The following is a 125,340-nucleotide window of genomic DNA, read 5'->3' on the forward strand; positions in this document are numbered from 1 at the left end:
GGTCCTCGGGGCCAGCCAGAGGACCAGGGAAGCAGCCCCCAGGAGGCAGCACAGGCTCTGACTTCAGTACTGTGACTCTGTGTCCAACCCTTTCCTCCCTGGACCTCAGTGGTCCCAGCAACAACATGGGGGTATGGACCCAGACAGAGCATGGGGTCTGGGCTGCGAGGATTCGTGGAAGAGCCTTCTCAGCAAGGAGCTGAGTCAGCAGAAGAGGCTGCTACAGGGAGAGAGCCTCCCGGCCACAGGGGAGAACAAGCACAGGCTGGTAGGCCTGTCCACAGGACTCAGTCTCTGGGTAAAGACGGCCTTCTGAGACTATCCTGCTTTTCCATCCAAAAGAAAAGGAGAGAACTCAAGAAGGGGTTGGAAGGGCAACTGCCCAGGCTCGACTTTCCCATCTGCCTTGGGTTGGCTTCGTTTTGGCTGGCTGTCCTCAAAGCCATGGCTTGAGCCCTGAGCCCTCCAGGGGAAACAATGAGGATGAGGGTGCTGATGATGATAGTAACAACAGCATTCATTGGCTTACAGCAAACAACCATCAGGAATGCACTGCGAAGGCCCAACCGGTTGTTACGATATTGAAACCCTTCCTCGAAACGCATCTGTACCAGTTGTAAAATAGCGCTGGCCCAAGCGCCGCAGCACATGTCAGGGACCCGGCTGCCTGCCGGAGTGAAACTCCACATTCCATGCTCAGCGGGGAGAGACAGCCAGCCCCGCTCTGAGCATCCCCGCCCCCACCGCAGTTCACCGGCAGGAACTACCTCCCCGCACAGGGGGCCCTCGGCCATAGTGGCTGCCCCCGGAGCTGCGCCCCCTCCTCCAAGGGCCTCTCCCAAAGCCAGAGCAATCAAGGCTTGCTCCCTCCCCGGGCTGGTGCAAGTGCCTTGCCTCCTCCCGGTCCCTCTCCGCGGCTGCAAACGCAGCTCATTTGCATGTGGATCGCGCCTGCCACCATGGGTGCTGGGGTCAATTGAAACTCAAGAAAAGAGAAGAAATTTATGCAAAACTGTTGATTGCATTTGTATGTAATGAAATCATCCAATATTCATCTGACTATAGAATCTAATCTGAGAAGAGAACTGAAGGACATGAGTGTCACTGCAAAACCGTAATGAGCCACTGTAGTGATTAAAAAAGCTCTTGAGCCTTCTGAAAATCCAGGCAGAAATAGCGTCTAATCAACTCTGAATATAGGAGGCGAGATTGGGTTGGCGTGTTGCGCACGGCCCGCCGCGGCGCTGGGGGTGCGCGGTAAACCCTGGCGTCCGCGGTTTGTGGGTGCAAATCGCCGGGCCACAATCAGTCCTCACTGTACAAAGTAATCGCCGCCTTCGGCCACGCAGAAAGAACCCAATCACAGCTGCGGTGAAGAGCAGCTTTGGGCTTTCGCACCCGCCCCCAAAGCCTCCCTCTGGGAAGGCCCCTTCTGGGTTCCTTGATCGCTCTGGGAGGCAGAGAGGGTTTGGGGATCTGGGGCTGTCATACATGGACACACCTAGGGCCCAGCCAGCCCAAAAGAGGGAGAGGGTCTTGTGTCTCTCAGGAACCTTGCCTCATCCCTGAAATGTCACCTCCGTGAGGCATTCCTGACTACCCTGTTTAAATGGGCAACACACACACACTCACGTGCACAGCGCATTGCTCTTCCCTTACCCCTGCTCTCTTTTTCTTCATAGCACTTAGCTGTGCCTGTGCCTGGCATTGCATCACTTCTTTGTCTATTTATTGTCTGCCTCGTCAAGTAGACTCAAGTGAGCTTCATGAGGACAGCGACTCTGAGGTGGTTTTTTTTCAGTACTGCAGAGTGTGCAGAACCAGACTTAACACAGTAGATGCTCAATAAATATTTTTTGAATTGCTCTGGCTGGATAGCTCAGTTGGTTGGAGCATCGTCCTGAAGCACAGGGGTTGCTGGTTCAATCCCCAATCAAGGCAGATAGAGGAACAGATTGATGTTCTTGTTTCTTTCTCCCTCCCTTCTTCTCTCTGAAGTCAATAAAATAAACATTTTTTAAAAAAATAAATGAATTTCAACAAACAGCCAAATATGTGTGTATTCAATCATTCAGCAAATACTTGTTAGAATGCCCCTGGGTGCCAGGCTTCATTCCGGGCACCACCGAGCTTGTGATGGTGAATAAGACAGTCCTTGCCCTCCTGGAGTTCAGAGTTGGGGCAGGAAACAGACACTGGAGACACTACATATAATCAGATGGGACAGCGAGGTGCTGGGGGCGGTCTGTGGCTGTGGGAACAGCTGAACCCAATCTGGGGAGGTCACGGCGCGCGGGGGGGGGGGGGGGCTGCCCACAAGCAGTGACATGGGGCTGACACCTGAAGGACATACAGGAGTTAACAAGGCAGAGAAAGGTGTGGAGTGCCCCAGGCAGCGGGATGGCATGTGCAAAGTCCCTGAAGTGACAGGCACTGTGGGGACCTGAGAGAAGTCAGTGTGGCGGGGGCCAGAGCAAGGGCAGGCCTGGCGTGAGATGAGGCTGGAAAGACAGCGTCAAACCTTGCGGTCCAGACCTTGAGGTAAGAAATTTGGGCTTTTTCCTGGGGGTAATAGAGAGCCTCTGAAAGGGTGTGGCACGATTTGCACTTTGAAGAGGTCACGAAGTGGAGACCTGGTGAGAAACAGAAGATTGGTTAGGAGGTACTCAGTTATCCGGGCAATGGGGAGTTTCTGAGCAGGGCCATGAAGACAATTAATCTGGAAGCAAGAGACAGAGCAGAGGAAGGGAAATCAGGTAAGAGGCAGAAATCAGCCTGGCATTCATTCATTCATTCATTCATTCATTCATTCATTCATTCAGCATTCAACAGATCTCTGTGTGGAAGCTGTCCTTCTCCACATTCTAACTTAGTTTCCAATCTGCTCTGGGTTTGGCGACCAAGTTACCTATTATTTCAATAGAGTGTAACGGGGGACTGAATTGTTCTGAGAAATAAAGGGACTGTGGACCATGTGGATGCTTTTTTTGGCATGGACTTCCTGACATCAACGGGGACTTGTGAGTTCATTTACCCTCTTTAGGCCTATAATTCTCATCAGCCAAGATATGGAAACAACCTAAGTGCCACTGATAGATGAATGGATAAAGAAGATGTGACATAAATATATAATGGAATACTATTCAGTCAAAGAAAGAATGAAATCTTGCCATCTGCGACAACACCGATAGATCTTGAGGGCAAGATACTGAGTGAAATAAATCAGACAGAGGGAGACAAATGCCGTATGATTTTATTTATATGTGGAACCTAAGAAAACAAAAACAAACAAACGCAACACAACAAAAACAGACTCATGGAGGCAGACAACAGATTGGTGGTTACCGGAGGGAAGGGGGTGGGGGAAGGCCAAATGGGTAAATGGGGTCAAGTGTATGGTGACAGATGGAGACTAACTAGGCTTCTGGTGGTGAGCACGATGTAGCATATACAGATGTCAAATTATAATGCTGTACACCTGAAACTTTGATAATGTTATTAACGAATGTTGCCTCAGTAAAAAAAAAAAAAAAAAATCCTCATCACTACGCAGAGGTATCCAAACAAGTTGGTCTCTGAGATCCCTCCCTTCTCTGCAGACCCTACAATTTTATGTCTCATGAAGGCATAAGACACCACAAAGCCCAGTGGATTCCACTTCCAAGCTGAAGTCGGCTCTGCTATATGTTAGATTCCATGTGGCAGCCAGGGAAGCCAGAACAGTCTGAAACTCTGGGTTCGAGTCCCAGCCCTGTCACCTCCTTGCTGTTGTGAACTGATGAGTTCTTCCCGCTCTGTGCCTCAGTATCCCCTTTCGTTCCAGGGGGGAGTTGCCTGAAAGTAGGGAGAGCCGTGCATCCGCCGCCACATCCTCCCCCTAACAGGTCAGACTGAGTCTCAGTTCCAATACTGACTGCCATCCTGTGACCTTGAGGAAGTCACCCAGACTTTCTGTGTCCTCCTCTGTAGAGTAGGGGTGAGGAAATCTCAGCCCAGAGGCCTGTCATGAGAAGTCAAGCAGATACTGTAGCTCCGGGCAGACAGGAAGCAAATGCTCACTAAAGGGTGGTTGTTATGAAGGGGTGAGCCAAGCTGCACGTCCCTCGTCCACCTCCACCATGGCACAATCTTCCCAGTAACTGGGACTCAGTGGGGGCTAGTGGGATTCAGGGGTTCCGTTAGGACACAGATTAGGGTGGAAGGAGGTAAATGCCCCACTGGGGTGGGTGAGGGGGACTCTGCTGGGATCCAGCTTGAGGCTTTGTTAGTAATGTTGCCACAGACAACCAGCTAACTAGCAATGGGGTGCTTGCCTAGTCACAGCAAATAAGACCTGCTCCTTCCTCCGTGAACATCTGAATAGCAGTGGTCTGCACCCCACAGATCCCCATTCCAGAAGCCATCTGCGAATTTCAGGAGCCCATTCCACTCCCCTGCAAAATGGTCCTGTGTGTTGGATCTGAGATGTGACCAGAGCCTCCGTCTCTGCCTCCTGCGGTGGTGGGGTGGGAGAGGGAGGCTCAGTGTCCCGGACACCCCTGGGCACCTCCTCCGTGCCAGCCTTGTGCTGCTGGTCCCTGTCCTCGAGGGCACTCTGTTCAAGACAGTCCATGAACACCACCGGGAAGAACAAGGGGAAAGCACTTGGAGCCCTGAGAATTTGATACCAGGGGAAAGAAGGACCACAGCTGGTCAAGGCTTCCTGCAGGAGGCAGCATATGAGCTGGGTCTGGAGGATGTTTCTCTCTCTCTCTCTATCTCTATCTTCGGGGAAAAATATAAAGCATAGAAAGAAAAACAAAACAAAAAATACAAAGTAACAATCATTTCTATTTTTACAACCCGCCCCCCACAATTTTTTATTAAGTTTATATAGATACGAATATATAGATACACCGGGTCCTCAGGTTATGACAGTCTCTACATACCATGTTTCAAGTTTATGACGCTCATTCCCATAAAAACTTAAAAACATTGAGACGTGAGTGTTTCGGCTTGCGCTGTTAGTGTCATACATAGGGACTACGTGGGCGAATAGTTCGGTGGCACACAGCAGAAGAATACGCAGTAATGTGTTATCAGTGAGGGGGTTGGCGTCCCCCAGTACGCTTACCTACGCCATTTTGAACTGTTAAAAGCGAAAGTGTTTCATTTGTGTTACTTTGTTTGGCGACTCTTGGGCCCTTATCATGGCTCCTAAACGAAAGTCAGAGCGACCGGCATCACACGGAGAGGAGCTGTCTGCTGAGGACCTCCTTCAGCTGGAGAGGCAGCTGACTGAAGAGCAAGAGATAGAAACCCCAGGACCCAGGAGATTTACTACCAACAGTTTGACAGAAGGTTTTCCCATGGTAGAGGAAGGGTTGGCAAAATTTCAGGCTGAGGACTCCAGCGATGACACCTTCAGTGAGGTCTACAGAGCTGTTACCGGTGCCTTGCAATGCTATAGGCAGATTTTGGAAGAGAAGAGGTCATCAACCTCCCAGACTGGCCTGGAACAATTCTTTAAGAGGGTAGAGAGGCCTGTAACAGACCCTGTACCCTCTGCATCAGCTGCTTCTCGAGATGAAACACCTGTAGTCCAGGTAGAATCCTCTCCAGCGTCTCCTGCTTTCCCTTAGGCAATCCTGATTCACCTGACCCAGTGTCTCCAGCACCTTCTGCAGGTTCTCCTGCCTCCAGCTTCCTCCTCCCAGCAGGTCCCTCTCTCCCACCTTGCAATGCCCCCTCCAGTATGCAGGCCAACCACAGGAATAAAGGTAAGGAATTCTTTTTCACTCATTTTTTGTCACTTTTTCTGCTACTACAGTACAGTGTATATAATACAATATATTTATGTCCTTTTCTTTTTTTCTGTGACTTAGTTGTGTTTTTATGTTCTAGATTATGATTTTACAACTATCTTAGTATAGGTAAGTGACTTAGGCTAGGATGTGTTTTGACTTACACCAAAATTTGGGTACGTCACTTGTCGTAGGAATGGAACTGTGTCATAACCTGAGGACCCCGTGTCTATGAAGTGACTTTAGGGTACACTTTAAGCCTCCCACCCACTCCCTAGTGACAATCACCAATGTGAATTTGGTAAATTCTCCCTTCACAATCCTCCCCCTTTAAAAAAAAAGTAATTTTAGAGTGCAAAATAGAGTGCCAGGGATAATTTTTAAAAAGAATCAATTTTGATTGTCATTCTATATATAATTTATGTAAGTGAGGTCACTCCGTGTATATACACGAATCCACTTGCCTTACCCATGGCCCGTGTGTTTTGGGGGCTCTGTTCTTGTTGAAACACGTGGCCCTGGCTCACCACTGCATTGTGTGGATGCACATGTACATACCCCAGCCTGGGTAGGGTCTCCATGGACGGAGATAATCAAGGATAGCATTCCTGGTGGAGGGAGCGGCAGCAGGACCGCCTGGGAGAGGAACACCAGGACGCAGCCGGGGGCTGGCACAGGTCCAGGGCGAAGGGAGCAGGGGGCATGCGTGGGGGAGCCGGGGGCGGCCCCCTGCCCCAGGCCAGGGATCTGCGGTTGGCATGCTGGCCATCTGGGATTGTGGGGACAGCCCCCCTCCCCAACCTTCCGCACAACCTCCACAATAATTCCACTCATCCACTCTCCAAGGCCTCCCTGGGGAGGACTCTGTTACTCTTTCCATTAATTGTCTCATTAATGACCCACTGAAGTCAAGTACCCATTGTTCTCTTGAACCCAGGGCAGCCTCCCTGGCTTTCTCCCCCGGGGATCGGTAAACGTCTTTCCTTCCCCTGCTTTCCTCTGGCAGGCGTCCTTATCTGGTCCCTGCAGCCTGGCCCGGCCAGAGCTGGCTCTTCCTCCACCCACACCCCGCGTGCCCCTGGGGCCCTGCGCAGTCACCGGCCTCCTGTCCCCACCTCCTCGTCTGCCCGCCCTCACTCCTCTCCATCCAAATGCTGTCTTTCCATTTTTCTTTCTTTCCACCTCCTTTCTATTTCCCTTTCCTTCCTTTCTTTCTTTCTTTCTTTCTCTTTCTTTCTTTCTTTCTTTCTTTCTTTCTTTCTCTTTCTTTCTTTCTTTCTTTTTCTTTCTTTCTTTCTTTCTTTCTCTCTTTTTTTTTTGTATTTTTCTGAAGCTGGAAACGGGGAGACAGTCAGACTCCCGCATGCACCCGACCGGGATCCACCCGGCACACCCACCAGGGGGCGATGCTCTGCCCATCCGGGGTGTCGCTCTGCTGCGACCAGAGCCACTCTAGCGCCTGAGGCAGAGGCCATGGAGCCATCCCCAGCGCCCGGGCCATCTTTGCTCCAATGGAGCCTTGGCTGCGGGAGGGGAAGAGAGAGACAGAGAGGAAGGAGAGGGGGAGGGGTGGAGAAGCAGATGGGCGCTTCTCCTGTGTGCCCTGGCCGGGAATCGAACCCGGGACTCCTGCACACCAGGCCGATGCTCTACCACTGAGCCAACCGGCCGGGGCCTCCTTCTCTTTTTTTTTCTTTCTCTCTCTCTTCCTCTCTCTCTCTTTCTTTCTTTCACACTGTGTCTCTCCCTGGATTTGTCCCTTTCTCTCTTTGTATTTCTGTATCTCTTTCTATGTCTCTATCTCTATTTCTAGGTGTCTCTTTTTGGAAAACTGTTAACTGTCTCACGGTCTCCATTTGTTCCTCTCTGTCCCTATGACTGTGTGTCTCCGTCTCTTTCTGTCTCTACCTGCTGATCTGTGTGCTTCTGCGTGTACCTGTGTGTGGGTGTGTGGGTGTGTGGGTGTGTGGGTGTGTGTTCCTGTCTCCTTCAGATTCTGCCTCCCTCCCCTCTGGCCCGGTGTTAACCTCTCTGTCTCTGTCTTTGCCTCTGTCCCTGCCTTCCCTCTCTCTGCTCTCTGACTTACCTCTCCCTAGCCACGCCTCCTCCCTATGGGTCTCTGAACCCTCCTGATTGACTATTGTCCTGTTTCCAAAGCCTGCCTCATGGCCACTGCTTGCTCACCCCCTGGGTCCCTGACACCCACACAGGTAAAATCACCTCCCTACGCTGCTTCTCTCGCTGGTTATAGTTGCAGCTTCCGTTACATGGCAGCCTCAGGGGCATCAGTACTAGGAGTAGGTGTGAGAGGCCGCATAGCTGCAGACTTTGGGATTCATGCATCAGTAAAGTTAAAAAAAAAAATGGAGGGGATCGACAAAAGGTGACCAACTTTTTATTTTTTTAATGAGAATTTTTTTTTTTAGAATCACTAACTTCTTATAAGAGAAAGAATATTTTAACACAATTAGAAAGAGCAAGATCTAAGAATATAGAATAGTCCTTTAAGTTAAATAAATGGTATGAAAGTATTTGCTACATTGCCTTTATTTTACTTACTTTGCCCCAAATGGGTGAAATTGTTGTCAGGGACAGCCTGGGTTCTCTGGCCCCGTTAGAAACCACTGGTCTTGCCCGAGCCCCTCTCTGGTACTGATGAGGGAACTGAGTGAGCTTTACTGCAGGTAGAAAAAGCAAAACTGGGACGGGACCCACAGCTCTCACTGGCCACTTCACCTCACAAGGCCCGTTCCAGCCCCTCCGGTCTCTCAGTTAAAATAACTTGCTGAGACTGCCTAGCTGGAGGTCAGACTCCCTGCATCCCAAGCTTTCTTTGGTCTTGTCTGTCTTTGAACAGGTTATTTAGCCTCTCTGAGCTTCAGTTTCCTCATTTGTAAAATGAGCAAAATAATGACTAGCTTCTAGAGTTGCCTGTACATAGCAAAGGCCCAAGACATGTGGGCCCCTATGGGTATCCGCAAAGGGGATGCCGTTTGGGCTGAGGCTGGAGCCCGGAAGGGAGAGAAGGTGCATGTGCCCTCCCCCTCCCCCTGGGCCAGCTGAGCCCCTGAGGCCAGCCCAGCCTCCTGTCAGGGGCTGGAGTCAGTCTTAGGGAGTGGCTGTGAAGGGAGACTGGAGGGGCTGGGCCCAAGCAGGGCTGCTTTGGACTCAGAGGGCCAGGGTGGCATGAATTAGGACAGAGCCCTTTTCCCTGTCTCCCCAGGGACCCCATCCAGCATGCTCAGGCCTCCCAAGCCCAGGAACCAGCGCTCTTGTCATAAACAGGGACAGCCCCAGCAGGAGCACAGGCAAAGCTCCCAAGAGGCATCCAGGGCCCCAGATGCCAGCGCAAGGGGTCCTGGGCTGCAGAGCAGGGCGGCAGCTGCAGTGATTGTGGGCACCACGTGAGGCAGCCTTCAGCTGCTCAAAACTCCTAAGGCCAACTTGGCGGACGAGGCTGGAGGTCTGAGCAAGCAGGAGAGAGCAGGAGAAACTTGGGCTGCTGATGGAAACTGACTTCATTTATATTCAAGGCCTGGCAGGCCCGTTACAGCAGGACAGACGTTTCCTTGATGCCTAACGCTGTTAGCCAGGGATGCAAAGGTCCCCAGAGCAGAGCAGGGAACCCACACAAGGCATACCCAGAGCTAGGGGTGTTCTCCCCGAGGCGGGGCTGCCACTGCTCCCAGAATGGGACACACCACTCAAGGGTGTGCCCAGAGAGGAAAGGGCACACTGTGCAGGCAGAATCCACAGGACTTGCTGGCTCACTGGAAGAGGGGATGAGGGAGAGAAAGCTTAGGTGGCTCTGTGTCCCGGCTTGCCACCTGGGAGGGAAGGAACACGTTCTCCAGGAGGGCCGGCAGTGTGGGGGGTTGAAGCACTTCCAAGTAGAGACGCTGTCTAGGCCTATGCAGGCCTAGGAATCAGGTGAAACGTCTAGATAAAGAAAGGAATGTGTCAGTGCAAAGAAGGACCTGGGACCAAGAAGGGCTTGGAAGGCTAGATAGAAATTTGGCCCATTAGGCAGGGCTGGGATTTAAGGGTTCACCTACTGGCAAAAGAAAATGGCCCAAGAAGAGACATGGAGGTGGAAGAAAGTAGCCCCAAACCTCAGGAAAGCTACTGGTTCCATTTAGCTTATGCCCTGGTGGCACTGGGGTAGTCGTGAGAGACGCATCGCCACCACAGGGACACATCAGGCCAGATCACAGAAGTCACTGAGCGCCAGGTGGAGAGTCTGCACATGGTCAGCAGGAGCCATGTGAGGCTTCTGAGCAGAAGGGTGACCTGATAAAGGGTTTCGGGTTAATCTAACCGAATGGAACAAACTGGATTAAATCGGAGACCAGAAGAAAGCACGACAAGGCACAGGGACCGTCATTTATTGGTCCATTCAGCAAACTGGAGCTCCTTTGTGCAGAAGCAACCCTCTTCCTCTATCTAATCTCTGGTCCCTAACCTGCTACGGGTTAAGACACCAAATCACCCAGTGTGAATGTTGCACCTTAAAGAGCCTCCAGCAGCAGAAAAATTACGTCAGTTTATTGTGATAGCGGATTGCGGTGGCCTGGACCCAAACCTGCACACGTCTCCAAGGTGTGGCTGTGTTATTAACAAATATAAATGAGTGTAGGTCACCTATTGAAAGGAGTTTCACATATACAGACAATAGAACACTATTCAACATTTAGGGAAGGACTTACTGACACCTGCTCTGCTACAACATGGGTGGACCTTGAGGACATACATGACGTTGAGTGAGATAAGCCAGACACGAGACAAAGGCTGTTTGGTTCCACATATATGAGGTCCCTAGCAGTGAGTCATAGGAAAGGAAAGCCGGATGGTGGTGGCCAGGCGCTGGGGAGAGAGAGGGAGAGGACGGGGTGTAGTGGGCGGAGTTTTAGTTCTGCAGATGGCTGCCCACAGTGAACTGTACACTTGAAAATGTTAAGGTGGCAAGTTTTAGGTTATATGTATTTCACCACAATTTAAATAACGATTCATTTTAAAAGGGAGTTTCAGAATGGTGCCTGGGACAGAACCCAACTCTCAAAAAAGAAACAGTTCAAATAATTGTGAGTCAAAAAGGCTAAACATAAAGGAATGGGACAGACACATGGTGCACATGTACATAACAGGGGGCAAGAGCCGTGATCTTGGCAATGAGAAGATAGCTCAGACTCCAAGCACCGGCCGAGACCCAGGAGACACGAGTCAGGCGGCCTGCGCGGCACACAACACAGCAGCGCTGTCGCAGAGCGGCAATGACGGGAAACCCGAACAACAGGAGACTACAACTCACCACTTTCTGCTGAGATCCATTCAAGGGTCGTCAAAGTACACAGAAAACCTAACATGGTCATCTATAAACTCCCTGTCCTGTGTACCTAACATAATTTGTAGCCCCAGAGAGAGAATATCCCTTCTTAGGCCCATCATGGCATTGATCATTATTAGGGCAAAAGAAACTGCAAAGCTTCACTGAGTGGTTTCAGTGGGATGAAGCCTGTAAACTAAAAAAGCACCAGGCCGGTCTCAGTTACTGATGTGGTCGATACCGTTACTGTCGGTACCGTTATTCACTGCCGGGTGGTCTTTCTGCTCACTCCCTGTTTCTCTGACACATTCTAGAGGAGTCTGCCAACCAGGTGCGGTATGAATATGTAGCCTTTACTTTCTCCACAGGAGCTACCATCTCCTTGGGCAGGCAGGCTACGCTGCTGCTTCTCATGCACTCCTTTATTAGAAATAGATTTCTAACTGTTTTTACGAAAGCAAGCTTTCTGCTTCTCCTCTCTCACCTTCTGGGCCCAGAACAACGTGAGGTGCATTTCCAGGAAGTCCTGGGTGGGAATTACGACTGAAGCACGCTGATTAAGGTCCCACGTCAAAGTTAGATGGGAGTTTCAAACTTTGCTCCGGCACTTACTGCCTGTGAACTTGGGCAAGATAAATATTCTTTCTGAAGCTCAGTTTTCTCACAGGTAAACACAGGAGAGGAGTAATACCTACACCAACCAGGACTGTTTTGAGGTTTGAATGTCCAGCATGGTACCTGGTCCCCAGTAGGCACTCAATAAGTTTTAGTCTGAGGTTGAGGAAAAGGTTACCAAGCAAATAAACTTAGGAGTTCTATTTTATTTAGAAAAAAAAATTTTAAATATAAACATCCTCTATGCATTTAAAATGATTTTGAAAAAAATATCATAGAGGAAAGAGTGAAATAAGTTACGACGTATCCACACTGTGGAAAACTACACTGCAATGAAAAAGAATAAATTGTACCCACACGTTCATGGCCATGTTGCTGGGTAAAGCAAAGCACGCTTAAGGATAGGAACAGAATAGCTCTCCTCCCCATTTTTTATTTTATTTTTTTTTGTGACAGAAACAGAGACAGAGAGAGGGATAGACAGACAGGAAGGGAGAGATGAGAAGCATCAATTCTTCATTGTGGCACCTTAGTTGTTCATTGATTGCTTCCTCATATGTGCCTTGATGGGGGGGCTACAACAGACCAAGTGACCCCTTGCTCAAGCCAGTGACCTTGGGCTCAAGCTGGTGAGCCTTGCTCAAACCAGATGAGCCCACGCTCAAGCCGGCAACCTTGGGGTTTCGAACCTAGGTCCTCTGCATCCCAGTCCGATGCTCTATCCACTGCGCCACCGCCTGGTCAGGCTCTCTTCCCCACTTTTAAAAATTACTTATGTCTAATGAAAGGTCTGGAAAGTTGTATCTCTACTTTTTAAAGAGGAGTAAGATTGAAGACTGAGGAGTGTCTTCTAATTCAATTTTTTTTTATTGATTGATTCTAGGGAGAGAGAAGGGGGGGAGAGAGAGAAACATCAATCCATTGTTCCACTTATTTTTGTGTTTATTGATTGATTCATGTCTGTGCCCCAACTGGGGATTGAACCCACCTTGGCACATTGGGATGATGCCCCAATCAACTGATCTACTGGGCCAGGGTTTCTTCAAGTTTTTAACATTCCAGTTTCTTCTAATTTCCAACACACACACACACACACACACACACACACACGCAAGAAGGAAGAACGTAACAAACCAGAAAGTTGTTCTTAAATTCTCTTTGGCCTATATTTTTCATGAGACTTTGAAAGCCACTGAACTGAAGAGAGGGGGTGGTTAGTTCATCTGGCAAGTGCGAGAATGTCCATACCAAGCTTTTCATTTTGAAAGAAAGAAACTGAAGGAGGGAGAGCGGGAGAAGGAATCGCTCCAGCATTACTCATTACTCAGCACATCCAAACAGGTAGTCTTGTTCTCGTCCCTGCCACCACCCAAGCCCTGACACAGAGTAACAGAAACTCTTTGATAAATGTCAACTGAAATAGAGCAATCAGCTGAAAGCCATTTGCTGAGCTGTCTGCCGGCCCTGGGCCCGAGGTTTTCCTTTATTCATTTATCATGATATACGGCTTTGGCCAACATATACACAGGAGAGAAATTGTTGACATGTGGAACCCAAGTACAGAAAATCTTTCAATTTCCCCCCCGTCTGTTCACCAAATAAGTTTTTGTTTATTTAAAGACTACAGAGGATTTGGCTGTTAAGAACCAAATGCCTTTGGAGTGGAGTTACAACATAATTTATCATTTCCTCTGTTTATTAAAAAAATCCTGCATCTCCAAGAAGCACATTTGCAGTGAGTGGGGGGTTTCGGCCACTCACGAGAGGCTGCTGCAAAGCCGTCGCCATGTGGCTAACCCCAAGAAAGGCTCCTCGATTGTTCTTTCCAACCCTGTCTTCCCCTGGCTGACTTCAGGCCGTGATGGCTACGCAGGGCGGCGAACAGGGTCTGACCAAGGACGGGTAAGCAGGGCGGGTCACTGCGTCAGCTCCTTTCACCTCCGACCTCAGGCTGACCTTGGGCTCCACTGGCTGCCCGTGCACAGGCGGAGGGCAAAGTGCACCCGTTACCGCCAGCACGGAAGAGAGCCCCGAGGAGTCCAAGGGCAGAGAAGCTGATGCTGCTTCGAAGGAAGGTGGCCAGGCCCTGCTGCCGCCAAAGTGGGTGCCGTTCTACAGGCAGACGTGCGGCAGAGCTAGAATAAACTTCCTACCTTCCACCCACGACAGTACAGACAGCAAGTCAGTGCAGTACGCCGTGCACCCTCAAAGACAGGGGGCACGTTTTGCCCAGTTTTGTATTCCCGGCACGTAGCACGGTAGCTGACACACTGGTGCCCACCCAACAGTTATGAAGGCAGCAGGGTGCAGCGGGCCACGCACTACTATAGAGCGAGGGGCATGTGCTATAGAGCGGGCCTGGCACATACCATAGAGCGGGTGATCACTGATCACGTGCCATAGAGCGGGAGATCACGTGCCATAGAGCGGGAGATCACGTGCTATAGAGCGGGCCGGGCACATACCATAGAGTGGGAGATCACGTGCTATAGAGCGGGCCGGGCACATACCATAGAGCGGGAGATCACGTGCTATAGAGCGGGCCGGGCACGTGCTATAGAGCAGGGCTCAGTTGGGATCCCATCTCCGCTGCGTGCTCGCTGTGTGGCCCTGGGCGAGAGACGCACCCCTCTGAGTGCTTCCCTCTCTGTACAGCGAGACTGAGGGTGACCAATGAAACCCTCTTACAAGCTTTGTTACATCTTTGGGCAAATTACCTAATATTGCCAAGTCTCAGTTTTCCTATTTGTAAAATGAAGATAATACCTCTTGCCAGTTTACTATGAAGATTAAAAATGTTGCCTAGGGCTGTACCTAGCTCATTGTGGTTATATTATGAATGAATGAATGAATGAACAAATGAATGAGTAAAAGAAAAATTATTGGGGGCAAAACAATCTAACAACCCAAAGATGAGCCACAAAAACCCGCGTGTGTGTCACTAACGGCAGACCATGGGTGGAGAAATCTCATCGCCAACTGAATACTGAGGCCAAAGCAAGGGTGGAAAATGACAGAGCGATAGTTAAGACTGGAAATAAAGGAAAAGAAGCCATCATTTGTTGCTCGAATATTACGTGCAATTCATTCACGACACATTTGAGTGGCTACTGCATTCCAGGCATTGTGTCAAATTCTGAGGGTCCTGCAGATACACAGACTAGTTATCAAAAAGAACAGTGAAGGTTCAGATGAGAACAGACAGTGCCGTGAGAGCCAGCAACGGGTCCTCGGTGAGGAAAGGAAGGCTTCCAAGGAGGCACCGGCCCTGCTGAGGTGTGGAGAGCGAGCTGCCTGGCCAGGGAGGACGAGGACGGGAGGAGGGGAGGAGTGGTCCCCGCAGAGAGAAGAGCAGTGGGACAATGACTCAGAGGCAAATGTATTGTTCTGGTTGCTTTATACACGGGTCCTGAGAAGGCATTAATCCAGACTGACTCTAGCATTTCATTTGTGGTTATTCTTTCCAACTTATTGTTTGGTGTAAACAGACCATCAGTAAAAGTATCCAGTCACAGGTAAGGGCCCACATCAGCCCAAGCAAAGTTTCAAGTTGGGGACAGGGCCCAACTGTTTGAAAAGGAGGCTACTGACATGAGGAGCAGTCAGGGCTAGCTAAGCCTGCCAGGGGTCCCAGTCACGTGGCAGCATCCCAGTCAAGGCAATGCCCTAAGTCAAGCCCAGCCCGTCAGCCACAGGGACTCTCCAAAGGCCCACCCATGCCAGAGGGCCCAGAGCAGAACCGGTAGCAGAGGACAGGAGGAAGAGAATGAACAGGTCTGGGTGTCCCACTGGGAGGCTGGGCCTCACAAGGACTGACAAGGACATGGTGACAGCCTTCTGCGTGGACAGGGTAGAGAGCTGCAATTTGCCACCCAGGAAACCGACTAGAAACTGGCCCCGGTGGACTTTCATCCAAGGAGTTCCTTGGTCTTCACTGCCAGATGCCGGTCCAGCTCTGCAACCGTATCGTCGGCCATTTGGCTGATCTGCAGAAACACAAAATGCAAGAGCCTGATAACAGGGCCTGGAAAAGGGTGGGGGAGAAATATTCCAGAGCTGGGAAAAGGTTATCTGGGACATAATGATGGTGACAAAGCTCACATTCGTTGGGCCCCAGCCAGCACTGTACTAAAAACTCTGTGTACACACTCTTCCTGAGTCCTAACAGCTACCCCTGAGATTCACTACTATTGTCCCCATTTCACAGATGAGAGAACTGAGGCAGTCAGATCACCTGTGCAGGATGTACGACTAGAGTGGCAACGACCAAAGTGAATCCTGGGTAGCCTGAACCCACAGCCCCAAATTCTTAACTATTACTATAGAGTACAGGGACGCCAGCCTTATCTGTCCCTTAGTGAACTTCTACAAGTTCCTGCACCTCAGACACTCTGCTATATAAAGCCCTCATGCTAATTGATAAGAAGAATATTAAGATCCCAATGGTTGAGCAGAAAAAAAAGTCTGGAGAAAAGATGAAGTACATCTGGTTAACAAACATGGAAAATTCAATAGACACTGAAGAATGGAAATTCAAACAAGACATAATTCAGTCATCGTAGTTAACAAAATTTGATGTTGTGGTTTTTAATTACAATATTCAATGCCAGGAGCTAGTGAAATGGATAAGGTCACATATCATCAATAGGGATTTAAATTGATGCAAATGTTCATACCATTTTTAACCCCAAATTATCTCAATGGAGAAATTACTGTGTGAGTGGCATCTGAAAAAAACTTTACATACTTTGTATAAAGATATTTATCTAAGCTTTATTTTTAATAATGAAAAATCATAACATTGAAAGTAAAAGAAGGGGCCTGACCAGGTGGTGGTGCAGTGGATAGAGCGTCAGACTGGGATACAGAAGGACCCAGGTTCGAGACCCCAAGGTCGCCAGCTTGAGCGCGGGCTCATCTAGTTTGAGCAAAAAGCTCACCAGCTTGGACCCAAGGTCGCTGGCTCGAGGAGGGGTTACTCGGTCTACTGAAGGCCTGTGGTCAAGGCACATATGAGAAAGCAATCAATGAGCAACTAAGGTGTTGCAACAAAAAACTGATGATTGATGCTTCTCATCTCTCTCCATTCCTGTCTGTCCCTCCCTCTCCCTGACTCTCTCTAAAAAAAAAAAAAAAAAAAAAAGTAAGTAAAATAAGGGATAAGTAGTTGAATTCATAGAGACACTAAAAAGGGTTAAGATTATCCATTTCTTATGGAAAGGATATTAAGTATGAATAACATTCCAGTATATGTTACGGAAAGGTTTGAATGTTTGACTCTTTTATAACAAGCATGGATTGCTTTTGTAATCATGAAGAAAGAATGCTTCAAGATATTATTTATACGATCAAGGAAACATGCTTTGGTTACCCTGAATTAAAGAAAGAGCAGGATACAAAATTGTGTATATATATACATAGCAGAAACAATCTCAAATATGTTAAAATTTATGTGTATTTTTAAAACTGGGAGGAAGCCTGTCAAAATATTAATAGTGATTATCTTTAGTGATGGGAAGATAGCTAATATATTATTCATGTGGTATCTGTCACATCTAGCAGAGGCCTAATACATTGCAAATGCTCAGGAAATATTTACTAAATGACTAATTATTAAAGTTTTCTGTGCTTTTCTATGTTTCTTGTGATAAACCCGTAATCCCTCTGAAAATGAAAACCGGAGTACAGTTTGGTGGGTGCTGCAGCCTCCCCGCCCCCCCCCCCCCCCCCCCCCCCCCCCCCCCCCGCCTCTACTGGGGACCTCAGGCAGGAAGCCCCAGGCAGGAAGCTCTGAAGGGGCGGCAGCATAATGCCCAGGATCTGTGCTCGCCAGCACAGCGGCTGTTGGACATCTTTATTTGCAGACCGCAGGCCCTGGCCAGGAACTGAGAAATAAATGCACTGAAAAGGGTAGAAACTAAAAAAGGATTTGGAGCAACTGGCCCCAGGCACAGAGACAGCCAGGTTCTTGCCATGGCAACAGCTGCATATTTCTTAGCTGGAAGAGCAGAGCTCCTGGGGCTGCAGGGCACACTCTGGGGGAGCGACGGCGCTCAGAGTGCTGCCTGGTCCCTCCTCACTCGGCTGCTGCAAACCCTAGACGATGTTCTTCTGCCGCCACCTGAGCAGCCCACCATGCACGTGCACGGGGGTATATATGGCCTGGTGCCCAGCAGCCCTCCAGCACGCGCAGGCTGGTAACCTGGGACAGCCAGGATAGCCTGGGACAGCAAGCTGCCTCTGGAAAAATGGCGTCTGCGGACCCCGTCAGGGACAGAGGGGGAGAAGAGTACCTCGGGTAGCCATTGGATAACGTGGTTCTGGGTTACATGCTCAAGACAGTGACAATGTGTAAGTCGTTTCCCCAAGCTGAGGCTCCGTTTCCTCAGCTCTCAAACAGGATGCTAGTGCCTTCCTCAGAGAGTAGCTGGGAGGGTTAAACAAAGTCATGAATATGCAAACCTGTTTTAAATTGGTGATTTGCTACGCAGGTACTGCTTGCGTTACTCTGGATGTTTACCATCACTTCTTGACATCTTTTCAAATTAATTAATTAATTAAAATATTTACTAACTTTCTATCATATTATAGGCACAAAGTGCCCCTGGGGTCAGTCTGCAGACAAGTTCATCTTTTCCAGACTTCTCAAAATAATGATGATTAACAACGAGGATACCAACATCTCCCCCTCACTCACTACATGCCGGGCACTGGGCTGAAAACTTCACCTGCGTGATTTCAATCAATTCTCAAAACACAGGAACTACCATTATGATCCTCCTTGTTTATATTATGAACCTTATTTACAGGAGGAGGTCCTCAGGTTACGACAGTCGCGACATATGACGTTTCCAGTTTATGACACTCACACCCATAAAAACTTTTAAAAAATTGAGACGTGAGTGTTCTGGCTTACGCCATTAGCATGGTACTTACGGACTACATGGGAGAACTAGTTTGGGTGCACCAAGCGGAAGAATACGCAGTAACGCGTGTATGAGTGAGGGGCTTGGCGTCCCGCTGTACGCCTACCTACGCCATTCCGAACTGTTAAAAGTGCAAGTGTTTCATTTGTGTTGCTTTGTTTGGCGACCCTTGGGCCCTTATCATGGCTCCTAAACGAAAGTCAGCGCGACTGGCATCACACGGAGAGGAGCTGTCTGCTGAGGACCTCCTTCAGCTGGAGAGGCAGCTGACTGAAGAGCAAGAGATAGAAACCCCAGAACCCAAGAGATTTACGACCAACAGTTTGACAGAAGGTTTTCCCATGGTAGAGGAGGGGTTGGCAAAATTTCAGGCTGAGGACTCCAGCGATAACACCTTCAGTGAGGTCTACAGAGCTGTTACCGATGCCTTGCAATGCTATAGGCAGATTTTGGAAGAGAAGAGGTCATCAACCTCCCAGACTGGCCTGGAACTATTCTTTAAGAGGCAGAGAGGCCTGCAACAGACCCTGTACCCTCTGCATCAGCTGCTTCTCGAGATGAAACACCTGTAGTCCAGGTAGAATCACCTCCAGCGTCTCCTGCTTTCCCGTAGGCAATCCTGATCACCTGACCCAGTGTCTCCAGCACCTTCTGCAGGTTCTCCTGCCTCCAGCTTCCTCCTCCCAGCAGGTCCCTCTCTCCCACCTTGCAATGCTCCCTCCAGTGTGCAAGCCAACCACAGGAATAAAGGTAAGGATTTTTTTTAACACTCACTTTTTGTCATTTTTTCTGTTACTACAGTACAGTGTGCAGTACAGTATATTTATGTCCTTTTCCTTTTTCTGTGGCTTAGTTGTGGTTTCATGTTCTAGATTATGATTTTACAACTGTGTTAGGATAGGTCAGTGACTTTGGCTCGCGTGTGTTTCGACTTACACCAAAATTTGGGGTACATGCCTGTTGTAGGAACGGAACTGTGTCGTAACTCCAGGGCCCCCTGTACTTCACCTGGAGATGGCAGTGAAGTAGTAGTTCAAACTGCAAAAGTGTTTTGTCTTCTGTTACTCCATTCAAATCCAACAAACTCACATAACCTCTATAGGCAGGTTGCAGAGGCATTACCCCCATTTTACAGAGGACTAAAGCAAGGCATAAAATGTTAGCTAACCTGCTCAAAATCACATAAAGAGTCAGTTGTAGGACTGAGCCAAGAACTCAGCCACCCCCACGGCCAGTTTGGTGCCACTCCGCCCCTCGGGGGTCCGCTGCACCTGGCCTAGTCCTGCCGCGCTCCAGGCAGGCTGTGTTAGGCTCCTTAGCTCAGTCAATCCCAGGTCCATATTTAAAGTCACAAGGTGAGCCTGACCAGGCTGTGGTGCAGTGGATAGACTGTCGGACTGGGACATGGAGGACCCAGGTTCGAGACCCCGAGGTCGCCAGCTTGAGCACGGGCTCATCTGGTTTGAGCAAGGCTCACCAGCTTGAGCCCACGGTTGCTAGCTTGAGCAAGGGGTCACTTGCTCTGCTGTAGCTCCCAGTCAAGGCACATATGAGAAATCAATCAATGAACAACTAAGGAACCGCAACAAAGAATTGATGTTTCTCATCTCTCTCCCTTCCTGTCTGTCTGTCCCTATCTGTCCCTCTCTCTGACTCTGTCTCTGCCACTAAATAAATAAATAAATAAATAAATAAAGTCACAAGGTGAGGAGAGAGAACTGGAATGGACAAATAGGCGAAGAATTACTGAGGACCAGCACTCATCCGGGCAATTTTAAGTAGGCTGTGAAATGTGGTCCTCACCTGCCCCGTGAGACTGGTGCTGCTGCTCTTACATTACAGTGAGGGATCAGAGGCTCAGAAAGGTGACTCCATTTTCTGACCTTGGGAGCTGACAAGTGAAAGAGCCATTCTGATTCCAAAGCATGAGCCCTCTCCATTACAGTGTGCTGCCTCATAAAGATTATAACAGCACCACCACCATCATTACCATCACCACCACCACCATTATCACCACCACCATCACCATCACCACCACCACCACCATCACCACCACCATCACCCCCACATTCGCTCCTTACAAGTTCAGGAAAACGAAAGGTAGAGAGAGGAAAAGGGAGGCAGGAGCACACCGCACAGCTTGGAGGCAGGCCCAGAGAGCGAGTCGTCCTTCCCGAGGCCTGGCTCAGAACACCCATGGAGTCACTGGGTGCTGCTGGCCCGGCCTCCCTCGGCCCAGCCTGCCAGGAGCCTTCCCTTCCTTTAGCCCCGCGAGCACCCAGCATCACGTCAGAGCAGTTTGGTTTCTCAGAAAAAGGCAGCAGTGAAAGGATCTTGGCCAGATGTACTGGTGGTTTCTGCCAAGTGCTTTAATGTTCAGCAGGCGCGTTTCTAGCAGACTAACGCGGAGGTGCAGCAGCAGGCTGACAGATGTCAGAGCCCGGGTGGGAAGCCCCGTCCTCCCTCCGCAGGGCTGGCCTGAGCCGGGACTGGGAGCTGGGGGGCGGGGCAGACACGACAGCAGGACAGAACCTACCACAGAGTCACGTCCTTACTACACACCGAAGATGAAACAGTGTTAGAATACAACTTTGAAAAACCTAACCTCAAAAGACATTTGGGAAAAAAAAATTTTAATTAAGAAAATCTCCCAGAGAATAAAATTAAAATTGTTTATAACCCTATTACCTGAAATAATCACCATTAATATTTACGTGGATAAGCTGCCAACTTTATTATGTACATGAAATCCTTCAGTATAAAAATGAAATAAAAATAAGTTAAAAATAAAAATGAAGTCATATAATAAATATTATTACGTAATCTACCTTGAAAAATAAATTCCAAAAAATGTACCATGTCTGTAAAATACCTTTATAACTGTCAATATATATAGATGTAAAACAACTTATTGCCTGACCAGGTGGTGGCACAGTGGATAGAGCGTCGGACTGGGCTGCCGAGGACCCAGGTTCGAGACCTCGAGGTTGCCAGCTTGAGCATGGGTTTACCTGGTTTGAGTAAAAGCTCACCAGCTTGGACCCAAGGTCGCTGGCTCGAGCAAGGGGTTACTCAGTCTGCTGAAGGCCCACGGTCAAGGCACATATGAGAAAGCAATCAATGAACAACTAAGGTCTCGCAACAAAAAAAACCTGATGATTGATGCTTGTCATCTCTCTCCCTTCCTGTCTGTCTGTCCCTGTCTATCCCTCTCTCTGACTCTCTCTCTGTCCCTGTAAAAAAAATAAAAAATAAATAAAATTATAAAAAATAAAACAACTTATTTTCCCATTGTTAGAAATTTAGACGATTTCTCATTTCCTACCATTATATTTAATCAACAGATATGTCTATAGATGAGATTTTTGACAATTTATTTTGGATAAAGCCCTAAGTCATTGAGTCAGAAATGTACAGATTTGGGTATATACTACCATATTATCTTCTAGAAAAATTGTATAGATTTATGCAAAGACTATCAATCTTTCCTGTAGAGTGTAGAAGTAAAAGCAATACTTCTAACATAAGCAACATTTTAAGTTCACATTAAAAATTCTAGGTTCAAATGTCAGGGATTAGAAAAGGCAAAAAAATTTGAGACACACACACATACTCTAAAACCTGTCAGTGAGTTGGGCAGCGGGTACAAGAACCTTAACAGCATGCATTCCCTCTGTGCCGCAACCCCCACTTGGGACTGTGTCCTGGAGAAGTCATCTCCACGAAGATGTGTGCATAAAAATATTCACTGCAACCTTATTTATCATAACAAAAACATTTACACAAACTGAACGCCGACAAGAGGGCTTATAAATGTGAATGAAGGCATACCCACAGACGGGCTGTTTTGCAACCATTAGAAATGGCTGTTTACAAAGATTTTTTAAGACACGAGAAAATGCTAATGATTTTAATGCTGAACACAGAATAAAAAGCTGGTTACACATTATATGTGCTGTACATGTTCTCAATCATGTTTAAAACTGTGTAGTTTGCCTGACCAGGCGGTGGTGCAGTGGATAGAGCGTGGAACTGGGATGCGGAAGACCCAGGTTCGAGACCCTAAGGTCAGCAGCTTGAGGGCGGGCTCATCTGGTTTGAGCAAGGGGTTACTCAGTCTGCTTGCTGAAGGCCCGCGGTCAAGGCACATATGAGAAAGCAATCAATGAACAACTAAGGTGTCGCAACAAAAAAAACTGATGATTGATGCTTCTCATCTCTCTCCATTCCTATCTATCCCCCCCCCTCTCTCTGTAAAACAAAAACAAAAACTGTGTAGTTTAAGAAAAGGGGGAGAGAAGAAAAACTCAAAAATGTTAAGAGCAATTGTTCTTACAATGTGAGGTTATGGGGTGAATTTTTTCCCATTTTTTTAAATAGTCTTCTGAATGCTACATTTTCTACAATACTGTGATAACCAGGGACAAAGTAAACAAATAAATTTTTTAAAAGTACTTGATAAAACAACAACCAGCCCCTGCCAGTTTTTGTTGTTGTTGTTGTTACTCCCCTGCCAGTTTAAATAAAAACACACACCCAACCCTACCGATGCCTTCTCTCAGAATAGTTCTTACTGGAACTTTGAAGCACATGACAATAAAGAAGGTTATTACCATGAATGGTAAAATGGTAAGAACTGATATTTAAATGGTAATAATCTTTAATAATGAACACTGTTATGAAATATATATAGTACAATCTTCTTATAATATTACATTTACGTTTACAGAGATAACTTGAATGTTGATAATGGTCCTCTTCGGGTGACAATTTCAATTACCTTCTTTTTAGTAATATTTTTATGTAAATTTTAAAAAAATTTAAAATTTACACTAAACATGGATTGGTTTACTATCAGAAAAAAAATGAATCAAGTTACTTTCACTTTGAAAAATAATAATTAACAGTAACAAACACTGAATAAAAGAATGCACTCTAAAGAGGAAGGTGGAAAGCCAGGTGCTGACGAGCAAAGGCTTCCAGTGAGGTCTTTGTCAAGCGGGTTCTACCAGGAGAGCTGGCGTCCCAGCATGCCTCCTTTTTCAAGGAGTGTGGGCTCTGGTCGCTGAGGCAGACAGGTGCCCAGACGTGCAGAGTGAGGGGTGCCGGAAGGTTCTGGAGGGCCACAGGCTCAGCACCAGGAAGCAACCAAGAGGCCCAGGCTCAGCTGTAGAGATGGCGCCCCCGGGGAGATGGCCAAGGAGCTGGCTCCGCAGGGGCCTGTCAGGGCTCAGGAGGTCAGCCTGGCCTCTGAACCTCTTCTCGCTGGTGCTGGGAGAGAGCAGAAAGCACAGGATGGCAGGAGGGGTGCTCTAAGCATCTAGGAGTCAAGTAATGGTGCTTCCAGCAGCCCCAGGGCAACCCTTCAGGGTGGAAATTACAAATCTCTTTGTTCAGAAGAAAAAGACTGGGAGTCAAGTAACTTCGCCAAGGTCACAGGACATCAACCGCAGAACAACCTCTTTCTAACTCCCGTGCTGTTCCACTCCTCCCAAGTCTGCTTTTGTGGGATTATGGAGGGAACTTATTAAAAATACACATCCCCGGGCAACCTACTGAATCAGAAAATGCAGGAGCAGGGCCCAACAATCTATCTAAAATTCTCCCCTGGGTGACTGTTTGTCCAGGAGAAGGGCAGTTAGTCCACTTTCGGCCTCCTCCAGATGGCCCTGGCACCCACTTCTTCCCTCTCTTCTTCCCAGCCGGCTCACACGCCGGCTCACACGCCTGCACAGTCTTACTAACATAATGCTTTCACTCTGGACCAGGTGGCTTTGGGTAAGCACTTTTTGGTACACTCGACATTATAAATTCTATCTCCTAAATACTGGTAGATTCCTCTCCCTACCTTTATTCCACTTGTACCACTCGGTTCAGGCCACCGTCATTTCCTGGATGAATTTCTACAGCAACTTCTCTGCCTCCAGTCTTGCCCCCAGCAATCCGTTTTCTAACCAGCAACCATAGCCACTTTTCACACACAGATGTGACCTCCCCACTGTCTGGAGAAAATATTTCAGGGTGTTACTCTAAAAATGCAGACTCCCGGCCCCACGTCAGACTCACTGACTCAGTCTCTGGGACTGGGGTTTCAGATACCTGTATTTTTCTAAGATCCTCAAGTGATTATGATGCTGTGATAAGATTAAATCACTGCTCAAAAAATACTCCCTCTCAAGACTTCCATGAACAGAAACACATCCCCGACCCAGGGGTAGTAGGCTTGGCCTATGTGATTTCCTTGGCCAGTGGGATGTGATGGACACAAGTGCTTAAAATGCATTTGCGTGGCTGGGTTCATGCCCTTGGCATCCACAGCTGCCATGCCAGTGTGCCCTGGGAAGCTTGCTGACTACAGAATACTGAGACACATGAAGCAGAATTAAACCTAGTCAGTGACATGGAGCCAAGCCCGCTACACCCAACATAGAACAGCTACATCCGAGCAGACCTACAGGTCTGAGAAGAGATAATGCTCGATACTGTAAACCACTGAGTGTTGAGGTGGCTTGTTATGCAGCATTACTGTGGCCACAGATGACTGGAAAAGATGCACAGCCCACGTGGGAACCTCTGGACCTGTTAAAGTCCAGACTTCTCCACCTGGTATACAAGTGCTTCCATGAACTGGCTGGCCACTGTCTTACCTATCCTGTCCCTGGTCTCAGCCGAGGTCCATGGCTATCTACCTACACAATGTTCTCTGACATCACCACACCTCTGCACATCCTGTTCCGCCCTTCTGCCTTGTCCCTCTCTGTTTCACTCCAGTAGCTCCTTTAAGTCACGTATAGAGGCCACCACTCAGCACCCTAAGGACATTGCTACGTTCACACTTCTCCTCACGCAGACAGCCGACCGCGGGCAGGAGAGCGGTAGTGAACAGGCTCTGAAATCAGTCTGCCCGTGTCTGGGGCCCATTTCTACTGTTTACCAGCAGTGTGACACTGGGCAAGTTATTCAGCCTCTTTGAATCCGTTTCCTCACTCCCTCCACTTCCCAGCTTTGGAGCGACGAGGATAAATGAAGTGATGTAAAGTGTTCAGCAGAGCCTGGCACACAGCAAAAGGTCAAATATCTCCCCTCCTCCCTATTCCCGGGGCCCAGCACAGGACGAGGCCCAGGACAGAGACTCAGTCAATGGGAATCACATCTGTGAAAGGCCAGGGGCACTCTGTCTTCATTTTCCTTGCTTCAGGATCAGATACATAAACGTCACATCTGTTGGGAACAGTACCTGTTTTTCTATGAGCCGAATGGTGTCCTCTGAGGTCTTGTCCTTCGATTTCTTCAGCCTATTCATGGCGTTGGTACGAACCTTCCGTAAAGAGTCTTTGGCCTTGTTGGTGTTCTGTTTTGCCAGTTTCACCAGCATTTCTCTGTGCTCCCTGGTTACCCTGATTAAAAAAAAAAAAAAAAAAAAGTTCAATAAAATCAAGAATTGAACATCACGCTGTCCATCAGCTCAGCAGCAGTTTGTGACCTTGCTCTCTGGTGGCGGATGACTTCACGTTCCTGACCCAGGCCCACGGGGATGCTCAGTGTCAAGTTCCTGGTGAGTCTGCTGAGCCAGGGAGGCTACGCAGACCTAGGGTCAAACCCTAGCCACGCCACTTCCAAGAAGCGTACCTGTCTTCCTCTCCTCGGAGTTTCCATCTTTATAAGGAGAACTGCTGGCACCTCTCTCAGGCGCGGGTGTGAAGATCACATGAGATGACGCACGTGCAGTGTTTAGCACTGACCCCGGCACGTTTTAAGTGCTCAATAAAAGGAAGCAATAATTAGCAATAACTCCATCCCCTTCTTTCCTAGTAATGCAAATAAGTGCTGATGGTATAGAAATAGCACCATCTCTAAACCTCTATCTAGCTCATCCAAAACAAGGAAGTGGCAACCTTCATAATCTTAACTATTATTATTCTAGCAAATGACTTATGAGTCACTTCAAAACTGACCAAGATACAACACGAGTCCCAACATAACAAGTGAGAACCAGTGCAACCAGTTAACTTCCATAAAGGACCCAGGAGAGCATCTGACACATTAGAAATGCTTAATGAATGTCAGTTAGTTTGACTGCTAACATGTTCATCATGACAGCCACACGAGCACATGGAGGGCCTACTGTAAACCATGAAGACGGGCACTTTACATGCTGATCCTCCAACAGCTGTGTGAGGCAGTGACTGTTAGTCCCACCTCACGTGTGGTCATCACAACAGCACAGCAGAGTGGGCCAGCCAGTGTGCCCTGCCTTCCCTTCTCCGTCGTGTACACACTGAGGGCACACTGCCTGCCAAACCAGTGTGGGCACCGAGGGCGCGAACACGAGAGACCTCCGTCCTGCCCTGGGGAGCTTAGCTGGGGAGAGGTCAGGAGAGAGAAACGGACAGCGGAGCGTGAGGAGGGCTGCAGACAGGGACGTGGGGAGCCCCCGGTGTCACAGCACAGAAGATGCTCAGCTCACTCGCCAGCCTCTGCCCGAGTGTGGGGAGGAGGCGGGAAGGGCAGACGTCCCTAGAGAAATGGTATCTATATGTGGCGGCCATTAGGCCTGTTCACTCGTGTTCTGGTCCTTGTTCCGTCCGGTAGGATTGCGCCTCCCGTCCACCCTGAAGTTCGGTGTGGCTGCACAGCTTGCTTTGGCCAATGGAATGTGAGAGGAATGATGAGTGTCACCTCGGGGCAGAAGCTGTGCGAGCCAGGGTCCGCCCACCCCAGTAGGTTCCACAGTATGAGTGGGCATGGGATGTCCATCAGCCTGGGTCCCAGAGCGACTATGATGAACAGCCATCATGCAGCATAAGCAAGAAAACAGTGTCTGCTGCGATCAGCCGTGGAGACGCGGGGCTGCCTGTGACTGCAGCACAGCCCCTCCTATCCTGGCTAAACGCTAACGACCCTCCTGGGGTCTGGAGGGTGACTGGGAAGCAGGTCACAAAGAGAGAGACAAGAAGAGAGGAGGGAAATCCACATCAGGATCTTGTAAGGTCATGAACTCCACCTTACGGATTAAAAACTGAGACGCGGCCCTGGCTAGTTGGCTCAGCGGTAGAGCGTCGGCCTGGCGTGCGGGGGACCCAGGTTCGAGTCCTGGCCAGGGCACATAGGAGAAGCACCCATTTGCTTCTCCACCCCCCCCCACCTTCCTCTCTGTCTCTCTCTTCCCCTCCCGCAGCAGAGGCTCCATTGGAGCAAAGATGGCCCGGGCACTGGGGATGGCTCCTTGGCCTCTGCCCCAGGCGCTAGAGTGGCTCTGGTCACGGCAGAGCGATGCCCCGGAGGGGCAGAGCATCGCCCCCTGGTGGGCAGAGCTTTGCCCCTGGTGGGCGTGCCGGGTGGATCCCAGTCGGGCGCATGCAGGAGTCTGTCTGACTGTCTCTCCCTGTTTCCAGCTTCAGAAAAATACAAAAAAACAAACAAACAAAAAAAAAAACAACTGAGACACAAAGAAGTTTGCTACCTTACACAAAGCCAACCCAGACCATCCTATCTCAAAAGCCAAGGGTCTTAGTATGACAAAAGTCCTCTGCCCCCTGGGTCCTGAGGTGGACGTCCCTGGCATGTGTTTCCTGGACCTCAAATCAGTGTGGTTCTCAGTCAGGACAATCCCAGGTCCTGGTCATGTGTCCCATGTGAAACAGTGGCACGCAGGTGTTGAAGATTCAGTGGTGTCCACCTGATATTTTCCCCCTCGATAAGGATGAGAAGAAAGCTTGAAAATTTTGCAAAAGACGACACTCTGAAGACAAAGTAGACAGCTGTGTTATAAATAAATCCAGCTAATGGAAGGCATTCTCAAAATGAAAATGGTCCTGATTGCCACCATTATCAAGCCTCTCTGCCAGGTGAGCACTGTGAGTGTATCATTACCTCACAACAACTCTTCGAACTAGGCACTCCTCCCCCCACTCTGCCAGGAGGACGCTGAGGCACCGATGTGAGGTCCCGCGCCCATGGGCTTGAGCGACAGAATTGGGGTTCAAACCCAGATCCCTCTGGCCTGTGTTCTTTCCCCTGCTCCACGCCGCCTGCCCCTGTCATCCGTTTCACATAAACTGCGCACTGCGGCCTCGACTTCTGCTTCCAGGCAGAAAGCTTTTCAAAGTCAGTAACATGAAGCTCAGGACTGAAAAGGACAAAACCACCATGTCAGGAGTTTAGGGATTTGGATCAGATCTTGTTACTTTTATGGTTTTTAATTCATTGAACAAAAATCATGCTGACATGTTTAGGTCTCTTTTTTGTTCTGCCAAAGCACATGTCAGTATAAGGAAGGAACAGGAAAATTAAAACTTGATCCACTGATTCAAAAAACTTAATCCTGATGAAATACTAGGAGGGGCAGAAAATAAATGAATCTAAGTCAGTAGGAAACCCTCTTAAACTTCCCCAACAAGAAGGATTTCAATCTTCTGTTTCATATATAATTTGAACTAGGTATCCCACTGTTTAGACAATCTCTAATAAAAGAAATTTTTTTTACCTAATCAACTTTCTTTTCACTACATTGTTTTATTTATGTTTTACATAAAGAAAAAAAACTATACATTTAAATATATATAAATCAGGGCTCAAAAAGTCTTAAAAGGCAATAAAAACAGAATCATAATATATGCAATTTGGCCTTCATAAAGTATATTTTGTATTTATATTTTGTAAATGTGACATTACTACACTATTAACACCAGACAGTTTCCACACATAATAGTATCCAGTTTTTGACACCGGCAAAAACATTTCAGCAATCTCAGGAAATGGGGAGGGGAGTGCAGTGAGGAGGGGAAGGGGGGAGGGGGAAAAAGGGGGAGGGGGAGGGGTGCCAGGCACTGGAAGGGCTCTCTGGGGCGTTGAGCTAAAAGGCGTCTGATCCGCAGGCTCAGAAGCAGTGAGGGTGAAGGACAGGCAGTGGCTGTGGAGCCAGACAGTCCTGTCTCATCCCCGTATCCATCATTCAGAAGCTGACCGGCTTGGGCAAGCTACCTGCCTCTCTCTCAGCCTCAGTTTCCTCATCTCTAAGGTGAAGATATTAAAAACACCTTAATATCTTAGGTGACTGGGCAAGCGGTCACAACATGCATAAAGTACCAATAAAGACAGCAGCCTATAGCAGGCTTGAGTAAATGATAGTGTTTATGAACGTTTTAATCCAACACACATAATTACTTTCTCATGAAACGAGGGCACATCTGTTTCAGAAAAGAAACATCCTATGTATATTACGGAAATATTTTAATGCCTTCCCAAACCAGTGATTAATACATCCGACCATCTCCGTCTCGCATCCGTGGGTTCTGGGAGGCCACGCCAGTTGTATTCCAGGCTTCTGGACTCAGCCAGTTGGTTCTGAGCACCCGCTCCGCGCCTGGAGTGCATTCGTGCACCAAGCACCAGCGAAGCCCCCATGTCCTGTGCCAGCCCAGGGCCAGGTGGAGGAGCTGTGGAGAGGAGACTCAGACCCAGGGTGGAGACTGTCAACCACCACTTAGAAAGAGGGTGACCACTGCTAGGAAGGAGGGACAGACCTTCTGTGGAGGGAGCACGCAGAAAGTAAAGCTCCCGCCTGACCAGGTGGTGGTGCAGTGGATAGAGCGTCGAACTGGGATGCAGAAGGACCCAGGTTCGAGACCCCAGGATAGCCAGCTTGAGCATGGGCTCATCTGGCTTGAGCAAAAAAGCTCACTGGCATGGACCCAAGGTCACTGGCTCGAGCGGGGTGTTACTCAGTCTGCTGAAGGCCCGCGGTCATGGCACATATGAGAAAACAATCAATGAACAACTACGGTGTCGCAACGAAAAACTGATGATTGATGCTTCTCATCTCTCTCCGTTCCTGTCTGTCTGTCCCTATCTATCCCTCTGTCTGACTCTCTCTCTGTCCCTGTAAAAAAAATTTTTTTAATAATAAAAAAAAAAAAAGTAAAGCTCCCACTGCCTTGAGATTTGGAAACTGCCTGGGAGAGGCACTTCCAGGTAGAAGCAAAGTGAGGACTATCCTAGCAGGTGGGCATGAGACCTAAAAGGGTGCTCAGGGTCGCCTTTGTTCTGTAGGCCCAGGGTTTTCAAATTCTCCTTGAGCCACAAAACCCTGGTTTCAAAGAAGACCAAGGCAGATAAAACAGATAGAAAGAGAGCTGCTGCAGTTACTGAGGCGAGGGTCCTGGGGCCGGGCAGCGTAGGGGGCTAGGCTCCGCCCTGACTGCCCTGCACTTCCAGACGCCCCCCACTGGCTGGGTGACCTGCAGCAAGCGATTTAAACTCTGCGTTTTGATCGTCTCATCTGGAAATAGAAATTGAAAACAAACAAAAAACCAGCACCTTTGCCTTTCAGAGTTACTGTGAGATTAGATGAGATAATACATGGAAAGTATATAGTACGAAGCTTCATAGAAAATAAACAATCAGAAAATGTAAACTGCCTTTGTTACAATTGTTCACATTTTGTCAACCAGCAAGGCATCTTCAAATAATGAAAAGTTTATTCATAGAGGTTTTTACCAACAGAGAAATGGTAGGGCAAACAATCTATGCTTCAGTAAGATAACTCTTTGAGATCTGTCTAGTTATTTAACATCTCATACACATTTTAAAATATAATTGCTCCCAGCATATAGCCATGAAATTCTTTTTTTTTTTTTCCAGCATCCATCCATTCATTCATTCATGCTATAGCTACTTACCGGGTACCTCTTCTGTGCCAACCACTGTGTCAGATACTAGGGATCTAGCAACAAACACACCTGAGTTTACAGTCTGGCAAGGCAGGCAATCACTAAACAAACACATGCACAATCCATCAATACGTTACAGTCATGATAAGCACGATAGAGACATATAGAGTTCCATGACAATCACTGGCAGGGGAAGGGAGTCTGACTAGTATCTCCTGGTGGGACTCCAGGAACTAAGTGGAGATGGTTAAGCTGAGTGATATTTAAGATGGGGAGTAAAGAGCGGCAGGGTGAGGGGAAGGTCACTCCCACCTGACGGAATGGCCTCTGGAAAGCAGGGACACTCTTCCACGAGCGGAGTCTCCTGAGAGACTGAGAAAAGGCAGTGTGGCTGCGGACTGTGACACGCAGCGAGGAGAAGGACTGCCCCAAGTGAGGCGGCTGGTGAGGCTGGCACAGGCCAGACTCCATACACGGGCCCTTCAGTGTCATCCCGAGTCTCAGCAGACCCATCAGCGGATAAAAGATACACAATGTGGTACACACAGTCAGGGGGGCAGTATTCAGCCTTGAAAAGGAAGCTCTGATTCATGCTTCAACACCGTACAATGCACTTAGTAGGGACCCAGGGGATCAGGGAGCTGAGGAGTCCTTTAATGAATATAGCTTCAGTTTTGCGAGATGAAAGAGTTCTGGAGACCAGTTGCACAACAATGTGAATGTACTTAATTCCACTTAATGGTACATTCAAAAATGACTAAAATGGCAAAAATTGTATGTATCTTACCACAATTTGAAAAAGGGGTGAGGGGGAAGAGTCTTGGTAGACTGTTCCTAAGAACAACACAGAATACCATAGCTGTTTGGGTGAGACAGAGGAAACATGGTCGCATTTGTACTTTGTATAGACAGCAATATACAAACCAGACCCAAGCACGAGGCAGAAGTCTGCCCAGGAGCCCCCGGGTGGGCGGGCGGGGGGGGGGGGGGGACTCGGGACCCGCCCCATAGGAGCTTCTTGGCTGGTGACGAAGACAGCAGCCTTTTCCGCTAGGGTCAGAGAGCCTCCTAGCATAAGGCAGGGGTTCTTCTGGCTGAGCGGGCAAGGTCACACTTTGTTTGCACAAACTCCACCAGGCAGGTCTTCCAGTAACATCCTGGATGGGGGCCTTCCTGCAAAATTCCTTGAGCATGTTCCCACAAACAATAAGCAGAGGGCATGCCCTGCTGGTGACACACAGCAGAGAATCCCACTGACTGTAAAGCTACTTCCTATTGTTTCAGCGAGGACAGGGCACGCGTACAAAGCCACTCACCAGGTGTGTATCAGAGGAAGCTATGCTCAGTGCAGGTAATTACAGTAAAAACCTGTTATAATTTGTCAGTGCTTGACAACAGAAGGATCTTTGGTCATTTAGAGGAGACTTTAAAGCCAGGAAGACCTAAGTTGGAGTCCTAGCTCTGCCAACTTGTTAGCTTCAGAACTGTAAGCATGCTCTCAATGTCTCCCGACTCAGTCTCCTCATATACAAAATGGGAGTAAGAATGTCACTAGGAGAGCAGAGGCAAGGATTACATGAAATGACGGTGACAAGGGCTTCACACCCGGCCAGTGTGTATGCACGACAGAGGCTCAGTTCAGGGTGGCTGTGTTCTCAGCTGTAATACGGTCTCCAGGACTTGGGGACAGCAGGATGTGAGTGGTGAGGGACAGAATGGTCCACGGGATTTAGCCACTGTTGAGTGGGTGGTGAGCAGAGAGGGAAAGAGTGGGAACAGAGAGCGGCGAGCGGCGGGGGAGTGGGGGGCTCCAGCTCTGCCCAGCAGCCGTGGGGTGCAGGCCGGGGGAGAAGGATGCCGCCCCTCCAGGGCCGGCCCGTCGGACTCTGACAGCTCCACGAAGAGAAACCGCACGTGCTCACTGGGCTTCAGGGAGCCTCCCCGCTAGGAGCATCAGCCCGCAGGCAGCAGCAGACTCATGCCTGGCTTTGTTTGCTGGTGGGCGCTGCCCAGTGTCTTGGGGCCGCTGGCCTGAGGAAATGTTTTTGTTTGTGTAGCCCAGCCAGACTTCCTGTGCTTCTAGGTACACAATTTCCCCCTCCTCTCGCCTCACACCCCACCCCCCTCCACCTCACAGGCTGCCTACGTACCCTGATGTCTCAGAAAGACAGCAAGTGTCCTTTTAGTCCAAAGGAAGCCATACGTGTACTGTGAAAGGAATTCTGCCACCAGCAGAAACTTCAGTTCTCTCTGGGGACACACTGATTTCAAAGGACTGTCCTGTGACTGGGGCCTGTGAGCCCAGACATATCCTGAAACACAGAGAGGAGGTTCAGCTCCCAACTCTCAGCTGAGACCTTGATTAAGTCACACCTTCTCCTTCCTCGTCACCCCAGAAATCTAGGAATAAGTGGAGGCGGCTCTTGGCTCAGCTCCAAAGTACAGGCAAAGAGCAGGGGGACAGGGACCACAGCAGACTAGATGTCCCGCCCAGAGGCAGATTAAGGTCGGTTGAGGCCCCGGGCGCAGAAGAAAATATTAGATCCCTTACATTAGAAAAAAGTGTAAATTTGGGGGTTTGCAGGGCCCTTCAGAAGTCGGGGCCCAGGGCGCACGCCCGGTGTGCCCACCGTTAGGTCAGCCTCTGGTCCTGCCCTAGCTCTGCCACCTACAAAGCGTGTGGTGACTGTGGACGATGAACTTTTCCTCTCTGAACCTCAAAGAGGGGCTTCTACTGAAGCATTTAGGAGAACGGTCCCTGAGCCAGACTGCTGGGGCCCGGGTTCCCCAGCTCTATCATTTCTTAGCTGTATGGCCCTGGGCAAGTAATGTTACCTCTTTGCCTTAGTTTTCCCATCTGTCCAGTGGATATAATACTATTAACTTATGCGATTGTTATAAAAATTAAGAGTTACTAAATGTGCTAGCACGTGGTGATGTGCTCAGTAAACATCATCTCTCTTTATTTCCTCCAATTGTCAAGTGGGGATGGCAGGGGATAAGTGTTACCTTTCTCCCACACAGTTAGTGTGGGGACCAAATGAGGGATGTGATGGTAAAGAACTTCACATCTGTAGGTAGCACTTTAAAACTGTTTATCATATTAATAATAAAAATACTAGTGATGTGTCCTGTTGAAAGAAAGGACAGCATAGTGGCTACAAGCCCAGGCTCTGAGAAAGACTGCCTGTTCTTCCACTTACTAACCGTGTGACATCAGGCACACAGAACTCCATTTCCCTGTGACTCAGTTTCTTCATCTGTAATAGGGATAATAACATACCTTCCTCCAAAAACTATTGTGAATATATTAGTTAATATGCAAATAGCACCTGCAACAGCAGTGGGCATGTAGTGTAGGGAGTGCTCACGGTCTTTGATCCCGTCAACACTACTTGAAGTATTGCATACTTAGGACCTGTTCCAGGGGCCAGGGATACAACTTATATATATGAACACCAGCTTTTATTTATATATATATATATATATATATATATATATATATATATATGAACAAAAGTTACAAAGCTCTCGCTAGTCACATTCTAGTGAAGGACACAGAGAGTAAACAAGTAAATATATAAAATGACACATAAGTGCCATAAAGACAAGAAAGCAAAACAGGGAGATGAGGAGGGACCTTATTGTCACAGTAAAGGCCCACGTAGACCTGCCTAGATATCTGACCCGAGGTCACCTGCTCCCCTTCAGTAATGGCATGTGCAGGGCTCTTCCCATGGGCCAGCTCTGAGCTGGTGCGCTCTGTCTGCACACATTAATTCAGTGAATGTTCACAACACTCCCAGGCCATCAGTGGTATTATTACCTGGGCTTTACAACTGGAAAACCGCGGCTCAGACGGAGGGAGTAACTGCCCAAGGCCATACAGGTTGCTGGTAGACCTGGGATTTGAGCCCAGGGCAGCCTGACTCCTGAATTCAGACTCCTCTTGTTGTTGCCAGACTACTCTAAGCAGCTATTCTTACCAGTGGTGGTAACAAGAATATGGTCTGACATTAAGTTCTGCTTAGATATATAGCTCGTTACTACTCCTCCAGCTGCCCTACGAGTCCAAGTGCAGTGGGGAGAAAGAGAATCTGCAGAAAACTACAAGGGACTAGGGACCTGACCCATAGCTGTCAATTGCCAGGTTCTGCAAAGAGATGCAGGACACAACGGGTGGAGAGCAGAGGAGGAGCCCGTCCCTGTGGGTGTCGCTTTGTGTAGGTGTTGGTGGCAACTTTCCCCTCAGCCTCTGCTTCACTCTTGACTCCTGATTGCCCCTTCTTGTGTGTTTAACCCAGAACATCAGTGCTGGGAAGGAGTCCCCATTCCACAGACTTGGGACCTGAAATAGTAAGACGTGCTTCCAGAAAGCCACAGGCCAGGTAGAAAGCAACACTGAGGAGAAGGCAGGCGTCCCAAACTGCAAGGAGGCACGCCCAAGCCTGGCCGGCCCTGGGACACAGCTCGCGAAAAGCCCTGTGTGCCGAGCAGGCGCGGGAATGAATGGGCTGGAAGGGCAGCTGCATTTGCTCAAATGCAGTTTGTGGCTGCCCAGCCCAAATTAAATCATTAGGCATTCTTCTCTGATTTCTTTTTTCCTTTCAAGAAGGCCAAAGGTCTGTATGTGTGTGGGTGTCACAAGAAAAGGGAATATTTCCTGGAATGTGCACATTATACACAAGACCCCTGGCGCAAGATCCACGGGGTGATGCAGCAGCGAGACAGGGAGGCCGCAGAGCTGGGAGGAGGCAGGGTCCAGGTCAGCATCCCAAGGAGCAATGTGATCATGTGCCAAGAACAGGGGCTTCAGAAACAGACAGATTTGATATGAAGAATGACTCTTCCCATTACTAATCTGTGACCTTGAGCAAATTGCTTACACTGATCCCCAGTTTCCTCATCTGTATTGTACCCATCTCAAAGGGAATGTCTCTGCAGCCACAAAAACAATGAGATCACCACGAAGAGATGTGCACAAGATACCTTTATGCAAAAAGAAGCAGGATGTTATACTGCAGATATTTAACCCCATTTATGTAAATTATGATTGGATATGCATTTTTTTTAATATGGAAGGATATATACTACACTTATCAACAGTTACTTCTGGGAAGAATACTTGGAGAAGAGTAAACAGTTTTATTTTTCTATAGGATTTGAATTTTTGCAGTAAGTGTGTATTCTTTTTACGATGAAAGATGAAAATTATATATCTGCTAAGATTCTAGTAACCAGAACTCTTACAAGTCAACAAAAGGACAAACAACCCATTTTAAAAAATGAGTGAAGGACTTGGATATTTTTGAAAGATCTACACGTGGGCATTGCCATTTGGCAAACAAATGCAGGAAAACATGCTCAATATCGTCAGTCAATACGGAAATGTAAATCAGAACTATAGGGAGATACCACATCATACCCACTAAGATGGTAGTAATAATAATAGTAATAATAAGTGTTGGCAAGGAGATGGAGAAATTGGAAGCCTTATGGAAGAAATGTGAAATGTGCAGACCCTGTGGAAAAGTCTGGCAGATCCTCAAAAAGTTAACAGAGTAATCGTACAATCAGCGACCCTGCTCATGTGTATAGGCTCAAGAGAACTGAAAACATGTTTACACAAAAACTCCTGCAATAATGTTCATATCAGCATTATTCACAATAGACAGAAAGTGGCAACAACCCCAATGCCCCTCAATTTATGAAGGAATAAACAAAATGTGGCCTAGCCACACTGTCAATTATTTGGGAATAAAAAGGAATAAAGTACTGATACATGCTGCAGTGTGTGACACTTAAAGACATTAAGGGAAGTGAAAAGCCAGTCACAAAAGGCTGCATACTGTGTGACCCCCTGTGTGCGAAGTGTTCAGAACAGGGAGTCTGCAGAGCCGGAAAGCAGATCAGCAGTTGCCTATAGCAACGGGGAGCAGGGTGGCCCTAAAGTGAAAAGGGACTGCTGGTGGGCCCAGGGTTTCTTTGTGGGATGATAAAAAATGGCCCCAAATGCTATACTTTCAACAGATGAATTATATCTTAATAAAGCTGTTAAAACTTCTCACAAGCCCCTCTGGTCCTCCTCACTGCGTGGGACCCCTCTCCTCGAAGGCAAGCTTACTGCCGGCCAGCTGCCGGGGCTCCCTGCTCCCGGGACACTCAGCAGTCACCACGCAGGAAAGGTCACCGGGCGCTCAGGAACAGCAACTAACTTGCTAAAGACAATTAAAAACATAATATTGTCTCTCATTTATTAAATATCTTTCTCTTATTCAAGGGTGTCTTATTCAACGGCTCTCCCTGTCTACTCCTGCTCCGTCCTCCCCTTTATCCTTCACAGGAGTTTCTCCCGGTAACTGTTGACAAAAGTAAATGTTGCTGTTATCCCGTTTTAGAGATGAGAAAACTGAGACTCAGTGTTGAAAGAACCAGCCTCAGGTTACATCACTCTCTGAGGGGTAAAGGGTGTTCTAGTTTTTCTGACTGGGACCTCAGCCCCTCTGGCCCCACTCCCGGCTCTCCCTGGCTCTCCCTGGCATTAAGGCAGCGGCCCTTGTGTTCAACTCAGCCTGGGACCACCCGATCCTGCTGACCTGCCTTGCTCTGCCGGGAAAAACCTCGTCAACAGCCATGAGAAACTGTATGTGTCTATGTATATGGTGGGAAAAACACTTAAGAAAGAATTTGGTTTAGGAGAACTGTAGCTCGGCTCTTAACCATTACCTGTGCAACTCCCTGGTCCGATCCTGAGTGGAATTCTCCACCCTGCTGTCACCTAGGAACAAGGTCTGAGAGAAGGAGTCTAGTCCAGGCATAAGGTCTATCATCCAAGACAATCCCTGAAGGAAGAGTGGGAGATGATGACGATGCCAATAGCCAACTATTGGGGGGCCTTGGGAGCAGGTCAGGGGGCCGAGTGCGTCTAGAAGAGGCAAGGTCCCTCGGCCTCACCAGACAGAGCAAATCCCCTTCCCCAGGCAGGACCAGTCATCAGACTTTCTTATTTGGAAGATACCTTCCAGGAGGTCTTGTTCACCATCATTCATATTCAAAGAACAAACCAAGTACTCATTAACAATCAAACTACAGTGTTCCTGAGCAACTTAAAATTCCAAGATAATTACAACATAATAACTCAACTCCTCCCACCCCTAAAATTGAGGAAAACACGGGGGAAAATGAACATGGGAGGGAGTTGGTGAGGAAGAGAGGGAAAGACAGTGTTAAAGGCTAAAAAAGATGAATCAGTAAACAGAAATAAAATATCATTGTTTTACTCCCAAATAATCAGATAAAGAATGTTTCTAAGAACTCCTTAACCAGGAGAATTAGATAACAACAAATACTATACAATAAAGGAATTAGTATTTATTAAGTACCTATGACACACCAGGCTTCATAGCAGGCACCTCACATATAATATCTCATGACTTCTCAAAGCCATAAAAATTATTCCCATTTTACAGATGAGGCTGAGGCTTCAAAAAATTAAGCAACTTGCTTCACATCACTGCAGTGAGCACAGCCCCTGGGCTGCTGCCAGCCAATGACCACAACCTCTAATGGGTAGTCTTTGCCAGGAACGCCCATCAGCCTGGCTGACCCTCAGAGGAGCACCGCAGCATGAGTCTCCTTCTCCCCAGCCTTCTTCCTCTCCTTTCTTCACTGGTGGCAGACCTGCACCTTGTCTCTCTCACGGGGTTTTCCTCCCATGAGTCTCCTGCACATCCAAGTCAGAGGACCCAAGCTGCCGAGCCCAGAGCGTGACAGAAGAGGGATCTGAACCTAGGTCTGTCTAACCCAGGCATGGCCAACAGTTTTTGCCCCCGGGCCAGATTAGAAAGAAAACTTTTTTCATGGGCCGGACGAAATATTAAAATTAAAAAATGTTAAATACAAAAATGATTCGTTTAAGTAAACAAAATTTTATTATGTAATTTGTTTATAAATAAATGTAAGTAATTTGGTACAACAAATTAACAAAAAGATTAATGTGATGTGTTGAGGCGCTTTGCATCGCCTATTATTTTTTTAATATCTGGCTCTATATTTGTAGTAGCTACTCTTAACACAGCCTTCAAATGTAAGTCATTCAATCTTGATCTTGTACTTTTATTTAGATTCATTAAAGAAAAAGTTTGTTCACAAATATAAGTTGAGCTGAAGATTACTGAAGATATCATAGTTTACGTATAACGATTTAAAAGTACCACTTATTTCATTTCCACAGTGCGTCGTGCGGAGAATATTATAAATTTAATCGTGGGCCGCATAAACTCATTACGTGGGCCGGATCTGGCCCGCAGGCCGTATGTTGGCCATGTCAGGTCTAACCCCAAAGCCCTTGCGCTTTTCTTTCCACCGAGAGGTTAGTTGGTAAAGAAACCAGGCTGCTAAGTCCAATGATCAAGTCTCAGACCTTCTCTTCTTGACCCATCAGTGTAGCTGATGATCCCTCCTCTTTGGTACACTTTCCTCGATCCCAGGACCTCATGCCCTCCTAGTTCCCAGCCACTTATGCTCAGTCTCCTTTACTGGTTCATCCTCCTCCTTCTGACCCATAAACCTTGAAGGAGTATCCAGGTCTGCTGGGTTTGCGGACTGCAAATCTTGGAACTTGTCAGCCTCTATGAGCCAGTTCCTTATAATAAATCTCTATTTTACATTCAGTTGCCTGTTTCTCTGAAGAACCCTGACTAATGACAAAGACCCGACATGACCTTGGCCTCCTTATTTCATTCTGGCTTCATCTCCTGTTTCTCTCCCCTCCATTGCTCTACCACAGCCACATGAGCACTCTTGCTGTTCCCTGACTATCCCAGGCAGACTCCCACCTCAGGGCCTTTGCACTTGCTGCTTCCTCTGCCCTAATGCGGGACTAAGGCATAGTTCTCTCTCACACATCCCCAGTTCTCTGCTCAAATATTGCCTTCTCCCTAAAGCCTTCTATGAACACACTACTTAGAATTATACCACCCCCACTACCTCCATGCAAGACGTCCTAGATTTCTTTTCACTGACTTTTTATCCACAAAGAGAAAAATATGACCATCTAACACACACAGTGTAAGTGTCTGTTATTGTCCGTCTCCCAGTAGAAGTTCTATAAGGGCAGAGCTTCCTATGGCTTGTTCACTGCATATCTGTCTATAACTATGCCTTACACATAGTATGTGCTCAAAAATATCTGTTGAATAAACTAATTAACATCCTAGAAGTTTCAAATTTCAGCATAAAAATTTTATATTCTCATAAAAGCAGTTAAGGCTCACACCACTATGGTCTCAGCCCATCTGTTCACAGATGCATAAATTTCTTATACAACTAAAAAAAAAAAGGATTGAAGTTATTGCCTAGGGCCAGAAGGGGATTGAGGACTGATTCGTAATGGGGTACAGGGGTACTTTTGGGGTGATTGTTCTATATCTTGATTGAGGTAGTGGTTACAGGGACACATATTTTTCAAAAATCATCATCATATACACTTGAAATGGGTTCATTTTTCTATGTAAGTTATACATCAATAAAGTTGATTAAAAACAAACCAACACATTATATTCCAGACTGCCTGTCACACCAAAAAATGGTACACAAACAAATTCATTGTAGGCTATCCTGATTTCAGCTTTGGAAATTCTGTTCCACATGGTTTGAACTGATATTTAATTACATTTTAAAATTTTGCTCAACTTACTAGCTACATGAACTTGAGCAAGTTATTTAACCTCCCCTGGGCACACTTAGCGGACGTATAGGATAATGGAATCAAGTGAGGTGAATAATATCACTTAGGGCCTAAAATATAGTTCACTCAGTAAATGGTCACTTTCTTTAACATTATTACGGCCACGTATAAGCTTGGAGAGCCATTCGCATATCAATGGGCTTTCCTAAGAGAGTGATGTCAAATTGGGCCTGATGACCACTGGTAGGGTCACTGAGTGTGTCGCAGATGGTAGGCTGGCCCTAAAATGTCCCCGTCTCTAAGAAGCATGGCAACCTGCAGCACACTGTCGCAAATAAGCCCCGAGCCCAGCAGCAGCAGCGGCTACACCAAGGCCCCATGGCCGTCTCCTTCTTCCCCAATTGCAGTCCCCTCTCCACCACTTCTCATTCCCAGCAGAACAGGAACCGCCTCAGAAAACCATTGTAACACTGTTAGTAAAAGAGCAAAAATCTAAAACAACCGAGATACTCAACAACTGAGAACTAGGTGATGCTACCTATGAAACGCAAACACTATGCATCCTTTAAAGAGTGGGAAGAACTCCCATCAGAGAAAGCAATGATACATTGTTAAGTAAACAAAAAAAAGTACAGAACAGTATGTATAATATAATCCCATATCATTACAAGAAAAACAGGAGATACAGACATGTGTTTAAATTTGCATAGAAGAAGATCTAGAAAATCAAGGTGCTAAAAGGAGTTCCCTATGGAGAATAGAAGGGGGGTATTTTCATTTTGCATTTATTTTCCTTAAAATAAAACCAATGCAGACATAGAAAATAATGAAAGAAGAGGACAATCAAGGAAGGTGGCCATCTTGGTAGAGAATGAGTCAATCACATGACTTATTTTTTCGGTGAGTTCAGGATTCCTTACACGTTTATTTAAAATCAGACATGAACTCAGTCTTTTCAAACCAAAGCAGCTGCGCATCCTACTTTGCACAGCTTTCTCACTGATATTTGGTAACACAATAAGGGAGTGTGTGTTTGCTTATTTAGGGGCATAATGAAGATGTAAATAGAGTGGAGGCAAAAATCTGTCCTGGTCAAAGGATACTCCTGCTCAAAATTTTCCAGGGTCCTTGATTTAAGAGACAAGAGCAGGAAAGAAAAAAGCAGTACAAAGACCAGAGTTCGAATCCCGATGTGCCAGTCAGTAGCTAAGGACACTGGGCAGTAACTTCTGTGAGCGTCAGCTCTCTGGCCAATCAGATGGGCGTAAGGAGAGTCCCTTGACCCTACAGCAGTGCTGTGAGACGCTGGAGAAAAACTGGGGAGCGTCCGCACAGCACCATCAGGCACTACAACTCCCACGGGGGCGGTCGATAAATAGCACCCCAAATTCAACTACATAAGATTTCAGTCTACGGTCAAAGAATCCATCCAGGTGACTGACTTCTCTGAATGAAAGAACTCTGGCCAGGGAGGAAAGTAAGGCCTGCACATTGCCAGTGGGCACAGACATGACCCAGAGCTTCTGAGGCTCCACGGTGGGTATTTCATTGAGGAGGGCCAGGGAAAGAGGCACACAGCCTCTGCAGCTGGGTCCCCAGGCCGTGAACGGAGGACTTGGTGGTAAGGCCTCTGCCGGCCCCAAGCCCGACCTCTTGACTTAGGGTTTATCTCCCCCTACTTCCCCCAAGGATCAGAGGCAGACGGTAGTAGGAGTCACATACTCAGCAGACTAATTTTAAATGAGAAGCGAAGGAGCGTGATGAGGGTGAAGCACCATCTGAGATCTGTGGAGACTGAAAATACAGCTTAGCTCCGGGCATCCAGAATTAAGGCAAAAAAACAAACTCGCAGACTATCATTAGGCAGAGGGCGAATCATGATCAATCAGGAAAGGCAAGTTTTCCTAGATCTAAACTCAACATGATATAATCAGAAACGGACCCTAGGAGGCCGTGCTCCCATCCCCTCCCACCCCCCAAACTCGAAACATAAGCCCTGGTGTGAGTTTCCTCCCACAGCCTAGCAGCTTTCCAGCTGTGTGAGCTGCAGCCAACGCCTCACCTCTCTGAATCTCAGTGTCCTCATCCTTAACAGGAAATGATGGTCCTACATACTTATAGTATCTGAAAGGGAGTGATGGAACATTTGCTAGCATTAAGTGGGTGCTTGCTAGACATCAGAAACATCTCACTGAATCTCCCAATAACTATATAAGGCAAGTCCTATAAATATTTTACAGACGAGCTCTCCAAGACTCACAGAGGTGGAGACAGTTGCCATTGTCACACAGCTATAAAGCAGATGAGCCATAACTCATTTCATGCTTCTGTGTTACCAAGGCACAAGTTTAACTGTACCTGTCCCCTTCCCCTGTACATGTCAAGCACAGTTCCTGGCACACAGTAGGTACTCAACATATTAGTTCCCTGCCTACTCCTTCCTTTTATCCTAAAGTGTATATTATATACATATATATATGTGTGTATATATGTGTGTCTACATATATATATGTATAATTCAAAGAGTACTAAAAGAATATTAGTATCTTATATTTATATAGCTTCTTTCCTCCAAAGAGATCATACTACTTAACCTGTTTTCTCTGCTAAGCCTACCAAACCTCTGCCTATCATTATTACTTTACTTATTTTACAAATAAGGAACCAGAAAGCAGCAAGCTGCGAGGGTGACATGCTCAGAATCAAATGGAAGTCACTGCCAAAACCAAATATAAACCTTGGTCCTTTTTTCATCTAAATCAACCTTTATCCTCTCACATGACACAGCCTCCATAATAAAGAACAGATCATTCATTTTTTATCTGGAAAACTACCAAACGTACAATTCAGTAAGGGGCCTCATGACCTTACCACCTTGTCAAAGGGAAGAAAGTGTATAAAAAATGAGGTTTGCAGGAGCAGACGGTTTTGGTCCGTCAACTTTCTCTTGGATTACGCCCATTAGCTAACATAAAATAATGTAAAATATAATGTAACAGAGCCCCATGTCTTTGGAGATTCAAGTTAAGCTCACTGATCTTTCAAACGCATATACGCCGCACCAAGGGCGACTGTTAAGTCCTGTGGGGCTACACATTATGTGAACTGGATCTTTGAAAGAAAAATATGATACACAATCAGGCCATTCTAGGAGGAAGTGAAGCCAGCAATGAGCAGTTAGCAGTGTAAATTCACAGCCTCACAGAATTCTGGAGCTCCACGAGGGACCTGGCAGACACGGAGAGGAGCCCCTTCAGCTGGTAGATGAGCAAACCGAGGCTCAGCGAGGTGAAGGGGCTCTTCCAGGGTCTCACCGACAGGGGAGCAAGAACTAATAAACCTGCTGACCACTATCTATGCCACTTGCAGATTTTGCTTCTAATGTACATGAGAACATTAGCACTTTCCAGAATTACACATCTACATGTGATCATGGGCAAGTCCCTTATTCTCTGAATTCAGATTCTTTCATCTATAAACTGTGGGTCTAACAAGTTTCACAAGGAAGCCATGGGCAATGTAAACAAAGGGTCTGGTATAGCCAATGCGTTTCAAGAAGGCAAGCACCAGGTCTGTACATCTCCAGCATCTGGCCCCAAGCCTGGCACATGGGACATCTGCAGAAAATTTGCTGAGCAAATCAGTGAGCTAACCAAGCAAACAAGCACTGGACTTGAACACAGGTCTACCTGATACTTAAACACTAGCCTATATCACTTCAAATGCATATGATTTCAAAGGAGAGTGTTAATTCTAACTTACAGAAAAACAAGAACATAATGGAATCGGAGGGCCATTTTATGGTCATAGAGCAGGAAAACAATTCAGTGGGGAAAGTTCCCAGACTCTAAATTTTGAGATTAATTCTTCCTGCAGCTTGAGGCTTTGAAATCAACTACACCTGGGTTTAGGTCCCACCCACAGGATTAGCTGTGTGCACTCAGAGAGGTTACTTTATCTTTCTGAGCTTGACTTTCCATATCCAGAGGAAAACGTGCCTCAAGGGACTGCGTGACAAATGAGGCCGTGTGTGTAAAGGCTACAGGCTGATGGGTGGCACAGAGGGACTCTGGCGTGGAGTTACCCTGGTTTTCCCTTCCAGCTATCTGAACGCTTCATTCACTCCTTTCTCTTAGGTCTGCACTCAATGCCACTTCCTTCCTGAACCCCCCCCCCCCCACAGAGACCCCCAGCGCCCTCTGCGCTCCTGCATGTTCCTCTCCATTCTAGTCATTGTTCGACATTACACTATGTAGTTCTTTGTTGTTGTGTTTACTGTGCCTGCTCGGCCCCAGGACGGGGGCTTTTTGTTGTTTGTTTTCTTTGCTGCTACGTCTGGACAGCCAGGAAAGTACCTGGCATGTGGTTAGTGCTTAAGAAATATTTGCTGAATGGTGGGATGAATTAATTTAACACCTACTTGGACCCTGCTATTTGTGAGGCACTGTGTAGGTACAGGGACTTAAAGATAATTAAGAAATGAGATAACAGAAGGAGAAACTAATGCTGCCTGCTAGGGAATCCGAGCAGGCAAAGCCCCACAGCCCACCTGGACTCCTGCAGTGGCCAACCGACTACTCTCCTTGTGTCCACTCTGTCCCCCCTACATTCCACATGTTAATCAGCAGCCAGAGAGACCCCGAGAAGTCAACATCAGATCGGGTCACTCCTCTGCTGAAATCCTTCCAATGTTTTCCCATTACAGTTAGAATAACGCCCAAAGTCCTTCCCAGGGCCTGACCATCAGCCTCTACTCACTAGTCCAATCCCCTCTCCTCACCCTCTCTCCTTCCTTCCCTGATTTCCGGACACACTGGCTTTCTCTTCTTAAACAAGTCAAGGTCTTATCATTTCCTTTTTAATTTTAAAATAAACATACGGTAGCTCCCTCCTTATCTGCAAGGGATATATTCCAAAACCTCCAGTGGATGCCTGAAACTGCAGATAATACCAAGCCCTGTACATACTATGTTTTTTCCTATACTTATAAACTGATAAATACAGAGTTCAATTTATAAATCAGGCACAGTACAGGATTAACAAGTAATAATACAATAGAATGATTATAATATACTGTAATAGAAGTCTCTCTCAAATGTCTAATCACACCGCACTCACCCTTCTTCACAGTCTCACAGAGGTGACACATGCTTGCCACAGGTCTTGGCAACCTCAGCATCCAATTTTTTTCTTTCCTTATTGAGTTGAGAACTTCCACCTTTTCAGTTAAAGAAGCACTTTACAGCTTCTCTTTGGCATATCCAAATTACCAGCATCACTACTCCTGCCCTTTGGGACCATTATTAAGTAAAATAAAGGTGTTTGCACACACTGTGATACCACAACAGTCAACCTGGTCACCCTGACAGCTAAGTGACTAATGGGCAAGCAGCATAAACAGCACGGCCACGCTGGACAGACGGATGACTCGAGTCCCAGGTGGGATGAGGCAGGACAGCCTGAGATTTCATCACGCTGCTCAGAATGACACACAATTTAAAACTTATGAATTGGTCATTTCTGGAATTTTCTATTTAACATTTTTGGACCACAGATGACTGTAGATAAAAACTGCTGAAAGCCAAACCATGGGGGGGGGGGAGGTAATACTATACTACTATACATTTTTATTCATTTAAAACTATATATATTTACATAGCGAACAATATTCTGTTCTTATGCCTAAAATTCTTCTACAAGCAAGGATCAATGAAAAAATAACTTCCGGGAACATGGATTCAAAATTACAAGTATCCAGGTCTTTTCTGAGTTGGAGCCTTTATCCTGGAGTTAGTTCCCTCTGCTAGGAAAGTTCTTCCCTGAGGCTGACCCCTCTTCCCGGGTCAGTTCTCAGCAATGGCGCTTCCTTAACGAGCCCTCCCAGGCACAGGGCATCCCTGCCACCATCACCCTTGGCCAGGCATTCTCCACTGGGTCTCACAGCCTTTTCTTTCCACATAGCATGTCATGACCTGGAATGACTTTATTTATGTGTCCCACCTTCCCCACCAGAATGTAAACGACATGAGGACAGGGACTCTATCAGGCTGGCTGCTGCATGTCCAGCCCCTAGTACATAGTAGGACTCAATAAAGATTTCTGAATCGGTAAACTGGACCTCAAAAGATACTGGAGTTTGCCAGGATGAGAAGTACAGGTAAAGCATGCTATCGGCCGAACAGGATCATGGGTGTGGGCTTCCCTCCAAGGACAACGGCCCCACTGCATCAAACATGTCAATTGCAGCCAAACTTACTTGGGAATGGGTACCCGAATTAGCGTCCCTTCCATTTCTGGGTTCAGATTCATTCCACTTTCTCTTATAGCCTTGATAGCTGCAGCTGTACACTGAAAACCAGATCAAAAGGTAAACAGAATTAGTAAATAATTATTACCAGATGCAAGCCCTCTGTCGATAACTGGCAACCCATCTTGGCAGAACATGGAAACATTTAGTTCTGTTACCAGTAAGATCAGGAAGTTACATTGGTGTAGAGTGCTTTGATCAAGCAGAATAGCAAACTATGTCCACTCCTGGTACCAGTGTACTGCGGGAGGAAAAAAAGCAAAGAGAAGGAAAAAATAAAAAGAAAACAGCTCTGCTTCTTTGAAAAGATTTCAATGGTTTGAGGCAAGACAGATCAAAACCACAATAAATCCTCAAGGGAGGGGGCTGGTCTGTGCAAAGATTGGTGTAAAGACAGATGAAAGATTTTATACATTAAAAATTCCAGTTGACATTTTACACTCAAACTATACCAGTGCCGATTTGGAATGAGTAAATAAATTTAACTCATTCATATCTGCACACATGGCGACCTCGCTTGTGCTCTGGAATGAGCAATGGCTCTCTGCTGGCATGTGCTCCTGGAAAGGTAGAATGGTATACTGGCTAGAGCATGGGCTTTGGAGTCAGAAAGATCTCAGTTCAAATCCCAGCTCTGCTTCCCATGTGACCCTGGGCCACAAGCCTGACCTCTCTGAGCCTCCATTTGTAATCTGAGACCACGTGGTACCTACGCCTCAGAGAGGACTGGCCGAGGTAGCGTGAGCATGCATCTTGCTCTGTATTGGCCCACAGGAACACCCAGGGCAGTTATTATATATGTTTAGTATATGAAGGTAAGAATGCACAACACAGCCTGACCAGGCAGTGGCACAGTGGATAGAGCGTTGGACTGGGATGTGGAGGACCCAGGTTCGAGACCCCAAAGTTGCTAGCTTGAGCACGGGATCATCTGGTTTGAGCAAAAGCTCACCAGCTTGGTCCCAAGGTTGCTGGCTCGAGCAAGGGGTTACTCGGTCTGTTGAAGGCCCACGGTCAAGGCATATATGAGAAAGCAATCAATGAACAACTAAGGTCTCGCAACGCTCAACGAAAAACTAATGATTGATGCTTCTCATCTCTCCGTTCCTGTCTGTCTATCCCTGTCTATCCCTCTCTCTGTCTCTGGAGAAAAAAAAAAAAAATGCACAACACCCCCAGACAAGCCTGAGTTGATGTCATCACTTTGCTGATGCAATGCTGTCCTGCCCGTCGTTCTCCTGGGTCTTCTGACAGTCTTGCTCTCTAGTGTGTCAGGCGGCGCACTGGTATATTGATTTCCCAAAGTGCCTCACCTCAAGCAATATTATAACCACACTTGGTATGCAATCCGAAAGGACAAAAGATAGCAATGTGGAAGAGAGATAACTTTCATTGGCATGACAATGTGGAATTTGTGAAAATTAATCCTCTGACATTTTCCAAAGAATTTTAGGTTTGACCAGAGCCAATCCACATCACTGGGAGTCACAGGGCCAATTCCCAGCCTTGAGCTCCTCCCTGGACTTCTGGTTCAAAAGAATAGGGTTTGTGGCATACCTATTTTACATTTCCCGGAGTTGCTCTGGTTTTTGAGGGAGTGCCCAAAATGCTTATCTATTTCATTTTTAAATAGCCCTAATTCTACAGGGACTTGACGGGTAACCATAAGGTCAAAAGATAGACTAGAACTTCCAAATGCAGATGAATCATTTCCTTGGGAGGCTGTACAGAGAATCTAACAGTGTGGCCACAGCCTGGAAACAGTAAGTTGTCAAAATGGTACCTTTGACCACAGACTGTTGGGAGCTGGAAGGGACCCGTGCCACAACCAAGTGTAACCCCTTCCTTATAGACACAGGGGCCTACCAGACAAGGTCACATCCCTCATCACAAATGGTCTTCCCGGAGAGCCGAGCGCCGTGGAGTGAGGACCTCACCCACTCTACTTCTGCCTACTGGTGGAGTTAAGAGGAGACACTAGCTCCTCAGCTTAGTCCAGTCATGTCACTTGGTCTATATATTTTTTCCAGAACCCCTAGCTCAATGTATATAGTAATTGTAGCACAGGGAATTTGATATTTTTTTAAATAGCTAAAAATAATTTGAAATTAGGTCTGGTGTATTAAGGGTATGGCCAAGGTAAATAGCTAGATAAAGAAATGAAATATTCTTCTGCGAGACAACTGCCATTTTCCTAAATAAAACGAAACATACATTTTCTAAAGCTAACAATAATGGGAGAATCCCCACGTTGAAGAGGTGGCCTGATCTCAGGTCGCCCTGTCCTCCTTTTCTGATGCTTCTCACTGAATGACTGCTCGCCCACTGTGGTAACCTCCTGCCTCCACCCCTTCCCTTTCACTGGGGGACCCAACTGTTCCCACAACCTTCCCTGGTGGGAACAGGAGCAGCTACTGCTGCTGTCACGCTGACCAGTCACTATGTCTCAATATTGACACCCTCCCAATACAAGGCTCAGTGCCAGGCTCATCATGTTCAGTGCTCAGTACAAGCTTGCTGAGTGAGTACATTAGTAAACTGACTCAGATCTATTAGAAAAACTCATCTCCTTACTTTCATTTCTTCTATAAAAACCCCCTAAAACAGTGGGCCCCAACCCCCGGGCCGTGGACTGGTACCAGTCTGTGGGCCATTTCGGTCCACAGAGAAAGAATAAATAACTTACATTATTTTTGTTTTATTTATATTTAGGTCTGAACAATGATTTATTTTTAAAAAATGACCAGATTCCCTCTGTTACATCCATCTAAGACTCACTCTTGACGCTTGTCTCGGTCACGTGACACATTTATCCGTCCCACCCAAAAGGCCGGTCTGTGAAAATATTTTCTGACATTAAACTGGTCCATGGCCCAAAAAAGGTTGGGGACCACTGCCCTAAAACCTTATTTTGTACTTTACTTGTTCTGTGTCCTTTCATATGCAGGAAAATGAAAATCAGGAGAGGTTTCATTTTGCAAAGAAACCTACTAGAAGAGGTAATCCTAAAATATTCTAAATATGTGTATTCTAGTTTGACGTGCAGGATGCAGAAACTTGCGGAATTACAGTCATTTTCCCAACATGACTTCAGAACTACTTGTGGTTCAGATAAAAAGGCATATATTTCTGTTGCATTTCAATCTTTTATCTTAGCCTTTGTCCCCGCACTGAAGGGATGCTCACCAGTACCGCAGGGCAAACAGGCTGTCTTCAGACCGTAACTGGTTGTGGCTGCCTGGAGTACAGTGCTGAGAAAGATCACAGACCCCATCTGAGGTCAGGCAGGAAAAAATGCTGTCATCAATTAGCAACGTCTGCTATTGCCATTCTTAAATTAATCTATGCAAAGGACAAACGATGACAAAACTTTTGTAGACAGGTAAACACGTCCTTGACCCTTTGGGTTCAAGTCAGCTTTGTTAGTATCATTTCAGTTACTGGCCTTCCATTTTCTTTATATCCCAAAGAGTCCCTAGAATGTAAAGTAAGGTCAGTGGAAGCAGGAACTTTGTCTTAATCACCAGTGAATTCTGACACCTCAAATAAAACCTAATAACTTGCAGAGACTCAAAAAATATTTGTTGCATTAATGAATGAATGGTAAAAGGAGCAAAGCTTTAGTGTCAAAGAGATCAATGTTCAAAAAACCTTGGTTCTATCACAACCATGTGAACCTGGGGGAGATATTTTATGTCACTGAGCCTCAGTTTTCTCATCTGTAAAATGGAACCAATAACACTTAATTTTAGGGAGGATCTGTGTTGATCACGTGAAACAAAGCATGAGAAAGTAGCGCCCGGCAACACTGAATACACATTCGCTTTCTTCCTTCCACAGGGCAGTAACGGAGCCGGCAGATTTTTTTTTTCATTTGCCTTGTTCAAATCGTGCTGTGGTTTTTTTAACTCCCTTTTTTTCTTTCCCATCATTAACTCTAGCTGCAGGCAAGTTTATGGGAAGCAGCAACTATGTGTATCATTCATCAAGCCGGACACATGTTAAACAAATGCAACACAGTTTTCTGTCTTCAATGCATTTGAAAAGATTATGCATGTAAATCTGCATCATGTCACCACAGCATGACACAGAAATGCACAGGTTCAGAAAGAAAGCCAGCCGTAAGTGAAACGGAGAGAAGTTACATAAACACAGAGAGGATTAGCTCAGCATTTTGAAGCAATGAACCTGGGCACTCTATGAAGAGCTTCTAAAGTGGAGGAAGGAAATGTTTAGTTAAGACTATTTGTTTAATGTATACACCAGATGAGATAAAGGAATTCAAAAGACAATGTAACTCACACTTCCTCATTCTGTCCTTGTAAAGAGCCTCTTTACTGAGATGCTTGTAAAGGTTGCTTTCCTCCCCCTCCCCCCCCCCCCCTTCAAAACCTACAGAATTTCAACTTGGAGAAATGGCAAAGATGCTCTGGTTGAAAAATGAAGATATACTCCAACTTCCTAAGAAAAAATTAGGCTGTTAATACCTCCTCCTGCCTCATAAGATGCGCCGGTGGCCAATCGGGTGCTTCTTCTGTGAATGCCATTTGCTATTTAATAACAGAAGTGGCTGGCTCTGAACAGCAATCTGCCTGATGAGGTCTTCAAGCTGTGTAATTAGGAGGCTATTCCCTAAATTGGCCTGCGGGGCCTGTGGGATTAGATGAAGCAGGCAGAGAGACCTCAGCAGTTCAGAGGGGGCCAGGAAGGGAGAAGAGGTGACAGTTTCCTATCCGTCCATTTCTCAGCTCCTCAGTAACACCAGGAACCGGAGCCTCCCTTCCATCAACCTAACAACAAGTATTCCTCCATTTGAGAAAAATTCACTGACTGCTTCCATGTGCCAGGCGTTGCTCAACACAATGAACAAGTTAGATATGATTCCTACGTTCCAGGTTTGCCATCTATATGGCAATTAGCTGGGCAAGAGTGTTCCAAGCAAAGGAAAGAGCACATGCGAAGCCCTGGGGATGCAGAGGGTGTGGTGCGTTTGAGGAACTGAAAGACCAGAGTGGCTACGTGGTGTGCAAGGATGGCAGTGGCACAGGACTGGCGACATTGGGAGACACAGGCAGGGACACATCACACAAAGCCTTCTAAGCCCCAGTCATCTTTTCCTAAAGACTATTTGACACCACTGATAAATGTAAAGTATGGGAATGACATAATCCGACATATATTTTTAAAACTTCACTCTGGCTGCAGTATGGAGAATGGGATGGGGGAGTGTGGCTGGTACGTTAGCGACAAGAGCCTTCTGATTTGAAAGTGATCATAGCAAGGGTTTTTCCTCACTTATACCTCTGAACCAGCAGGTTCACTTTGGTCTGTGTCTTTGGAACAGATACACTAAAAGAGACAATTGGAACAGCAAGGGCCTTCAAATTCCTTCATCTCGCATTAACAGATGAGGAAACGGAGGCCCAGAGAGTGAAGCAACGTCAAACAGCCAGCTAGCAGTAGAGAGGGGACCGCATTCTGGGTCCTCTAGTCTAGGACTCCCAATCCAGGCCAATTCCCACGAGACCAATAAGGAAAAGCCCACTATCTTCCTCCACTAGACCCCAAGGTTGCGATGATCTAATGTACCCTACCTTTCACCCTTGGAAGCACTGAGCTCTGTGTGATAGTCTGCAGAGCTCAGTCCAGACTGAAAAGAACGTGACTTTCTGGAGGATCCGCTCAAATACTAATGCAGAGGACACACTGATGTGTGTGTATTTCTTTTTCTCACAATCTTAAAAAATAAAGTGAGTTAGTGATCACTATGTAACAAGGATCTCACATAAAAATCTGGCTGCTTCTGGAAATGAAAATCTCAATACCTGGTAATCCTGTTACCAGGCCTACATGTTTGCCTGGCAGTGATCAGCAGGAACTGGACAGAGGTGGCTCCCTTCAGACAGGGCCCAGGCTCTCCAGTTTCCCACAGTCCCTTGCTGGCCAAGCTCCAATCACTGCATTGCCACACTATGCCTCTTAGATGAGGCCTATTTCAGTATTCAAAGTACCAGTACTGGCCTGGTTTGCATTTAATGGGAAAGAAATTTAGAAATGGGAGAGAATTTTCCCTTACCTGTCAAGTTCCCTTTACTATGTCTTCTCTACTGTTGCATCCCAACCTGGAGGGGTTACTTGTTCCTGACGTGACCCAGCCACCTCCATTCCAAAAGCAGCCATGAATAAGGGCCCTTCTAGAGAAGCCACCTTACCTCTGGGAAGCTGGCCATATTCACCAAAATCAGCTGTGGTGACTTCATGGAGATCTGGCCAATCTGGTTCAAAGGAAGCTTCTCATCAGCAGTTACCACGGTAATGTGATCAAGGGACCCTAAAACAAAAACTACAGGATCTTAGCATTCAGAAGGACCTTAGTAGCTCCATACCTAAGTCCTTATCTAATTTAGCTTTAATTAATATTAAGAGTCCCTTATGACCCTGGCCAGTTGGCTCAGTAGTAGAGCGTAGGCCTGGCGTGCAGAAGTCCCGGGTTCGATTCCCGGCCAGGGCACACAGGAGAGGCGCCCATCTGCTTCTCCACCACCCCCCCCCCTTACTCTCTGTCTCTCTCTTCCCCTCCCGCAGCAGAGGCTCCATTGTAGCAAGGATGGCCCGGGCGCTGGGGATGGCTCCTTGGCCTCTGCCCCAGGCGCTAGAGTGGCTCTGGTTGCAATAGAGCGACGCCCCGGAGGGGCAGAGCATCGCCCCCTGGTGGGCAGAGCGTCGCCCCCTGGTGGGCGTGCCGGGTGCATCCCAGTCGGGCACATGCGGGAGTCTGTCTGACTGTCTCTCCCCGTTTCCAGCTTCAGAAAAATACAAAAAAAATACAAAAAAAAAAAAAAAAAGTCCCTTATCAATATGGCAAGGCCATCCAAGGGCCTTTAATAGGAACAACAGCATCGTGTAAAAGAGCTTTGACATGTCAAAAGAACTAGGTTGGAATTCCTTACCAACAACCAGGGTGGCCATAGTTGGCCTAGGCCTGAGGGGTTCCTGTGACACTGGACATCTAGAGCTAAAACTGGAAGAGTAGGTCACTCTGCCAGCAACTTAGCCATTTACTAACTATGAAACCTCAGGCAAGTTCCTGATCTCTGCACCTTGGTTGCCAACTCACTCAAAAAATACCTACCTTACAGGATTAAAGTAAGGATTACGACTAAATATAAACAACTAAGTATGTAAGCATCAAAAAAAAAAAAGTATTACAACCAGTACCTCTTAGTTCTTGTACCCTTTTAGTTCTTGTAACTACTCTATCATTGTATTACTATCTCCACGTTACACAGGAGAAAAATGAGACTTGAGAGTTTAAATCAGTCAAGATCATCCAGCTAACAAAAAACACTCAAGAGCTAAGTCTTAAACTCAGGTAAAGCCCAGAAGGTAAAACAGTAAAAGTTTCCTTGACTCTGAAGACAACAAGTCCTTGGTTCAAATACCAACTCTGCCACCTCTTGATAGTGTGACCCTGGGCAGATCCCTTCAACCTTTTGAGTGTTTGTTTCCTGATCTCTCAATGAGGCATAAAAGTTGTACTTATTTCATAGGGCTGTTATGGGGATGAAATGCAAGAGCTAAAGGTAAGCACTTATAACTATCCTGGCATATATAAGCGCCCAGTAAATAACTGTTATTATTACTTCTTGATTTTCTCCTACGTTTTAACCAAACTAACCTATTTATAATTTCTCTAATTCAGTCTATTACTTCTTGCCTCAAGACCTTTAGCATATATTTTTCCTTCTACTGAGAATGTCCCTATCTGTTTAGATAACTCCTGCTCATTCTTTAACACTCAGTTATAATAGTTTCTAATCTCAGAAATCTTATCTGACCTTCTAAGCTGGATGACAGACCCGCTATGAGCTCCCAAACCTTCCACGCAAACTTCCATAATGGTAACCGATATGTGCTAAGTATTTCCTATGAGCAAGACATTGTACTAAATGCGTCTATAATTTATTTGCTTTCATTACCACAGTAACCCTGAGATAGTTCCATCATTTTACAGATGAGGAAACAGGAGCACAGAGAGTAACATGCTAAAGAGAGAAGAGCTCCTAATAATGAAGCTTGAATTCAAACCTAGGTCTGACCAACTCCAAAGCTAAGGTCTTCACCACTCAGCTTTACTCTGATATTCTACGTCTGGGTTCACGTCTGTCCCTTCGCATTCTGCTCTAGGCTCTGGGAAGGTGGGGAGAATGTCTTTTCTCTATGAAAGCTACTAATCAGCAAAACTAAGTGGTCAGTAATGCTTTGAGGAATAAATGAATGTACATGTGGATGGATGAATGAGAGAAGACATGAATGGACAAATAAATAAACCTGTATCTTACCAGTGGTCTTCAACCTTGTGGGGATTGGTGAAAATAGGAGAATTGTTTTGGGTATCACTAAGACAGAAATCACCCTGAGCATAAGCAAATTTGACTAAGATCCTTGGGTCTCTAGTCTTCATACAGCATCAGGTGGTTAACTCTTCCCTGGACCAGCATGACATTTCTGCAGTCCGGCCAGACTGGCAGTTGAAAAACACCATCTTTGACAACTCTTAAAAACAATCAACCACCTTAGGGATAGGAACTGTTGGTAGATAGATGGAGGTGTAAGAAGAAAAGTGCCTGCTGGTTCAGATAGTAGTGAAAGACGATATGGAGGAATCTGGCTACGTTCAGCCTCTTTCACCCAGCCTCTTCATGGCCCCTGGATCGACACAGAACATTACACAAACATAGCCCTAAAGAGAAAGAAGCAGAGGAAATGCGAACAGGAGGCCTTTTGAAAGTGGATCCTAATTCAGCCTTCCTGGTTTGCCTAAGATCCTCTGCCGCAGATCTCCCAGCATGGGTTTCCCCAGATGCAGTGTGGCGTTCCCATCTCCTAAACCCACATCGACATAATGCATCAAATCCTTTTCCCTCAATCTGTCCCCAGCGAGGATCTCACCCAGCCTCATTCCTGCCCCTCATTTTCTCAGAGGTTAACTTTTAACAAATTACACTCCCAACCTCTTTCCAGGCCCATCATCTTTTTAAGTTCAACAAGAGTGGAACTTGCTGGATAATTTTAAGTATCACGTTTCTCCCTGAGCTACTCTCAAACTACTCTCTGGTTTCGGCTGCAGAATGTTAACAGGCCAGAAAGCACAGGGGAGACAAAGTACTTTATCAGTTTCATACCTAAAATAATAAGCAAGTTTAAAATAAACAGTTGGGAGAGATTGAATGGCATGCTCTACTGTCAGCAAAAGCAGAAATACCCTGGTCCATGGGTGACAAATGACAGAATGGCCTGGTTTCACACTGGATCTTGTCTCTGAGCTCAGTATGTTTCTGCTCGTGTTTTAGAAATGGAGCTGTATATTTTTCACTTGGTTTTCTTAAGAACAAGTCCACGAAATATTTTCTAGTCTCCTTATGAACTAGCCAACCAACATGCGAGTGGGGCAGCCCAAGCTCCCACAGATCCTTCGGAGGGGTCCGAGGCTTGACTCTAGGATGATGACAATTTCCAAAAGGCCAATTTAACAGCAATTGGATTTTTCCTGCCTGCCTGCACCATTAGCTGACAACTCACTTCTTCCATCACATCTGCAAACAGTTCTCCTAGACAGTTCTGACATTTCCCACTTAGAAAAGCCACTTTCAGGAAGTTATTAACCCAAACATAATCTTCCTGGTCAAGCTCAGGGGCACAGAAAGGCCCCAGGTAGGCAGGTTTGCAGCCGGCTGGGTCCCAGTGAGGGAGAAGAATGGCCAAATAGGACAAACTAGAAAAATCAAACCAAAGATGGCAGTTACTATGAGACTAAATACCTAGAAGCATATATAGTGTTTATTATAGTTATAATAAAACTCCCAACTTTAGAGTATAATTTCAGGACGGCAAAGACCATGTCTGTTTTTGTTCACCGTTGCATATCAGCACAATGCCTAGCTCACAGTAGACAAATATTTGCTGAATGAATAACAAAATGTTAACTACATGCCAGGCACTGGGCTAGAACCATTACACACGTTACCTCACTCATTTTAACACCCACCACCAAGCTATAATGTAGGAATTAGACGAGGAAACTGAGGACCAGGGAAGTATAGTAACTGCCCATGGTCGCCAGTTAGTAAGTGTTACAGTTGGGACTAAAACGCAGCTCTGCCACAGCCATGACCTTTCCACGATACCGACTCTAAAATATTGGTTGAGTCACTAACCTGGTGAGGTCCTTATATTGACAGTCTTGTTAAAATTGTCCTTGAGTGCTTCCACCACAGACTTCATTTCTTCTTCCACCTCTTCCAAGTTGATTATATCCTCAACCAAGGAAGTGTTAAGATTCACTCTGGCTTGGGACTGTCCTTTCCCTTTGGCTAGAAGTCAACATTCAATGAATAACAGAATAGAAGACAATAAACAGAGACAAAAACAATCAGTGAAGTGTCTACAATGTGCAAGGCAAAATGCCAAGGGCTGGAAAATTATAGAATATTAATTATCACTGCCCTATAAAAAAGCCTACATTTACTGAGTGTCTACTAGAGAACCAGCATCATGCTAAACACTTTCTCAGGTACTAGTGAAGGCACAGACGTTATAAAGAGATGCCCAGGTGAAAGTCCAGGCTATGACCCAGACCAGCCTTGTGACCTCAGGCACATTACTCTACTTTCCTGAGTGTCAGGCTCCTCACCTGTAAACAGGGATAATATCTGTATTGCTAGGCTGCTACATGGATACAAATTAAGTAATTCAAATACCTAAAAGAGCACTATCCACATGGTAGGCACTCCCTATTTTTCAGAAAAATAAACAGAAGATAAGAAAGGTAAAATGACTTGCCTAAATCCACAGGTCCGTAAAGAGTAAAACCAAGATTTGGTCCCCGATCTCCCAAATTTTAAACCCATAAACTTTTCTTTTTTTTTTTAAATAAATTTTTATTAATGGTAATGGGATGATATTAATAAGTCAGGGTACATATATTCAAAGAAAACATGTCTAGGTTATTTTGTCATTAAATTATGTTGCATACCCCTCGCCCAAAGTCAGATTGTCCTCCGCCACCCTCTATCTAGTTCTCTGTGCCCCTCCCCCTCCCCCTAACTCTCTCCCTCCCTCCCTCCCATGTCCTCCCTCCCCCCACCCCTGGTAACCACCACACTCTTGTCCATGTCTCTTAGTCTCGTTTTTATGTTCCACCAATGTATGGAATCATGTAGTTCTTGTTTTTTTCTGATTTACTTATTTCACTCCGAATAATGCATAAACTTTTCTTTAGGCTGCCTCCATAAGACTGAATTGGAGGTACAGGAGATAAATTAATTAATTTTAAAATGAATACTAAGCCAAGGAAATGCAAAGAATGTGGTGGCCGGGACAAACAGAACAATCGTGGTTCAGAAATGGTAACCACCACCAGCGGTAGTGACAATGAATTAGATTTTAGAAAATCAACAGCATGGGAGCTAAATAAAATTCTGTTTTATGTAGAAACCCTCATGGCAATGTCTCATATACACTCTGTAATATGCATATACAGAGGTCACTTCAGTGAGTAATACTAATATTCTTGTGTTTTTTATGGAGGGTGAGAGGAGAAAAAATAAAAACACTTAAATAATATCCTACAATTATTTATTAAATATTCAACAAACATTTACTGAAATTCCTTTACAACAAAGATTATTGACCACTGACAGTGAGCTAGATCCTGTGCTATTTGTAGCATATTATAATTTGCAATGCAAGTTCAAGTAATCTTCTATTAGATATTCAAAGCAGCTCTGAGGTAGGAAGAACAGAGGTTATAATTGCCCCCATTGTACAGATAAGAAGAGTGAGATACAGCCATTTAGATGTTTTGCCCAAAGTAACCAACCAGGAAGCAGCAAGAGATTTTTTAAACATTTATTTGCTGGGTCACCATCATGCTCAAAACCTCATTGCTCTAAGCGAACAGGCTAATGACTTAGAATCTTCAGAACCAGTATACCTTCAGATTCAGAAATACAAATTCCAAAATGGTTAATAGAAGTAAATTCATACCCAGGCTCTTGTGAATGCAGAAAACCAAGGACAAAGAGATCTTAGAAATAGCAAACAATAAAAGACAAATTATCCATAAGGATTAGAGTTTAGAACAACAGCATAGTTTCCAAGAACAGCAACAGAAGTTTAAAAAAATGGAAATAAATGTTTTCAATTTTACATTTTTTTCAACCAAGTATTTATCTTAAAAATTTACAGGTAAGAAACCTGTTACAAAAGACACCACAAAGTAAAAAACTAAGTTGATACTTGTGACACACACTAGGATTAGCATTCCTAATATAAAAAGGAACCAATAAAACTAAAAGAAAAGTCAAACTAACTTTTTAAAGAGGCAATCAGAGAAGACAAAAACTAAACAGCCAGTTAAATATGAAAAGCTGCTCTCACATGCTGTAGCTAATGTGTAGCCACTAACAGACCACAACGCCATGGCATCAGGAACCCTTGGTTTCCAGCTCTGCCACTAGCTAAGTATGACCATGAGCACGTGTCACACACATGGACCTCACGTCTCCTCATTTGCAAAACGGTCAGATCTGTGCTTCCCCAGATAATTATAAGAATTTTTCCACTGGATAATTATAATTCCTTCAGTGGATAATTAAAAGGATTATATTTCTACATGTAGGTGAATTGTTAAAAAATGTAACACAACCTTCAAATCAAAAGTTATTACTGTAACTAATAGCTTTCGCTATTAACAGAATATAAGTCTTCGATGCATTAATAATCTTTCAGTAACTTGTTAATTTTCCTATTAACAGAGAAGGGTTCCATGAAACTATAAAAGGAGAGTCGATGGAAAAATATTCAGCAGTGTTATTTCTAAGACCATCCTTGGGAGTGGACCCCCTGACCCACCACTGCAAATAGGTTTCTGCTTGACAGTTTTCTGTCACTCATTTACTCAACAAAATTTTTTGATACATACTACATGGCAGGCCCTGTTAGATGCTACACAAGAAAAGCACAGACTTTACCCTCGTTGGGTCCAGCATGGAAGACATATAACAAGCAATAATGAAACCTACAATGAATTAACTAATTAATGATTGCTGTGCTAAGTACATCAAAGGTAAAATAACAGTGCGCACGAGTGCGTGTAACGAGGGACCTGACCCAGCCGAAGAGGTCAGGGGAGGCTTCCCTGAGGAAGCGACATTTAAGCTGAGATCTGGGGTATATCAAAGTCTCATTCTTGGATGACACAAACCATTAAGATCATCCATCTAAATCCACAGTTCTAATACCCCGTACCCAACAACCTTCTGGTTTTAATTTTACTTCCAATGCAGATCTTCCTATAAAGAGAAAATATGTTGATCCCTGCCTCAAGCATTCTGGTGTGCTTGGCACTTATACCTCTAATTCTAAATTTAAAAGAAAGAAATCGGGCGTTTCTGAGCCATGGTACGTATGAGGCAACATGGTAATGAGAAAACAGACCCTAGCTTCTCTGTCACTGTGACCTTTGAAGCTAATCAGTTGTACTATTGGAGACACCATTTCCTCATGTGGCCAATGGAGAAATTCAGTACATCTCTGATAACCTTCCAGCTATGATAATTCACGGGCTAAACATGAGGGTGGGGTGAGGAGGTCACACGTCTCTACCTTTGGCTTTCTTGGTAGCAAAATGACGGGTCGGTACAGCTGGATAGGCCATGCGTTGCCCATGGATATTTTGTCTTCCATTCATTGTCTTCAGCGTAACTTCTGAAACAGGCCCTGTCAAGGCTGCCAGGGAGTTGCGCCAGGCAGGGTGGACCAAGCGGAAGCACCTTAAACCCAAGGCCATGGCTGAAGACAGTCTGTGTGAGCATCTACTAAAAAGAATATGACATAGAAAAGACCTAAGTAAAACAGACTCTGTTATAACCTCAGAAAATAATTTGTACCAATTATCAAACAACTCCTATAAACTTAGCTATGTGCTAGGCAATTTAAATACATTTATCTTTAAGCCTCCCCCCAATAGTCTACAAGAAAATATGATTAGCCCATTTTACAGGACGACGAAACGGAGGCTCACAGAGATTTAACTAGCCCAATCTGTAAGACTCCAAATCACCATGCTTTTTCCACTGTACCAAATGCCTCTTAGTACACAAGGGACACAGAGTTAAGCAAATGCACAGCAGCCTAAATCTTTAATGATGCTAATTAAATCATTACAGGAGAAAGGGGGGGGGGGAAACACCCTTGATAAAGTTGTTATAAAAAAGAGGGCAGAACATTGGAAGAGGACTTTAAATTAAAAAAAAAACACACACAAACGATTTCAACAGGCATAAAATGACTGGAAAATTCACACGAGAGCATTTAATTAAAATTTTCTTTGGTTCCTTATGCACTGATTACCAATTAGAATGCACTTGACTTTAATGTGAGTCTGAAGCATGGCTGAGGTTTGAGGTCTTCCATGTTATAGAACTAAAGCTCTGGAAAATGCCACCCTCCTCTGTGTTAACACAAGTTACACATTACACTTCTGAGGTCTTGGGCTATGGAAAGATGCTAGAGCCTACAGCTAGCTACCTCTAGGGTAGAACACAGTCCTAGCTAACTGCCAGGAATCCAGCCATGGCTCAGCTAAAAATGAAGAACAATCAGCCTCAAATATCTGGAAGCTACTATCTTTGAAAATCGGTTTCACACCTCATTAAAACACCCCCCCCCCAAAAAAAAATCCCATCCTAAAATTGTGATGCAGTACAATGGACTGAATAAGCACATGGGCTTTGCAGCCAGGAAGACTTGGAACCTCGTGCCAGCTCCATCGCTGACTAAATGCCCCTGAACATCTTCGCAACCCGATTTCCTCAGCTGTCAAATGAAGAGAACTCTAGTTATTTCTTGAGGTTGAAAAGAATAAATGAGTTTATGCAGATAAAACACTTAGCCCAGTGGCTAGCAGACAGCCCGAGTCCCCAAACGGGGTATCTGTTGATAGCTTTGACACTTTTCCTTTCAAAGACTTCCATGACAGGGTCAGACACCTTAAAGAAGTCTTACATGTCATCACCCATATACAGGTGGCCCAGAGTCAGTCAGATCTGGATGTAAATCTCAATTTTGGGCAATTTACTCCATTTTCCTGGGCATCACTTTCCTCATCCGCAAAATGTGAAAACTACTCCGATCTGACAATGAGATGGTGAGTATATGGAAAACACCTAGCACGGTGCTGGGAACATAGCACCTGTTTAATAAAAGCTGTCATTTAAAAAGGAAAAGAGAAAGAGCGAATGAGTAGCACAGTAAAAGCAAATGATTCTCCTAATGGAAGTTTTAATAGCGAGGGATGCTAGATATCAGTGATCAATGTATGAAGTCAATAGAAACAGACATGGATTTAAATAAATAAGCAAACAGTTTTTCCTCTTTTTAATTATCAATAGCTACTATTAATTGAGGTCAGGCCTCGGCTGCTTGCTTTACCCATGTTATTTCATTTAATCCTTTTAGTAATGCCACAAAGTATAATAATCTCCATTTTACAGACCTAGAAACTGAGGCTCAAAGAGACTGTCACCGTCCAAGGGCATGGAGCTAATAGCTCTGCCCTATTTTAGCAAAACTGTTCACAAAAGTTTGGCTCTAAGTGAGGTTTCTATATCTAGGTTTTTGCCTAATATAGCCAATGCCTAACCCACTTTTATATCCAAATATGGCTGCATAATAATGTGTGGTTTTTGTTTTTTTAATCTACAGGGTCTCCATCTGGCTGCTCCGTTTGAGACTGGTTTCCTGGTGTTCCTGTTGCAGGTCAAAGTACCAACCCAGAAAGCAACAGGAAATCAAAATGGGTTAGAAATAAACAACCTTTGACAGAAAACGCAACACCCCAAAGCAGATCCAGTACACGTGAACCGGAAGCCAACTCTATAAATAAACCACATTTCTGAAATACTGAAGGCCTAGATTTTAATTGCACAGAAGTCAGGAAATTTCAAAGTGGAAGTTCAAAAAAGGCAGTCCCTTGGAACTTTTACCTTAAGGACATGCATATTAATACTCAGTTCAGCACAGATGAAGTCAAGGAAAGTAAATGTTCTGGAAGCCCAAGTATTATCCAACAAAATTAACTTATACTCAGAAAAAAAAAAAATGGCAGGAAGCACCTGGGCTTTGATACAGTCTTGAACTGGAATCTCAGTGCTCCCCCTTACTAGCTGTGTGACCTTGGGTAGATCATTTAACCTTTTTGAGCTACGGTTTCCAACACATCTTAAGCATGGTGATATTAATAAGCCTTTAAAAAGATAATTGTAACAATAATAATGAGACAATAGCTATGCTTTTATAGTGATAACTATGAGCCAGAAACAATTCTAAGTGCTATACTGTATATATTAACTCATTTGAGCCTTATGATAACCTTCTGAGGTATTATATCCATTTTATGGCTAAAGAAACAAGAGGCACAATAATTTGGCCAAGATTTTATTTCACACACTCTAGCTCCAGAGTTTGTGCTCTTGTCCACTATACTTTACTATGTACATAAAACACTCAGCGCAGCACAGAGATTGCCATTTCGATCCCAAGTCAGGGCACAGACAGGAACAGCTCCATGTTCCTGTCTGTCTGTCTCTCCCTGCCTCTCTCTTTAAAAACAAACAAACAAACAACAACAAACAAAAAACCCACTCAGTATTGGCATTATTATTCAAACTGTTGAGATATCTTTTAAAACTACTTGAAGCACATCCTCTTTTTCCAAAGTTGAGGTTCTCAAAACTTGAATTTTCCTAATTTTCATAGAATGTGTATTTTAACTTGGGAACCAGATGAGAAACACAGTCTGGGTTTATCCATTGTCTCAGCAACCTCTCCAAATCCAGCTGTATGTTAGCTTATAACGCGTACATTTTTATCAATGTGTGTGTGTGTATAAGTATATAAAATACTTTCACAGTATATAAAGTATATAAAATACTTTCACATTGTGGGCAAAAGGGGGTTCTGTGGAAAATAACCTCACAGGGTAATCTAATCATAAATTCCTAACTGGTTCAGGCCATGGTGTGTAGTCACGCCCCAGGAATAAAACTTTAGTAAAGGGTTTATCTTTGCCTTAACAAACCCTGTCCATTGCTTCTGTGCATCTAGGTTAACACACCTTTAAAATGCCTCTTTTTCAAAGTAACCACTCTCAAGAGAACATAATCTTTTAAATATAACTGTAATCCAATCACTGCCTTGCTTTCTCCCCCCTCCTAAGATAATCTTATGTTCTGTTCTTAATTCCAAAAGGATAAAGAAGCTGCAAACTGTCATTCTCCAGAGCATTTGAGATCCTGCTTCCTGGCAACTGTTGTCAGTTTTGGCTCAAATAGTCTTATAAAAATTTTCTACAGGTTTGGACGTTTCTCACATCGACAACATGGATTATCTGATTCCTACAATAACCAGAGTCATGATTATCATTGTCATTTTACAAATAAGCAAACTGATCTTTCATTTCCTTGAATACACCTTCTGCTCCAGGGTCTTCAAACACACTTTTGCATGTTTGGATCTCTTTTTAATGAACCACTTCCCACTTTTCTTTCAGATCTTAGCTCAGGCATCACTTCCTCAGAGGACTGCTTTCTTTGGCCATCTCTGGCAGCACAACTAGCTCAAATGCCCTGCAGCTCACTTCCATAGCACCTATACTGTACTTTTATAGCACACACTTTAACAGTACCAGTTATATCTGTGTAGTTATTTGATTATTGTCTAATTCCCTCCATGAGACTATAAGCACTAAAATTACTGGCCTATAGCTGTCTTGTTCACTGCGGTATCTCCAGTGCCCAGTACAGTCCCTGAACACAGAAGACACTACATAAATGAGATAAGCACATGAATGAAAATCTAGAAAAATTAAGCCCTTGACTAAGTCACAAAGCTGGCACCAGAATTGGAATCTAAGCCTCAGACAGTAGGTCCTGAGCTCTACTTCCCAACACTGCTTCAATTATCTTTTGGTTTGCAAATTTTTCATTTAGAGATAGTAGGGTGTTTTTTTCTCTAAAGTCAGGGCCATGTAATTATTTATATACATAGTATCTGACTGTATTCAGAATCATGTCCCTGGCACAGCCAAAGGAGAAATGAAACACTTTAACAGGTGGAGAGTTTTGCCTAAGAGTTAGGAAGTCTGGATTCCACTATTCTTATCTCACCACCTCCTGCCAATCATCCTCTTCAGACTCAGAACCACACTCTATCCAAAAAGCACTTGTGGCAGCTCTACTGATTTGTGGCTTTTATCAAGTCATTTCTCCTACAAAGGTTTTGTTTCCTCAAGTATAAAATAAAGGGTCAGGCCAGATTTCTATTCTTTCCAACCATAAAACTCTCCAAAATTCTGAGAAATGCAGTAGAATGTGGTGAAAGGGAAAAGGCACCAAATTTTGAGAACTGGAAAAGCGTCTTGCTTAGTTCTAGCACTTAGTAGCTATATGACCTTAGATAGGTCAAATTCTGGACCTCAATCTCATTGCAAAATGTCCGTGGCAATACCACCCATCCGGGTTACCAGGTTGATCAAATGAGATAAGGGCTGCAGAAGCACTTTGTAAACAAAGAAGGGCTATGAGATGACAACTGTCTTGCCACTGGACGGCACAGAGTAAGGTTTAAAAAGTTGAGGCTTTGGAATTTAAACTCCATCGATTACTAGCCACGTGACCCTGGTTAAGTTATTTCTCTGAGCTTCCGTTTCTTCATCACGGTTATAATATCTATACCGGTGGTATTGTTCTGAAAATTAATATTCCTATCAAGTGGTGAACTACTAAATAGCCGCTACAATTTTGTAAGTGACCACACACACACACACACACCCCAAATCTTCCAAGTTCCTAGCTGATGAGACACGTTCTGCCTCCAAGCCATGAGACTTGCTCAGATGCGACAGGTCCCGCCCCCAGCCTATAAGGTCAAGCCGGACTTGAATGAGATGTGTTGGGGGACCATGATCAGGCCTCCTAAGACCCCTAAGAAATCCTTGCGTAGAGGTCTCTGGCACCGGGACCCTGCGCGAGCCTCCAGGCCGTGCCGAGACCACTCACCAGCTATGCCCCAGGATATTACCAAAGAATCTGGCGACCCCGGTGACGCGACGGCGGCGGCGCTGGCGCCATGACGTCACGGGGCGGGGCGGCGGCGCAGGCGTAGTGCGTCACCCGCGGCCTGGCTGCGGGCATCGTTGAGGTGGACGCGTCCCAGAGTGTGGTCGACCGCGGGGTCCGGACCGGCTTTGGGGGCATGAGCCGAGGGAAAGACGGCGAGGCCAAGAGGTGAGTCCGTGCTCCTGCACCATAGCGCGGGCCCCGGAGGGCCTGCTAGGGGTGGCTGCCCTAGAAGACCTCTTCAGGCCCCGCCCCGGATTGTCCCGCCGCTGGCCCGGAAATAACAAGCCGAGTAGTGACCCATCGCATCTGGGAATTGGCGGCCAGGATCGGGAAGCCGGGGTTCCAGACTTGACCCCGCCGTTACAGTTAGCTTTTAGGAACAAGTACCTTTGTTTCTCTGCGCTTCATTTCCCCCAAATGAGTACGCCTGGCTTCCAGGGTTGTCGCAGCACAGCTAGGATAGATGAAAAAGCGTTTTTGTCAACTGTCAACAATCTAAGGGGTTGTCGCCGTTGCAAAATCAAAGGATTTTGAGTCTCATGCCATCTTGATTTCTCATTACACTTTACTGTTCCTCAAAAAGCGCTGTGATGAGCTGTCACAGATACTGTCTTGTTTAAGCCTCATAACCACCGATAAGATCGGGATGATGGTGACCATTCTAGAAAGAAGAAACTGGAGCTCCGAGTAGAGAAGGGGCTTGCTGTATTCATTCATTCTTTCAGTAAATAATGGACACCAGCCACGAGCCCTGTTGGGAATAAAGCCATGATCAAAACAGGCAAGACCCTGTCTACTAGTAGCTTACATTCTAGTAAGGGAAACAGAAGATAAAGCAATAAGTAACATAATAAATAACAAATAAAACAATATCAGTACATGAATCCCTATTGTATGGAAAGGAAAAGGTGGCTGTGATAGAAACTAACAAGGAGCTCGGTCTGTAAGGAAAAGCTTTTCCGAGGAAAGGACACTGAAGGAGCGCTCATGACTTACCAGAGGCACACAGTAACTGGGTGCAAAAACCAGGATTCCCATGCAGATCTTTTGGGCCCATTTCCTGTGCTCTTCCCATTAAAAGTGGTACCCTCCTGCGATACTAAGTAGCTGTGGGTATCCGCTCTTTTTAGACATGAGAAAATCAGAAGGTCCTATCATTCAAGTCTCATCACAGATGTCTCCTTTAGAGACGTTAGTGGAGACATCTCCACTAATTCTCAGGTAGTCCCTTCCCCGTCTCCTGTCAAACCACTTCGCTTATAAGTGTGGGCAGCACTTATCACAGATTACATCTTGTTTATTTATTTTGCTTCCGTGTTGTCTTGTCCCTCTTCCAAATATAAGCACCTTGTGGGCTGAGACCTTGTTTTTCACTGCTCCGTCCCCAATACCTAGACAAGGCCTAGAAAACAGAACCTCAGTACATTTTCTTTTTTTGAATGAACGAATGAATGATCTATAAGAAAGGAGGAAAGGATGGCGGGGGGCGGGGTGGGGGGACACAACAAAACGTTTCTCCTCCGGTTTCCACTCCTGGGATCTGTTTGTGTCTGTTTCGCCTTCCTCTGAGGCCGTAAGAGCTAGAGGTATGTTTTACTCTAGTCTGCTTCCAGCACATAGCCCAGGGCTTAACAGGTTGTGGTTGCTTGTCACACAAGTGCTGAACAGATTGAACATGTGAGTGGGAAAGGAAGAATGCCCTTGTGTGGGGTTAGCTAGACACAGTCAACGATGACCTGGGGGCTGCCATGCTAGACTTTATGGGCTGGGCTGAGGTAAGAAGTGATGGCAGTGTCCAGCGTGTGTAGGCTGCTGCTGTTATGGCAGTTCCTGACACACTGACCTCAGAAGCACTTCTGGTTATACAGGACACATGCTTTCTCTAGCAGGGAATTCCAGGATCTGGCACAGCCTGCCATCTCCCCAGCCCCTTTATCTTTTTTTTTCCCAACAGCATTATACATTTGTATTTTTTTCACATTATCCATTTATTAATGCTTTGTTTTATAGCTGGCCCCTCATTTTTTGTCCTTTCAACAACCTTACATTATAAGCAGGGTAAGGTTTATTGTGTAGAGATGAGGAAACTGAAGCTTAAGAGAGAAGTGACTTCCAGTGGAAACGCCAACATTGTAAACCTGGTCTACTGACACCAGATTTCTGCTGTTTCCACAACTGTCTCCATCATAATCCTCACCTTCCTTTTTTTGTCTGTGAGCTAGACATTTTAGGAAGACTAGTAACCATTTAAGCTATCATTAATTGAATCCTTCTTAGGTGCTTTAGGTGTATTAATTCAGTAAATCTGCACAACTCCCATGAGGTATTATTCCCATTTTACAGATTTGGGGAAACTGAGGCACAGAGTGGTTAAGTAATTTGCCCAAGATTACAGAGCTAGTGAATGGAGAAATGGAATAACTAAGGAGGAAGTCAGTCTCTTCTTCCCAGTCTCAAAATATTAAACATCATACTAGCTGATATTTATTGGTTATCTTCTGTTGTCAAATGCAGTGGGTAGTGATTACTTTTTTCATGCATTATTTTTAATGTTCACAATGGCTTTGTAAGATAAAAACTGTTATCTCCATTTATATGAATGAGGAAACAGGCCTATAATCCTTATGTAATTTACCAAGTTACACAACCTGCTTTCAAACTCAGTTCTAACTCCAAAACTATGGCCTTCCATTTCCTGTATTGCCACTGTCTTGAGGAAGAGATGCTCTGCTGCTGTTCCTACCCTTCTGCTTCAGTGTCGTTGAGACTCTTTCTGGTGGTTTCCAAGGCTTATTTTGGGTGATAGTTGTTAAACGAGAGTATTGTGGAGTAAAAGAGACTTTGGCCTCCTGCCCAGTCAGCCTCTGGCTTCAGAAGAGGAACACTTTAGTTTCTACACACACACAGCCACGCCCCCTTCACCTTAAATGGAAGCTTTTGCTCTCTGGCTGCCAGAGGAGCTGTCCCAAGGGACTGGTGCTGGGGCCTTGGTTGTGGAAGAACTGAGGCCTCCGAAGGGACTGCCCAGGGCATGCCCTCCTTGAATAAATGTTTGTTGAACTGAATTTGAAGTCTCATGTTCACAGTGTTGCTCTTCTCCTGTCTGAATGTTCACATTTCCTTTAGTATTTTATAGAGATTGATGGAAGCAGAAACCAAAACTCTTCCCCTGGAGAACGCATCCATCCTGTCAGAGGGCTCCCTACAGGAAGGGCATCGGTTATGGATTGGCAATCTGGACCCAAAAATCACAGAGTAAGTCGAAGTCATCTTGATTCATTACCTAGAAATTGGGATGTTTGCAGTGGTGAGGTTCAGAAAAATTTTCAAGGGATGTAGGATATATTTTGACCTGTTTACTTATGTTTTAATTGTCTTGAGAGGAAATGTGATGTGATTATTAGCTTGTTATCCTGCTATCTTCACATTTTTCTTATATTACATTTACACTCTACTGCAAAGACACAGACTTGGATGTTCTTTAAACTATATACTCTTTTCTACTTGCCAAAGATGTTCTGCTATTTTCAACTATTTGAAGCCTTATACCCAGTGACCAGGCAATTATTTTCTAGAATCAGCCTTGGGCATGATTCCCTCAAAGTGAAGGAACAAGCAGAAGAAGTCTCAGTACCTTCACAAATAGGAGGAGAGGCAGCACTTGCCTCTAACTCGCGTTAAACAGCCACAGGAAGTCAGAGCTGGAAGGGATCTTAGAGGTAACCCAGTCCTTTTGGTTTTCATTTATTCATTAAATAATTTGAGTACCTACTGTATGTCAGATGCCTCATATTGACCAGTATTCAAACTTTTAAAGTCTGAGGAACGTTGTCTTGAAGTGATCATAACCTGTATATACAGTGAAAGCCCAGAGATGCTCTGATTGAAGGGGAAGAGGTGCACTCAAAGCCTATGGCAGCTGCCACCCTTTCTTTAGCATCACTCTTAGGACTCCATGAAGCCACTTAAAAACCTCTGCTATGTCCAGCTCAATCTACAGTAGAGGACACTGAGGCCCAGGGGACAGAAGTGCCTTGCTTACCACAGTCACAAAACTAATTGAATTGTCCTGACTCCTCACTCTTTCCATTGTGAACGTTGTAGTGGAAAGGAATTTCTTAGCAAAGAGAACAGGAGAGCTGTCTCCTTCCCCCAGCTGTCCAGTGGGGGCTGGGTGGTGGTTGGTGGCAGGATGGTAAAGGGTGAGTGGATTGAGCTGGATGAGCTCAGCGCTTAGACTAAGCGTGGAAGACCTCATCAGTCCTGGAAGTCACTCTTTGTAATAATGTTAAAAGGAAGGGAAGAAGAGACAAGGGAACCTGCAGGGTCTGGGGTGAGAGGAGCTATAAATAAGGGCTGGGATTAAGAGACTGGAAAAGGGATGTCAACTACCATGTCATAACAGAAAGTTCAGTTCCTTAAACCAGCTCAAGCTCACATCAGCTAAATATTTAAGGGGTGTTGTCCTATATTATGTGACCTTGGTTATGGGGGCCCTGGAATAGACTGTTTCTTTTTATGGCTCCTGGCTTTGAGGATGAATGTGTGACTCTGCCCCACCCCTCAGTTGCTGTGTGCTGATCAGAGACTCGTTTCCATCATCTGAAACGCAGGCTGTGAAGGGATGCTCCCCGGAGTGCTTTCCGTTCCCACCTCTGCTTGTCTGATGGAAGTCTGGAGCAGGGAAACAGTTCAGTGCTCTGGCTGAAGTTCCCTGAAATGAGACCCTTGTTCTAATTGTGTCCTGCTGCTTGACGGAAAGGTTCAGATGGGCATCTGCCACCTCAGTGTATGTCCTAAGTTGGAGTACATCAGTGTTCTCTCCAGTTCCAGCATTATCAGGAACGCTGACCCAGGACTTTCCAACTGGTGTCTCTGCTCCTGACAGATCAGGCCAAATGTGGGTGGCAGTTCTAACCTGCAGGTGGGCCTCCGGCTCCACCTGTGGCCTCCTGCCTCTGTGTCACCAGAAATCATTTTTACTCCTCCGGAAAGTTCTTATTTTAAAATGCTTTCTGTTAAACAAACTGACATATTAAATAATAATAAGTTTATTTTTAAAGACATAACTACCAATCATAGCTTATGGTTAGCATGAAATACTTTGTATTACCTCATTTAATTTACTGAAGTTTAGCAAAGAAAGCTAACACATTAGTATGGTAGGTCTTGTAGAAATATATGATACTCTTCCAAGTTTTTTGTTTTTTTGTTTTTTGGGGGGTTTTTTTTGCATTTTTCTGAAGCTAGAAACGGGGAGAGACAGACAGACTCCCGCATGCACCCGACCGGGATCCACCCGGCACGTCCACCAGGGGGCGATGCTCTGCCCCTCCAGGGCGTCGCTCTGTCACGACCAGAGCCACTCTAGCGCCTGGGGCAGAGGCCAAGGAGCCATCCCCAGCACCCGGGCCATCTTTGCTCCAATGGAGCCTCACTGCGGGAGGGGAAGAGAGAGACAGAGAGGAGGAAGAGGGGGAGGAGTGGAGAAGCAGATGGGTGCTTCTCCTGTGTGCCCTGGCCGGGAATCGAACCCGGGACCCCTGAACGCCAGGCCGACGCTCTACCACTGAGCCAACCGGCCAGGGCCTCCAAGTTTTTGAAGCACATAAACTTCTGGATCCTGTTCCTCTCAAGGTATGTAATAGCCTAGACTAATTATTAAAACACAGTCATTCCCGCCTGTCTTGTGGTGGTGCAGTGGATAGAGTGCCAACCTGGAACGCTGAGGTCGCTGGTTTGAAACCCTGGGCTTGTCTGGTCAAGGCACCTGTGCCAAGCAACCAGTGAACAGCTATAGTGAAGCAACTATTTCTTGTCCCCTGCTCCATCCTTTCTCTGTAAAATCAATAAATAACATCTTAAAAAATAAAATAAAACACAGTCATTCCCAAACATTGAAGGGATTACATGATAAAACTTACGTGACCTTGTGGTACTTGGCTTACACTCTAATCTCAGAAAGTATTATTTCAATCCAAATCTCTAAACTTCTGATGACTCTTGACAGAAGTTTCCAGAGTACTCTCCAGTTTTCTTGGTTAAACTAACTTCCCACCAAAAAATCAGTATAATTCCTGCTATTTCCTATTCAGCAAAACCCTTTTTATCTCTCTTTTCTCTATATATTCATACTCTTTACCATCCCTCTTTCAGATCTCTTTTATAAACTGATTTGAATACCCCTCCTATTGTAATGCTTTCCTACCTCTTGTTAGGAAACAAATTATAGTACATGTATGTCTTTACTGTCATGAATGGTTATAGAAGTGTGTAAAACAGTGACAGTTAAAAACTTTTCCACTCAGTTTTTCACAGTAATGCTGTGTATGTGCTTGTTAATAATCTGAGTCGTGCTCAGGTTCTAAGAGAATACCCATCAGCCTCCTCTCAACAGCACATGCACTGCCAGCTGACTGGCTGGCCCTCTGATATTTGGCTTTTCCTTTATTTGCAGTCACTTTATGGTTGCTATACTGCCCACTTCAGGGCCGTGGTAGAGGCCAGGAATATCTGGACGACTACATAGATCTTGGGGATTTGGATTAAGGGGAATGATGACTCACTCTTATTTTTGGAGGTAGCACACTCCAAACCCATTTTCTTTCTGCTGTATTGTGGTGCCTCTCGACTACATTATATGTCATATTTCATACCTATAAAGAGAAAATTTAACTAAATGATGAGAACATTTTTTCTAGCTCTCATATTCCATTAGTTCCTCTTATTTAACCTCATAACAACCTTGTGAAGCAAGTGGAACAGATATTTTTGCTGTTTTGTTGGAAGAATTCATTGAGTTGGCTAATTTTCCCACCGCCTAATTAGTGCTCTTTGAACAAACAAATAGTAGTCCACATAATTGAGTAGTTATAACCTAAAGCATCTTATTCTAAATTTTTAAATGTAAGGAAATTTTTTAAAATTATGGGACCCAATCTAACCGTAAAGGCAAAACAACACCTCTAAACATCATTTAGTAGTGTCTTCAACAGAGTAGCCGAAAGTTCATGTTGTTAGATAGTGCCTGTTTTCCACATTGTAGTTTCCTCCGAAAGGGTTAATACTGCTTCCTGTGTCAAATATTAAATGTGCTATGGAGAAAGCTAAATTAATATTCACAGCATCATGCATAAGGATAACTAATGAGCAGGAATAAAGCCAAGAGAAATTCTGAAAGAAGTATTCTAAATAAAAGATGAGTTATAAGTAAAGGTTAGAATAAGAAAGATTGTTGTGTGAGCAGAATATCAGACCTTTTAGACTAAAGGAGAGGTTGAATGCTAAATGAGAATGAAAATAGTTGGGTAAACAGAAATCAGATTAAGGCAGTCTTTAAAATTTACTCAAACAAGTTTGAATTTCATGTGGAAGGGACTCATTGTGGTTGTGTAGCAGGAAACGGATATCATGAAAGAGATGATTTAGTAGGGAAATTAGACATCTTCATGAAGGATGGGTTGGAAGGGCAAAGACTGAAGATGAACATTAGCTACAGCCCTGTCGTTAACATCACCTAGATAGAGACAGTGAACTTGGAGACCAGTGGTGTCAGAGACGAAGAGAAAGTGATGAGGAGGAGTGGAGAGGTGAAGATGATCCTATTGTTCCTTGCCTGAGAAATGTAAGAGAACTTTGTCCACACTGTCGCTGGAGTAGCTGGAAACAGCCATCAGGTTGTGGAGGGGAGGATGTCAGTTTGGGGTCTGTTAGGTAAACTTGAAAGCAGTAGAGAGTCATCCAAGCGGAAATGTCCTTTGATACGGAATTTCACCGATAAAGTAGAGTGCAAGGACGAATAATGCATTAACATGTCAGAGTGATGTGTGTACCTCTGAAGAAACCCCTTTTTTACTGTCAGCCCATTCTTTATTTTTTCTTCGTTGTCCATGCTTCTTTTCATGCCTCAGTTTGCATGAAACAGCCTTTACTGTTTGCTTACTTAAATTTGAAACACGGTAAGACAGTCTGTTACATACAGGGCAAAGACCATAAAGACCTGCCACAGAACAATTTCTGTAAGTTTGGAAAGAAGTTTTTCTTTAAAACAAATTGTGCTCAAAAGGTCATCTTAAATGTCATTTTGTTGGCTTCTCATTGCCTACAGCATCAAATTACAGTTCCCTCACTTAGCACACAGCCTGTCCCCTGCCTGCCTTGCAGCCTCGGCTCCTACTGCCTACCCCTCTTCCGATTGGTCAGACGCTCCCCTTTCTGTCGATGCACTTGGCACTCACTGACCACCACCTTCCTCTTCATCTTTGCTCTTGCTGGTACACCTCTGTGCGCAAGCATGACACTGTTTTGTGACTGTTTGATTCCCTATCTCTCTCTTCTAGCCAGCACTTGAGGTCTTTGAAGACAGGAACCTAGTTATATTCATCTGGTTAGTCTAAATGCCTAATAGTTTTTGGCACATAGTACTTGTCTGTTTTAACATCTATATAGTTTAATTACTTATCTGCCATTATTCAGGAAGGCCATTTTACTTTTTTTTTTATTTTTTGGCAGGAAGGCCATTTTAAAGACCCATTACAGCCCTGGCCAGATAGCTCAATTGGTTAGAGCATTGTCCTAATATACCAAGGTCGCAGGTTCAGTGCCTAGTCTGGTCACATATAAGAATCAACCATTGAACGCATAAATAAGTGGAACAACAAATCCATGCTTTTTTTACTTTCTCTCTCTCTCTCTCTCTCTCTCTTTCTCTTTCTCTTTCTCTTTCTCTCTCTGTCTAAAATCAATAGATAAAAAAAAAATTTTAAAACCCATTATGGAAAACACTGACTGCAGTCGCTGGTATAGTGCTGCAGGGCCCACACTTCCTGAGGCGAAGCAAGGCCCTGATGAGTGTGAGTTCTCCCCTGCTCCGGCAGCAGATGAAAGTGCTTGCAGATGTGAAAGCAAGAGTCTTCAGGCTTTTTCACTATCAGAGCTCGCAGTCCCCATCTCCAGGAAGCAAAATAGTAAACATTTAGTTCCTTTTGTTTCGGGGTTCCGATAATTTCAAGAAATTATCAAACAAGAAACAAAATCCTGGAGAAGTTGAAAGACACAGACTTGAGCAGATGTTCCTGGAATCTTAAGGTCATACTTCTCGGGCAAAGCATATTTGTTAGCTTTTGAAAGAATAATCTGTTGTCTTTTTTTTTTCCTGAGTAAATTAAAATTCATTTCTTCGGAAATGCCAATCGCCTTACCTTCCTGCTATTAAGCAGAATAGAGCTAATGAAAAGATGATCAGCCCACTCTTTTCAATTGTTTTGTTTTTTTTTTTAAACAAGTTTGACCCACAATTCATGGCAAGTTGGCGCAGTGTTAGGGTTTGAATGGGTGTTGCAAGTGGAACATACAGCTGTGAATCAAAGACATTTCGGGAGACTCCCCTAGTCCATCTTTCTGCATTTCAGAGACTCACCCTCGCTATTAAAAAAAATCAAGTAAACACAGAAATTTACACTTCAGGTATCTCCCTTTCCCCTGATGAATCACCTCCTGCATTCTCGCTCACAGTTGAGGTCTCCTGATGGGAGTTGAGAGTCTGGAACAAGAGGCTTTCTTTTCCTTTCAAAATAGGTCTAAAGACCAGGTGAATATCCACAGTATGCCTTGGGGTCCTTGCATCCTGCCCAGCAAAAGGCCTGTACTGTGTCTTCCCTGTTCCACTGTGTCAGGCACCTGATCCATGGTAATGGGCTTGCTTGTCAATGTGTGTTAGTGTCAAATTTAATATAGTTTGCGATCCAGTTCATATCTTTCTGTCTCCCAAAGGAGATTCTCCGTCAAGAGTAAAATCTTGATGAGTTTCTCCTAGAAAACAATGTGAACATAAACGGGGCTGTAAGGACAGCTTCACTGGCTCCCTGTGGGTTAGAATTCCCAGTACTAACAGATTTAGCATGTGGGCCGATACCTTTTTAGTATCCCAGGGACAGCATTGTTTAGAGAAAGCCTTGACTCCTTTGAATAGCGCGGAGGATGCCAGGAGGAAGGCCAAAGGAAAAGGAAGCGGGAGAGCTGTTGGTTTGTCTCACCCTCACATCAGATGACAGGAAGTCGGAGTTGAGATTGGCCACAGCAACCTGTTAAGGCCACATCTGTTTGAATAACTTAAAAGCTCTATAGAAACCAAATAAGTGTTAGAGAAAGGAATCCAAGAAAAGGATGAGGGGCAGAGTGGCAAGCAAGAGCTTGGAATAAATTTTTTCTTTGGCCATCTAAATTTTATATTCAGCCATGCTCCAGAGTATAAAGTGTGTTAAGCAATTGAGGCCCACTAGTTACCCACAGCTGGGTAGCTGGTGGAACCGGCCAGGTTCCCCTGCCCTGTTTGAGCCCAGCCTCAGTCATGTCCGGGTTCCACATTGTCCTGGCGTTCAGTCACACCAGGGATTGAAGCTCAAAGACTTAATCATGGAAGTGCCGCTAGCTGTAGCTGGCTTGGGGCAATTTCTCACAAGTGCAGTTTGGGGCTAATGACTATGAAATCTAATAGGGAAGTCTTTCAGGATTATTTTGTTTGTGTGAATGCCTGTGTGCACTGTTACTTTATTTTTGAGATAGGGTAGGCTTTGGCCTTTGGAGTATGGGTGTGTGTTTCTGATGTAGTTATAGTTATTCACAAATACTATTTCATTGCCAAAAAATTAAAAATAAATAAATCAACACTATTTTTGAGCTTTTCTCCAAAAGAAAAACAAATGGTGCTTATAGGCCAGACAGCTGTTTGTTAGGTGTGGCTTTTTGTTTGGTATTTTTGTGCTGGACAGACACATAGCCATGACAATTCTAGTTCCCATTCCAAATAGAGGCAAACAAATTGTTTGCCAAATAAATTAACAGCCGTTTGGAGGAAGGCAGGGGGCGGAGGCAGGAGATTTTGTCCCTGGGGTAAATTATCTCCTGCTTTTATCTCACACTTCAGGCTCTCACTGGCCAACAGATGCCCAGAGCGAACTCAGACTGTCCTTTCTCCGCAGATACCACCTCCTGAAGCTCCTCCAGAAGTTTGGCACAGTGAAGCAGTTTGACTTCCTCTTCCACAAGTCAGGTGCTTTGGAGGGACAGCCCAGAGGGTACTGTTTTGTCAACTTCGAAACTAAGCAGGTAATGGGACTTCTCCCCCTCACAGTCTCACACTCTCTCCCAAGTGCTTGTGCGTGCCCTTCGCTACTAGAATAGCAGAGCCTTGTGGGCAGGAGCCGGTCTCATTCAGCCTGAGTGCCTTGCTCTGAATCCTAAAGGAGATGCTTGGTAAACAAATGAATTAGTGAATAGCTTCCAAAATCTCCCCTCCCTAGGCCGTGGACAAAGGCAGCTGACCTACTTTTCTGACCAAATGCTTTGGGATGCCCACATTAAACACATGGACATCCTCCTCCCTGTTCTGTTTTGTTTTTTCCTTAAATGGCTGACCAACAAAGCCTCCTTTTCTCTCAGTAGTTTTGCCCTGTGGTGCAGCAGCCCTCCCTGTCTGTGCTGAGCCACCCACAAACTCTCTTTTATTCTAATTTCTTAAAAATGTACCCTTCTTCTCAATGTCTCATAATAAATGCATAAAAATTAGAATATATACGGAGGAAGAAAACGTCCATCCTCAATCATGATATAGACTATAGACATGTATCTTGTATTAAAATTTAGTCCTTGAATCAAATACACATTGATAAAGAATTTGAATTTGATTGTTATTAAATAAAGAGATAATGCTTAGTACTTATCATAACTATTAGTTTTATATGAGAACATTGCCTAGTTATTAATTGGATGTTTTTCTTATTATAAAAAAGTTAAACATGTTTATTTTAGATGAAAATATAGGTAAGCGACATCAGCCCAGTGCTCAGAAATAATCCCTGTTAACACTTAGTTATATATCTTTCCAGACCCTTTGTCTTTCTTCATGTTCATACAAACAAAACAGCTGCCCTGGAAGCCTCATACATATACACAGATAAACACATGTTTTGGCTTGTAACACACAAATAGGAGCCTATGATCCTGTTCCCCAAGCAAAATATACTAAATTTTTTTCTGTCACCTGATACACATCAAGATAACATTCTGTATCCTCATATTGTGGTTTCGCTGGCATAACTCTAAATAATGTAAAAATTTGTTGATGTGTATCTTAACATTTATACATTTTATTAGATATAACTTAGACCTCAGTCTAAAAGATAACAGGATTTTTGATGACTGCATAATATTTTATTATGAGACCTCATAAGTTATTTGACGAACTGTTAGCTATTTTGGTTCTCCCCAGTGATCACAAGTATAAACAGTGCAATAGTGAACATAGCTAGTGTACTCAGGAAAATGAAGTGGTTTCAACATAGGTCATGCACATTATTTCCTACTACAACTGCCGATTGCTGTCAAGAAATGATGCGTCAGTATGTTCTGACATGTCATAAGTCCTGACCTGCGCTGGGGATTTATTTTTTGGCAACTGTGATAGACAGTAAGTGATGCACTGCTGTTGTGATTGTTCAGGTTTGGGAGGGGGGGTGAAAGAATGCCTCATATGGTTAGCATTTTTAAATACTTTATTCTTTCTCAATGATAGAGTATAAAGACGATTCTTGCAATCAACTAAAATCAGGGGCCACATTAGGGACAGATGTCAGTTTAAAAACATTGGACTAACAAAGCCTAGCTTCTATTTTTGCCTCTATTTATTAACATTGGGCAAGTCTCTTACTCTTTGGTCTCAGTTTTTATCTAAAAATGAGAATTAACCAACACCCTTCTTACTTTATAGGAAGTTGAAAGACTAGATGGGGGTACATATGAAAACCCAGTTGGCATTTAATAACGTTTGAAACGGGTATAAAGATAAGAAATTATTTTATAAAGCACTGGCATCGTATTACTGCTAATGCTACAGAATTAATCGAAAGTATCGTGTAAATTCTAATTTACTAAGTGAAACTTAAAAGAATAAGATGTCTCTCCAATCCGTCCCTCCCATTTTGTGCGCTGTAGGGAAGCAAGGATGCCGGTGACTAACACCTGACACGTAGCGGTTACTCGGTAAATATTTGTTGGGAGTCACACTGGAGAGCTCCGGAGGAGTAAGATTGTCACCAGTGAAACCAGACTGGAATGCCTGCTGGTCTTACACTACGGTCTCAGTAGACTGTCCCTGTTTCTCTTGCTCCTTAAGGGCTTCCTCACCCCTCGTAAATGTGGACAACTCTTGGCCAAATGCCTCATGGGTACAAATGGAGCAGGATGGAAAAGTACAGCTAGGCTTCCTGGGAATGTCTTCAAGTGTCCATTCTCCAGCCTCAGGAATTCCTTTCAGCCTTGTAGCTCCTGGGCCTGCTAGGGAAGGGGTCAGGGCGCTTCTGGCCCCGAAGGCCAAGTGCAGAGCTTGGCTCACACAGACCCCCTGCACACAGCCTTTTTTTTTTTTTTTTTTTTGTGGCAGAGACAGAGAGAGTCAGAGAGAGGGACAGATAGGGACAGACATACAGGAACGGAGAGAGATGAGAAACATCAATTCTTCATTGTGGCTCCTTAGTTGTTCATTGATTGATTTCTCTTCTGTACCTTGACGGGGGGAGGGAGGGCTACAGCAGACCGAGTGACCCCTTGCTCGAGCCAGCGACTTTGGGTCCAAGCTGGTGAGCCTTGCTCAAACCAGATGAGCCCGCGCTCAAACCAGATGAGCCCGAACTCAAGCTGGCAACCTCGGGGTCTCGAACCTGGGTCCTCTGCATCCCAATCCAATGCTCTATCCACTGTGCCACCGTCTGGTCAGGCTGCACACAACCTCTTTGCCTCACTGCTGCTTTTTCTGGACCGCTTTTCTTCCCTCCTGTAGCCTCTGAGGCCGCTATGCTTCTCACTCTGGATCCAGGGAGTCTGAGCCCTAGTCCAAGATACAGTTCCAGGGTCCTCGGGGGGAGTACTGTTTCATGACAGGGGAGGTGCTGCCCGAGCTAACAGGAGTGTGGAGAAAGGCGTCACTTATAAGAACAGAGCTGTCTGTTCACATTGGTTGAGGGTTCCCCGTACACTCCATGCTTTATGTGTCCTCTTTTGCTCCTCACGACAACCGCCGAGGAACAGGGATTATCCAGAGCTAATTCAGAGAGATGAAGTGACCTGCAAAGTACCACCCTGCCAGTAAGTGACAGAGCCAGGGTTTGAATTTTTGACTGACTGACTAAAAAAAAACTCATACCCTTTTTATTATTCTGCATTTTTTCATTGTAAACTTTTAGTCAGTTGTTTACCAAAAACAGTTTGGTTTGAAATTCAGCCCTCAGAGCTAGAGAGGTCTGGGTGACTACTTAGAGCTTGTCGGCCATTTGAAATGTTGGCTAACTGTAGTCCCTTTCCGGAACAGGAAGCCGAGCAAGCCATCCAGTGTCTCAATGGCAAGCTGGCGCTGTCTAAGAAGCTGGTGGTGCGATGGGCGCACGCGCAAGTCAAGGTGGGTCTGATAGGCCAGGAAGACGCCAGCAGTGCACCCTGGCAGTCTCCGGGAGACACTGTCCACTTCCCCATTTGCATCCCAGTCTCTTCACATCTGGAACAGCCAGACTTTGGTCTCCTACTTGTATTTACCATGTGTGTTGCCAGATTTTTCTTTTGAGAAACATCTCAGGAGGGATTAAGTTCCTTCATTGTTTCTCTCCACATACCCGCAGATTCTGTTTTTGATTGATTTTTCCATGTGGCCTGTGTGTATACTCAGACCTCTGTCATTTTTTTTGTGGAGTGGTTCTTTGGAGGAAAAAAATGTATTTATTTTTAAAATTAGTTGCTTTAGGCATTATTAGATTCTCTCCAGCCTCTCAATTCTGTGAAGAGTTTGAATATGTTTATTCTAAATGCTTGAGAAGTGGGTAGTTTGCATGAGTGCTTAAAACACTGGCATCTCATTACGCCAGATATTTTGAGAGTTATTTTTGGGACTTTGCAGTGTCTGTATTGTCTTCAAGGCCTGAGAAGTGGCACACTGCCTTATTCGTCTTGTAAGAGGTCTCTTGGGAATGCACTGGGAAAGCTATGACCATTAAAAAAAATGAATGGCTTTCTGTCCTAGCCAGCACAGAGGAGGTAAGTATGGGGGCTGGAGTAGTCCCAATAGCTGATTCCCTTCCTTCTGCAGTGGGGTCTTGGCAGACCTGCCTGCACAAAGATTTGTGGCACTTACGACCGAAGCTTCAATCTTCAGCCATATGAACGCAGGTTCAAATTGTCAGAGACTCTCTATGCAACAGGCCTCCCAGTAGAGTCAGGAATTAAACATTTGAGCTCAGTATCCAAGCTGAGAGGCAGAGCTCAGACCCTTGGGATCCTTATGAATATTTCAGGTAGTCAGTCACAGAGCCTTCTCAATTTCTAGGGCATATTACCTTGAAAACAGAAACAGCAAGGAGAATTACCAAAGAGTTTTTTACTAAAAAGAAAATTCAAGTTTCATTTGCCAGACGGCTGTCATTTTCTCATTCTGCATCTCACTGAAAAGGCACGCAGGAGAAATCACCTTTCTTTTGTTTGAGACTCTGCCTCGCGCTTCTCTTCTCCCATGAGTCTTCGACCAGAGGCTCCTGATTGCTCTGTCATATTATTTTTACTTTTTATAAGAAGTTTATAATTATCTCACATCAAGTCAAACTGCTCTTACTGGAGAATATTTTCTATATCAGTAGCTGAAAACTGTTACTATTTTTTTTCTCCACTCAGGCCTGTTAAAAATTGAATGTTATGCTTGGTATGTTGCAAAAATCTAGCAAAATTTTAAAGTGTTTTGGATGAAGCAAAATAAGTATGGTAAGAAGTGGTCTGTGATCATTAAAATAAGAATGTAAGAGGGCAGTCCTTCTGTCTGTCTGTACTACCTGTGAATCTGCAACTTGAAATTCTTTCCCTACCAAATAAGGAAGACTAATTAATTGCTGGATGGGAGGCTGCTTCTGAACTTTTTCTAGATGTATAGCTGTAAGCCAAAGCTGTATGGAGTTTTGCATTAATTCTAAATGTAAAGCAGTCCTAAAACTGTATAGAAAGATGCCAACAACATACTAAAAGTATTAAAATCTGTGAACCCAGGCTCTGCAGTGAAGGGCTGGTTTTTGTCCAGGTGGAGTAATTTCCCTTTTTCTTACTTTCAGAGATATGATCATAACAAGAATGATAAGATACTCCCAATTAGTCTTGAGCCATCCTCCAGCACTGAGCCTACACAGTCTAACCTAAGGTAAGATGTAATGAAGAATAACAAATGTTTATTCAAGAGCTTGAGCCATTTCTTCATTCCAAACCTTCATTCATTCTCTAGTAACTCTTTGGACTCTAAATTCGAATAGAACCTGGTAACTTTTGACATGTTCAGAGATGTGTTGTTAATCTTCATAGTGTATACATTTCCTCTCCTCCTATCCCCCATTTATAGAATTCATTCAGAATTGGCCAGGTGTGCCTACCACATATTGGCCATGGTGCTTGTCACTAGGAGTACAGAGGTAAGTCAGACACAGTCTTTACCTTAAATATAAGTGTTTTAATAAGGCCTTGTGTCTCTTTGGCATTGGTCACCACACTTAATTCCTGCTGAACTGTTGCATTCTTTTATACAAAATTTTAGTTTGCAGCACTTTAATTCTACCATTTCAGTAACTATAACAGTTTTGTACTAATATGTACAAATTGTGAGTTACTTTTTTGGAGTTAATTCAAAACAGAAGAAACTAAGGGTGGGATAGAGAAAGGGGAAGTTAAATGGATGGCCAAACAGAAGGAGAATTTTAGGGGATTATTGGGGGGGGGGGTGTTTGTTTTTTTCCATTGTAGCCTAAGGAGATATTTTAACAATAACAATAGCCAAGATTTATTGAGCTTACTATGAAGCAGGCACTGTGCGAAACACTTTACATGCTTCATGTTATTTAATTATAAAATGTTGCTAGAGGCACTGTTAGGCGCGTTTGACATGAGAGGAAACTGAAGCTTAGGAAGGAAAACCAGCTTGGCCAAGAGCACACGGGGAGCAAACAGCGGAGTCCACACTGGAAGCCAGGTTAACCGGACTTCACAATTCAGTCTGGTAGTATGACTTCAGAGACTCCAGGCTGTAAAAGCAGGAGCACACACAGCTCTGATGCCTGTTCCAGGGGCGGGGAGGGACCTGTGAAGGAGGGCCAGTGATCTGTAAAGACTAGGAGTCAGGATTGAGTCTGGAGCACACACAGCTCTGATGCCTGTTCCAGGGGTGGGGAGGGACCTGTGAAGGAGGGCCAGTGTTCTGTAAAGACTAGGAGTCAGTACTGAGTCTGAAAGTCAGGGAAGCAGTGCCTGTGGGGATGGAGGGCCAGACAGAAAACAAACAGGCCTTCTTGTCTCTAAGCTACACCGAACGGAACAGATTACAAGCATTTCATTAAAGCACAGGGGAAGGTGATCCTGCAGTGTTTCCAGGAGCGATAAAGTTACTAAAGTAAAAGTTTTTTGCCTGACCTGTGGTGGCGCAGTGGGATACAGCGTCGACCTGGAACACTGAGGTTGCCTGTTCGAAACCTTGGGCTTGCCCGGTCAAGGCACATGTGGGAGTTGATGCTTCCTGCTCCTCCCCCTTCTCTCTCTCTCTCTTTCTCTCTCTAAAAATCAAATAAAATTTTTAAAAAACTTTAAAAAAAAAGTTTTTGTTACTAATTTCAGTTGAATATCATTAGTATTTCCTAATTTTGTGCTGCTTTATTGTTTTGTACTTCAGAAATTTAGAAGATGATAATGACTTTGTAGCTTCACTAGGAACTTAGCTCCCCTGTGCGGTGCTCCCCTAGAGCGAGCCTCCCTCGTCACAGAATGGTGCCCACAGAGGCTTTCATAACTGACTCCTGCTGGGACAGGGGACTGCGTTTTCCTGGTGATCTTCGTGTTATAGTGAACATGACTTTAGTGTATTTTCAATGTTTGCACTTTTACTAGATAACCAAGTGTCCTCCATTTATATTTTAATGCAGAGATACTCAGCTTGTGTGCTTAATTAGAGAAGTTTGTTCCCTGTGACTGGTACAGGAGGAACATCTGGCTGTCCCACTAATGAAAGCCGTGCCAGAGTGCATCTTGCTTAGACCTCAGTGTTCTTTTTTATTATAACATAGGGGTTTTTTTGTTTGTTTTTGTTTTTGTTTTAAGTGAGACAGGAGGGGAGAGAAATGAAAAGCATCAGCTTGTACTTGCGTCACTTTAATTGCTCATTGATTGCTTCCCATAGTTCCCTTGACTGGATGCTCCAGCCAAGCCAGTGACCCCTTGCTCAAGCCAGTGACCTTGGTCTTCAAGCTAGTTACATTTGGGCTCAAGCCAGTGACCGTGGGATCATGTCTGTGATCACACACTCAAGCCAGATGAGCCCGCACTCAAGCCAGCAACCTCGGGGTTTCAAACCTGGGACCTCAGCGTCCCAGGTCAACACTCTATCCGCTATGCCACCACTGGTAAAGGCTATTGTAATGTAGTTTTTAATTTATATTGCTCACGTGAAATTTGAGGAGATCTCCTTTGGAGGAGATGGGAAAGGCCACGTGTGCATTCCCTTCCAGCTTCCTTTTCCTGCCTGTGCACCATGGGAAGAATGGAAAAGGGGAGGAGCCAGGGCCAGAAAATACCACTGCCTCAGTGCATCCCAGTGCAAGCGAGGCAGTGACCTTGATCAGAGTGGAATTCCGTACAGCTTCTGCGCTGTCCCCTCACCTCTTCCCTCTAATACCGGGCTGCTCAGCTCCCAGCCTGACGGAGAGGGAAGAGCAAAGGCTTGCTGACAAACTATTTGGGGTTGAATCCTGGCTCTGCAGTTGGTTAGCTGTGTGAACCTGGGCGGCTCAATACCTTTCTGCATTTGATTCTTTGTAAAGTGTGGGCACAGTGCCTGGCTCATTATAAGCACTCTGTAAATGATGGCTTTTTATAAACACACATCTGTCAGTAGAAAGGGATGTCATGGATTTCCAGGGTGTTTTTTTCCATTATTATTCAGTGATTCAAAAGGTGATACAACATAACAGTTACTAGAATGGGCCTTGGAGTCCAGTCTCAACCACTACACTTACTGGCTATGTCTGACATTAAGTTAACCTTTCTGTGCCTCAGTTTCTTCTGCAAAATAAGGGTACAACCTACCTGACAATGTTGCTTTCAGTCCTACATGAATTTTTCTTTTAGGTTTCTAAATGTGCAGTTCAGTTGTGTCAAATACTTTCATAATGTTTTATAACCACCACTACCATCCACCTTCATAATGTTTTCAATGTAAAATTGAAACTCTGTATCCAATAAACAATAACTCCTTATTCCCACCTCCCCCCAGCCCCTGTCAACACTGTTCTCCTTTCTGTCTCTGATTTTAATGAAATATCTCATATTAACTGAAGTCACAGTATTTGTCTTTTTTATGACTGGCTCATTTCACTCAGCATAACGTCCTCGATGTTCATCCGTGTTGTAGCATATGTCAGGATTTCTTCCTTTTTAAGGTTGAATAATATTGTAAAATATGTTGCGTATCCTGTTTTACTTACTCGTCCACCAGTGGACACTGGGGTTACTTCCACATCTTAACTATTTGGAATAATGTTGTTATAAACATGGGTGTATAAGTGTCTCTTCCAGGCCCTGCTTTCAATTCCAGCGTGAATTATTTCTGAGCGCCACTGTCTGCCAAGACACAGTGTTTGTGTCTTCGGATTAAATGTGACAATATGCAAAGTACTCCTAACAGTGTCTGTTTGAGCTTGGTTCTGACTTGATTTCTTTCTGAAGATGGAAGCATTAGTTATTCTTTGAGTATGCTTTATAGGAAATGTTTGAATGTTTATATTTGAGGTTTGTGACTTTTCTGACGTGAAGGAGAGGTACAGGGCAGAGGAAGTCCCCTGAATGTGTCCGGCCGCTCTGACCCTCTGCTGTCCTTTTTCCAGTGTCACCGCCAAGATAAAAGCCATTGAGGCGAAGCTGAAAATGATGGCAGAAAATCCTGATGCCGAGTACCCAGCAGCACCTGTTTACTCCTACTTTAAGCCACCAGAGAAAAAAAGGACTACTCCTTATTCTCGAACAGCTTGGAAATCTCGAAGATGATGGTTATGAATCACTGTAGCAGCAAAAGCAAACTGGTCTCCACACCTGAAACCCTCTCTGCCTTTGTACTCTGTAGATGGGACTGGTACTGCCCAACAGAGCACAGTCCCATGTCAGGGAAATAGCAGATTGCATGTTCCTATGGATGTTTCTACCCTGAAGTATGTGTGGAATTGAGCATCATCCAGAATAAATAGGATTGTATCCAAAATTGTGATTTGAACACTAGGATGCTCTAGTTGGCTGGTTTGTTTCAATTTGTAACTCCAGAAACACAATATAGTGTGCCAGAGAGAAAGACAAACATAAAAAATGTTATCATTTCAACTAGGAAACTAAATTTATTATCGTCTATCTTAAAAAAAATAGAGCATTTTTCTGGGCTCCAGTGTCTTTATAACATAAAAGAGACAGGGAGGGAAGTCATAGATTTTGAATCATGTTCAGAACTGTTGTTCCAGAATTGACTCTGGAAATCCCTCCAACTGGACTAAAAAGGAAAAAGTTTTTGGCAAAAGGGAGCTGGTTCTTTGAGCAAATGTTGTGGTAATCTGTTTAAGAATTATGCTTATTGTTTCAAAATCCCAGTTAGGAATGTATGGTGTATATCTAAAATTGTTTGCGTCAACAAAACTATAGAATCCAATTTAGCATTTTATACCACAACGGAAGTTCTATTTATAAATCCAGCTTTTATTCTATAGTGATTTTTTTAATTTAAATAATCCTGCCTTCTATAACCCCAAATGTTGTTAACTGATGTGGGATCTTTAAAATACGCTCATTGCATGAGATTGATTGTTTTTATAGCATGAGAATGTTCTGTTTGGAATTATATCATGGTCAATCTAAATAGAAAAGCAAATTTTCTTGGAAACGTAAACATTTCTGTATTGATCTCTATCAAGTGTTATTTATTATTAATTGTTCAGGGGTCTGAGCAGGAGAGATTGGATTGTCTTGTGTGGGGTGAGGTGAGGACATGCAGTGGACACAGTCGATGGAACAGGCACTGCTCTGGCACCAAGATGGTCATGACCTCATGTTTTTTGTAGTTTTAAAAGCTTGAAAGATTGCATGACTTATAACAACAGGGAGAGAAAAATAAATCCTGTCTGTTAGGTAATGTGATTTAGGAGTTTGGGTCATTGTGGTGCCAGGTAGACGGACTGTTGCATTGGACAGCACCATTGCTTCTTTACCAGGTAAAGCTTTTTTTTTTTACCCTAGATGCCATTCTTAGTGATTTCAGCCTTCTTACCATTTTCATTCCTAGCAAGAGGGAGCTTTCACTATAGGAGCTACTACAGTCTTCCTGTGAGCATAAACAGATTTGAGATACTTGAACCAAAACTTGAGCATAGTGAGGTCTCAGAATTTACAGAACTAGTTCAGAGACATTCTTATCAACTTTCCCATGGTAAATCTTTTCAGATACCTTTAGGTATTAAATACTGTCTACGTTTATTAGCTCTGTCTATGATGCAAGTAACTCTCCTTCCATTTGGGGGACAGTTTAGGGAGGTGGTAGCATCATCTCCCATTTTTCTGTTGACTTCTTAGAGTATAGGATTCACCATTTTATCCTCAAATCCTCAAAGGGTTGTGGTGGAGTAGGGCTTATTTAATGCAAATAGTCTTCTTTTTAAAATAGGAACTTAGAAAATACTTAACTCTGAATTATCTAGAGTTGTTTCCTTTAGAAACCAGAAATATTTATTTGTATTTAAAGCAATGTTTATTATTTGTACCAATTCTTATTCCTCTGTGTGAATAAATTGAAGCAGTGTCGGTGCAGCTGTGCCTTCTCTCCTCTGTTTTGGACCCATGATTGCAGCTCTCTGGTAGGCTTGTTTCCCTCAGGACGTGAGCCAGTGTGTCTGGGTTAAGGGATAGGGTTTGGGTGGGAAGGTGCTGTATTGAAGAGCCTTCTCTGCAGAAGGCTTGGCTAGAGGTAACCTCAGAGACAATTCTCTCCACCTTTATGCCTGCCTACTTCTAGTGTTAGACATGAGGAAAGAGAACAACTGTATTTTAAAAGAACTTGTTATTGGAAGTCCCTGAAAGCACTGTACTGTGTTTAGTCCCTTTTTCGAAATAGAAGTTTCAGAAGTATAAGTGTGTATGTCGTAAATGTGCTAAAAGCAGTCTGGTGAAAGGTTTGTAAAATACAGGTGTTAACTTGTTATAAAGTTACCTGTACTTTAAAATTATTTGTTGGTTTACTGTTTTGCTAAAATTGTCACTTATAATTTTGATTTATACAAGACTGAAGAATTGAAGGAAATATTCAAGAAAGAGGAATGAACTATCCAGTTTATCAAATGTGAAGCGTGACTCGAACCAGTTGATTTCTGCGATTGCCACTCAGTGTGGGGAAGAGGAGCACATGAGGAAAGATTTTTCAAAGCAGGTTAAACAGTAGCAAAAGTCTTTCAAAACCAAATATTCTAGATCCCCGTTGTTCATTAAGGTATGTACAGTTAATTTTTGAGTCAACCAATGTACCTGATTTTTAATACTACTTTATAAAAGAACAGGATTAATTCTTGCCTCATAAATTAAATGTTAACTATTTCCAGTGTGTAATTATTATGTTCCTAAAATAGGATTTGCTCCAATATTTTTATCCTTGATGTCTCTTTTTCTCTCCTTCAATTAAACCTATCAACCCTACCTTCAGAATACATCTTGAACTCAACCACTGCTCACTGTCTCCAACACTACCCTTGTTCAGGCCATTGTCTTCTCTTGGGTGGACAATTGCAGTACCCTCCTCTCTGTCCCCCTGCCTCCACTAATGCCTCAGTTTTCTACACATTGGCCAAAGCAGACCTTTAAAATTGGAGTGTGGCATTTTCTCTACAACGGTTTTCCTTCACAGCTAGAGTAAGTAACCCGCAGGCCGGCAAGGCCCTGGCGACCGGTCCCTGCCTGCCTGTCTGACCGAGCCTCCTGCCCCTGCCCTCGGAGCCCTGCACTCCAGCGGCCGACCCTGCTGTTCCTCCAGCACAGGGAGCTTCCATCACAAGGCCGTGACACTGGCTGTCCCTCAGAGCCCGCTCGCTCAATGATCGAGAGGCCACCTGATCTCCCTTTGTAAGTCACAGACTTGTCACTCCCCAATCCTTTCTCCCTTCTTCACTTTCTAAATAGCACTTGCCATTCCCCAATATTATTTTTTTTTATTGCAGTTGACACTCAGTGTGACTAGTTTCAGGTGTCCCACACAGTGGTTAGACATTTACCATGTTTTTCACTCCATAAAACGCACTTTTTTCCCCAAAATGTGGAGGGGAAAAGGCTCGTGCATCTTATGGAGCGAAAAACACGGTATTTTATTAAATATTTTAACACCGTTTGGTTCAGAATATTTTTTTTCTTATTTTCCTCCTTAAGACCCTAGATGTGTTTTATGGTCTGTTGAGTCTTACGAAGCAAGAAATAAGGTATATCCTTTAGGAAGTAATTCCTCCCAATAAGTCAAGTACCCCCCCCCCCACACCATACATAGTTATTACTCTACTACTGACTTTTCCCTGTGTTCCACTTCACATCCCCGTGACTGTTTTGTAGCTACCAATTCTACTTATTCCCTTCACCTTTTTCACTCTAAAAAACAAAAAAAAAATTTTTTTCATTTTGAAAGCAAGTTCTGTGTTAGCAGAAAATTCCTTGCTCTATGCCCAACATTTAAAACATGCCTGGTATGTAGTACCTCAAATATTGGTTGGTGAAAAATCAGAATTGTGGTATTTTATAGCCGAAGGGCCTCAAGAGGCTAACCCGCAGAGCCCCCTCATTGTCCAGAGGGAGGGAACAGAAACCGCAGGCACTGACTTGGCCAGGATCACGTATTAAGGGGTGAATGTCAGGCAGAACACGGCCTGCAAACACCCAGCCTGGGGTTCCTGCGTCAGCAAACGCCTGTGCTTCCCTTTGTACAACCCACAAAGCTAAGAATGATATTTACACTTTTAAATGACTGAGGAAAGTTACTACGATTTTGTAACACATGAGAACAATACAAATTTTCAAATTTCAATGTCTATAAATAGTTTTGGGTCTGAGCCAAGTCCACTCATTTACGTATTACCTTATCTATGGTGAGTTTCCTACCACAATAAGAGTTGAGCAGTGCAACAACGGCTGTTGCTTACAAAAACCACCTGACCCATTGACAGAAAAAGTTTGTCAACCCCGGCTCTGGACTATATTCCATTAGCTGAAATGTCTTTCTAAACCCTTGTGGTGTCAAGAATTCTGGTGTTAACAGCACAGACTACAATCAACACAGGTGGATAATGGTGTGCAGTGACTATTGATTGTCGGTTCCTCCTCATCTTTCTGACCCCTAATACACCTTTTGAGATAGAGACCCAGCTACCCAAGCTTAGAAGCGTCACTATACTGAAAAACACTGTCCAGGTGCACACTAAATCCCCTTGGACGAGCGAGGAACCGTGGCCCAAAGAGCTTTGGCATCAGGTGTGCCAGAGTTGGACTTCTTGCCCCAGCTGTGTGAGCAGATCAGCCAGGACTCAGATCAATTGGCGAAAACCCTACTCCACCTACCTTATGGTAGGACATTTATTGGCTCATGGAACCGAAAAGTCCAGGTGTTGAAATGATATGGTCAGGAATCTGTCTATCTCTTGATTGTGTTTTCCTCTGGGTGGTTTCATTCTCGGACAGGCTCTCCTTAGAGGTCTCTAGAGAGAGACTTGAATCCCAGCTTTAAAAACAAAAAACAAAAACAGATCTTTCAGAATTTATCCTAGAATGTGGTGCTGTACTTTCTTTCCTGTGCACTCAGTCTTACTTGGCTGGGGTTACTGATTATATAGAATGCCACTGTGTGTTTGATATGTCCTGTGACCTTTCTAAGCTAGAAATAGAATTTAAAATGTAGCCTTAGAAATAAAACAGCTTCCCTCTTCTGAAAACAGGCCTCCACCGCTGAGAAGCTGTCTGGTGGGGACCTCATCGAAAGGGGAGTGAAGGATTGCTCACACGTGGACTGAGCCTCGTGTGTGTGTGTGTGTGTGTGTGTGTGTGTGTGTGTGGCGGGTGGGGGGTGTTACAGCGCGGTCGCTGTGCACTGTCACGTGCCAGGGTGAAGGGGAGCTGCAGGAACTGCAGGAGCACAGAAGACGGGCACCTAGTCAAGCTGAACACGGAGGGGAGGCCGTGTATAGATGATTTCCCGGAGGGAGCAGCACCTGAGCTGAGTGCCGAGGGATGCACGCGCACACAAGCCAGACAAAGGGTCTAAGTAAAGTGCTGGAGGAAGAACAAAGCCCAGCGAAGTGAGAGCTAATTAGAAGAGGAGTGAAGACACTTGACTCACTTCCAAATACCTGAACCAATAGGACAAGCCTGGGGGACCAGGACTTCTCTCCTCTGCTCAAATCTGCATTCTCTGATGGCAGGAAGGTGCTTGTCCACCCAAACACGATGCCTCTCCCAGCTCTGCAGGTCCTGTACAAGTGCCTCCTACCTGGAAAGTCTCTTCTGCACACCCTGTACCTCACAGACATCTTCCCGCCGTGCTCCGTCCCCCGCACCAGTTAATCCCCTTTCTGCTTCCTCAAGACCTGATTCTGTTTTAGTGCTTATCACTAGATACTGTGTGTGCTTTGCAATTTAAAAAAATATATATATATTATTACTGAAAATAAGATGAGCGTCAGGGACAAGCTTCTTCCCCGTGAAGTCGGAAAGCAAACGAGCCACCATCTTCTCTACGTGGAGTTTATCCTGGATGCGGCCCAATCTCAGCCCCCCTGGCTCCCCTGGCCATGCCTGCACTGCTGTCTGAAGTTCCGGCCTCAGCCCCAGCCTCTCCCCGGGGCTGCAGACCTCTGTACCCTGGTCAGCCCCCGGCACCTCCACCTAGTACTCCCTGGTTTATTGGACCCACACTGAGCTCATTATTCCCCCTTGCTCCTGCCCAATTGCTCCTGTGTTTCATGGCTGTTACATAGTGAAGAAACAAATAAATTAGGCATCTGGAGTTCTCTTTGACATTCTGCTCCCTGACTCCCATATCCAGTCTCCTCAATAATCAGCTTTATATATTAACATCATGGGTGATGTTATATAGAATCATATTACATAGATTATATAATGTATGTAGTAGTGTTCCATATGATATATGATTCTATAGTATTTAGAGCTTTAATATGTAAAGATTATTTCAGAGACTGGATGTATTATAGGTTATATATATATATAGTTATAAATGAATATACTATATGGTCATATATAACAACATGACATAATAATTAAGCTTTCCTTAATTCCTCTTTCCACTTTTGTTGCTGCAGCCACCTCACCCCCTCTTCCCGAGGTTATTGCCATATCTTCAGGGCTCAGTGAGGGACTCACCACCTTCTATTCTATTCTCAGGTCATTGCTTAAGTCATCTTTCCAAACTCCCGATTTGGCCATGTCATCCTCATGCTTAAGAGCCTTTGATGGCCCCCCACCACTTACACTGTGAGGTTGAAATTCCTTAGCCTGCTCTACAGGGCTGTCCCAGTCTAGCCTACTTTTAAGCTTTACCTACACTCTGCTAGAAAAAAAGATTAATAAGAAGGATTTACTTCAAACAGTGTGGTCAGGGCAGAATTCTCTGAAGAAGGGACATCTAGCTCCATTAGGACACCCCAATCAGTTGAGTGCCTCCTGTGCCTTCTTTATACTTTCTCCTTATAGATGACAGTGGCCTTAGGTGACAGTGCTTCCTGGATGCCTGGCCAGTGCCAAGCTCTTAACTCAGAGATGCACCTTGTCTCTTGGAATCATCATAGCACTTGTAAATGGGTTCTGTTAATGCCCTTTCACACAGATGTGGAACTGAGTTTTTTGCTCGCCCTAGGTCGTGCAAACAGTGTGAAGGAGAGTCAGGCAGGTATCAATCAACTCAAGCTTCGTGGCTCCAAACCCAGGAGCTCTAACCACCAGCAGCGTGCCAAGCTGCATCTGCAAAGACAGCATGGTGTAGGCTCACTGACTCAGAGCTTCCAAGATGACTCCAGACTCAACTCAGCGCTCAGCCCTCCATGGTCTGGCTTTCCTCCCCACCCCACCTCCAGCCTCACCACCGACATTGCCCCAGAAACCCCTAACTGGGCACCCATTCCCCATTCTGGTCCAACTCCTCAGACTTGGTCTGCTTTACACGTACACATCCCTTAGGACTTCACAGAAAGGTTACCTCCTCTAGGGTGCCTTTCCTGACACTGACCTGTAAGCCAGGTTACATGCCCCTCCTCCTCGCTTCTCCCACACCCGTGTCCCCATTGGGCAGCACCTGTCACACTGCACTGCAAATGTCGTGTTTCTTCCCTCCCCGTAGACTGAGCTCCTGTGGGCAGGGGCCAGGATGATTTACTGTGTGTTCCTCTGCCTTGCCTGGAGCCTGGCTCGGAGTGAGCGCTCCCTCAGTGTCTGCTGACCTGAATTCGTACAGTGGACATCAGAAGGAAGGGGACTTCGGGTGATTATAGCTATGCATATTTGCAATATATTTTGAAGTCCAAAAAGCCCTTTCACGCAGATTATCTCATTTATTCCTCCAAGGTTGGTATTATCTCCAAAGTTTAGACAAGTCAGTTTCAGATAAGTGACTCTCCAAGTTCACCTCGCGTGAAGGGGTGGGGCTAGGGTTTGACCTCAGGTCTCTCCGACTCCCAGGCTAGAGTTCTCTCCATCACAGCTACAATCGCCTGATTCCAAAAACACATGCATATTTTAGCGATGAGGACACTGAGGCCAGGAGAGGTAAATTTCTTGCCTAGAGTCAGGCAGTTATAAGCCCAATCCGTGCTCTTTCCTCTAGTCAAACAGGAAGTGCCCAGGAAGGTGACTAGGTGAGGTAGGGTCCTGAGTGGGGAGGGGGGCAGTCTCTTCCCACTGTCCGCTTCCTATTTGTCACAATCTGAATGTTTAAATTTTGTATTTAGTATTTACTCTGAAATAGCTTTCATCTGATTCCCCCCCACCCCTTGCTTACCAATTTAGCTGTCAGAGTAAATAAATGTGAAGCTGGGTCTCCAGCCTCCACCAGCTCACATTACCTTCCTAGAATTACTCCCCGGCAGGACGGAACCGCTGCTGGGGGCCATCCCACAGAATTATCCAGTTACTAATGAAGCTTCTTTTCAAACCTAAACCAAGGACCTAGACTCAAGTGGAGGAGGGCAGGGCAAAATTCACCTCTGAGAATGAGATGACTTTATCCTGTTTAGGGACAGGAGAAGGACTGAGGTGACAACTAGACGTTATTGCACATGTAGAATACCAATGACATTGCCTATGTAGTCTAATTAGGACAGTTTATAATGAGGGTACTTCTACAGTGGCCAGGAACAGAAGCAATACTTTTAAATATCAGTTTTTAATATACGGTTAATGGTCACCACACTCTTGAGAGGTAAGTGCTTTTATCTCCACTTTGAAAGTAAGGAAACTGAAGCTCAGAAAGGCGAAGTGACTCTCCCAGCCTACTGAAGGGAGAAATCCAGTATCCTGATGGGATGTATTATATTTATTTGCTAATCCTCACTTTGCCAAGGTCACTCCTGTCTGGACTGTCCCGCTGAAGTCAGGAGTTGTTGGAAGTGAGTTTTTTCTTCCAAAGTAATTTCATTTTTGTTCTCTTTGAAGTAAAGCAAGCCCTGGGTTACAATAATGGTTCTGCAGCTTCCTCAGGCAACTATTCAGGAAAATATTTGATTATTTGGTTGATTTATGCCCTGCCTTTCTCCACAAAATATTTGCAGTGGTGGCCCTGGCCGGTTGGCTCAGCGGTAGAGCGTCGGCCTGGCGTGCGGGGGACCCGGGTTCGATTCCCGGCCAGGGCACATAGGAGAAGCGCCCATTTGCTTCTCCACCCTACCCCTTCCTCTCTGTCTCTCTCTTCCCCTCCCGCAGCGAAGCTCCATTGGAGCAAAGATGGCCCGGGCGCTGGCTCCTTGGCCTCTGCCCCAGGTGCTAGAGTGGCTCTGGTCGTGGCAGAGTGACGCCCCGGAGGGGCAGAGCATCGCCCCCTGGTGGGCAGAGCGTCGCCCCTGGTGGGCGTGCCGAGTGGATCCCGGTCGGGCGCATGCGGGAGTCTGTCTGACTGTCTCTCCCTGTTTCCAGCTTCAGAAAAATACAAAAAAATAAAAACCCACAAAAAAAAATATTTGCAGTGGCATCTAGTAGAGTACAACTGGACAGCACAGCTAGTCCACACTGTAACGATGGCTAATATTTCTTGGTTGCTTTCTGCATGCCAGGGATGATTCTGAGTCCTTTGTTTACGTGCATTGTTAGCTTAACTTTTACAAGCATAAATAAACTCTGTTATCATCCCCACTTTAAGATGAGGAAACTGAGACTGAAGAGCGGCGAGTCACTTGCCCAGGATTACCCCAGTAATAAGGGGCAGTGCCAGGATGGGCACGATGGCAGACTGGCTCCAGAGTCTTTGTGCTTCACTGCTGAGTTTAATTCCTCTTATTCCAGTTTTGATTTCTGAGCATCTAATCAGAATTCAGTAGCAGAATTGAGTAGTAGGTAAGAGATTGTGTTCTGGAATCAGAGTGCTAGAGCTTCAACCAAGTTTCCCAGAAGCTTGTTTCTTCAACTATAAAATAAGTATAATAATATAATATTCTGCCCTGGCCAGGTAGCACCTCATCCCAATGTACCAAGGATGCAGGGTCGGTCCCCAGTCAGAGCAGATGCAAGAGTCAACCAATGCGTGCACAGATAGATGGAACAAGGAGTTGATGTTTCTCTCTCCCTTCCTCTTTCTCTAAAATCAATCAATGAATCAATCAAAATCATATTCTTGCAGGGTTGCTGAGAGGGTTAAAGAGGAAATGTGGGTATAACAGTGCTTGGCACATAAATGCTCAATAAATGGTAGTTACTACTATTATCGTTCAGAGAGTGCATGCCTTACATTCCTCCTCATAGCTGGTCGGTGCAGCTTCTGGATCTCTGCAGTCATCTCTCTACCTGGAACACTTCACTTCCTTTTCTCCCCTGAATCCACCAAAATTGCATCTACCCTCTAGTTTCAGCTCTCCTCCACACCTGTTGCCTGAGAAGTTTTGCAAAGCCAGTACCATCCTCCTGGTCTTCTCATTTTCTGGAGTCCTTCTGCACTCACACATCTGGCAGATGTGCAGCATTGTATAATTTTCTATGACCTCCCACTTCCCCAGCCACCCAGAAGGGGAAGAGGGGAAGGAAATAAAGGTCATCCTATCATTATTCTCATCTTGCAGATGAGAAAAGAAGCTTAGCCCATAAGTGCCGAGGCCAGGAGTCATATCCAGGTCTTTTGACAAATAATTTGAAAAAATATGAGTGTGTACACCTGTGTATGTGTATATGCAGAAAGTGGACACAGTCATGTATACAGCCTAGAATTCTAGTATACACTCTGAGGTCAGATGAATCTAGTTTTGAGTTCTTGGTTCTGGCCATTAGCCATGTGGCACCATTTTGGAAATGTCACATGATCTCTCTGAACCTGTTTCTTCATCAGTAAAATGGGTACAATAAGAGAAACTACCTCATAAGGTTATTGTTAAAATGAAGCCATGATTGTGAAACGCCAAGTTTGTCACAAGTTGAAGCAGTAACTGGGCTTATTATGTGCAAAGAGGTATTTGAGGGGGAATAGGTTGTCTATGGTCATCTGAATGTTTAAGGGTGCATGTGTATGTGTGTGCACTTGGGTCTGTAAATGCACATAGCTCACCAGCTCTCACATGGCAATTGTGGTCTTAGTATAAAATATTAGGGTTCAGAGAGAAACTTTTCACTCTGAATTCCTGTGTCTGAGAGCAATAAATGACAGGAATGCAGGGATGCAGAGGGTGGGAGATGCCACTGGCTGGGTTTGGGGCTGTGTCTGTGTACCTTTGTGTCTGTAAAGGGACAGATATTTTCATCTTTTGGGGATGTTGCTGTGCAGATACCCTTGCCTGCCTGTGTCCATTAGGCTGTGCCCTGTGTGAGCATGACTGAGGCTGTGACTACTGGGAATCCCGTGTCTGTGGAGGGGTGGGTGCTGTTTCTGCCTATCAGTAGTTATTTCGCCATCGATAGGGATGTGCGTGCATATCGGTGGGTGTATGAGTAGAGAACAGGAGGTTTTACATGTGTTTGAAACACTGTGGGAGTCTGTGCTCCCTTGAGTATGGATGTGTGTACAAGTGTAAGAACACTTGTACGGGGTGTTTACATTTGTAAATGAGGGTAATTAGGGAGTCAATGGTATGCGTGATGGCACCGAGGTGAGGTGTCTTTGTGTCTGTAGGGTGGGGTCTAAGTCTGAGTGTACATTATTTGTTTTTAGAAGAGGCTGTATATTTACACGTGTCTCTCTAGGATCAGCAGTTTGTGTGTGGAGAAGAAAGAGGCTGGGGCTGTGAGTGTTCACTTGTGTGTGTATGTTGGAGGGTATTAGCTGTGAAAGGTTCTGTCTTTGAGAGCTCTGTGTCCATGTGCTTGGGGGCTGTGTGTTCTAGCTAAATGCTGGGCCACCTGCCTTCCCCACCTCTCTATAAGCAGAACCACAGAGAAGGTGAGAAGGGCATTGGACTGGATGTATCAGCACATCCTGAGGGGAAGAGAGATGTCTGTCCCAGACAATTGCTCCCAGGAGAATTCAGGAAAACACTCCCACCCCACGGCCCCACCCCGCGCCCCTGCCAGAACCTTCTCCCCTGACCCAGCCCAACCCCGATGGAGCTCGCTGCACTCTCTGGTGTTAAGGAGTTGAGCATGTTAAGGGGCAGGTGTAAGGGCACATGGATAGGTGCCTCTGCTCCTGCAAACGATGTGAAGGGCAATCGCTTGCCTCGGCATGTCCACAGATGTACCAGGCGTGGGATCGCACCGACAGAGCATCACGTGTGACTTTATACGGAACCCACCTCTGCTGACGGTGTGTGACCGTGGGTCCGACTGTACCTGTGCGTGGGGCCTGTGAGCGTGAGAGCTGTGAGCGCCCCCTGAGGAAGGGGTAGCGTGGGAGCTGTGTGGATGTGTGTATGCTGCCGGTGCCTTTGTATGTCAGCGCGCTTCGGCCTGTCAGCAGCTCTGAGTTTCTGTGTGTCTATATGACTGTCTGTGTGCGTCTCTGGGTCGCTGCCTCGTTGTGTGTGTCTTGCTCTCTCTTGGCTGGGAGGGGATTTGGTCACGCATGACTCATCTTGAACCGAGCGGGGCTCCAGCGGCAGGACGGCCGACGCCGCAGCTGGAGGTGGGGGAAGAGGAGGAGGGAGAGGAGGAGGAGGGGGAGGAGGAGGAGAAGGAGGGGGCGGGGGCCTCTCCAAGTTTGTCGGGACCTTCTTCCCAGGCTTCGGCCGCGGCAGCCAAGGAGGCCGGGGCTGCGCGCGGGCCGGGGGCGGGGGCTGGGGCCGGGCCCAGTGCTGCGGAGCCGGCGTCTCCGCTCTCCTCACGCTCCTGCTTCAGCCTCTGTTCCCACTGCGGCCGTGGCCCCCCTCGGCGCGGCTCTCTGCGCTGCGCGCCCACCGGGCCGGCTGCTCCCCGGCCCATGTACTGGAAGCATGAGAACGCCGCCCCGGCGTTGCCCGAGGGCTGCCGGCTGCCGGCCGAGGGCGGCCCCGCCGCCGACCAGGTGAGCGAGCCAGCGCGCGCCTAGGCGGCCCCGGCCCGGGTCAGGCAGGGGCCGAGACCCAGCCAGGCCGGCGGGGATGGCGGGCGGGCGCTGCTGGAGGGGTGCGGGGGTGCGTCTCTGTGTGTGAGCGCGCGCGAGCGCGAGTGGTGGGGGGGGGCGCCGCGAAAAGCGGGAACACATTATGCAAATGTCGGAGGAATTTCTCAAAAAGCGATTTAGCAAAGACACAGGAGAATCAAGAGGAGGCGAGGCGGGTATTGTCCGTCTGAATAGGCGCTGATAGCACCGATGCGCCGCGGGTCGTGCGGGCGCATCGCTGAGGATCCCGACGCCGGGCCGTCCCGGGAGCGCCGACGGTCTGGAGGGTGTCTTTTCCTCCTCTTGGACGCCTCTGTATTCTCTTTTTGGTCCCGTTTCGCCCCCCAATCTCGCCCTCTTTTGCTCTGGTGTCTCTCTCAGTGGCCCTCGAAAGGCGCTTGAATCCGTGTCAATATCGCCGCGTCCATTGAGCCGCGCGCGCGGGGCGGGTGGGCTGATGCTCCAGCGCTCCGCTTTTTATTTTCCTCAAACACTCCCCCCCTCCCCAATCTCCTTTTTATTTTCTTTCTCTCTTTTCTCCTTTTTGCATTTTGTGTCAAGAGGAGGAGAAGGGAGCTAGGAAGGGGGAGGTGGGTGGAGGGAGAAAAAATTCGATTTTTAATTACTACCATTAAAAAATCAAATTTGCAATTCTTTGGGCGGCCTGATGGATCTCACTGATTGACAGTTGGAATTGACACTCTGGCTACCTCTTATCTTGGGCATTCACGACAATTTCTAATTGCAGGTAGTTTGTGTGTGTGCGCGTGTTTTTTTCCCCCTCAGAGGCTTGGATTGCAAGGGAACTAAGCGATTACTTCAAGAGCCACGGGTTAAGTGCAGGGAGAGGGGGAGAGAGAGGGAAAAAATCCAATCCAAATTCAAATTGCTTCATTAGAGAGACACCGCTTTTGTGGGGAAGGGCTTTAAATGCCCACTACAAAGTTAGGACTCATTGTTCCGCGCCGGTTTATATAACAGGCGCGGGGAGGCGCTGGGCTCAGGCTGCGCGGAGCCAGCTCGGCAGCCGCGGCCGCCTGCGTCCCCTCCCTCCTCCCTCAGGTGATGGCCCAGCCAGGGTCCGGCTGTAAAGCGACCACCCGCTGCCTTGAAGGGACCGCTCCGCCGGCCATGGTGAGTTCGTTCGGCCCTGCGTTCAGTCCGCGGTCCAGTCCTGGGGAGCTGGCCCGGCGTTCCCGCCCCGAACTGCTGCCCAGGCTCTGGGGGACTCTCGGAGGGCGCCGCCCCTCTCTGAGCCTCGTTTTTCCGGCGGAGAATGTGGGCTTTGACCGTTCCCGACAACCGGGACGCGCGTGTTAACAGTTGGGGCCGTCCCTTCCTCTCCAATAGGCCCTTCCATTGCTGTCCTCTGGCACATGGCACTGCATGTCGGGCGCGCGCGCGGGGGGGGGGGTCGTTGTCAGTTGGTGCACTGGGGCCCAGATTCGTCTTTGAGGCAGCTCCAGGCTGGGCTCCAGGCTCGGCGCTCGGCTCAGCTCTCGGCTCTCCCTCTCACCTTCACTTCAGGCTCAATCGGACGCCGAGGCCCTGGCAGGCGCTCTGGACAAGGACGAGGGTCGGGCCTCCCCCTGTACACCCAGCACACCATCTGTCTGCTCACCGCCCTCTGCCGCCTCCTCCGTGCCGTCCGCCGGCAAGAACATCTGCTCCAGCTGCGGCCTCGAAATCCTGGATCGGTATTTACTCAAGGTGAAACAGAGGCGGGTGCGGGGTGTTTGCTGGTGGGGTGTGGGTTGCAGCCCAGAAGGCTGCAGACGAGAAATGCAGGCATTAGGTCCGCTGAATTCCGAGTTCTAGCAGCTACCGGCCTGCGCGGTTTGGGGTTAGTCTTAACGTCTCTCTGCGGCCCCGGGGTCCCGTCTGAAGAGTGGAAAGTTTATTTCTACCTTCTTGAGCCTCAGTGTTACAGAAGAAAAGTGGGAGAAGTCACTTGCAACGTCAGAGCTCCACTCTGTCTGCGAATGGGGTTAGGCGGGCTGGGGCCAGGCGTGAAAAGAGGCCCTCTCTGAGCCCCCTCCCCCCTCCCCAGGTCAACAACCTCATCTGGCACGTGCGGTGCCTCGAATGCTCCGTGTGCCGCACGTCGCTGAGACAGCAGAACAGCTGCTACATCAAGAACAAGGAAATCTTCTGCAAGATGGACTATTTCAGGTAGGCTGCGGCCGCGGAGCCAGCAGTGTCACCGCAGGCAGGCACCCAGCACGTGTGGAAGCCGCCTTTGCGGCGCGTGGTGGTCTGGCTCCGGAGCCCCCGCGTCCCGAATCCACCCCTGGCGCGCCGCGTGGGCCCGGACCGCCGGCTCAGCGCCCCGAATCGGGAGCTCCAGACTGCGCGCCGGTGCCAGCCCCGGCCCCGGCCCGAGATCTGCCTCCTGTTCCCGCGGCCCGCTCGGTCTCGCCACGTGTCTGGGTCCGTCTCGGGTCCCGCCCGAGTCTCAGGCTCAGTCCCGATCTCCAGCGCCCGGGTTGAGTTCTGACGCCCCCCCGCTGTAGCCCCGACCCGCTCGGATCCCAGCCTCGGTCTGGCTGTCTCTCCAGCGCGCTCCGGCTCCGAGTTTCAACCCTCCTCCGACTCCGGCCAGGCCGGCGTCTCTCCCGGGACAGACCCCGAGCTGGGTTCCGGGCTTGTCCCGGCTCTGGCCCCGGCTCCGTCCCGGGGTCAGGGCTGCCCCGGCCCCAAGCACTAGCTAGCGTCGTACGGGTCTCAGATCTGACCCCGTATTCGAACCCCTCTTCCTGGGCCCCAGCCTCGGTCTCTCGCTCCACCTCCATTTACACCCCGGCGTCGCTGTAATGACTCTTTCCGACTCTGGGGTCCCGGTGGGGTCCCAGCCGCCTGCTCCAGTCCCAGCCTCCTCATCCTTTCAGCCGCCCCCGGGTTTAGGCTGGCTTTGGACTGCCGGGACGGGACAGGAGGGGGCCGCAGTCGGGCGCGGAGCAGGGTCGCCGCGGGCTGGCTCTCCGCGCAGCAGTGCCACGTCCCGGCGGCTGGGGACGTCAGCGGGGCTCGTGTTCCCGCCGCGCCGCGGCGTCTCAGCGCTCGCGGCCTCCGGTCTCCTGAGAGCCTCTGGCCTGACCGGGTCATGGGGCCGAGGTCACCGCGAGGTCACAAGCACAGCGGCCGCCCGCCTGAACCCCGCTGGGGACGTGAACCAGGTCTGATGCCCGGCCCCTGGGCCTAGAGCGGTCTAAGAAAGTGGTGTGAGATCGGTTCCTGGGAGGGTTCTTGGGAGGAGATGCCTGTTCCCAGGAGCTTTCTCAGGAAGTAGAGAAAGCTACTTCCCTATAATACCCACACACACACACCCTCACCACCTCCACTGACTTCTCTTTCATCCTTGCCTCAGGAGAGGCCATGCTTCAGTCTTCTTGGGAGTCAGGGAATGTGGCAGAAAGCATTGAGTCTTCCGGGACTTGGAAAGAGAGGACCTTGAGTCTACCGGGAAGTTGGCAGCATTTTGGATGGGGATACTCTGGGGAAACCAGGGGAAGCGTGGTTCAAGGACTAGACTCTTCTTTGGAATACGGGTGTGAGAGGGTGGACAGCTGGGTGTGCGGGGTCTCTTACACGGTGGCCAAGGACTCCTCCTGCAAGGACTGTACATGTGTGTCTTGTTTGGATCTGTGTGGTGGCACTGAAGGATACTGTCACTGAGCAGGGTCAGCGATGTGCGGACAGTGTGTGTTCCTTACTGAGAAGCATTTGTTTTTTAGTTCACATGTGAGGGTGTGTGTCTGTGTGTGGATGTCTATGTGTGAATGCCAGTCCCCAAGTCAGGAGAAGGTTACATCTGGACAGGGATCTGGAGGTGAGAGGGTGACAATTCGGAAGTCCTGTCATTCCTCACCCTGCCGCTTCCTCCTCTGGGGGAGCATTCCTGCTTAAGGCCTCAACCCAGGTACTGAGGGCTCAAGGGCTATGGGGTTTCTGGATTTGTGTGTGTGGACTTGTGGGTGTGCACTGCTCTGTGTGTGAGAGTAGGGTTATCATTGTGTGGTGTGATGTCTCCCTACAGTGTCCCATCTGACTATAGGCTGGACGAGGCAGGAACTGAAGGTTTGAGTCCTTGTCTAGCCACCTCCTTGCTCTAGGCCTGACTCCAGTTGGAAGAAAAATAAAAAGCCTGCTGCCATTTGGGGTGCTCCTTGGGTTCATCAGCTAGCCAGGGACAGGGCCCAAGCTTTGGAAACCCAGCAGGGTGATATCTCAGCTGCCTCTTCCTGTAGAGCAAGTCAGGCTGGCCCCAATCCTGGCTCTCCTGGTGAGGACAGAGCTGGCAGCCTTATGAGCCACCGGCCACATTTCCTTGCTGCTTCTCCAGCCCCTGCCCAAGCTGGGCCAAGCCTCCTCCAATGCTAGCCCTTCAAGGGTTAGTCAAAACCCAGATCCTGAGCCCACTGTTCAGAGGGGGGGGGGATGTGCAGCTATTTGGGGGAGGGGCAGGGACTGAGCCCCATCAGGACGACGCTGGATCAGTTTGACCTTGGGCGAATCGCTGCAGCTCTCTGCCCTCAGTGTCCTTCTTCCAGGGTTGTCTCTCTGAGCTGCCTAGAAGGGAGTGAAAGGAGGAAGGCTCAGGAGAGGCTCCTTAAATGGCAGGTGCTGTGGGTGTGTCTTGATTATCCCCATTGTCACCATGGCAGAGTGGATGCCGGGCACAGTCCACTGATGGCATTGCCTCAGGCAGTCTGAGGAGCAGGGCCTGCCTGGTTGATGGGGCTGGGCCATTTCTGGGCTGCAGATTCTGAGCGCTAATCCTTCTCCAGTGACAAGAGCCCCAAAAGCAAAACTAAAACAGATTTTTGTTAAGAAATTGGAGGGAAGAAAAGCTCACATTCCCCGGGAGGAGGGACAAATTGTGGCTTTTCTGATCGTTTCTCCCCCAGCCAGGTCTCCCTGTAGGTATAACCCATCCCTGGCAGCCCCACCTGTAACAAAAATAATGAAACCCATAAAAAGGGAAAGGAGAAGCCGGAGGAGGGTCAGGGAGGGACTATTGTCTGTGCTGAGCAGCAGCCCAGGCTCTGGGTGGCTGTTGTAAGGGAGGTCTTTCTGGAGAGAGGATGAATGATGGCACGGGAGGCAGCGTGCCCCTCTCAAGGACTGAGGCTCAGGGAGGGACCGGTGCTCTGAGATTCTCTAGCCCCCTGTTTCCTGAAGCCCTGGGTCAAGGGTCTGGCGGGATGTGAACTGGAGCACTCCGCCCAAGAGAGGTCAACATCTTCATCAGGATGGAGGGAGAGAGCACTGGGGTCTTATCTCCCTGTGAAGGATTTCTTCTGCATTCCATCCTCCATTTTGCCCCTCCTTGTAAACCATCCTTCAGTCCCCTCAGGCAGAACCAGAAGTTAGAAGCTAGAAAGACACTCCAAAGTCACCAGGAGAAGCTGCAGAGTAAGGAGAGCGTGAGTCCTGAGGTTCGGCGCTGCCCCTGGCTCATTTGCATTTTTGGGAGAGGGGTGTTTTCCACTAGCTGTTTGTCCTTGGTAACAGGTTGCTGGACCTCTCTGCCTCAGTTTCTCCAACTCTCTCTCTAAATGGGGGCCTCAACAACCTTGGTGGGTTCAAACAGATTTCTCAACTCCCCTTACTCCCTGAGTCCTAGCAGAAAAAAAATTGCCACCAGGGAAATATGACATTGCTTTTAATTTCTTCACTTTCTTTTTATTGTTGTTGTTGTTAAGACCATTTTCCTTCCATTTTCTTCAAAGTAAAGAAAAGTCCCCAGGAAAAAAGAGTATTCCTCTCTGGAGCATTCCTATCAACCACAGCCCCAGACAGCTTCCTCCCACCCACTGACCAGTAGCTGCTGCCCCCTCACACGGGGTGGCGAACTGAACTAGTGTCCTCCTGGCCCCCTCAGCCTCCTGAAGCCTCATGCCCATTGTGTAGTGGGATGTCCTGAGACAGTGGCAAGCGGAGAGGTCAGGGTCACTGACAGTGGCAAGCGGGGGGGGGGGGGGGGGGGGGGGGGGAGGGGGGGAAAGGGGCTGGGCAGGGGGGAGGACACTGGTCATCAGAGGGTGTGGAGCTCACCTCTAAGCCAGGAACTCAGGAACTGCATTAACTCTTTACACGCTCTTTTCCACTCAGTCCTCGGGCCCACCTGGGATTATGATACACTTATAATCGCCACAAAATAGGAAGGGAAACTGAGACCCTTAGAGGTGAGGTCACACAGTTAATAAGTGTCCGACCCTGGATAAGACCCAGGACTGCCTGTCTCCACCTTCCCTGTGTTGAAACACTCAATACATTTCTTCCATAGGTGAGATACCTCAGCAGTCCCTCTCTAGAAGGTGGGGCCTGTGGAATGGCAAAGACCCCCCTCCGCTGGCCCTAAGATTCTTTGCCCAATTTGTTTGGTTTCACTCAGGAGGTACCCTCTGGGTACTCCGAAATGACTACCTGGGTGGGCTTTGGGAGCACCGGGCAGGAGTGAATGGAATGAATCACCTTTGCCAGGATAGGGTCACCATGATTCCTGGTGCTCTTGTCTTCTGACGATGGAGTGGGGAATAAAGGGTTAAGCACAGTTCCTGGGGTTTGTAGGGTAATCTTCAGAGAGTGCCCTGGACTGGGCGACTGGGCTGCCCCCCTGAAGTTCCCGGCTTCTGGTCCAGGTGATTGAGGACAATCCCAGTCTTCTCCTGTCTTGTGCCTAGAACCCAAGCTCTGACAGGAGAATCCCATTCCTTTCTTCGGAGCCAGGGTCCCCAGGGGAGACTCAGAGCTGAGAAGAGACCCCCCCCACCGCAGCAGAGAGCGGCCCAGTGGCGGCCAGCTGTTGAGGGACAGATGTTGGTGAAGCAGAGAAGAGAGTTCGGGGGAGGTGCTTCAGGCCGGGACTTCCGAGGCGCGGGGGCGTTTTAACCTCTTAATTGCTGTTTCTGTTTTTAACGGCCTCTTCTCCTAAGACTTTGACTACAAGAAAAGGAATAGAGGGAATGCAATAGGCAGGACTCCACCTACAATTCCCCTTGTTTGTCTTATAGACTCTAAGGCCTTCAAGAGAGCGTCCTGAACATAAACTAAGCGAACTCTGGCTTGAGTTTCGGCACCCTGGCTCGCTGGCTTCGTAATTAACATTAGCCTTCTCACTCCGAGCTTCTGTTTCCCCGTGCAGAAAAGGGGTAGCTTAATGATTCGGGTCTGGGTCGTAGTGAAACTCCGATGGGCTCTTTCGTTGAGGCTCATTCATCCAGCAAATAATGACTGAGCGTCTGCTGGGTATCCACGGGAAGTAGGCCGGGAGAGGGAGCCTCGACTTGGTCAAGGGCGCACAGATTCCACCGCGCGACCACGACCAACCAGCTATCAATGCTCCCTACGCGGGGCAGAGGGGGCGAGGGGCTGCGTGATGCCCACCCTAACTCCTTTCAGCAGTTGTTAGGATACACAGCATCTGCGCGGTGCACCTTTCCATCCCCAAAGAGCCTCGGTCCTGTGCGCCTTTGCGCGGGGACCCTTAAAGGGGCGCGCACGAGGCTGGCGCGGAGGCGGTATTTGCGCCCCTTAATCCCGTTGGCGCTCCCTACATAGCCTCCGAACACCGCTTTCTTGAAGTTTCGTTGTCCCTGCCGCCAATTTTGCTGCTTCCGGAATCCGGAGGCTCGGGCCTCGAAGCCCGCCTGGGAAGGAGTCTGTGGGTTTGTCAATGCCTCGATCTGTAAGCCAACTCGTTCCCCTTGTTCGCACCACTGATCCCTGCCCTTGGGGGGAGGACACGCTTCAGGAGCCGCTTGCAGAATGACCCCACCTCCGTCCAACTCAAGAATAATTTCGTTGGCGGAGTGAGCCACAGCGAGCGCAGGGAGACCTTAAGGCTGGGAACAACTCCTGCCATTTGGGTGACAAGGGCGATGTTGAGAAAGTTGCTGAGAGGTCACTCGCGGCGCCCGCCTGGGATCGAAAAGATGGGGCCACTGCGAGCAGCTATTATAGGCGCACTTCGCGCCTGGGCGTCGTGGACTCGTGGAGTGGGAAGCTCAGGGGTGCGCGAGCTGTCTCGGATGCGTCCTTGGCTGAGGACGAGGAATTCCGCTGAGCCAAGCGCGAGGACCCAGGAGAAAACACTGGCGCAGCGTACTGGCTGCGGAGCACCGAGGCCACAGAGGCGTGGCGAAGTCGCTTTCGCCTGGCCTCTGAAGGACGGATCTTCTTTTCTTGGCTCTACCTGCTCACTGGCAACGCACTCCCTGCCTTCTCGAACCCTCTGGGCCCCAGGCCCTGGGTGCCAGAGTCTCCAGGACCCTCGGCTCGGAGTTGGGCACGACGGGGTCAGACCAGAATTCCGGGTGTTCCTCACCAGGGGAATACAGATCTTTTCATCTCCAATCTGGCTGCTTCCACATATTCGAGCTCCCTTTTGCGTCTCGAAGCGGACCTCAACCCCGGCCCCACTCCCTTTGTGGTGTCGAGTTAGTTTCTCGCTAACTCCGATTCCACGTGTGCAAAGTGGGTACCACGGTCCCCATTTCATGTAGTTGCGGTGAAACCAAGGGCGTGCAGTAAAGGCTCTGCGCCCCAGGACCCCGACGCAGCAAAAGGCTTTTGCACAACGCTGGCCGCTCTCTTCTCTACGAGGCGTCACTACCAGACCGACAGCCGAACCAGGGCCATCCCCATGGCGGGAGTAGACTGGGGTGGGCAGAGCGGGTTCTTCTCCCTTCCACTGAGGGATTGTGATCAGAGGCTAGAGGCTGTGCTGGTTTCTCCCCCGGAAAAACCGAATTTCCGAGGTAGAGAACCACCTCTGCTTAGGGGGCATTTGACCTGGCGAGAGCATGCAGAGGGGCCTCAGCTAACAGTTTCTGGTTCGAGACAGCAGCGTTGGGGTTGTGTCGGGGTGGGGGGGGGAACGAAGCCTCTCTGCTCCCACACTCAGTTCAACCCAAGACCGATTCTTCAACTGACAGTTGCTTGCCTTTGCCAAGGCGGATGATGCTACAACCAGAGCGCATTTGCTGGGCTGGTTCTCCTGCATCCTCAGCGCTTCCCAATGCTCCTCAAGTGGAAGTGCTCAGGCTCTGGGGACACGGGGGTAAATCTTCTTGGTCCTCTCCCAGGAATGCCGGTGGTGGAAGGGAGATCCAAGGACATCTACAGGCCGGTGTGATCGGTGCAGAGGGGGTGGTGCGCTCTTTCTGGAGGGTGAGGGCTTGCGGGAAAAGGGGACAGCCTGTGCAAAGGGCCTGGGGCCGGAAGATGCTCCGGAGGGGGCTGTGGAGACCTGGGAATGACCTTTCATTGTGGCCAACCGGGGTGCATACTTGGGTTTGGGGTGGAGGGTCTTGAGGAAGGTGAGGGAGGAGGGAGGAGCCTGAGAGGATGTGGTCTGTCGGAGAGCCTTGGACCAGACCCAAGGGAAGAGGGGGGCCACTAAAAGATTTTAAGCAGGGCAAGACAGGATTCATCAGGCATGCTGGAAACTTCACTGTGGCCACTCTGGGGAGGCTGGATTGGCAGAGGTGGCCCTGGGAACAGGGAGATGAGGGCTCAGACTGGCAGAGGGGGTGCACGACAGAGGGGACCCTGGCCTAGGCAGTAGCAGTGGCAATGGATGGGAGGAAGTGGGTCCCAGAGATACTTAAAGAAAAACCCCAACAGTGCCTCAGGACCGGTTGGATGTGGGGTTGAAGAGAGGGAGGGGTGTATGATTTAGGTTACTAAGCCTGAGCAGCTGGGTGAGCGGTGGCAACATTCCCCGAAATGGAGTGTGCGCAGAGGAAATGGAGGCTCAGAGCGTCTCAGAGAGGGTTGCACTCACTTGAAGAACAAGCCTCCCCTTGTGGTCAGGGGTCAGGCCTTTGGTGACTTCTGGGACGGGGCGGGGCGAACAGACTGCTGCTTTCTGAGGGCTCCCAGTCTGGTGGTGGAGGCAGCTGCACCCAGATAGAGGGAGGGAGAAGTGAAAGAGGCGGAATCAAGGAAGCTTTAAGGCGGAACAGGGCATTTGATCTGGGCTTTTTGACCTTTTCAACAGTTACTGTTAGAATGTCAAGGGACTCCAGAGTCTGGGACTAGCTGGTTACTTAGTAGATGGCGAAGCAGTGAACAAACAGTAGTCATGGCTATTGTCATTTAGTTCAGCACAGGGCAAGGAAAACGCGAGCCCAGAGGGGTTAAACAGTCCCCTTGGCGTCATCAAGCTAGTAGTGCATATCGGTCTGTGCTGAGTTCCACTGCTGGGGTACAGTGTATTTACTGCTGGGGTGCAGTGTATTTACTGCTGGGGTGCAGTGCATTCACGGCCAGGTCCTGTCCTCGCAAGCTGTGGGAGTGACCCTGTGCAAGTGACTTAACTCCCTGGTCCCATTTCCTCTTCTGAAAAAGGAAGATTCACTGGGATATTTAGAATCTTCCTGGGCACGTGGTAAATGATAAAAAATTTACCTATTACATTACCATTTTATATTTTCCCTAACACATATATTTTAGTGAGCAGATTAATGTTATATGCAAATATAAGTGATGCTTGTAGAAAACTTGGAAAAATCAGAAAAACACCAAGAAGAAACTACACCCCCCCCCCAGCTCACTTTCTAGGTGGATCTTGTCTATAGGAGGGGGGAGGGGAGGGGGGATCCAGGCGCAGGGAAATTCCTTAGCAAGTGACAGCCCTAAGGCCAGGAGCCTTGGAGCGGGAAGGCCACTGGGGTTTGGAGGGAGGAAGGGTGGCCTGTCTGAGCCTCGCCATCCCCTTCCCTGCCCCGGTGTCCCACAGCCGATTTGGGACCAAGTGCGCGCGGTGTGGCCGACAGATCTACGCCAGCGACTGGGTGCGGCGCGCCCGCGGCAATGCCTACCATTTGGCCTGCTTCGCCTGCTTCTCGTGCAAGCGCCAGCTGTCCACGGGCGAGGAATTTGGCCTGGTTGAGGAGAAGGTGCTGTGCCGAATCCACTACGACACCATGATCGAGAACCTCAAGAGGGCCGCGGAGAACGGTACCCAACCCGCCCCGCCCAGCACCTGGCCACACCTCTGCCCTCAGCCCTACCCCAGCCCAGCGCCCCAGGTACTGCCCACACTCTTCTAGGGCCAGGTGCTCACCTGAGGACCCGTAGGGTGCGCATGGAGCCCAGACTTCTGGCTCCGCCATTTGCTTGGGAGTAGAGTCACTTCCTGTCCCTGCAACTGTTTCCTCATCTTTAAAACGAGGCTTTTGATAGGACGCCTTCTCAAAGAGAAATGAGCTATGCGTTGTAAAGCCAGGAGGCAGTAAACGAACCCTAGAGTTGATTCTCATAATAGGGCAGGCAGCCTACTCCACCTTTGGATAGCACTGGTTTGCCTGAGGGCTCATCCCCTCCAGTTATCCTGGAGAAATGACCAACCCTCTCCTCTCAACTCCCAAACCAGCAGCTCCAAGCAGAGATTTGGTGTGGGGAGGTTTCATGCTAGACTGTAAAGGGAAAGGCATTTGCGTTTGGAGACAGAAGCTCCAGTTTTGCCATTCCGATGTATGAAGTTTCCTTTCCTCTCTGGACTTCAGTCTTTCTGTCTGTGCAAAATGCACGGACCAGAAAGATCCCTACATCTTTTCTGGTTCAATACTATGATGCCCCAAGACAAATAGGTCCAGGAACAGGGTCCAAGTCTTCCAGGGATCATGGTGGCTGAGTTACAGGTGGGTTTAGGGCTGGAAAGCAGCAGAGGCTGTGCTGTGGGCAGAGGCAGGGACCCTTGCCACAATTCCACTATCTGGGTCCGTAAGAGCTGCTTACCTCCCTATAATGTGGATTTTTCTATGTAATATTACAACAACCCTAGGAAGTAGCTCGTGCACCCCTATTTTACAGGTGAGGAAAAAGGCAGATGTTATCTGCAGCATGTGACTTGCCGAAAGTTCCATACTAGAATGTCTTCCTGACTCCAAAGCGTAGGTTCTTAACCACCATATTACCCCATTCCCAATCTCCAAAGCCCCTTAACCAGACCTCACCAAGCAGGGGAGGTTGTTGGGATATGGCTTCCTCTATGAGTTTCATTTTCCCATCGAAATAACAGGTACACCAATCCTTGTCCTGCCTGCTCCCCTAGGAGACATTAATACCACAAAAAGTCTGTCCCATCCCCAGTACCTCTGGGAAGGAGACCACCCTGCCTTAACTTCCAAACTGTGGACTAGTTAGGTATCAGAGAGTTCCTGGCCGGGACCACACCAGCCCCACAATTTCTCCTGTCAGGATTGGGACTCAGTGGGCCTAGGTGGGGAACAAGTGAGGCTGGGGTACTATGTCCACCTGCAGTGGTGGACAAGTCAGCAGTGCAGCTGGGATGGAATCCTGGGAGTCAGAGGTTTCCCCACCAGTGGCCCACCAGTGACCTGAGGCTCCTTCCACACCTGGACCAACCAGAACCACACCTAGTGACGGCTTTGCCACCTCCTGTCCTCCCAGCCAGCCCCTACCCCAGACTCCTACCATGTAGAGGAGCTTGAAGGCTTCTGACCTTGAATCTTTTTTACTGCTCAGCCCTCAGTTTGGGCTACTGTTCCACTTTTTAGACTGAAACACACCACACATCCATCATAGAAAATTTAGAAAAGATAGTTAAGCAAAAAGAAAATAAAAATCACTCCAAACGCCACCACCCTTATATTTTAGTGTGTCTTCTCAGATTTTTTTTAATATATGTATGTTTGAGTGTTTGTTTTGTTTTTCCTCAATGTGGTATTTTTTCCTAATTAAAAAAATACAATAAATTATGAACAGTGGTGGAATTGCCTGTGATTTTAATTCTTTTTGTGCTTATCTGAATTTTCTGAGTCTTTTTGATAAGGGGTATGTATTATCTTTGTATTCAGGAAAATAAGATATTAAAAATAAAATAGTCTATTTAGTGTGACTGTAAAGTAATACAAGTGGAAAGAGAATAGCTAGCATATACTCCAGTTAACAAAATTAGACCTCAGAGAATTAAGGTGACATATGATTGTAAAATCCTCCAAAGTTACAGAATATTGAATGTGGAATCTAAATATTGTTTAAAATAAAAAAGAAGGAATAATCATACTCCTCAGAGGAATCACTGCTAAATCTTCCAACCTTTTTGCTTCCATTCATTCTAAAAAATATATCCTTCCAACAATTTTGCTCTCATCAGTTTTGACAAGATTAGAATCAGTTCTGTAACCTGCTTGCTTCCTATTTCCATCAGCCTTTGGTTTCCCCAGTTTAACTTGGGGCACTAGAGTCAGCCAGCCAGCTGTCAGAATACTAGTGAAAGTTCCGGGGCAGGGGCTTTCTTCTCGCTGACCCTCAGTTTTCTCCGCTTATAAAGCGAGGATAATGTCGCCGGTCCCCAGGGCTGTGGACACACCGAAAGAGAATCGTCTGAAACTAAGCGGGCGCCCAGAGAGGAAAGCCTTGTCCCCAAAAATCTGACCTCAGGGACCAGGACTCCGAGGTTCCCGCCCGCAGCCAACTCTGCTCCAGACCCTTCCAGGGACCAGCTCCCCCCACCCCCGTCCTTTCCAGGCTGCCATTAGAAGAGATGCGGACGCGTGGTCAGCCACTTCTGTCACCCCCAGGGAACGGCCTCACGCTGGAGGGGGCAGTGCCCTCGGAGCAGGACAGTCAGCCCAAGCCGGCCAAACGTGCGCGGACATCCTTCACCGCGGAGCAGTTGCAGGTACCGGGGAAAGCGGCCAGTGGTCGGGTGTGGGCGTGGAGTCGATGTGGGCGGGGCTGAGAGAGCCTCCTGGCTCCACCTCCCCGAACCCGCGACTGGAGAGACGGGGCTGTAGTTGCCTGAGGGCGTGGCCTTCAGGCCGGAGCCTCTGATTGGGCCAGGGCCCTGGAGACCTCCGTGCGCCTGTGCCTAACCGCGCCCCCGCGCCGGGCAGGTTATGCAGGCGCAGTTCGCGCAGGACAACAACCCCGACGCGCAGACGCTGCAGAAGCTCGCGGACCTGACGGGCCTCAGCCGGAGGGTCATCCAGGTGGGGCCGGGAGAGGGCGGGCCTTCGGGTCTGGGGCGGGACTCAGGGGCCTAGGGGAGGACATTTGAGCGCTTAGCGGGGCAGCGGAGCCGCTGTCCCGGGCGCACGTGGCTGCTTTCTTCAGGAGGCCACGAGGCAGTCCCATCTGGGGGTCCCTGGTGGCGCGTCCGACCCTTTTCCGTGAAGCTGAGGCTGCTGAGGCTGTCGTTCCAGGTGTGGTTTCAAAACTGCCGGGCGCGTCATAAAAAACACACACCGCAGCATCCTGTGCCGCCCTCCGGGGCGCCGCCGTCCCGCCTCCCTTCAGCCCTGTCCGACGACATCCACTACTCCCCATTCAGTAGCCCCGAGCGGGCGCGCATGGTCACCCTGCACGGCTACATTGAGAGTAAGTGACCGCGACACCCAGGCCCCCCGGCCTGTGGGGAGAAGCACGCATGGGTGGCGGAGGTTTGGGGAGGCCTTACGGAGCCTCGTGGGTGAAGACGTGGGTTTCTCAGTCACTGGGACCTAGGGGGTGGGAAGAGGGGTGAGGTTACCTGACTCTCCTCAGTAGAAGCAAGCCAGTCAGCCATTCAAAAAGTACTTGCCAAGCATCCACTCTGTGTCTGGGCGTGGAGATTAGGAGATGGGGAAAGCCGTTGCTCTGGTGGAGCTTGCGTTCTGGAGGGAGGGATAACCCGGAACAGGAACCAGATAGATGAGCATGTGTTTCAGTTGTGGTGACTCCTATAGGAAAGGTGTTGGATGGCGATGCCACCACTCAACAAGCTGAGACCCGAGTGATGGGTAGAATGGGTGAGACACACAGAGTGGGGACGTAGGTGTACAAGGTGTCAGAGGAACTGAATGTCGGCAGGCCTCCAACCTGCCACAGGGAGCATGATGGCATTAGGAGCAGCTGGTGTCACAGAAGGCCAGTGTGGCGGGAGTACTAAGGACTGCGAGACCCTGGGCAAATCGCCTACCCTCCTTGAACCTCAGTTGCCTCATCTATAAACTGGGATGTTAATAATGCCTACCTTACAGGGTTGTGAAAACGCACTCATGTGCTCAGTAGTTATCTGTGGAGTGCCTGCTGCGTCCTAAGCACTAGGCTACAATATAGAATAGAACACAATAGACCAAAGCCTGTTTGCTCCTGGGCCTCACATTCGAGTTGGACGTGGATGGAAAGACAGTACACTAATCCAGGAGGGAGGGGAGGCATGCCAGTGGGTGCTGAGCACCGCGGGGAGCTGGAGAGGAGTCACAGTGGAGTGAACTTCGAGCAGGAATGTGGAGGAGAGAGGGAGTGGTAGCCTTGTGCATTTCTGCGGATGCACATCACTAAATCTGCTGTTGAGTGGGTGCTGCTCACCCATTTTCTTTCCCTTCAAGGGTGTTTCCATTGATTGTTTCCTCAAAGCTGGGCACAACCAGAAAAACAGAAGTGGCTACAATATACTCACAAACTCAAATCCTCCTTCCTGTGATTCTAGTAAAAGAAGAGGTAGAGAGGCACTGATGTTTACTGAGCCCCTGCCATGTGCCAGGCACTAACCAGTGTTCTCAACAGCAGAGATCACTAGCCCATTGTGCAGATGAGGAAACCAAGGGTCCGCAGTAAGTTAATGGGAGCCAGGATTCTTTAGATGATACTTTTTTTTTTTTTTTTTTGTATTTTTCTGAAGCTGGAAACCGGGAGAGACAGTCAGACAGACTCCCGCATGCGCCCGACCGGGATCCACCCGGCACGCCCACCAGGGGCAACGCTCTGCCCACCAGGGGGCGATGCTCTGCCCCTCCGGGGCGTCGCTCTGTTGCGACCAGAGCCACTCTAGCACCTGGGGCAGAGGCCAAGGAGCCATCCCCAGCACCTGGGCCATCTTTGCTCCATGGAGCCTCGGCTGTGGGAGGGGAAGAGAGAGACAGAGAGGAAGGAGAGGGTGAGGGGTGGAGAAGCAGATGGGCGCTTCTCCTGTGTGCCCTGGCCAGGAATCGAACCCGGGACTTCTGCACGCCAGGCCGACGCTCTACCATTGAGCCAACCGGCCAGGGCCTGGGAGCCAGGATTCTTTAATGATTGAGTGTGGACTTTGGTGTCAGACTGTAGGGCTTAAAACGCCATCCCTGCCACCTCCTGGCTGTGTGACATTAGACAAACTTCTTGGCTTCACTGAATACCAGTTTCTTCATTTGTAAAAATAAAGGCAATAACACCTATATCAAAGCAGTGTTGTGCACATTAAATGAGATCATTGACCTAAAGTCTTTAGCTTTTAGTAAGGGCTGGATAAGTATTAGCTTCTCTGTGGTGGTGGTGCTGGTGGTTCTAGTTGGCAGCGCTAACAGAGGGTGTTTGGACCTGCTGCCTCTCGCTGTGTGACTGAAGGTCACCTTGGCAGTTTGCTTTGCAGTTAACTAACTGCATAGGACCCTGAATTTCCTGGACCCTTAGAATTTGCAATCTGATAAAAAGCTTTGGAACCAGCCTGACCAGGCGGTGGCGCAGTGGATAGAGCATCGGACTGGGATGCGGAGGACCCAGGTTTGAGACCCCAAGGTCGCCAGCTTGAGTGGGGGCTCATCTGGTTTGAGCAAAGCTCACCAGCTTGGACCGAAGGTCGCTGGCTCAAGCAAGGGGTCACTCAGTCTGCTGTGGCCCAACGGTCAAAGCACATATTAGAAAGCAATCAATGAACAACTAAGGTGTTGCAATGAAAAACTAAAGATTGATGCTTCTCATCTCTCTCCGTTCCTGTCTGTCTGTCCCTATCTATCCCTCTCTCTGACTCTTTCTGTCTCTGTAAAAAAAAATTTTTAAAAAGCTTTGGAACCAGATCCCAGAAAAATGCACATACACACACAGTTTTCCATGTCATCTCAGGCTGTTCTTGGACTCCTAGAACATCCCAGGTTAAGAATCCCCAATCTTATACAACCATTTTATTTCACAGATGAGGGAACTGTGGCTCAGAAAGGGACAGTGACTTGTCCCACGTTACATATCAATTGTAAGTCTGTACAGGGCTCATTTTGTTACTAAAGTGGTTGAAGTTCAGGGAAGAGGAAGCCATGGACTTCTCTACTATAGTGGTAAAGAGGCTGAAACATGAGAGATTTGGGTCAGACATAAGAATGAACTTTCCCTCACAGTTTTGATGTTTGACTAGGGTATGGAGATTCATTCAACAAATATATAAAGAGTACTTACTAGATGCCATGCCTCATTCTAGGTACTGGAAATCCACAAAGATCTAGAATCCAGAAAACAAATTCCTGTCCTATTCAAGCTTGCATTCTTGTTGGCAAAGACGAGTGTCAGGGTGGGTGTTGGCGTTGGGCTGCAATTATAAACAGGGTGGTCAGGGCGAGCATCATGAAGAAGGTGTCATATGAGTGCAGAGTCCAGGTATGTGGGGGGGGAGGGGAAGCCTTGGTGAGACCTGGGAGGTACGGTACGAGGCACCCAGGCAGGAGCCTAAGAGATGGCATCTCGGCGGTGTTCAGTACATATTCATTTGGGGTTTGTCTATCAGTCCCTGGGTGGTTATCATGTAGAACTTTATAGGTTATAAAATCTTTCACATAGAACATTGCAACCAACCCTATTGAAATTTTGCCCAGGGCCGATCAACTGGTAAGTAGCAGAGGTGAAGGTGGTCCCAGTGCTCCAGCCTGCAGGGTGCGGGGCAGGTGGAAGCCCGCAGGGAGGCTAGGCTTGGGCTCCAAGGCATCCTCTCGTCCACAGGTCAGGTACAGTGCGGGCAGGTGCACTGCCGGCTGCCTTACACCGCACCCCCCGTCCACCTCAAAGCCGATATGGATGGGCCGCTCTCCAACCGGGGCGAGAAGGTAAATGGAGCCAGGCTGGGTCTGGTGGGGCAGAGCCATCCTGTGAGGATGGTTTCTGGCAGCATTCCTCATCGCTGGGCAGGCACCATGCCTCTCTGCCCGGCGCGCTCAGGCCCGCACTGTGCCCCGGAAGCAGTTGCTCGAGCAGGTGCCCGTACACGGCCACTCCAAAGGCCTCCTCCCAGCTCCCCACCAACGGCTGGCCTTCTCTTTTTCAGATTTCTGAATTTAGTTACTTTGCTCAAACTCTGTGGTTCCAGAGAGGGCTCATGTACACCCCACCCCACCTCCCACCAAGACACTGGTTCCTCCTACTTTCTCCTTCTCAGTCCTGTTTGTTGGGAGTGAATATCCTGAGCTTGTTGGGCCAGAGGTAGAAGGTCAGCAAGTGACCTTGGTCAGCTAGCAAGGTCTCCTTTGCAGAATCCTAGCCTCTGGTTGTCTCTAGCATTAGGACTGAAGAGCCGAAAGGGTGCTTCAACGTCACCCAGTCTAGTAGCTTGAAAGTTTGGTTCTTAAGCCTTTTAAAATCTTTTCCATAATGCAAAATGCAGATGAAAGTGGATGGAGCTGCTCTGGGTGAGGCTGCAGAAGGAGTTCCAGCCCTCTCCCACCTTCCATTCAGCTCCAAGACACCTCCTCTGAGTCTGGAAGCCACTGCTCTGAGGCACCCCCTCTATCTTAGAACGGGGGGAACCGAGGCCCACGGAGCTCAGAACCTGAATGAGAACCTGTGCATTTATTCATTCACTTATTCACTTATTCATTTATTCAGCCGGTATTTGCTATGTGCTGACTGCCCTGGAGCCCCGAGTCAGGTGCCAGGAGCACAGAGGTGAGGAAAGCATGGTCCCTGCTCTTAAGGAGGCCACCATGCAGAGGGGCAGACACCCCAACAGTTACCACACTGTGACCAAACTGTGATGGAGGAGCCAGGGTGCTGCAGAGTGGAGGATGGGGGTACAGCTCAGGAGAGAAACAAGGAAGACTTCCTAGAGGAAGGCAGTATCTGAGCCAGGCCTGAAGGCTGAATCAGAGTTCATGAGGAAGGGTGTGAGACATTCTCTTGGAGAACACCGAGCAATTCAGTGTTGTGGCACACGGGCTTGGGAGGAAGGACGGCGAGGGGTGGGGCCCTTGGGCTGCCAGATGGAGGAGTACGGACTTCATCTCCGGGCAGTGCGGACCCTGGCGACCTTCAGGAACATCACTGTCGTGGTCCTCAGAGAGGCAGAGAGCACTGGAGTCAGGGTGGTGGGCCAGGGAGGGAAGACCTTCAGGCTGGAAGGGCCCCAGGGCTCTTGAGTCCAGCAGAGCACAGTTGGTGTTGGTGTGGTTTTCAGAATCACCTGGCTAGTTTGTAAAGATGCAGATTCCTCAGCCTAGCCCCAGAGAGCTGATGGGAGGTCTGGGGTGGGACCGGGGACCTGCTAGTGTGTGAGGTGAGGACCACTCCTCCAGGGCAGCCCCTTTTACTTGACCTCCTGATCACACACCTACTGTGTGCTGGACTCGGTGCTGAGCACCATGGAGGAAGGTATGTGGTATAGAGCTACCGGCTTCCTAGTGCGACAGATAGGTTTATACATAAGTGGTAGTGCTCAAGGCAGAATGCCACAGCACCTGGGGTGGGGGGTGAGCCTGTCCCAGGGCTGTGCCCTCTGGGACTACTGTACTCACAGTAAGGGCTGCTGTTTGTTGAGCAGCTCCTCTGTTCACGGCAGCCCTTTACACACATTGTCTGATGCCTCCCAGCCACTTTATGGATGTGAGGATGGCATCCTCATGGTCAAGGTGAGAGGACAGAGGCTCAGAGAGGTGACGACCTGTCCAGAGACACAGCGAGTCTGTGAGACCCGAAAGTCCACCTAGATCAGCAAGCACTTCCTTTCCCACAGCGCTTCACAGCTTGCACAGTGCTCCCTCTGACCTCAGCCCCACAGCCTCCCTGCCAGGAGCATCCCACTGAGTGTTTGACACCTGCAGCCCCCCTGGGGCTCAGACAGAGTGGGGGTGCCCCAGGGCCACACAGGGAGAGTGGAAAGCTGGCCTCCATCCCAGGCCTGCCTGCCGCAAAGCTGCCCCGTCCTGTGGGACAGCACTGGTCCCAGCAGACCCGCTCCAGGGACTGCAGAGGCCAGATGGCACAGTCCTTGTCCTCAGGGAGTGTGTGGCTTAGAGCAGGAGGTGGGTAGCTACACTCTAGGGTGACAGGGCACTTAAGGGGAGGGACAAATGTGACCTTCAAGGACCCTGAAGAGGGAGTGAAAGTTCTCCGTCAGAAGCAGGGGATGCAGAGAAGGGCATTCCACGTTGGGAGCAGAGAACATGCCAGACACAGAGGCGTGTGTGGAAGAGCCTGGGTTTGAGGGGTGTTTAATGTGGCCAAGGCCCAGGGAGGTAGGGGCAGGGAACAGGGGTCACATAATGAAGGGTCTGGACCATCAGGTGAGGGGCTTGGGCCTTATCTAGAAGGGGGAAGGCCTTGGAAGTATTTAGGTCTGGGCTCAGAGCTTGGAGATGAGCCCTGGCCTTCCGGTTGCTCAGCTAAGCTTATGGTTGTGTCTGGTTCAGCCTGGAAGGTGAGCCAGCCTGGGGTCTGGCGGCTTTGGCTGTAGGTTTCTGGCCCCTGGGTTTGGCTGCTGAGCCGGAGTTCTCTCTTGCTGAGCTGCGTCTCCAACTTCACATCCAGCAGTTGTGCCAAAAAATGCCCCCCCCCTCCGTCTTCATGATCTTTCTCCCTCTCACTGTCAAGCCTCCTGCCAGCTCCTGGGGACCTTTTTGTCCACATCTCGACAAACCCCTGGGGCCTGGTGGGCTCTGTGTGGTCAGCTGGTGCAGAACTGTCTGGGCTTTCTCCCACATCACTCCAGGCCTGAGCCAGCCCATCTGTAAGGAGACTCAGTTTCCCCAGGAGCAGGCCCCTGAACCCACTCATCAAGGCCAGCACTGGCCTGGCCGGGAGAACGGTCTCTGCGCGTTTGGGAGCAGCACCCTCTGCCCCCACCACGTCACCATTTGACCACACACACCTGGGAGTTTCTAGAGCCCCTTTACTTCCTGGTCATGGTGCCCAGTCTCACAATTTCCAAGCTTAGAAGGTGCTTGGAAATCAGGGCTGAGCTGTCATTGATCAGATGGAAAGACTGAGGCTCACAGAGGGGAGAGGTCTTACCAGTGAGCTGCTTTTAATAAGAGTCCAAAGCAGGCCATCCCGGAGGCCAGAGGAGAGCGCTGTGTGAGGCTGGGTGAGGGGGTGAGACGACACGGTGTGCCCCGAGTCAGGCACACCCCGGTCCCAGCTCTGCCCCCTGTCACTCTGAGACCTGGGAGCACACTTAGCTTCTCTGAGCCCCAGTCCCTGTAGCCCCCACATGGGGAAAGCACTGGGCCACCACCCAAGCGTGTTGCTGAAAGCAGATGCAGTGATGTGTGGAAAGACCCCAGCACAGTGCTCGGGACACAGAAAGTGACCGAGGATGCAGGTTATTGCTACACTCGCTCTCATGGAGGCCATCCCATTGCTTTCCTCCGTCTCCTCCACACAGTGACTAACCTGGACAAGTAACCTTACTGATCAGAAAATAGACCAGCCATACAGCCATACCTACTTGATGTCCTGGGGCCACTTAAGACCCCCACCTGACCCTTTACTGTGACATCCCATTGACCAGACAGCCAGTAGTCCTTGACCTGAACTTCAGGGAGCTGGCTGTGTCAACATCATGAGAGGTCAGCCACATGCTTTAGGTGGAAAGAAAGAGGGACAGGGACAGACAGTCCCTGATCACTCACTGAGTACCTGGCATGTCTGAGCCACCTACCTCTCGGCTTTGGGAAGACTTAAGTGCACAGGAAGTGCTTGGCCTGTCACTTGGTGTGTCGTAAGCATGATGACTGCTGTCACGGTGGTCTTGGAGAGGTAGAGGCCGTGTGATATCAGGAAGTAAGCTGGCTCTGAAGCCAGGCCTGGGCTGCAGGGCTGGGCCCAGCTCTTCCCAGCTGTGTGGCCGTGGGCTCACTGGTTTCCATCTCTCTGAGCCCTAGTGCCCTCCCCTCTACAAGGAGAGGGGGCACTCTAGAAGGGTTGCGATGAGGCTTCCGTGAAATAATGCCGGTCAGTACCTGACGCAGTGCCCAGCAGACATCAGCTGCTGCTCTTGGATCTCACTGAATCCTCCCCATTCTGAGAGAGAGGTCTTGTCATTCCCATTTCACAGATGAGGAAGCAGGCTTAGAGAGGTGAAATGAGTTGCCCAAGGCCCCACAGCAAGTAAGTGGCAGAGCCAGGATTTGAACCCAGATCTGGGCCCTGAGCCATCCACATTCTGCGTGCCTTCAAGGACCTTTGGGAAGCTGCTGAGGGGGGCAGGCCCCCAGCTCAGCCGCCTCCCTCCCCTCCTTCTGCAGGTCATCCTTTTTCAGTACTGACGCTTCCGGCACTCGTGCATCTGTCCATGGGCACCCCACAGCTGCCCCTCAGCCGCTGAAATGCAGTGTCCAAGCATTGCAAGGGATCCACCCACCTCCGTACCCACCCCTCATCTGCCACCCTGCCCGCCACCAGCTGGGCCTGTGGGCCTGGCTGTCTCCTCTCCTGCTGAGAACCAGAACCCGCCAGGAGCACTGTGGAGTCCTCCTCTTGGAAGACAGAACTCCCTGAAATTTGGAATCAGGGCGGAAACAACAGCCCAGTTTTTCCACTTAGGACTCATCTTCAACTTAAGCTGATCACAATAGCAAAAGGCCGAATTGAATTGTGCAACGCCAACAGCCTTCTAATTTACAGGTTTTCTTTCCTCCCATGTTGGCCTTTATTCACTACTTCCTTGGAACCATCGCTGCATTCTGAAAGCTGACAACCCCCAATGTTATCCACTCCATTGCTTTTGTCTGGAAAACTCTATAGTGTCTGTGGGATGTCCCCAAAGGAAAGCTATGTTCTAATTTTATCATTTCCATCTGTCTGGTATGTCAAGTTAATTCAGAGAGAGAAGACACTGACCAACCTTGAGAGGCCCAGCAGGGCAAAGATGGGGGCCTGCCCAGACCTGGGGGTGGGGGATAGGCAGGGGCTGGGGGAATGTGGACACAGACCCCCACTGGTTTACAGCTCAAGGAGGAGGATGTGGCATACTGGGCTGGGAGAGGAGAGGGAAAACTCGGGGTGTATGTGGGAGACCCTCCTCCTACCTAGTTATTCAACATGTCTGTGTACAGAGGCGGTGCTTCAACTATGTGATGACGTTTCCAGGTGTTCGGGCAGGTTAGGACTGGGGCCCTTGTTGGCCACTTACTGATTCCTGGTAGGGGTGCTTGAGTCACAACTTTTTGGGGGGAGGCACCCATTGGGGGCTAGGGAATAAAACCCAGGGAAATGGCAGTTGGAATGTTCATTCTGGACCTATATCTGAGTAGAGAGAGAGTGCCCACTGCCTAGGAGAGCATGCCAAGCCCAGCTGGCACCTTTGGGCTCCCCCACCCACCCCTGAGAACGGAGGCCAGACACAGCTGTGCTCACAACCACCCTGTCCTGCTTCAACCCCCAACTCAAGGGCTTGGGCCACAAAAGACCATGATTTATGTTTTCAGGGGACGCCCATTTGTCCCAAGTTTATCCTGTAATTTTGAAAGTACTTGGTGTCCTGATGCATTTCCCACTAGAGGCTGCTAGTAAGCATGTTTTAGCCCAAGTCCTCCTTGCGCTGGTTAACCTGATATGTTGCCTTTGGAAGAAGACTCTCGGGCAGGGAAAGCGAGTCCATGGCACATATGTATGCACTGGCTCTGTTTTTACCCATGGCAGACATTGCTAATCAATTACAGCATTCTCTATTACTGAGTCTGGATCAGGTTTCAGAATTCAGATGCTTGAAGTTGGCACTTAACACGAAAGCCTATTATGTCATTCTTGCTCTGGGACCTGGAGAAAGGCAAGGCATGGGTACAGCCCAAGAAGGGACTCCGCTTCCTTTTCCTTTTGAAGATGGTTCCAGCTGACTCAGGGCAAAGAGAAGGCGCTGTTCCGAATGTGGTCAGTTCAGCTTGGTTCAGAACCCACCCAGTGAGTAACGTGTCCCCGGCCCTGTGCTGGAGGCTGATGTTAACAGGAGTGGTCGAGGCCGAACCCCTGGCCTTGGGGAACTCGAGTGTTTCTTCTCCTTTTTGCTCCTGAGGCCCCAAGAGCAACTGTGTAGTCAGTGGCCATTCGAGCCCTATGCAGGGTCACCCAGTACCCACTCTGCCTTGATCCTCCCCCCAGGGTCTGTTCCTTGCGTGGATCACGTGGTCATAGCATGTTGCAGTTCAGACATGTCTCCACTAGCCTGTTCGAGCAGCCTGGGAAAGACTATTTATTTAAATATGAAAGGGGAACACACACACACACACACATACACACGGAAAAATATTGTAAGCACTTTTTTGTAAAACCAATGTCTGTTTTGTTACATACCTTTCATGTTGTGCTTTGTAAATGTCTTATTTGTGTAATAAATAAAGTTAATGCAAGTAGAAGTGCTGGCACTTAAATCCAGAATGCAATGGGATTCCACTTTTTTCCTGCACTCTGGTGAGGGGCTCAGGCCCCGGACCCCCGAGCAGTCTCCTTCCTGGAAAAGTGGCATGGTTTCCAAGTTAGTAAACTGAGCGTCATAGAGGCATGATGGTGGGCTTCTTCTCTAAGCTAGGCTTTATAGGAAATCTGGCTGCCGTCCTCTGTCCCACTCCGGAACATGTGCTCTCCGCTGGGCCCGGGGCTGGCCCTGCAGGACTCAGAGAAGAGCCCAGCCGATCTGCTCTGCAGGCACTCTCAGGCTGGCAAATGCTGCGAACCAATGCCAGCAGCTCGTTGTGGGGCACCAGGGTGGTGCATGTGAGCTGGATCTTATCAGATTAGACATTCACAGAATAGCTGCAAAAGAGGAGGTGCTGGGGGGCCAGGGAGGGAGGCGCAGAGGAGCCTGTTTGGAAGATGGGGGAGAATTTGATATGATGACGTGAAGGGAGCCAGGGCTTGAACTTTGGCACAAGTCTGGGTCTTGTGCTGGCCTCACTGGGTTCCAGAGCCACTATGGAATCTGGGGAGTGAGAGAGCACCTTTCTGCTGCCATTTTATTTTTTCTGTTTCAGCAGCAGATCAGTTTGTTCAAGCCCAGCTTGGGTGGAGGAGAGGGAGCGCCCTGTCTGGCGCAGAGGCTGCCCCGCACCCTTCCGTGTGCCTGGCACCGTGACCCTGCGCACTTGCCTGCAATCCTCAGCTCAGGGGGTACATGGTCATCGCCCCTGCAGGGCCCCCTGTATTGGTTATTGTACCCTCATCTCTGACCCCACCACTGCCCCTTTCTTCTCTGCTCTTTCAATCCACTTAATCAAATGTTGATTTAGATGTATGTGTATCTTTGAAAATAGTTTAGTTTTAGTGTATGCGTATGTGTTTACATAAATGAATGTACCTTCTGTTTTCAAACCTCGGCTTAGAAACCCCCAGGGGAGGTCAACCCTATCATTCTACCAAGGTGACTGTTGTCTCAGAGGAGAGAGGTGACCCCCAGGACTCCTCTTTGATGCAGCTGAGTGAGCGCAAGGCTCCCTCTGCCTCCTGGCTTTGTCCCACCAGGCCACCTCTGGCTACCTAGTTTGAGGACCAGTTCCTGGCTCTGCAAACCGTGGCAGAGCCCTCCTCAGCCTGACTTCCTCTCCTGGGCAGCTCCTGGTGAGTGAGGGGACAGGAACGGGTTTGTTGGGGTTGCTGCACGATCCAGTGGCTTCTAAGGAGAGATAGCTACACAAAGATCCAAGAGCTTGTGGTCCAAGTGTGGCCCTAGAACGTGTTACGGCTTCCTCTTCTGGCTTCAGTTAGCACATGATCTCTGGGGGGTGATCTCAAGGAATAATTACTCTATGCACAGCTAACAAATTATTCTTTAAAGCAAGCACACATTGAACACCTACTAAGTGCAGCTCCTTGTATTATTGCATTCAATCCACACTCAGTTGTTTTCAGCATCAATATACCCATTTTACAGATGATGAAACAGGTTCAGAGAAGTGAAGTGACTTGCCCAAAATTACATGATACGTATGGTTGAGCTGGCATTTAAATCTAGGCTTGTATGATGCCAAAGCTACATTGGTTCTGTGGCACCACACTGATTCTGGGCTGATGGTATGAGGCTCAAATGCGGCAGCTCCCATGGGGGAGAGGCAG

The 125,340-nt window shown here is 47.3% G+C and overlaps 3 protein-coding genes across 10 annotated transcripts; 2 read left to right on the top strand and 1 right to left on the bottom strand.

Annotated features, from left to right (window-relative positions):
• Positions 1-15,088: 15,088 nt before the first annotated feature.
• On the bottom strand, positions 15,089-66,632 carry MRRF (mitochondrial ribosome recycling factor). Of its 5 annotated transcripts, none has more exons than XM_066256302.1 (7): positions 66,457-66,632; positions 60,982-61,193; positions 57,531-57,686; positions 53,526-53,644; positions 47,263-47,354; positions 25,885-26,044; positions 15,089-15,707 (listed from the first exon to the last, which is right to left on the bottom strand). In XM_066256302.1, exons 1-7 carry the CDS (start codon positions 66,630-66,632, stop codon positions 15,630-15,632), a joined length of 993 nt encoding a protein of 330 aa, XP_066112399.1. In that variant the 3' UTR covers positions 15,089-15,629. The 5 variants fall into 5 exon arrangements, with proteins under 5 accessions (XP_066112399.1, XP_066112403.1, XP_066112402.1 ...); XM_066256306.1 differs by having other exon boundaries at positions 60,982-61,190; positions 66,457-66,583; XM_066256305.1 differs by having other exon boundaries at positions 60,982-61,190; positions 66,435-66,506.
• Positions 66,524-87,309, top strand: RBM18 (RNA binding motif protein 18). Its single transcript, XM_066256308.1, has 6 exons — positions 66,524-66,662; positions 69,624-69,752; positions 77,477-77,603; positions 80,860-80,946; positions 82,634-82,719; positions 86,438-87,309. Exons 2-6 carry the CDS (start codon positions 69,640-69,642, stop codon positions 86,595-86,597), a joined length of 573 nt encoding a protein of 190 aa, XP_066112405.1. The 5' UTR covers positions 66,524-66,662; positions 69,624-69,639; the 3' UTR covers positions 86,598-87,309.
• An 11,706-nt stretch (positions 87,310-99,015) lies between these two features.
• On the top strand, positions 99,016-123,647 carry LHX6 (LIM homeobox 6). 4 transcript variants are annotated; one of them, XM_066256309.1, is made up of 10 exons: positions 99,016-99,249; positions 100,309-100,461; positions 100,855-101,037; positions 101,378-101,499; positions 110,075-110,295; positions 112,884-112,984; positions 113,199-113,294; positions 113,508-113,682; positions 117,028-117,131; positions 121,542-123,647. In XM_066256309.1, the coding sequence occupies exons 1-10, from the start codon at positions 99,166-99,168 to the stop codon at positions 121,560-121,562; spliced, it is 1,260 nt and encodes a 419-aa protein (XP_066112406.1). In that variant the 5' UTR covers positions 99,016-99,165; the 3' UTR covers positions 121,563-123,647. The 4 variants fall into 4 exon arrangements, with proteins under 4 accessions (XP_066112406.1, XP_066112408.1, XP_066112407.1 ...); XM_066256311.1 differs by having other exon boundaries at positions 100,390-100,461; XM_066256310.1 differs by lacking the exon at positions 117,028-117,131.
• The last annotated feature ends 1,693 nt before the right edge of the window (positions 123,648-125,340 follow it).

The sequence above is a fragment of the Saccopteryx bilineata genome, chromosome 2 (assembly GCF_036850765.1).
Source record: "Saccopteryx bilineata isolate mSacBil1 chromosome 2, mSacBil1_pri_phased_curated, whole genome shotgun sequence".
NCBI classification, from domain to species: Eukaryota; Metazoa; Chordata; class Mammalia; order Chiroptera; family Emballonuridae; genus Saccopteryx; species Saccopteryx bilineata.

Bases quoted from the DNA above. Each gene is read 5' to 3' on its own strand.
- MRRF (XM_066256302.1), bottom strand. From the start codon at position 66,632: ATGCCCCCAAAGCCGGTCCGGACCCCGCGGTCGACCACACTCTGGGAC. The intron at 61,194-66,456 runs GTAATATCCTGG...TATTCTTTTTAG, and splicing joins CGGGGTCGCCAGATTCTTTG to TAGATGCTCACACAGACTGT. The intron at 57,687-60,981 runs GTAGAGACGTGT...GTTGACTTCTAG, and splicing joins TGCTACCAAGAAAGCCAAAG to CCAAAGGGAAAGGACAGTCC.
- RBM18 (XM_066256308.1), top strand. From the start codon at position 69,640: ATGGAAGCAGAAACCAAAACTCTTCCCCTGGAGAACGCATCCATCCTG. The intron at 80,947-82,633 runs GTGGGTCTGATA...TCTTACTTTCAG, and splicing joins GGGCGCACGCGCAAGTCAAG to AGATATGATCATAACAAGAA. The intron at 82,720-86,437 runs GTAAGATGTAAT...TCCTTTTTCCAG, and splicing joins CCTACACAGTCTAACCTAAG to TGTCACCGCCAAGATAAAAG.
- LHX6 (XM_066256309.1), top strand. From the start codon at position 99,166: ATGTACTGGAAGCATGAGAACGCCGCCCCGGCGTTGCCCGAGGGCTGC. The intron at 112,985-113,198 runs GTACCGGGGAAA...CGCGCCGGGCAG, and splicing joins TCACCGCGGAGCAGTTGCAG to GTTATGCAGGCGCAGTTCGC. The intron at 117,132-121,541 runs GTAAATGGAGCC...CTCCTTCTGCAG, and splicing joins TCTCCAACCGGGGCGAGAAG to GTCATCCTTTTTCAGTACTG.